Here is a 143,053-nt window from a genome sequence, read left to right on the forward strand (position 1 = left end):
TTCTTCCCACTAATTGAGAAAGAAAGGCCACATGCAGTAAGTCCGTCTTAAGGTCTTAGCAAAAGCACCCTCTGAAGCAGCCTCCATCCCCACCTTCAAAGGAAAATCCACTGTTTACCGTTGAATCAGAGCACGTTTCAGCCAGGTTTTCCACACATTGACGTTTGCTTCTATTCTGTGGTAAAGAGTGGGTTTTCCCAGCGGAAGCAGTGGGGGAAAGGGAAAACTCCTTGGATCCATGCCTAGAAAGGCTGGGACAAGTGGGACACTGCTCTAGGGTGAGTCCTAGGTCTTGATGACAGTGAACCATGGTGTGAAGAAAGTACAAAATTGGTTACTGCCTGAGCCCACATGATCCTGCCTCCTCTGCTTGGGATAAGTAGCTATAAGCCTTTCACCTTAACATTTAGGCCAACTATATAGCTGGGAATTTTGACTAGATGATTGGCACAGTTTTAGTGACCCAATGTATAATTTAGCAATGCTTAAATTGCATCTTAGAGGGACGCGGGTGGCGCAGAGGGACGCGGGTGGCGCTGTGGGTAAAAGCCTCAGCGCCTAGGGCTTGCCAATCAAAAGGTCGGCGGTTCGAATCCCCACGGCTGGGTGCGCTCCTGTTGCTCAGTCCCAGCGCCTGCCAACCTAGCAGTTCGAAAGCACCCCCGGGTGCAAGTAGATAAATAGGGACCGCTTACCAGCGGGAAGGTAAACGGCGTTTCCGTGTGCTGCGCTGGCTCGCCAGATGCAGCTTTGTCACACTGGCCACGTGACCCGGAAGTGTCTCCGGACAGCGCTGGCCCCCGGCCTCTTAAGTGAGATGGGCGCACAACCCTAGAGTCTGTCAAGACTGGCCCGTACGGGCAGGGGTACCTTTACCTTTACCTTTTTAACTTGCATCTTGCATGTGGTGATCTTGCAATTCAGAGTGCTGGTTTGAACCTATAAGGCCTTAAACGGTTCAGAATGGCAATACCTCAAGAACTGCCTCTCCCCATGTAATCCAACCTGGACTCTGTGTTCATCATCGGAGCTCTTTTTCATGTGCCTCTTCCACATGAGGTCCAGAGAGTTTTTCGCAGTGACTCCCTGCTTGTGGAATGCTCTGCTCAGGAAATTACGTCTGTCCACCTTCATTATACACCTTTAGGCACTAGGCAAAAATGTTCCTCTATAACCAGGCATTTGGCTGAGCAATATTCTACAGCCTTTTAAGTGTGCTGGCGAGGGGCAGGGTGCTATTTTGTTGTTGTTGTTTAAACTATTTACTTGTGTTTCTATCTTGTTAAAACGTTTACAAATGAATTCACTGCATTATTTATTTCATTCCATTTAAGAACCACACATTTAAAACAATTACACAGATAAAAATAATTAAAAATAATTTCATGGGTGTTTGCCCCCTCAGTTTTTTGAGACCCCAGTTTCAGCTGACATTTGTGTCTGTTATTGTCCATTGATTAGTTGTTAGCTCCTTGGGTAGAATTCATTTCCCTGCTTACTTTTCCTTATCAGAAGGAAAGCTTCCCTCTGGCCTGCCTCTCTGATATGCTGAGTTTTGGACCGAGCTGCACTCTGAGCTGCAGCCTTGCATTGTCTTTTCACTCCATCCATATGATCTCTTAAGTCAATCAGAGTCAACCTTCCATTAATTCTTCTTCTGCAGCAAGGATGGGCAACATCGGGCCCACCAGTTTCTCTCATTTTCACCCAGCATGACCATTGGTCAGAGATGATGGGTGTTGTAGTCGAACAGCATATGGAGGGACCTCACTAGTTATCATTGCGCTCTCCATTCTACAGTTTATTTATCTCATTTACTAGTTTCTTGCTGTTCAGGTAGTATCATCAATAAAGGTGAAGGTTGATTTACATGAACACATGGATTGAATATAAGTTTATATTCAATCTATGAACACATGGATTGGATATAAATTTAGCTGGCTGGATGGAAATGTTGGTTAACAAGAATTGAGGACAGAACTTCCTTAGCAAAATTTAAAACAAATATTTTATTCTCTAGCTCCAGATAACTGTTTATTATTTATAATGTTCTTTTCTTGCTGTATGTCATTCCAAGTCCAATTGTCCCTTGCTAGCTAAGTGGAAGAGAAAATATCTGTTTAGACATGAAAACCAGCTTTCTCCAGCAATTCCACTGGGAAATTCCAGGGCTGAACTAGTGATTATAATCAAAGCCTAGCAATTAATTCTGCTTCTGAAAATCCTTGAAGGCATTCAGCAGAGCTAATATCAAGGACGGGAAAAGAAGTCATAAATATACTGAATACCATTCTGAACTATGGAGAAGTGCTGAAAACAAGCATGGATCTTCCTGTATAGTCTAAGGTGCAGAACTATCAGGAGATTAAGCTTGCATGCAAGCCAAGTGGCTTTAATCACAGAAACTCTAGATCACACTGTTATTGAAGAAAACAGGGGAATTTGTGTGTAGAGAGAAGATTTGTACTTGTACTGAAGATGTCAGTCTTGATCATCTTGCTGCTGCTATTTCTTTCTCACATGGTATGCAAGACACACATTGTTAAATGCAATGTCTATGAGCTACAGTCTCCACTTCACAAATATCATCAGTCTGGAGACCTCATTATTGGAGGCATTGCTTCTCAGGCTCGCTTCACCGCCAGTCCAGTACGTTTTGTTGCAAAACCTCCACCAGCATTGCTTGAAGAACTTCTGTAAGGACTTACTTTCCCTTCCTTTGATTGTTTTTATCTCCATATATTTTGTCACTGGAATGATCAGTTGCAGAGATGGAGCCTCAGAATACTGCTCATTGGTTTAGGCTATAGAAAAAGATAATGCAATTAATATAATGTTGTGGGGAGGCTCCTATTTCTCTATGGAGAAGAATGATCAGTTCAAGCTTATTGCTTAAAATCACAAAATAGAACAGCAGAGATGGACAATGTTTAACAAATATGCTGGGGGGGGGAACATACTGAATCATAAAATAAAATTAAAAGCAACAGCTGGCAGTTGACACTACAGATGGTGTCATTACCACATCCAGCTCAGCCAATTATCTATGTAGATTTGAATTTCCATCCTCTTGTTTTATATTAAGACATAGAATAAAGATAAGTGATCAAGCTTCTCCAGTAGTTTATTTTACATTGTTCTCTAAAATATGACTCCCGCCTTTCAATAAGAATGTAGCAACCCTTCTCAGGAATTTAATGAAGCAAGAAATTCATTTTTTGAAAATCTGATCAATGATTTTTCAGCTGACCAACATGATCTTTTTTCTAGAACTTTGTGTCAGGAAACAATTGAACATACAATTAGGGAAATATTCAGTGTTGTCTAAAGCACACTGACAGAATAATATTTTTTATTGTTTATTTGTTAATCTACAATAGAGGGCATTAATTGGAACCTACAAAGATTAGGTTGTTCCTAAAAACTTATTGATCCTCTGGACTGAGTTGTATATTTTTTAAAAAGAAATTTTATTAATTTTTAAAATAAAGATAAAATAAAAACAGCCTCAAGCATTAGAAGAGAGAGAGAAAGAAAGAAGAACCAGGGTGGATAAGAGGGAGGGGAGGGGAAATGAATATAATACCCTACATTAATTCATATGATGCATATTTTATAGTCAGAGTCTAAGGTATCAAGAAATCACTTTACCCTAACCTTCTGAAATATATCCTCTCCACAAACTTAATTGGACCATTGGGGGTCTGAGTTCCATCACTGTTGTCAATTGTAAAGATTTTTTGACCCAAACAAACCGCTCAAATGCAAATATCTGCCATTAGGGTCATGGAGAGCATCTGTGAATACCAAGAGACCCTTTTTAGCAATAATAGCCACACTCTGTGTCTTTGATGTTGCTGGTGCACATATTTGATCGCCTACCCAATTCCCTCTGAATATTTCTGCCCTCAAGTCTTTTCCTTTGGTGGGGTGGGGGGTAAGTTTCCTGAATTGAAGCAATATCCAGATGTTCCCTTTTCAGTAAAGCTTCAATTATTGCTCTTTTAACTGGTGTCACAATGTTTTTTAACCCATTGGCATTTGAGACATGAGTCCTTCGACTTTTTACATATTTCATTGATGAATTTGGGGGAGTGCATCACATTACATCACTTTGAAAAACTGTGAATCGCACAAGCACCTTTGAATAACGAGGACACTGCAAAACTAAGAGCGTATAAGACTTCTAACAAAACAAAAACAAAAAATTTGAAGTGCATAGACCCAAGAAATCCCAGAGCAGGGAAACCTCCCTGATGCACCAGAAATGAAATGGGGAGCCAAGGCAGGAGTTTGTTCCCATCTGATACAGAATGCAACTCTCTTTCTAGTGTAGTGCCTAAGAATTACCAGCACATCCTGGCCTTTGCATTTGCAGTGAAGGAGATCAATGAAAACTCTCAGATCTTACCCAATCTCACGTTGGGTTTCCACATCTATGACAGCTATGTCAATGCAAGGAAGACAAATCATGCCACAATGCTGCTTTTATCCACACTGGAGAAATTTGTCCCCAACTATAGATGTTACATCCAGAATGATCTAATTGCAGTCATTGGTGGGCTGGATGCCGAAACCTCCTATCAGGTGGCAACTATCTTGGATATATATAAGATTCCACAGGTAGGACATTTGTGAGCGTGTGAGCATGGAATACAGGAACTGAACTTACACTACCTTGGAGTATACATTTTGTGGATTGGAGATAGAAATGACTGCATTGGAGAAGACAGATTCTTTCCCTTACCTTCTCTGTAAATATTAAGAAAAAGAACCAGTCTTTATGTTTCACTTGTAAATCGCCTCTCCCCCCCCCTCCTGATAAGCAGCAGTGGTCCACCTGCTGAGAAACTAGTAGTGCAATAGCTCCACCCAACCCAGGCAGCAACTTCTCTTTATTTCCTATAATAAAAAGGTTCCTAAGCTCTTTTAAGAAATGATATTGAGAGAGAATGAAGCTGAGAAAGGATTGTTGCCTTCAGAGCTGACCTAAGATATTTTGCCACCTGAGGAGAACCAAAACATGACACCCCCACAACCTTGGAAGAAGGTGTGAGTAAAGATCTTCATCAGGAAGTAGAGGGGGAAATGTACATTGAGCACAAGGGTGGAGGAGACCAGCAGCACCTCCTATTCATTGCAATATGTCTAGAGAAATTTCTATTATGGGGAGGAATACAAACACCACAAATAAATGCATACCTACATACTAATCTTGCTATCGTCCCTCCTTACCCTAATCTCTTTTTAGCTCCTATATGGCTCTGCTCCAGTAATGAATGATAAAACTCCAGGCCTTTCTTTCTACCAGGTAGCTCCTCAGGAATCTCGTCAGTCTGTGGGGATTCTCTATTTGCTTATGCATTTCAAGTGGACATGGATTGGGGTCATTGTTATGGACAGTGACAATGCAGAACGGTTTGTGCAAACTGTGCTTCCATTGTTTTCTCAGCATGGTGTCTGCTTTGCCTTCTTGGAAAAAATGCCCAAATTTACTTTTGCCACCGAAAGTTATGACATGCTGGAACAGGGTACAAAGATACACGAGAAAGTGATGAGCAGTAGAGCCAATGTAGTGCTGGCCTATGGAGAATCTTATTCCATGGCATTTTTCTTATGGCTTCCATATCTATCAGATCTTGAATATGTGAAAACTAAACCCAGAGGTAAAGTGTGGATAACAACAGCCCAGCTAGAGTTCAGTTCACTGGTGTTCCAAAAGACTTGGGATACAACAATATTCCATGGTGCTTTGGCTTTTGCAATTCACTCAAATGATGAACCAAGGTTTCACCAATTTGTTAAGAACAGAAAGCCCACCAGCACAACAGAAGATGGTTTTATCAGGGACTTCTGGCAACAGGCTTTTGCCTGCGTATTCCCAAATACAGATGAGGGTCATGCAAAGGAGAATGTTTGCACTGAGGAAGAGCAGCTGGAGAGCCTTCCTGGATCCTTTTTTGAAAAAAGCATGACTGGCCACAGCTATAGCATCTACAATGCTGTATATGCTGTGGCCCATGCTTTACATGCCATGTCCTTATCCAGAGTCAAATACAGAGCAGTGTTAAATGCTAAAGGACAGAAGCTTCAGAAACAAGAGCTATGGAAGGTAATGCACTTAACTTCTTCATGAAAGAGAGCATTTCATGGGTGTTTCAAGAAGCTTCCATCTGTGGTGAGAACTTTACATCCTAACTCATCATCTGCTCAAAGTTGCACCTTTATTGTTCCTCCCATTAGCAAAAGTGGAAGTCTATATTTCAATTTGCCTTCTCTGTTTTGCATTCATCATCCAGCTCCCCTTTGATGAAGCTTTATTTCCCTATGAAGGTGTGGGTGAGTGTGTAACACACACACACACAGCGTGAGAGAGAATTTGAGGGACTGGGTAGGGACATGTTACTCAAAATATTAGATAAGGTCATCCAAGGGTATTGTTTTATTTCCTACCCTTTTTCCACTGCAAAAAAAAAAAAGAAATACTAAGCCACCTTTTTGGGCAATTGATTACTTTGAATCTAGTTTCTAATAACTCTACATGATGATATAACATCATTCCCAGGAATATTGACGCAGGGGATGAAGAGGAGATTACTGTTATAATAGACCTATACCTGATTTTTTTAAAAGAAAAATTAATAAGAAAGGTAATCCATACCCTGACCTTATCTAATAGTGCATGTACAGTCACTTCTACTGTGCATCCCAACCAATTTTGGAACAGTTTTCTCCTCCACTCATCCCCTAAATGTTGTAGAAAAATGCTTGGTCAAATATGTCTGTCAAGTTAATTGTAATGGCACGCAGCATTGAAATTTTGATGATGCATGTAGTATCCATGGTTTCTATACATTTGCCGCAATGTGTGAGCAATTCTTCCATCAATCTTTTCTCACCCCCATACTGTTTCTGCTGTTAGTTGGAGAGAAAATTGTGTTGCAGCCTTGCCTAAACTATTGCCTTTCCCTTTCCAATTTAGTTCCATCGTTTTCTGGAAAATGTCTCATTTAACAGTAGTGCTGGAGACAAGGTTTCTTTCAACCACAACGGGGAATTAATAGCTGGGTTTGATATTATCAACTTGATTGTTTCTTCAAACCAATCCTTTCACAGAGTAAAAGTTGGGAGGATGGGTCCTCAGGGTCATCCAGAACAAGCATTTTCCATCAATGAGGATGCCATAACATGGCACAACTGGTTTAACCAGGTAGGATCCAATTGTAGGCACTTTAGAAAGACTTCCAGTTTTAATGAGTATTTCCTTGGTATTGATACAAAAAATTAATTTCATATAACAGTAAAAGTCCCCTATAAAAATCTTGCTTTTCAAAGGCATGAAGACATTAGGACCCACATATTTTTTGCCCTTTGTTGCTTTATTTAGTGAGAAATATTTAAATTAGAATTTGATTACATTATTGCTAATTGAATATAAACCCACACTTGATTTTCTACATTCAGCCAACCTCCTTCCATTCAACTAAACTTGAAGATAAAGATAAAATCTTGTTTAGTTAATGTTTAACTGCAGCTCAGGTATATCTATTTCCTGCGTCTGCTGGCAATATCTGCTCGGAAACCAAATCTATGGCACAAAGCTAAAATTTAAATGTGTTGCTCCACCCACTTTTACCTCTGGCTCCACCCACCACTGGCATGACACTCTTGATAGGCTGCCCAGAAGTAAATGTGTTCCTCAAGCACTCTTTACTTAGTGTCTACTTGAAATATAAAATCATTTGATATAACTGCATTTAGTGTTTTCACTAAAGAAACATAATCACAAAACCACTAGTTAAGTGGTTACAGGAAAACCATATCTAACAAAAAAATGCATAAAAACATGCATGAGACTTGTTGGTATCAGGTCTCTGAACTGATGCATAATAAAGAAATTCAAAGTTTTACTGAAATGCCTTGTTCCTTAAGAATATTCAGAAATGTCCCAGAAATTTAATGATGCCAAGTTTATTATTCACCAGATTATCACTGATCTCTTTTATTTGTGGATTAGACACAGCCTGTCTCTCTTTGTACGGGGAGTTGCCAACCTGGTTCTAGCCAGAAAATGAAAGAGGGGAAGCCATTTTGCTGTTACGATTGCACCCCATGTCCAGAGGGGAAGATTTCAGAGCACGAAGGTATGAAAATATTATAATGCAGCATGGCTGTTGTTCGGTGGAAGATTGGAATAAAACAATGTAATGTGTAGAGGATTACTTTTCATCCATGTATACGTGTGATTGAAATGCTGATGAAGGAGGATCTTGGATGAAGCTGCTGAATGTAGACGTTTCTGGGTTGTATAGTAATCCAAAGGAAGCCAAGTATCAGACATTAGGGGACAAGTGTAATGCAAGAATGTCAGAATGGGAGGATTCAGAACTGAGGGAGAACGCCAAGACTCAGAACCCCAAAAAGTGCCAGAAATCAGGAACATCACTGTGGAGACAGGATGCCTATTATAGTGCTTTCTGTTTTGATGGAACCAGTAGCCAGCCTGGATGTGTGGGACCAGTTGAGACTCTGAGAATACTCCAGTGACAAATCATGTCAGAGTTAAATGGCTGGGCAGGGTTGACACTTAACACTAAGCCATCATTTGATAAACCATTGTTATTATGAAACTACTTTTTAAAATGAAGATCATGGCTTAGTTTTAGGGGGGGGGGAGTTCAGTTCCCACTTCTTTTCAAGAAATGAAACCACTTCCTCTCAGCTTATCGACTGGAGGCTGGGATGTTAAAATAATAGCAGAGGGGGACAGTTGTGTCATTTAGCAGCAATTTCTACCATGTTCATGAGATGAAACCATATTTTTCTTTTCTTCAGACATGCAGGACTGCCATCAATGTGCAGAGAAAGATTATCCAAGCAAGAATCAAGATTTCTGCATACCGAAAACTGTAAACTTTTTGTCTCATGAAGAGCCTTTAGGCATCAGTTTAATATCTCTTGCACTTTCCTTTGCTTTGACCACAGTTTTGGTGGTAGGAACATTTATGAAGCACCATGACACCCCCATTGTCATTGCCAACAACAGGGGTCTCACCTACACTCTCCTCATCTCCCTCCTGCTCTGCTTCCTTTCTGCTTTGTTGTTTATTGGAAAGCCACAGAAGGTGACCTGTCTCCTCCGACAAACTGCTTTTGGCATCATCTTCTCAGTGGCTGTATCATGTGTGCTGTCAAAAACCATCATAGTGGTTCTGGCTTTCATGGCCACCAAGCCAGGATCTAAGATGAGGAAGTGGGTGGGGAAGAGACTAGGCAACTCCATTGTTCTCTTCTGCTCTTTTGTTCAGGCAGTCATTTGTATTGTGTGGTGGGCAACTGCTCCACCATTCCCACATATTGATATGAGTTCATTGACTTATGAAATTGTGTTAGAATGTAATGAGGGCTCAGCTCCAATGTTTTGCTGTGTCCTGAGCTACATGGGTTTTCTGGCTGTTGTGAGCTTCACTGTGGCATTCCTTGCCAGGAAGTTGCCTGATAGTTTCAATGAAGCCAAATTCATCGCTTTTAGCATGTTAGTGTTTTGTAGTGTTTGGTTGTCATTTGTTCCAACCTACCTGAGCACCAAGGGAAAATACATGGTAGCTGTGGAGATCTTTTCTATTTTAGCGTCTAGTGCCGGGTTGCTGGGTTTCATCTTTTTCCCTAAATATTATATAATTGTGCTAAAGCCTGAATTAAACAACAGGGAACAGCTGATAAGGAAAAAAAGATAGAAGAATTTGGGCATATATGTCCTCTACTATAATTTATACTTCCATTATTCCATGTGATTGCAAACTTGAAATTTCAAGTGGCTTTCGGTTTCAGAGCAAAACAGAGTGGTTTCTGCATAATTAGGAGACTAAGTAGGGAATTTGTAAATTAAAAAATTAAAGTTATTATTTTAAAAGACAAAAAAAATTGACAAACTCTTTTTAGCTTCTAGGGTTAAGGGCATGTCATGGAAGGCATAGAGGACAAGCAATTCAGTAAAACAGACAACAACTTTATTGTCATTCGTAGGTAAGACTAGAACAGGCTTCCTCAACCTTGGCCCTCCAGATGTTTTGAGACTACAATTCCCATCATCCCTGATCACTGGTCCTGCTAGCTAGGGATCATGGGAGTTGTAGTCCCAAAACACCTGGAAGGCTGAGATTGAGGAAGCCTGGACTAGAACATCAGCAGAAATTAAGTCCAGTGTTGCCTAGTGACTTCACTGCATGATGACATTATCAATGCAGAAAGTAAGTATAAGAAAATTAAGTACTTAAAGTTAAGGGCCTTGCTGAATCAGGGGAAAGGTCCATTTAGTGCACCATTTTGTTTTCACAGTGGCCAACCCAAGGTAAATATTCCCTTATGTACAAAATATCCATTTAATATGGCTCTCCCAGTTTGTTTCGGGCCCCACACATCAAGCAGGCCACACGCTGGATTTGATCTTTGGCGCAGGTATAGATGTGATCATGTCTCCTTCAATGAAGGTGCCATGGTCTGATCACTACGCTCTGAAAGCCAGGATTGACTTTCCACCCCCACCCTGCTTAGGTGGCAATCTGATTTGGCTGCAGAGGCTGATGGACCCTGATAGATTCCGTCAAGCCTTGCGGGACCTTCCCCCCCTGGCGACTCATTGACTGAGCTTGTTGAGGGCTGGAATATCCGGCTCCTGGCGGCCATCGATGAGATCGCACCTAAGCGCCCTCTGTGACCCCACAGAAACTGGGCACCCTGGTTTACCAAAAAGCTCCAAAAAATGAAGCGAGACCTCAGACTGCTAGAGCGAGTATGACAGGGTGCCTGTGACAGAGCTTCAAGAACATCTTATAGGGTCTTTATGAAAACCTACGAAATGGCAGTGAAGGCCACTAAGAAGTCTTACTTTTCAGCCTCCATTGCATCAGCTAGCTCTCGCCCGGCGCAATTATTTAGTATAATTAGGTCTTTAACGTCCCTGGAGGGACAGCCAAATTTAAATAACAATTTAACACACAGCTGTGAGGCATTTGCGAGCTTTTTTGCGGAGAAGGTCCTGTTGCTCCGCCGTGACTTCCCTGCCAATTTGGATACAATACCAGAACTGGAGGCCCCTCTACTGTCCTCAGGTCCAGTATTGGACCACTTTGACCGGATATCCCCAGCCAATGTGGACAGACTCCTCCGAGCTGGAAAGCCCACCACCTGTCCTCTTGACCCGTGCCCGTCCTGGCTGATTAGAGCGTGTCCAGACAAGGTGCGTGCCCCCCTAGGGGATATCATCAATTTGTCCCTTGGCACCGGGACATTCCCAGGAGAATTGAAGAAGGCAGTGGTGCACCCGCTCTTAAAGAAAACATCATTAGATCCTTTAGATCTATCCAATTACCGCCCGGTATCGAATCTTCCGTTCCTGGGTAAGGTGATTGAAAGAGCAGTTGCTGAACAGCTGGTGGGTTTCTGGATGAAACATCGGCTCTGCATCCATTTCAATCTGGCTTCCGCTCTGGTCATGGGACCGAGACGGCTCTGGTCGTCCTAACAGATGATCTCCGTAGGCAGCTGGATCGAGGCGGGTCGGGGCTGCTGATTCTTTTAGACCTGTCAGCAGCCTTTGACATGGTCGATCACAAACTCCTGGACCACCGCCTTGCTGATGTGGGGATCCAGGGCACAGTCCTTCAATGGCTGCACTCATTTCCCTCTGGTCGGGAACAGAGGGTGGCGCTTGGGGGGTAACTGTCGTCGCACCACTCCTTGGTGTGTGGAGTGCCGCAGGGTGCGATACTCTCCCCAATGCTTTTCAATATCTATGTGCCCCCTCGCCCAGCTTGTCCGGAGTTTTGGATAGGGCTGCCATCAGTATGCTGATGACACCCAACTCTATCTGTTGATGGATGGCCATCCTGACTCAGCCCCAGACACACTGATCAGATGTTTGGAAGCTGTGGCTGGATGGTTACGTGGGAGCTGGTTGAAGTTAAATCCTTCGAAGACAGAGGTCCTTTGGCTGGGTCGGGACGATATGGGATGGGGGGGCAACTCTTGCAGGGGCACAATTAGTGCCAGCACCATCCGTTAAGAGTTTGGGTGTAATCTTCGACACCTCCTTTTCCATGGAGGCACAGATTGCAGCTACAACAAAGGCGGCATTTTTTCATCTCCGCTAAGCTAAGCAGTTGGCTCCTTACCTCTCTCGCCCTGACCTAGCCACTGTGATCCACGCAATGGTCACATCCAGACTGGATTATTGTAACTCGCTCTACTTGGGGCTGCCCTTGAGACTGACCCAGAAACTCCAGCGGGTGCAGAATGCCGCGGCGAGACTCTTTACAGGGTCCTCACTGCGGGATCATATTCACCCAGTGCTATACCAGCTGCACTGGCTCCCGGTGGAGTACAGGATCAGGTTTAAGGTGCTGGTTTTAACCTTTAAAGCCCTATACAGCCTAGGACCCTCGTACCTACGGGACCGCCTCTCCTGGTATGTCCCACAGAGGAACTCACGGTCTTCAAATAAAAACATCTTGAAGGTCCCAGGCCACAGAGAAGTTAGGCTGGCCTCAACTAGAGCCAGGGCTTTTTTGGCTGTGGCTCCGATCTATGGAACGCTCTGTCACAAGAGACTAGGGCCCTGCAGGACTTGACATCTTTCCACAGGGCCTGCAAGACAGAGCTGTTCCACCAGGCCTTTGGCCAAGGCACAGCCTGATCCCCTCCTTTGGTAATTCTTCACAAAACTCTAGCCCAGTGGTTGCCATCAATTTGATATGAACTGATTTTATAATGAATTGATTTTAGATTGCTGTATTATTTTACTGTTGTTAGCCACTCTGAGCTCGGCTTTGGCTGGGGAGGGCAGCATATAAATAAAATTTTATTATTATTATTATTTATTATTATTAATAGAGGTTTTAAAAGCTTTTAAGGAAATGGGCAGGAGCAAAAATGGGTCGCATTGAGGAATTCTGATTGTGGCAGGAAGTACAATATACCCTGAGTATAAAAATTAAAGAAACACAGCTATCTGAATTTATACTGATAACAAGTGGGACTGAAAGAACCATTTCCTTGTAGGGTGCATGGATTGTGATTTGAGCAGTCTATGGCAACTTTTCATTCTACTGATTGTCAAGGACATTTTGTTGAGCCTTATTATCAAACATGCTAATTTCATCTGTAATTATTCCTATGGTGCTTTTTTTTTTTTTTTTGCTGTGGGTCTCTTATATTGACTAAGGCATTGAGCATGTATCCAGCATCAGGTAGCTCCCTTGTTACTTGATAGGAACCTGGTGGGGTCAAACTTGCATTGGGGAGTCACCTCCAACACAGATTGAAACAACAACAACAGCAAAACTAATTGGACTGTTATGATGAGAGTGCATGTCGGATTTCGTCTTCAGTTTTCCTTTTCCTGTGATCCGTCCCCTGGAGCTCTCCTGGCCCCAAGCTGTCATTTGGCTCTGCTCAATGACCCACCCTTGCATCGTGGTGTTCACCTTCTGTTGTCGGATATATCGGTTTTTATGTCTCTGTGTTTTTATGTTTGTACATATTTTATGGGCTAATAGCCGTAAATAAATAAATAAATAAAATAAAAACACAGATTGGATGCCACAACCCCACACAGGCCACCACTGGGAGAGGTGTACCGGCCCATCGGTCCCCCAGTGGACTCCCAGAGCCACTGCTCCTGGACCCCTCTGACAGGGTAGCCCTGTGACTAAGAATCCAGCCCAATGCCATATCTTCCAAAGTTGTGGTGGTTGCTATGACGAAAGCGAAAACCTGTACATGTATATGGATTGTGATTTGAGCAGCCTAGGGCAACTTTTCATTCTACAGATTACCATTGTCAAGAACAAATGGTGAGATGACCAGCCTTATTATCAAACATGTTAATTTTGTCTGTAGTTGTAGAATACAGCAATGCCTGGTGTGCCCCCCCCATGGATCTCTATATCTGTGGGAAAGAACATGTCATTCCAGATGTTGCAAACATGTTTCTTCACCAATTTCCACAAGAAATACCCAGATTTGAACAGGTGATTACCTTCGTCTATAATTATCAAAACCAGTTAATTATACTGGATTGTCCAACCTCTTGTGGAATTTCAGTAGCCACAAGCAAAACTAATAGTAGAGGCTGTGAAGGATGTTATAAAGAAACCCAGCACTGTTTAGAGCAAGAGAGGGGAACTGGGAGAATCTGTGTGTAGATTTAAAATCTGCCCTTTTACTTATGACGGTTGTTTTAGTGGCCCTGCTGCTGGTGCTGTTTCCTCACATGGCATTGATGGCTCACATTGTTAAATGCAGGGATTGGTACCTACACCGTCCACTTCACATGTATCATCAGTCAGGAAATTTCATCATTGGACACATTGCTTCTTATGGTGGTTTCACTTCCAGTTCAGCACTATTCACTGAAGAACCCCCACCAGCATTGCCTGAAGAGTTTGCGTAAGAACTTGATCTATTTCATTTATTTTGTTGTTGTTTTTTTATAATTTTTTTTATTAAAGGATTTTTTTTATAACAACAAAAACATAACAATACAATACAATAAACACAACAAACAAACAAACAAAAACAAGTACAATTTCAGATCTTATTTTCTTATACCTTACTTCCCCGACTTCCTCATGCCTCCCTTTTCTGTATTCCAATTTCTAATCATTTATTCAGCAAATCTTCCCTTATTTTAATTTAGTTTGATCTTACTTATTCTCCTTATCTTATCCATTACTAATAGTAACCATTTATTTTCTAATCCAACATCATTTTAACTTTCATTAATTTTGTAATATTTTTTTAAATAGTCCTTAAATTTTTTCCATTCTTCTTCCGCTACTTCTCTTCCCTGATTTCGGATTCTGCTCGTCATCTCTGCCAGGCCCATGTAGTCAATCACCTTCATCTGCCACATTTATTTTGTTGTTAACAAATTGTACATACATAAATAATAAAACATGACAAGACTAACAAAAATGGAACACTAAACATATTATTTTAGAGTACATAATAATGAGATGATTACAGTAAACCAGTAAAACGAGTTCCTTAGTAAATCAGCTTTGAAAACACAAAAATTATAGGAGTGGGCTAATGAGTAATGCCATATTGCAACATATATATTATAGATATATCTCATCTGTATGTACCTTTGTTCCAGCAAAGAGATTTACTGTTCTAGTTGCATCTTTTGTATCCCGTATAAAGCATATGCTTTATTCAACTTTCTGGATGTATCATTGACTGTTTAGCACCCATTTTGAGGAAGTCCTGGTTAGTAAAGCTTTAAATCATATTTATGGCTCTGGACAATTTTTATTTGAAAAGGATTCAGTTTTTATGTATCCAATATTAATATCTGCAATAGTTCAGTGAGACCTTTCCTTGTCCTGCTCACTAAGAGTCTCTTTAAACTGAAGTTGCTGGGGTAGAATCCGCAAATATCTGGAAACAAAGGATATACTCCATGCCAGTCAAGTATCCCTATTTTCTGAGACATTCAGTGAATTACAGAAGCAATCCCAAATTCTGATTTCATCAGAGAATATCCTGTTTTCCCTCCACCAATAATGGGAGAAAGATGAGCCGGCGCTTGCCACTTGCACTTGCACTTAGCAGAGGGACCTTCATGAAATGGAACTTTTGTGTGTAGGAGAGGCAGTTCCCTGCAGGAGCAGAGGCAGCAGACACATGGCATGCTCTTGCTTGCCCCTCTCCGCCACTGGCCAAGCCATTGCTGCTGTCATGGCGGTGTGATGCGCAGGAGGAGGAAAAGAATGAGGAGGGAAGAGAGCAAGCAGCTTCCAGGTAGGGGCTGTGACAGGAGAGGCAGCCAGCTGATTCACACATCTTTTGGTGCCTTCTCCTGCGTGAGCCAGCCAACGAGCCAGCTAACATGCATCCTGATTTTCTGCTGGAAAAGGTTGGAGGGTATGTGTGCTCAGTTTAGCCTTCCCCAAAATCCACAACTGATTTTTTAAGGGTAGTGCTCATTGGCAATTTGGGGAAATGAACTACACCTCAGTGCTACCATCAGCCAAAGAATTTTCATGGATCCAAATTCATAATTCTGGCAGCCCTTTCTCTGTAAAAGTCATGTAACCTGAATTTTGACTTTTTGGAAACATCATTCTCCTCATATCAGAGGAGATTTATGATTTCCATTATTCAGATGTAACCTATTTTATTTATGTCACCTGATATACAAAGCAATAATCCTTCAGTTTACAAATGTCGTCACCACCACCATCACTTTCTTGTGTTCCTAACGCATGATATTAAAAAGATTATTTCTTTTTGATTTTCATTTTGTTCTCCAGCTTATTTTCAGTGAAAGCATCTTCACAAAATGTTTGATGTGTTTCATGGTTGGTGCTTCTTGTTTCCATTATCTTTGCATAGGCCACCTTAAACTAAAGACTGCCTTCAAAATATTTTAATAATAATTAGATACAGATGCAGAAAGTAAAGTAAATCCCATAGTGTTCTTTGGGTTTGCTTAAAGGTAATTCTGCACAGAATCTCAATCTTAAAATGTTATACCAATGCTTATGGGATTGAGCACCAATGGATTCAAAGGGATTGCTTTGGAATTACCTTTTGGGTTGTGCAACAGGTGTAGAACACTCTTCTGATAAAGTACACTATTCTTATTCTAGAGTGGTGCCCAAGAGTTACCAGCTCATCCTAGCCTTGACATTTGCAGTAAAGGAAATCAATGAAAACCCTCAGCTATTACCAAATATCACCTTGGGCTTCAACATCTATGACAGCTATGCTGATGCAAGGAAAACATATCATGCCACAATGCTACTTTTATTCACACTGGAGAAATTTTTACCCAACTATATATGTAGCATCCAAAATAATCTGACAGCTGTCATCGGTGGTCTGGATGCACAAATCTCCCTTCATGTGGCAACTATCTTGGATATTTATAAGATTCCACAGGTAGGACATCTGTGCCTGGTTTTCTGTGGGGAATATTAAAAATTCATACTATTTTCATTCTTTCTTGCAGATTGTATTTTATAGTTTAGAGACAGAAATACATACATTGGGAGTAATCAGATCAACCATTATCTTTCTTTGCTTCTTTTGCAAAGCACACTGAGACTAAGAAAAAATATATTCATAGTTCATTTGCAAATGAGAAAAACCACATGACATTCATAAAGTTTAACTGTAAATCAGTACTACATTTACATGGGTAGTCAAAGATCTGGAAACAGAAAGCATGTCTTTCATTATTGCAGGCCATGTTCAAATGGACATCTTATTCATTGTTTCCAATGTGCCAAGTTCTTAATTCTTTGTCTATATTGCTGACATCCAATAATAATGAATGGGGTATCATGTGAGCCAATTGTTCGTGCCAACCATGGACTGACCATTTTGAAGACTGGGAAGCAGACCCATTCATAAAGTGGAGGTTAATTTTCACCGAAGTAACACCAAAATAGTTCAAAACATAATTAAGGGCTCATCTACACTTATCGTTGTTCCATATTTCTATGCACAGGTCTGGGCTTTCTAGGTCTGTGTCTGAGAGCTTGTTTCCCCATGAAAACCTGCTCTTTACTCAAAGAAACTGGGAATCCATGGAAAACGCACTTTGCTGTTGGCTCTGATTCAGCTGTAAATATTGAGTTTTTCTTGAGCAAGTGGGCGGGGGGGGGAGTGCTTGGACACAGACCGGGAAAGTGTGGACCTATGCCTAGAAAGTGTGGGGCAAAAGTTAAATATGGATAAGTTCTACCTGTTTGAGGAGAGAACCTTATCCTGAAGATGTCCAGCAAGGCAGTGGAGGTTGAGCACCAGAGTTTTCCTTCTCCTAGATGGGCTACCTCCCCAGGTTGATGGGTTACATCTGCCTCTCACTTCCCTCTACACCATGTGAGGAAACCACCTTCTCAACTGTTGGACCCACTATTGGTCTTGTCCATTCAATGCACCAGAGCCTGTTGTTACATTTAAGACCAACAATAATAAATTATTTTAATATATTAGTAGCAGGAGACTATCTTGGGAAGCAGGCAGATGCTTGGATGACTAGAGAGTCAAAGGTGTGCTAAAGTAGGATAAGGAAATTGTAGAGAAACTGAATGAATTCTTTGCAACTGTCTTCAACAGATGAAGATATAGGGCAGATCCTCAATAATCAAATCACTGATGAGAGAGGCCTTACTCAGAACTAGCATGGCATTCAGCAACAGCAGCCTTAGATTCTAGGGCTGGCTGTTAGGACAACCACAATTCCCTAGGTTGATATTTCCGTTCCACCTTAAAAGGGAGCAGGATGTTTGTATAACAGCCTGCGTAAGTTCCTGTCTCACAGGATGTTTATGTTGTAAGTTCCTTTCGTTTTCTGCTGTTTTGCCTGAGCAGTCGGAGCAGACGGTCATGCCTTCTTTGTTCTGACCAACGCCTAATAAACTGTAAATAAGCATGTTCTGCTCTCATGCTTGTGCAACTTTTTGCTGTGTGAATTCTGCTGTCAGAGTGTGCACTAAGCCTGAGGCTTAGTGTCGCTAAATTGCTAGATACTGCGTGACTACGGGAGGTCGATGGATCGTCCGGCACCGAGCTTGGGGGCTCAGATGGACTTTATCTCCCTGGCAGTATCCCAACAAAAGGTTTCGGGCCCAGATTCACGGCACTTGCAGGAGAGTAAGACAGCGACAGACTGCTGAAAGGTATGTGCTGGAAAAGTGAAAGCAGAGGCTTTTCTGTTTGCCGCGGAAGAAGTCTTTGATGTCCGGCAAAGACTAATTGGCCTGGGAGCCGAGCCAGAGGCATCGTGATTTATGAGCTGCCGAGATAAGAAGTCTTTAAAGGCTCACGGCTGAAGCAAATAGCTGAGATGGATCTTTTACAATCCTCTGAAGCTGCTCCGTGTCCACTAAAGCTAAATGGCCACAACTATCAGACCTGGGCAAGGTACTGTGAGGGCCAGATGAGAAGGCTTGGTGTGTGGAATACTATTTCTGAGGACCCCCCCAGCCCCTGTGACAGATGAATGGAAGGCACAGGACTCGAGAGCCATGGGGATAATTTTGCTCTCAGTAGCTCCTGAAGAGTTAATCACCCTGGCTGGCAAGGCCAGTGCCCGTGCGATGTGGGACGGGCTTAGAGCCTGTCATCTCCGACAAGAGGCTGGGTCTGTGTTGCTTTATTTCAGAAAGCTGCACAGGAAGCGTTTGGAGCCAGGGAAAGACCTTAGAGCCCACGTTTTACATTTGCAGCATCTCCGACAGGAATTGACTCAGAGAGGTTTCAATATGCCTGAGTCACTGTTTGCAATTCTCATCCTGGACTCCCTGGATGAAAGCTATCATGCCGTGTCAAGTCAGCTGGCGACCCTCCCTGCGCAAGACCTCACTGCTACAAAGGTCTTGGCGACTTTGCAAAATGAATACGACAGGAGAAATGCAGCTGAATCGGCTTGTGCGCTTCAGGGGGAGCAATGTGGGACAGCATTCCAGCCTCCAGGGGGAGCCAAAGCGTTGGCAGCTGTGAAGTGCTGGAACTGTGGGAACCAAGGTCATACTCAGAAGTTTTGTCGAAAGACTGGAAATAAACAAAGGAAAAAGCCTGCAGATGGCCCGAAGCAGAAGGGGAGTGGAAGGCCAGGGAAAAACAAAGCTTTGTTCACTGGCACAGCTTCACCAAAGGCTAAAGGCACGTCTGATGGCCAGGAGCAGGGGGGCAAGTTGCAAAAGCCCTCACCAGTGGAAAACAAGGCTATGTTTGCTGGCACAGCTTCACCAAAGGCTAAAGGCAAGCTGCAAAAGCCCACGCTGGTGGAAAACAAGGTTTTGTTTGCCAGCAAATCTGCTTCGAAGGGGAAGGCCAGGTTTATAGTCGACTCAGCTTGCACGCGCCATCTCACCAAAGACCGCCATCTGTTCATATCCTTCACACCTCAAGATGGAGAGGTCCAGCTGGCTGATGGAAGGACTTTGCAAGCTGCAGGAGTTGGGACTGTGAAACTTGCAAGTCTGAATACTACCATCAAAGGTGTACTTTTTGTTCCAGGAGCTGCGGACAATTTGCTTAGTGTACCACAGCTGAATGGGCGTGGTTTTGAGGTTTCCTTCAAGAGGACTGTCTGTGTCATCAGAAAAGGCAAAGAGGACATTTTGCATGCAAAGTTGATGGATGGTTTATTCTGTCTAACTTATGATGACAATGGTGTTGCTATGTCTAATGCTGATACTTGTTGTGTTGCACAAACTAACAAGGTTCTTCATGCAGGATGCATTCATGATGCACATCTAAGATTTTGTCACCTCTCTTGGCAAGCGCTAGCCAAGATGCCTGAGTTGGTTGAAGGTTTGGACATCAAACCTTGTAAGTTTCACATGAAATGTGTATCTTGTGCAGAGAACAAGGTGAAGGTTGCTCCAAAAGGCAAGGAGTCTAGCAGGCAGGCTTCCAAACCCTACCAGCTAGTTCACGCAGACCTGGTAGGTCCTCTAGCACCCTCTTTGGGTAGAGCAAGGTACTTCATGGTTCTAATTGATTCTTTTTCCAGGTACATTCATGTGTTTATGCTCGAGCAGAAATCGCAAGCATTTCCTAAGTTCAAGGCATTCTGTGCTTGGTTGGAGAATGCTCACGGTAAACGTATTGGTTGTCTGTTTACTGATCGGGGCGGGGAGTTCACTTCTCAGCAGTTTGAAGCTTTCCTGACTGAGAAGGGAATCCAGCATGACTTGTCAACGCCTAGATCGCCATGGATGAATGGGCTTGCGGAGAGAGCAAATCAAACGTTGCTGCAAGGGATAAAAACCTTGTTGCATGATGCCAATCTCCCTGAGAAGTTTTGGGGGGAGGCTCTCTCGAATTTTGTTTACACTTTTAATCGCAGACTGTCATCACCTATAGGCTGCACTCCCTATGAGAAGATGTTTGGTAAGAAACCTAACACCAAGCACTTGAGAATCTTTGGTTCTGACATGTGGGTACACACCCCACAAAGCAACAAGCTTGGGAAGCGTGGGGCACATGGTTTGTTCATGGGGTACGAAAAAGGTGCATACAGGGTATGGATGACTAACTCTAAATCCATAAAGTTCACGAGGAGTGTTGAGTACAATCCTAAGTGGGGGGAAAATGTGGGAATTTTCCAGAGTTACCCAGAGGAGGATGAAGGTGATGTGAAGAAAGCAGATCATGCTGAGAAAGCTGAGGAAACTGAGGATGATGATGATGATGATGATGATGATGATGATCAGAGTTCGGATTCCAGTTCAGTGGGCGGCGCTGCTGCTGCTGTCAGTGACAGTGATGACACAGCAGACTACAAGAGCGCAAAGGCCTCAGTCAGACCATCTGATGAGTCTGACAATGAACTGGAAGAACCACTGTTCACCATTGGTCACTTTTCTCCTAAGAAGGAGGAGATGAGTCCAGAAGACTTGCGTCTGGTTCGCAGGTCTGAAAGGGCGACCAAAGGCAAACCTCCAAAGAGATTTGCTGATGAGTTTGCTAAGATGGCAACTGCTGTTCTTAGTAGCTCAGAGAAGGTGTGGGAACCTTCAAGCTTCAAAGAGGTCCAGGAGTTAACCTCTAAAGATGCTGAGCCTTGGCTTAATGCCATGAAGGCTGAAGTTGATTCCTTGAACAGGAACCAGACTTGGGAACTGGTACCGGTAGTCCCAGGGATGAGACTGGTTGGCAGCAAATGGGTCTTCAAGGCCAAGACAGACCAGAATGGCAAGGTTGTCAGACACAAAGCCAGATTGGTTGCCAGAGGTTTTTCACAGGTACCAGGGCAGGATTACCACGAGACCTACTCGCCCACGGTCAAATATGAGAGCATTCGGCTGATGCTCAAGATCGCTGCGGAGGAGAAACTGCATGTTTCCCATCATGACATAAATACAGCTTTTTTGTACGGAATTTTGAACGAGGAGCTGTACATGCTTCCACCTGACGGGATGCAGATACAGAAGGGAATGGTCTGTAAACTGCGGAAATCCTTATATGGTCTCAAGCAGAGTGCCAGGTGTTGGAACACAAAACTCACTGAAACATTGCTTTCTCTAGGTTTTCACCAGGGCAAAGCTGATCCATGTGTGTTTGTCAAGGAGGAGGGGCAAAACAAACTGTATTGTTTATGTTTTGTTGATGATCTTCTGATGTTTTGGAAGAATCAGGCTTTTTACCAAAGCACCCTAGCTCAGCTGAAGGAGCACTTTGACATGAAGGATCTTGGTGAGGTATCCAACTATCTTTCTCTGCAGGTGGAGAGGGACCAAGCAGGTAATTTTCTGGTACACCAAACACAGAAAATTGCTGATGTATTAACCAGGTTGAATTTGGTTGATGCAAACCCAGCAGACACACCGATGGTGACAGGTTACCAGGTAGATAGTACTGCTGAAGCGTTTTCTGACACAACGCTGTACAGATGCATTCTAGGCAAGTTGAATTTCATTGCTAGATGTTCAAGACCTGACATTGCTGTAAGCACTAACCTGCTTAGCAGACATGCAAACAATCCTACTGTTCAGGATTGGAAAGCTCTGAAGCGCATAGCCCGGTATTTGAAAGGGACTATGCACTACAGGCTGAGGTTCACCAGTCAGAAGACTGGAGGTCTTGAAATCTTTGCAGATGCAAGTTTTGGAAGTGACACCACGGATGGTACAAGCACTTCTGGAGTATGCTACATGTACAACCACTGCCTGTTTGACTGGTTGTGCAAAAAGCAGGCGACAGTTAGCCTAAGTTCCTGTGAAGCAGAACTCAATGCTCTGTCATTTTCACTCATGGATTGTGAATGGTTGATGCAACTGTTTAAGGACATTGGGGTTTCTGTGAAATGTCCTATACAAGTGTATCAAGACAATAGATCTTGTTTGGCTTTGCTGAACTCGGAGAGTTGCAAGCAAAGGACCAAGTACTTGCAGATTAAGCTACATCGTGCAAGAGAGTGTATTCAGAAAGGACTCATGCAGGTGTCCTACATGCCAGGAAATGAAATTCCTGCTGATCTGTTGTCTAAGGTTGTTAACCGAGAACAACTGAAGGTTTACGCACAAAGGTTGCAATTGGGTTGAACCACAGGTACTACAGGTTACACGGAAAGGGGGAGGATGTTAGGATATTTCCGTTCCACCTTAAAAGGGAGCAGGATGTTTGTATAACAGCCTGCGTAAGTTCCTGTCTCACAGGATGTTTATGTTGTAAGTTCCTTTCGTTTTCTGCTGTTTTGCCTGAGCAGTCGGAGCAGACGGTCATGCCTTCTTTGTTCTGACCAACGCCTAATAAACTGTAAATAAGCATGTTCTGCTCTCATGCTTGTGCAACTTTTTGCTGTGTGAATTCTGCTGTCAGAGTGTGCACTAAGCCTGAGGCTTAGTGTCGCTAAATTGCTAGATACTGCGTGACTACGGGAGGTCGATGGATCATCCGGCACCGAGCTTGGGGGCTCAGATGGACTTTATCTCCCTGGCAGTATCCCAACAGTTGGGGCTGGCACTAACTGCTTGTGCCCAACCTGTCCCACACCACAAATCCCGCTGCATAGAACCACTTACGGTTATAATTATCTTTCCTACCCATTTCTCTTTAGCTCATATATGGCCCCGCTCCAGTGATGAATGATAAAACCCCACGGATTCCTTTCTATCAGATGGCACCCCAGGAAGGCCACCAGTTTGCAGGAATTCTCTCTTTACTTCTGTATTTCAGGTGGACATGGATTGGGATCACTGTGATGGATAATGACAATGGAGAAAGTTTTGTACAAAATGTGCTCCCACTCTTCTCCCAGAGTGGCATCTGTTTTGCCTTTATAGAAAGAGTCCCCAAACACAGTTTTCTCATTGATGGTCTTGCCATGATGGAACAGGGGGCAAACATACATGATAAAGTGATGAGCAGCAATGCCAATGTAGTGGTAGTCTATGGAGAAGCTTATTCCTTTGTATTTTTTAGATGGCTTCCATATCTATCAAAATTAGAGCAAATGTCAAATAATGTAAAAAGTAAAGTGTGGATAACCACAGCTCAAATGGAGTTCATTTCATTGACCTTTCAGCGGGATTGGGATGCAACTATATTCAATGGTGCTATAGCCTTCAGAATTCATTCCAATTATCTACCAGGATTTCATAAATACGTTGAGGGCAGAAACCCTTTCAATGCAGAAGATGATGATTTCATCTGGGATTTCTGGCAACATGCCTTTGGCTGTGTATTTCCCCATCGCGTTCTGGACGAAGTGGTGGGGGATATCTGCACTGGAATGGAGAAGGTAGAGAACCTTTATGAATCTCTCTTTGAAATGACAGTGCAAGGTCAAAGCTACAGCATCTACAATGTTGTCTTTGCCTTGGCCCATGCTTTACATGCCATGTCCTTAGCAAGACTCAAACATTCACAAATGGTGAATAGAGGAAGGCAAAAACTTTGGAAGCAACAATTTTGGCAGGTAAAGGAGTAAACCACCTCAAGTGGGTGTTACATTCTTTCCAAGTCTTCCTCTACGGACATTTTCCTCTTCCTTCTTTTCCAGGCACCTAGAAAGTAGAGATTAGCTCTATTCAGTCAGGCATTCTGATGTCCTCTTTGAGGTCTGTGAAATCAATGTACAAATTATTTACAGAGGGATAATCATATCATTCTGTTGCAGCATGTAATGATAGTATTGCTGATGTATGTAGTAATATTTCATGAAATATTTTTGATGAGTACATCAAAGGATGAGTACATATCCCTTCCATTTTATTATTTGAAATTGAAATTATTTGAAATTGCCCACAGCATTATTCTACTGGTAGCATTAGAATGGGGATGGCAAATCTTTTTTTCTCTTTGAAGACTTCATTTCCTCATGGCTAAATATCCTAGAATTTCATTCCAGCAGTAGCTAGGGCAAAAATGATGGTGGGCATGGCTGGAGCTAGTAGTGGACTGCACCACCGCACAAACACACATTCACATATACACATGCACTGACCATATAGATATGCATGCGGACATTTATTCACACATTTTTCTACACCAATTGATTCTCTTTCCCTGTCTCACTCAAAAATATACACCCACTAATATATTAACTCATTCATTGTCTCCCCTTCCCCATTAGGCTTTAGTTTGTAAATATAAAATTTACAGCATGTTATGGTTTAAGGGGAAATTATATGAAAATGATACAGTGGTACCTCGGGTTAAGTACTTAATTTGTTCCAGAGGTCTGTTCTTAACATGAAACTGTTCTTAACCTGAAGCACTACTTTAGCTAATGGGGCCTCCCGCTGCCGCTGCGCCGCCGGAGCACAATTTCCGTTCACATCCTGAAGCAAAGTTCTTAACCCGAGGTACTATTTCTGGGTTAGCAGAGTCTGTAACCTGAAGCGTATGTAACCTGTAGCATATGTAACCCAATGTACCAGTGTATATTGATGGTATCTAAAGGTAAAGGGACCCCTGACCATTAAGTCCAGTCTAATCTCGCTTTATTGGCCGAGGGAGCCGGCGTTTGTCCACAGACAACTTCCGGGTCATGTGGCCAGCATGACTAAGCGGCTTCTGGCGAACCAGAGCAGCGCACGGAAACACCATTTACCTTCCCGCTGGAGCGGTACTTATACATCTACTTGCACTTTGACGTGCTTTCGAAATGCTAGGTTGGCAAGAGCAGGGACCAAGCAACGGCAGCTCACCCTGTCACGGGGCCTCAAACCGCTGACCTTCTGATCAGCAAGCCCTAGGCTCTATGGTTTAGACCACAGCGCCACCCACGTCACTCTATTGATGGTATCTAACACCGAGTAAATTGGTAAAAATGTATAAATCTAAATCCAGTAAGTGTTGGAAATGGAAAGAGAAAGGCGGTTCTTTTTATCATAAGTGGTGGTCTTGTGGTAAGGTTAAAGCTTACTGGGAAATGATATATAATGGAATGAAAAAAATGTTTAAAATAACCTTTGTTTAAAAAACCCAGAAGCTTTTCTTTTGGGAATTATAGAAACAGAACTACCTAAAATGTATAGAAACCTATTTGTGTGGGTGGCTCATACTCCCTACGATGAAGTATATTCAAAAATGTTTGTTTATGAGATTTACTTTTACTTTTTTCATTTTCTTATGTTTTATTTTCTTTTTCTTTGTATATTTTATATGTATATGTATATGTACTGTAAATACTGTATCTAATAAAGAAAAGAAAAAGAAAAGAAACTTATTTGTGTATGCTACTACAGCAGCAAGAATGTTACTTGCTCCAAAATGGAAAGAAGCAGAAGTCCCAGCAAAGGAAGAATTGATACAAAAACTTATGGAATACACAGAAATCGAGAAACCTACCAGAAGAATAAGAAATAAAGATAACAAACTTTTTATAAAAGAATGCAAATAGCTTATTGAATATTTACAGACAAATTGTAAACAGATAAGAACACTGGCAGGATTATTGTAATAACCTGCAGTTTTATAAGCATATATATATATATATATATATATATATATATATATAGTAGATGAATAAATGAGCAAAGTAAGTTAATTTGGATATGCAGAGGGTATTAAAAAATAAATTTAAGGAACCGCAGAAAGGGGGGGGAAAAGTCAAGTTTTGAAATGTTAAAATGATTGTAAAATTAGTGAAATGTATAAAACCAGTGAAATGTATAATTGAAAAGTATAAATAAAATTTGAAAACTGGGGGGGGGGGTTGATAGATTGTAAATGCTTATGCACTATTTTCTATATTTTTGCCTTTTGTTTTCAATTTAGCTTCACCACTTTCTGCGAGGTGTGTCATTTAACAACACTGCAGGAGACACAGTTTCCTTTAACCAGAACGGAGAGATAATATCTGGCTTGGATGTCATCAACTGCATTATTTTCCCCAACCAATCCCTTCACAAAGTGGAAATTGGGAGAATAGATCCCCGGGCTCCACCAGGCCAAGTGTTCACCATTGATGAAGATGCCATAACATGGCATGGCTGGTTTAACCAGGTAGATTCCAGGTGACATTTATCTAGAAAGTCATCCAGTTTTGAATGAGCATTGAACATCTGTCCTGATGCCTAGATTTAAGTTCGTTTAATAAATATAAAGACCTGTGGAAATACTGGTATTTGCCTTATGAAACAAACTGGACCCAAAAATTTCCATCCTAATTGCTGACCCGGAAAGGGTGTGAGAATAAGTGTGGATAGTGGAGGCAACAGAAGACCAGAGGGAAAAGCCAATAGCAAACAGAAACAGGTAGAAGAGACAACTAAAGCTTTACATGGAAACAGTAGAAGAGGTGGTGAAGATGAACAGAATGGAAAAGGGAGGGAGAGAAATGGAGTCAAGCTGCTGGGACGGATGGGGCACACTGGGTCTAGGAATTAATGCATCTCTCTATTAGTGCTTCATGTCACCGATTCATTTTTTGTTCCATTTTAAAAAGTTTCAAATTGTATATTTAAATGGGTGTTTTAATTGTTATTTTCTCTCAAAATACATATTTAATTAAATCCACATTTTAATCTGCATATTGAGAATTGTTTTGCAGTTCTAGGGGTTCTTTTGAAAGGTATGATTGGCATCACTATTGGCCTCACTCTCACTTTATGGCCTAGATTTCCAAGTTGTTTCTTCCTTGGTTTAGAGTCTTCAACTGAGGCTGCTGGTTTTTAGTGCCAGAAAGAATTTTACCCTTAGCACAATTAGCCTTTGGTTGAGACGTTCCTGCCTTTCTCAGTGGATAAAATGTTGGATTCCAAGTGTATGAATTTTAAGATTCTCATTCTGTTCTTTTTTTACTGATTAGACTCAGCCTCTTTCTGTCTGTACTGAGAGTTGCCACCCTGGTTTTAGGAAGAAAGTGAAGGAGGGGGAGCCATCTTGCTGCTATGACTGCATCCCATGTCCAGAGGGGAAGATTTCAATTCAAAAGGGTAAGAGATATACCAAGGAGATTGGATCCAGAGGCAATAGTTACTGCTAAATAAAAGAAATGAGGCTTGCATTAAGCCATGTCTAGGTTGCTAGAGAAAGTAAATGACCCACAACATATAACGTGAGACAGACAGAGAAAGAGAGAGAGAGAGAGAGAGAGAGAGAGAGAGAGAGAGAGAGCACTCTGTTGCTTGAGCATGAGACTCTTAATCTCAGAGTCATGGGTTTGAGCCTCATGTTAGGCAAAAGATTCCTGCATTGCAGGGGTTTGGACTAGATGGCCATCTTGGTTCCTTCCAAGTGTACAATTCTATGATTTGTGCTGGCTGCCAACCTACTACAGGACCATGATCAGTTCTGGATTTATGTATAAGCTAAACAAGCTATAGCTTAGGCCCCCACTCTCTTGGCCCCCCCCAAAAAAATTAAAGGAAAAAACCACTGGATGTACATTTCCAAAATATACAATAAAAAACAAATAAAATAAAACCTACATACAGCACCTGTGTTTTGTGTTGTGTAGGCTCCTATGACGTAAGTAATGGGCCCCACCTGCTAGCCTGCTCCCTAAAATATCATTGGTTTGGACATATAAAGGGCCCCATCACCTCCAGTAGCTTAGGGCCTCATCAAACCTAAATCTGGCCCTGACCATGGTTTTGGTGCTAGCATCTGATGCCATATGTAGCTCAGGCCAAGGTTACTTGTAAGACCCCTTCTTCCTTACATACCTAACAGGGCACTGGGGTCTGTGGGAAAACTCCTTGTAGCAGTTCCAAAGATGTCAGATGCTTGTAGCACACTAACTCAAAGTAGGGCTTTTATGGTGGCTGTCCCTCTTACATGGAATAGCATTATGGTCAAGATTTGACAGGTACTATCTGCATTTTCTGCAAACAATTGATTTTTTGATATATATTTTTTTGTTCTGTCAGGTTTTCCCAACTGGATAAATGGGTTTCTATAGGTTTTTGAATGCCATGGGTGTCAGTTCTGTATTGAATTGTTTCAGGTTTTTTAAACTTGTTTGTTTTTGTGGTGTTTTAAACTGTTTTACTTGAGACACGTATGTAGAAGGCGATGAATAAATGAATAGTGATAATAACGATAATAATTTCTAACTTTTCCACATACCGGTAATTTCAAAAGGGATCTTTGTATTGACAACTATAACTATAGGGAGCTAAAGGTGCACAGAAGATCTGTGATCCACAGGAACAAACATGTCAGACTATGCATACCTCATGACTGCTTTTCTTTACAATTTAAATTTGGATGAAATCTTTTGCAAGGGCTGGAAAGAAGCTTTAGAATTGGACATAATCTGTCATGTTTTGTGTGTGTTTTTCTGATCACTGGCCTTTGGGTATTCTGGATACATTTATCCAGTAAGAATGAAATAGGGCTTGTGGTTCTTTTGTAATTGAAGGGGAACTGGTCAACTCTTCTGCTACCTGCAGCATGCACCCAGACTATACATTCAACAACTGTGAGGGTGAATAGCCTATAACCTTACAAGCCACCCCAGTTCCTGCATAAACCTGGGATGTGAGCCAAATTTAACATGGCTTCCTGTCAGCAGGTTTACCACATCTTTTTAGAAAAAATGCTGCTTTATGTCTACATTCGTTCTAAACAAGTTAAACCAATCTGTGCCGCAATCTATAGTGCCAGCACTAATATGTATTCTCTGAACTGAAAGGAGACATTTGATTTGAGAGAGAGGAACAATTTCAGCATGTTGTTGATATTTGTGGCATGTAACTGGGATCAAGACCTCATATTTCTTTTTCCAGATACAGCTGAATGTAATAAATGCTTAGATGAAGACTATCCAAGCAAGAATCGAGATGCATGCATTCCCAAGAGTAGAAGCTTCTTGTCTTATGGAGAACCTTTGGGCATCAGTTTAGCCTGTTTTTCTCTTTCCTTTTCTCTGATCACAGCTCTGGTGCTGGGTACATTTGTGAAGCACCATGACACTCCCATAGTCATTGCAAACAACAGGAACCTCACCTACACTCTCCTCATTTCTCTCCTGCTCTGCTTCCTTTGTGCACTGCTCTTCCTGGGCCAACCAGAGAAGCTGACATGTCTCCTCCGACAAACCGCTTTTGGCATCATCTTCTCAGTGGCTGTTTCTTGTGTATTGGCAAAAACCATCACTGTGGTTCTGGCTTTCATGGCCACCAAACCTGGATCCAGGATGAGGAGATGGGTGGGGAAGGGATTGGCCAACACCATTGTCCTTTGCTGCTCCTTTGTTCAGGCAGGGATTTCTATTGTGTGGCTAGCAACCTTTCCCCCATTTCCAGATGTAGACAGTTACTCAGTGGCTAAAGAAATTATACTAGAATGCAATGAAGGGTCTGTGGTGATGTTTTACGTTGTTCTGAGCTATATGGGCTTCCTGGCAATTATTAGTTTCATTGTCGCTTTCCTGGCCAGGAAATTACCTGACAGTTTCAATGAAGCCAAGTTCATCAGTTTCAGCATGTTGGTCTTTTGCAGTGTTTGGCTATCCTTTATTCCATCCTACCTGAGCACCAAGGGAAAATACATGGTTGCTGTGGAGATCTTCTCTATCTTAGCCTCTGGTGCTGGACTGCTGGGATGCATCTTTTCCCCTAAATGTTATATTATTGTGTTCAGGCCTCAGCTGAACAAGAGGGAGCAGCTAATACGGAAGTAAAAAGGAAGGAAGGAAGGAAGGAAGGAAGGAAGGAAGGAAGGAAGGAAGGAAGGAAGGAAGGAAGGAAGGAATCGGGCCTTTGCTCAGCTACAACTACACTTGCAATTTTCAAATCTATGTGGATGCAACTGATTCCTACCCAGTCCATACTCTCTTCCTTTATCTATAAGAATAAAAACCATTTTCAAAAAATATGTTAAACACAGCAATTAAACAAGCACTATGACACTCCTATTGTCATTGCAAACAACAAGAACATCACCTACACTCTCCTCATCTCCCTCCTGCTCTGCTTCCTTTGTGCATTGCTATTTATAGGCCAACCTCAGAAGGTAACATGTCTCCTCCGACAAACCACTTTTGGCATCATCTTCTCATTGGCTGTTTCTTGTGTATTGGCAAAAACCATTACAGTGGTTTTGGCTTTCATGGCCACCAAACCTGGATCTAGGGTGAGAACCTTTGTGGGGAAGAGACTGGCCAACACTATTGTTTTTTCCTGCTGCTTTGTTCAGGCAGGGATCTGTACTCTATGGCTAGCAACCTCTCCCCCATTTCCAGATTTTGACAGTCACTCAATGGCAGAAGAAATTATACTAGAATGTAATGAGGGGTCTGTGACTATGTTTTACTGTGTTGTTAGCTATATGGGTTTTCTGGCAATTATCTGTTTCACCGTTGCTTTCCTTGCCCGGACATTACCTGACAGTTTCAATGAAGCCAAGTTTATCACTTTTAGCATGTTGGTCTTTTGCAGTGTTTGGCTGTCCTTTATTCCATCGTACCTGAGCACCAAGGGAAAATACATGGTGGCTGTGGAGATCTTCTCTATCTTAGCCTCCAGTGCTGGGTTGATGGGTTGCATCTTTTTTCCTAAATGTTATATTATTGTGTTGAGGCCTGAACTGAACAACAGGGAACAACTAATAAGAAGAAAAGCCTGAAGAATTTAATAAATGTCCTTTGCTATAATTTGTACCCAATACAGGAGATGTGTTTGTGTACCACAAAATATTGGTAAAGACCAACTCAACAGTTGCCTGAGCACCAAGGGAAAATACATGCTAGCTGTGGAGATCCTGTCTATCTTAGCCTCCAGCCTTGGGTTGCTGGGTTGCATCTTTCTCCCAAAATGTACTTTTGCTGAGGCCTGAGTTGAACAACATGGAACAGCTAATAATAATAATAAGGAAGAAAAACTAAAGAAATAATAAACCTGTCCTTTGCTATAATCTGTGTTTTTCTCTGCATGTAGAGAAGAATATTTTCACACATGTTCAGCAGCTCGTTTCTAGTCTCCAAAAATCCCTAGCTGAAAATTCATTTGGAAAAATGCTTTGGCATTTGTTTTTAGGAGTACAAGAATAACAGTACATTGTACACACAGATTATTCTCTTGTAGTTTGGAAACTCGGAGCAATTCTTACCAAAATTTACTTATAAGCAAATCTGTATCTGGTCTTAATTCTCAATTATAAAACTTGCCTCAAAGCTTTCAGCATAATAGAATCTGAAAGACTGTACAATGAATGAACTTCATCCTTTTCAAGCCATTTGTGAAATATTAGTTGACTATTTTCCTTTCTAGTTCATTGAGCCAGATTTGACTGTCAGCTATTCCCTACTACAGAACAACAGAATGAAAGATAAAGCCTGTTGGATCAAGCTAGTGACCCTTCTGGTGCAGCAACCTGGGTGCAAAGTGGACAAGCGGATGTCTGTGGGAAATCTGCAAGCGATTTACAGCAACTGGTATGCAGAAGCATTACCATCTCCAACCACAGAGGCAGAGCATAGCCATCATGGCTATAATAATAATAATAAATTTTATTTATACCCCATCCTCCCCGGCCAGGACCAGGTTCAGGGTAGCTAACATCAAAGTATTTTGTTGTTTAGTCATTTAGTCGTGTCCAACTCTTCGTGACCCCATGGACCAGAGCACGCCAGGCACTCCTGTCTTCCACTGCCTCCCGCAGTTTGGTCAGACTCATGTTTGTAGTTCGAGAACACTGTCCAACCATCTCATCCTCTGTCGTCCCCTTCTCCTTGTGCCCTCCATCTTTCCCAACATCAGGGTCTTTTCCAGGGAGTCTTCTCTTCTCATGAGGTGGCCAAAGTATTGGAGCCTCAGCTTCACGATCTGTCCTTCCAGTGAGCACTCAGGGCTGATTTCCTTAAGAATGGATACGTTTGATCTTCTTGCAGTCCATGGGACTCTCAAGAGTCTCCTCCAGCACCATAATTCAAAAGCATCAATTCTTCGGCGATCAGCCTTCTTTATGGTCCAGCTCTCACTTCCATACATCACTACTGGGAAAACCATGGCTTTAACTATACAGACCTTTGTTGGCAAGGTGATGTCTCTGCTTTTGAAAAACATCAAAGTATATGATACATTAAAAACATAAATCAAACAATCCTAGCCATATCCTCTAGGAATTTCTCTAATTCACTTTTAAAACCATCCAAGCTGCTGGCCATCATTGCTACCTCCAGCAGTGAGTTCCATAGTTTAATTATATGCTGTGAGATAATACAGTTCCCATAGCAATGGTTTTTTAAAAAATATATTGTCTGAATCAGGTCCCCTTGAGATGTCTAGAAAAGGCAATATGAATAAACCATGCTCTGGTCCATCACACTTTCTTATTCATTCTGATAGCCCAGACATTTTGATAGAATATTGTTATAGACTAGAATATTATGTCTCACAATGCCTTTCCGTTAAGGTGACAATAGTTGCTGCTGTTCCTTGTTAGTCTCCTGTTATGCAAAGATCGCCAGGTGACCTTGAAGCATTTTTTTGAGAAAACAAAAACAAAACATATATAAATATAAAATAAATATAAATGTATTATACAGAATTTATGTAAAACATTTGGTTTGTGAAACACACATGTACCAGCCACAGGAAGCTTTGGCAGCATAACAACAGCAAGACATAATCTCAGACCATCAAAAACCCAGGGCAAAGGGTAAGTCTGGAGGGTAGCAGCATTAGAATGGGCCTTTTCTGCAGTAACTCTCCATTTGTGGAATGCTCCTGGCGCCTTCCTCACGTACCTCTAGGTGCCAGGCAAAATCATTCCTCTTTTTGCAAGCCTTTGGCTAATTAAACCATCTATGACACTTTGAACTGTGTGTGGTGGGGTATTGTTTTTGTTTGTTATTTTGGTAGGTATTTTTGTGTTTTTATATTGTAAACTGTCCTGTGATCTTCAGCTGAATGGTGTTATAGAAATTTAATAAATTATTTTAAAAATTACCTGGCATCAGAAAGATTTCACCAAAGCACCAAGTAGACCTTGGTGGGCAGAGCATTCCACAGTGGGGGAGCCTCAACTGAAATGTTTTAGTTCACCAACTTGTCTCATGGATCAGAACACAATATTCATAATGTATATAGGTCACTGGATTGATGGGGGGGGGAATTCACCAGATATAGAACTGAAAGCCAATATGTATTTTAGGGCTGCACAGGCTTCCCCCTCCCCATCTCCAATTCAATTTACAGCCTGATTCAGTGTCTCAGATTGCCCCCCCCCCGCATTCAGACTGAATCCATTTAAATGGGTTGACCACTAGGCCAGGGACTCGATGTTTTCTATGGGCTCCTCTCCTTCATTGCCCCTCTCCCTGACCTTTGACTTCCTCCACCAGAAACTCATTCCTCCTGGTTTTCTGCCTGCAAAGTCTGTCAAATCCAAGAGTTTGGATTTGATGCCCCACTTTATGATTACCCTAAGGAGTCTCAAAGCGGCTAACATTCTCCTTTCCCTTCCTTCCCCACAACAAACACTCTGTGAAGTGAGTGGGGCTGAGAGACTTCAAAGAAGTGTGACTGGCCCAAGGTCACCCAGCAGCTGCATGTGGAGGAGCGGAGACGCGAACCCAGTTCTCCAGATTATGAGACTACCGCTCTTAACCACTACACCACACTGGCTCCCATGCCACTGGTGACCAACATGCATTTCCTTTCCTGGCATTCCACCCACACCATTAAGTCTTACCTCAGCCTAGTAGCAACTATGCATACTTCTAGCAGGAGGTTGCTGTAACCAACATTAACCAACCCAGTGCTTGTATTCTAGCACAAGTGCTAGTGCTGGGTCTGTTTGCTGCTCCCCCCATCACTGGGCTTTGTGTCAATAGTCCTTTGTGGGGGTCCTGTGCTGTCTCAATAACTAAGCTTCCAGGTTTTACTGCTGTTTGTGATTAGTATAGTGGAAGTCAAAGATCAGGCAACATAACAAAAGCAGAGATTGGATTTTTCTTTCATTTAGCAGTATTCTCTCCTTCACATGTTTTACAAGTTTTACAACTTTGCAATCAGAGATGAGCTCCAAAGAGTTCAAGGGAGCTTACTCTCAAGTAGCTACTATGCATAGGGCTGCAGTCATGACACATGGTGGACAAATATGTGAAATCATGTCTCCCTAAACAAATTGCAAGAAACTAACGACAACTTGCTACATTTTGGAATCTCCTTTCGTTATAGGATTTCATATGCTGAGCTTCTAACTTCAAAATTCACCACTACGCCACTGGTTCCTTATTACCTAACTAATTAAAAAATAACAGTACTGAATATGGGACAAATTCATATTCTGCAGCAATTCCACAGGGAGTCCCCAGATTTGAATGGATAACTATGGTCGTGTTCGATTATTAAGAGGACTGTAATTATGGTAAATCTGCTGCTTTTCAAAAATCCACTGGCAAAACTAAGGGCAAAGGATGCAATAAATCTAACCAGGGTAATTGAGGTGAGGCCTGGATTCTGATTTTGAGTACTCCTAGATTGCAGCCTCTGAGGAAACTAAACTAGCATTCAAACAGTTTTCGTTTTGAAGATGCTGATTATAATATTCCTGGGGAAATAGCAGCTTCTGCATAGAATGAAGATTTACCCTTGTATTAAGGATGGTGATTTTAGTGGTCTTGCTGCTGGCACTGTTTCCTTACAACAAATGTCAGACTCATAAGGTGATATGCAAGCTCCAAGATCCACACCATCCACTACACGCGTATTATCAGCCAGGTGATTTCATCATCGGTGGCATTGTTTCCCATGATGGCTTCTTATCCACTTCTGTAACATTCACGGTGGAATCTCCACCAGTACTGCCTGAAGAGCTTGTGTAAGAACTCAGCTTCACATGATCAATCCTAGAGCAGCAGCTTCAAAACACTGGCTGAAACTGCAAATGTCAGCTCATTTATCTGAGGATAATTCTCTTTGATTTTAATACAATTTTTCTTGATCTGAAAACTCACAGGAATCTGGTGTGAATAATAATAATAATAATAATAATAATAATAATAATAAATAAATAAATAAATAAATAAATAAATTTTATTTATACCCCGCCCTCCCCAGCCAGAGCCAGACTCAGGGCATCTAACACCAGTAAAATTACAATAAAAACATAATTGGGGGGGGGACCAATTTAAAATATGGGGTTAAAATACAATTTAAAATGCAGCCTCATTTTAAAAGTAGCCCATAGATCAAAACCATAAGGGGAGGGAAACATAACAGTCAGACTGAGTCCAAACCAAAGGCCAGGCGGAACAGCTCTGTCTTGCAGGCCCTGCAGAAAGATGTCAAGTCCCACAAGGTCCTAGTCTCTTGTGACAGAGGGCTCCAAGTCGGGGCCAGTACTGAAAAGGCCCTGGCCCTAGTTGAGACCAATCTAACCACCTTGCAACCTGGGACCTCCAAAGTGTTGTCATTTGTGGACCTTAAGGTCCTCCGCGGGGCATACCAAGAGAGGCGGTCCCGTAGGTACAAGGGTCCTAGGCCACATAGGGCTTTAAAGGTCAAAACCAGCACCTTAAACCTAACCCTGTACTCCACCAGGAGCCAGTGCAGTTGGTAAAGCACTGGATGAATGTGATCCTGCGGCAAGGACTCCATAAGTAGCCTCACCGTGGCATTCTGCACCCGCTAGAGTTTATGGGTCAGCTTCAAGGGCAGCCCCACGTAGAGCAAGTTACAATAATCAAACATGGAGGTGACCGTTGCATGGATAATTGTGGCCAGATCAGGATGAGAAAGGTAAGGGACCAACTGCTTAATACGGCGGAGATGGAAAAATGCCACCTTTGCTGTGTCTGCAACCTGCGCCTCCATGGAAAGGGAGGTATTGAAGGTTACACCCAAGCTTTTGACAGAAGGCACTCGCACTAATTAAGCCCCCGAAAGAGATGGGAGTTGGCCTCCCAACCCCATCTCATCCTGACCCAGCCAGAGGACCAATGTCTTCGAAGGATTTAACTTCAACCAGCTCCCACAAAGCCATCCAGCCACAGCTTCCAAGCATCTGGTCAGTGTGTCTGGGGCCAAGTCAGGGCAGCCATCCATCAACAGATAAAGCTGGGTGTCATCACCATATTGATGACAACCCAGCCCAAAGCTCCAGACAATCTGGGCAAGGGGGTGCATAAAGATATTGAAAAGCATCGGGTAAAGGATTGCACCCTGCGGAACTCCACACACCAAGGAGTGCCATGGCGACAACTCCATCCCTAGCACCACCCTCTGTTTCCGACCTGAGATAAAGGACACAGCCATTGTTGGACTGTGCCCTGAATCCCCACGTCGGCAAGGCGGTGGTTCAAAAGTTTGTGATCGACCATGTTGAAGGCTCCTGACAGATCTAAGAGAATCAGCAGTCCTGACCCGCCTTGATCCAGCTTTCTATGGAGATCATCTGTTAGGGCCAAAGCGACCAAAGCTGTCCCGGTCCCATAACCAGGGCAAAAGCTGGACTGAAATGGGTCCAGAGCCGATGTTTCATCCAGAAACCTTTCGGCAACTGCTCTCTCAATTACCTTACCCAGGTAAGGAAGATTCGAAACCAGGCAGTAATTGGATAGATCTAAAGGATCTAGAGATGTTTTCTTTAAGAGCAGACACACCACTGCTTCCTTCAACTCCCCTGGGAAAGTCTCCGTGCCAAGGGACTGATTGATGATCTCACCCAGGGGGCCCCGCTCCTTGTTGGACACACTCTAATCAGCCAGGACGGGCCTGGGTCAAGGGAGCAAGTTGTGGGCCTCCCAGCTCAGAGGAATCTGTCTCCATTGGCAGGGAGTATCCGATCGAAGTGGTCCAATACTGGACCCGAGGACAATCGAGGGGCCTCCAGTTCTGTTACCGTATCCAAATTGGCAGGGAGGTCACAGCGGAGAAGCAAGACTTTCTCTGCAAAAAAGCTTGCAAATGCCTCACAGCTATGGGTCAATTTGGCTGTTCCTCTAGGATTGTTAAAGACCTAATTATTCTAAAAAGTTGCGCCGGGCGAGTGCTAGCGGATGCAATGGAAGCTGAGAAGTAAAACTTTGCCATCTCATAGGCTTTCATAAGTGTCCTATAAGATGTTCTTGAGGTTCTGACACAAGCACGCTGTCATACTCACTCTAGCCGTCTGAAGTCCCACTTCATTTCCAAGAGCTCCTCAGTAAACCAGGGGCCCCGGTTTCGGCAGGGTCGCAGAGGGCACTTAGGTGCGATCTCATTGATGGCCGCCAAGAGCCGGTTATTCCAGTTCTTGACAAGCTCATCCAGTGAGCCGCCAGGGGGAGCAGGGTCCCGCAAGGCCTGGCGAAATTCATCAGGATCCACCAGTCTTCGTGGGCAAGCCCAAATAGGCTCACCACCCAAACGGGGTGGGGGCGGGAAGTCAATCCTGGCTTTCAGAGTGTAGTGATCAGACCATGGCACTTCCACAAGTGAGAGCATGATCACATCTATACCCACACCAAAAATCAAATCCAGCATGTGGCCTGCTTGGTGTGTGGGACCCAAAACAAACTGGGAGAGCCCTAATGTCGCCATGTAAGACACCAGGTCCAGAGCCTGTGAGGAGGTGATGGCATCAGCATGAACGTTGAAGTCCCCCAAAACCAGAAGGTTAGGGAACTCCAAGGCCCAGCCTGCCACCATATCCAACAGGCCTGACAGTGTGGCTGCTGATGCGCTAGGTGGTTGGTACACCAGCCAGACAGCCAAGCTCTCCTTGGTGCCCCACACTAGGCCAACACATTCAATGCTCAATATTGATGGTGATGGCAGAGCCCTGAAAGAGCAATCCTCCCAGATTAATGTAAAATGGATTTCAGTTATAAAACCTAGAAATTATCAAAATATGGAAAATTGAAGGAAAGCTTTCCCCATTTAGACACTGTCCCGTCTAAGTTATGAGCCAAATCTAGTAAAAGGCACTTCATGCCACCGGAATGTTTTATTTTTATAGGGATCTTCTAAGGAGCAGCTGTGGGACGCGGGTGGTGCTGTGCGTTAAACCTAGGGCTTGCAGATCGGAAGGTCGGTGGTTCAAATCCCCATGACAGGGTGAGCTCCCATTGCTCGGTCCCAGCTCCTGCCAACCTAGCAGTTCGAAAGCACGTCAAAGTGCAAGTAGATAAATAGGTACCGCTCCAGCGGGAAGGCTAAACAGCTTTTCTGTGCACTGCTCTGGTTCGCCAGAAGCAGCTTAGTCATGCTGGCCACATGATCCAGAAGCTGTACGCCGGCTCCCTCAGCCAATAAAGCGAGATGAGCGCCACCCCAGAGTTGTCCGCAACTGGACCTAATGGTCAGGGGTCCCTTTACCTTTTTAAGGAGCAGCTAGAAATGAAAGAGTTCAAGGAGGAGTCAAGCATTGCTAGTCTCTCAGCTGAGATGATTGAGAGTACTTGCATTCCTGTCTTTCCCTCTTCTATAATCTAATGGATTATTAATTAATAATATTATTTATTGGGAAGTTTTTAATGTTTGATGTTTTACTATGCTTTATTTGTACAATAAACTGCCCAGAGTGGCTGGGGAAACCCAGCCAGATGGGTGGGGTATGATGATGATGATGATGATGATGATGATGATGATGGTTGTTGCTAGAGGACAACTAATGGAGGAGCCTGATGCAACTGGATATTTTACTTTATTCCAACAGTATAGAATGACTACAGAATTCCTTCTCCAAAGACACAGCTGATATTGATTGAATATCCATTGATATTCCCTGTTCGCAACAAGTGTACCTCTCAAAAACAGATGTTGAAAACAGCATTTGAGGGTAAGTTCATAAATATATAGTTTAAAGATATAATCCGTAAAATGGTTTGTTGCAGGCCCACACTTATCCTCTGTTATTTTGGGTGTCCGTTTCATGTTCTGCATCATTCCAAGACGAAATATTCCTTGCCATGGTGAAGAGGAGCAGTTAAAATGACAGTTCTGAATATTCTTCAGCAAATCTACAGAGGTTCCTCCATTTTGACTTAATTATTGCCCTCCTGATTGATGATCAAAATGTCTGTAATTAATCCTGCTGCTTCTCAAATCCCTGGTGCAGTTTCAGTGGCCGCTGGAAAAACTCAAAATAAAGCTTGTGGAGGATGTGATAAATAGAATCATGGTCATGTAAAAAGGTGTGAGGTACATTGAGAATACTGTATCTAAAGGTAGAAGGAAGATATGCCCTTGTATGGAAGATGGTGGCTTTTGCTGTTTTTCTGCTGGCACTATTTACTCAAAAGGTTTGTCAGGTCTACATGGAAAACTGCAGGGGTCAGTATATACATAAGCCACTTCATAAGTACCATCAGTCAGGAGATTATATCATTGGTGGCATTGTTTCTCATGGTGGCTTCGTCTCCAGTCCAAGAGCCTTCACTGAAGAATTTCCACCGGAATTATCTGAAGAGCTTGTGTAAGAACTTTTTGTTTTTACTTCTATTTATTATGTCACTGGAGTCCTAAAATAGCAGCATCAGAACACCTGCTGGAGCTGCAAATCTATGCATTCTTATTTGGGAATAACTCCTTTCAAACTGAATGAGATCTATCTCAGACTAAAAATGCCTAGGGTTGTAGTGCTGAGGCTATTAAAAGAACACTGAAGGGGGGGACCCATTGCTCCACAGGGGAGTGAATAATATGTTATTGGGAGGAGTATGGGGTAGTACCTCTGGTTGAGGACACCTCTTTTTCCCTCTGCGTTAGTTTGTCCACCTTTGATCCCCACCCAGCACTCAGCTCTCACCAGTGGCTTCTAGAATCTGTCAGCATGCAAGAGCAGCCACACCCTGGGAATGGCTTTGACTGACCAACTAAACCAGGTATGGGGAGCTGATGAGTTTCAAACCCTCAGTTTCTTCCTCTGCATGTGAAGGCAGGCTTAGGTGGATTGAGAAAGCCCGTAAGCCTGAGGCTGAGTTGGGAGGAAGAAGGACATGCTCACATGTTACACAGCGGCAGACACGTGTTTATTGTGGAACGTGTGTGAGAGAGAAGGCATTTGCCAAGCTGCACCACGTTTTTCTTTTTCAAGATGATTCAGTTCTGTGGGAACCAGATGTATTTAACTTTAACTGGTCTCCTTTTTTAACTCCCTTCCCAGCCCTGTTCAGGGAAGCTTTTAATGTTTGATGTATTAGAGTATTTTAATATATTTTTTGGAAGCCGCCCAGAGTGGCTGGGGAAGCCCAGCCAAATGGGCGGGGTACAAATAAATTATTCTTATTCTTATTATTATTATTATTATTATTATTATTATTATTATTATTATTTCAAAATAAAATTTCTTCTTTTCTTTTTGAGGACTAATCAGAACACTTGGAGGAAGCACAGACCAGTATTACCCAAATGGAAACTCACTTATCATACTAAGAAGTTTCCTAATAACCAGCTTGGTATCACAGTATTCCTCCCTTTTTCCTTCCATCCCATGACCACTGCAGCAATGTAACCTGCCTTCACTTTTCCTCCCCTACTCTGGCCTGACACCTTGCAAATCCAAGTTTATGATATGACTCTATAAATCCACTAATGGTGGCTGTGCTATGAGGGAATGCAAATACAGTATGGTGATGTGGAACTACAGATCCTACAACTGGGGCTGCATGGTGACATTCTTACACTTTTGTTATACAGAGAGAAAGCTCAAAGTCTCGGTCCCCTGAAGGGTGGAATTGCTTGCAATGTCACAATTATAATCCAGTTGTTCTTGTTGTTGATAATGATAATATACAGAACAAAATAATAATTAAACTCACAACACAGCAGAAAGGGAAATCCGTGTTATTTATTGGGTCTTACAATCTTATTCCCTTACAATCTTATGCCCCTATACCAATGATAAAGCCCACTAAATTCAAAATAATTAACTTTGTGTTTTGATATAGATTGCAACTCTTGTTCTAGGGTGGTGCCTAAGGGTTACCAGCACATCCTGGCCTTGGCATTTGCAGTAAAGGAGATCAACGAAAAACCTCACATCTTACCCAACTACACCTTGGGCTTCCACATCTATGACAGCAACAACAATGCAAGGAAGACCTGTCATGTCACTATGCTACTTTTATCCACACTGGAGAAATTTGCCCCAAATTATATATGTGATATCCAGAATAATCTGACAGCTGTCATCGGGGGACTTGACACTGAAATCTCCCTTCATGTGGCAACTATTTTACATCTCTATAAGATTCCACAGGTAGGGCACTTCTGTGTGTTTGTGTGTATGGGGATCCAACACCATTTTCATACTTCCTTGGTCCTTCCAGATTTTATTTTGTGGGTTGGAATCAGAAATGGATGGAATAGGAATAGCCAGATTCCTTCCTTCCTTCCTTCCTTCCTTCCTTCCTTCCTTCCTTCCTTCCTTCCTTCCTTTTCCAAGACTAAGAAATCCCTGTGATATAGTTCATTTATAAATGAGGGAGGAAATTGGAATTGGGAACAAAGCAGCTTCTGATTTTCCTGTATTCATAGGTTTGTGCAGTGCTTTTTTCCTTAAAAAAGGTTTAGGGGTACTCTCATTTTCCTACTCATATTGAAATACTGCCCCTCATTGAAGCCATACTTAAATTTACAAAATGTTTAGGAGTATGCATACCCCCCCCCCAGAAAAAAGCACTGGGTTTGTGACAAATACCAGCCAATCACACATACTGTCTTTTTAGGGATGGTTATTGAAAGGATGTAATGCAACAATGAAAGCATTTGCCAACAATTTATTTCTGTGACAAATCATATTGTTGACATAAGTGGAATCTTCCCATCTCCAGCCAAGGAAATCTTAGCAGCAAAATGAGAAGCCTTACAGAGATCTGAACACAGATTTCAAAAACAAGCATAAGACCCATATTGAGATTAATCCCTGCTTTTAATAATTTCATTATTTGTACCCCACCCATCTGACTGGGTTGCTCCAGCCACTTTTGATCTATTCCAATCAGCATTTCCAACCATAACATTTATTTCTCCAATCTCTCCTTAGCTCACATATGGCCCTGCTCCAGTGATGAATGATCAAACATCAGGATTTTCCTTCTACCAGATGGCCCCCCAGGAACGCCACCAATTTGCAGGGATTCTCTCTTTGCTTCTGCATTTCAGATGGACATGGATCGGGGTCCTTGTGATGGATAACGACAATGGAGAAAGATTTGTGCACACTGTGCTCCCAGTGTTTACACAAAGTGGTATCTGCTTTGCCTTTCTAGAAAAAATTCCAAAAATTAGTTTTGCCAGTGACACAGAGGGTATGATTCAACATGGGGCAAAGCTGCATGATGAAATAATGAGCAGGAAAGCTAACGTAGTGCTGGTCTATGGAGAATCTTATTCAATGGTAGTTTTAAGATGGCTTCCATTTCTAAAAAACTTTGTGCCTGTGACAATGAATATACAAGGTAAGGTATGGATAACAACTGCCCAGATGGAGTTCACTTCATTTGTCCTTCAACGCAATTGGGAGTCAAGATTGTTCCATGGCACTATATCTTTTGGAATTCACTTAAATGATTTAAGAGGATTTCATCATTATGTTAAAAGCATAAATCCTTCTACCACAGATGCAGATGGTTTCCTCAGGGACTTCTGGCAACAAGCCTTTAGCTGTGGATTCCCAAATTCCATGGTTGGCAATGTGGCGGGGACTATATGCACTGGGAAAGAGAAGCTGGAGAGCCTTCCTGGGGATTTTTTTGAAATGAGCATGACTGGCCATGGCTATAGCATCTACAATGCTGTTTATGCTGTGGCCCATGCTTTGCATGTGTTGACCTCATCTAACTTCAGAGGAATGGTTCACAAAAGGAGACAGAAGGATTGGAACCAACAGTTATGGAAGGTAAGGGGTTGAAGATTCTCATCTTGCATAGCACCTTGGAATAATGTTACTTCCTCCCAACATCTGGGGTTCCTCAGTTCTGTTTGTTTCCCGGCTTTACTACTTTCTGCATGGGTGTGAGAAAGAGGAAACGAGTGTTGAATTGATAAATGTATGACATGTTGAGATGCTTTCAAATTTTGGCTAAACAATGGTGGTACCACACATATGAAAGAGGAATGAGTCAATGAGCTTATTCCAGCAGAAAAGATCCATGGTGGGGGTGGGGCTGATGAATGAGCAGTCAATTGAGATGCGGCTCCAATCACAACTTGAAAGCAGTGATGGCAGCCAGAGGCATCTGCATCATTCTCTTAGCAACCTCTAGTCCCCAAATGCTTCATCAGAGCAAGTGATCCCACAACAATCTTGAGAGAGAGCAGACTGACAAAAATAACAAGCAAGCAGGATGTGTAGGATATAAAATATATTGGAAAATCCACTTCCACCCACATATGACTCAATCACCATCAACCATTGACTCTGGGCTCGGCTCACCATTAAATTAAATTTGAGGTTTAAAAGTTTCCTATGTGTGAGCATCTTTTCATAGAAACAAACTTCACCATTCCTACATTAAATCTTTATCTGAAAGATAAAAATGCGGCCTTTCCTAAGCTCCTGCTTTTTTCAATCTAGCTCCACCACTTTTTGAGAAGTATCTCATTTAACAACACTGCAGGAGATGAGGTCTCCTTCAACCAGTATGGGGAGGTAATCACTGGCTTGGATATTATCAACTGGATTATTTCCTCCAACCAATCCTTTCATAGAGTGAGAGTTGGAAGGATGAACCCAAAGGCTTCTCCAGATCGTGCATTTACCCTTGATGAAGATGCCATAACATGGCACAGCTGGTTTAACCAGGTAGGGTCCAAGGGTCTTTTATTTCAAAGGAGTTCCACTATTGAATAAGCACTGATTTATTGTCCAGATTTCTAAAACTGCTTTCATTTAACAATCATACACACCCATGAAAATCCGATTTTTGATTGAAATAATATTACTGTTTATGAATTGATATAAATAGGAAACCCCACAGATTTCTGCCCTGGTTGATGTGCCAGAAAGAATGAAGAAGTAATGTGGGTGGAAAGGCAACATAAATTGCAAAGAGACTAGAAGGAAAAATTGATAGAAGACAGGATAAAGTAGAAGAGGAAACAGAAGGAGCAGAAGAAGAGGAGAAAAGAGGAGCGATAGTGAAGAAGCTTGAGCAGGAAATTTTACACACATCAGTCTTACAGGAATGGCTGTCAGGGAAAGGTTACACAGCACACCTGGCCTCCCGACAGCAATGTTGCTGCATTACCAGGAGGGAGATAGGTAGGCACAATGCAGTGGAAGTTCAGCGCTGCACTGGCAGTGGGTATGCATTGGTCCATATGACTTTTAGACCATCTCTCTCTCTCCCTTCCACTAAATGGCAGTAGCACCACTGCCAGTACGACTGAAGTATGGCAGCCTTCACGGCCAACCACTCTTTCTGATTTTTATTGTACTTTTTTATTTTTCAGTTGTTAACTACATCTGTACACTACCCATGGAACTAATTTTTGCTGCCAGTTTTTGTAATAGATGCATATTTTTACCCATAGATTGGTTCTGTTCCATTTCCTCATAAATTAGTTTTTTAATGAAAAGAACACTCACAAAATACATATGTTAAGATGCATATTCAGAATATATATTAGAGGAGTGATATCCTCTTTTTCAGCAAGCAGAAAAACCACTGGGAGCAAAGCAGAAAAGAGTACTGAAAATTCCTGGCTCCTCGCTAAATTTACAAAGCTATCAGGACAGGAAAGTAAGCAAAATTTTACAAACTGGGAGATCAAAATAAACATTGGTGAGGCAGAATAAAACGGAGTAGGATAGGGGGAATAAAAACTCCAATGCAGTTATCCTGAGTTATTTGAACAAAAAGCCCACCACATAAACTTTAAGGTAAGAGTTAACCTGACATTCATAAGAGCCTTTCTAAAAATGTAAATTGGTTCCAACAAAAAAGAATGACAAGTATCATGAATATTTTTATCAAATAATATAAATATATATAGTTATATTATGCTTGCTTTTCTGCTCTGTAATGTGTGAGCTCTGCCCAAACACTTCAGTATCAGTGAAAAAGAGGTATTATTGCCAGCTTTCAATGAACAGTAATATCTGCTATATCATACCAGGTATTTTCTCCCTCTACAAACAAAAAGGACCAGAATCCAAAAGATTCCCTAATAATTTTTCTCTTTATTATAATTATGCTCTTTCATTTATGGATCAGACTCAGCCTCTTTCTGTCTGTACTGAGAGTTGCCAACCTGGATCTAGCAAGAAAGTGAAGGAAGGAGAGCCATTTTGTTGCTACGATTGTACTCCATGCCCAGAGGGGAAGATTTCAAGTATGGAAGGTAAGAAATACACATAGACGCCTGAATCCACTCTGCATTACTTGGACTCAGCTCCCATTGAAATAAATGCAAGACATGTAAATATGCTTAAGTTAGTCTGGATCAAACTCAGAACAGCTGTTAATCAGAGGAATATGCACATAACTCAATAGGTTAATCTTTTAATGCTTAGAATGTTAATGAAAGGTTATGGAGACTTCTAATGCTGTTTGCCTAGAGAATGGCAATCTCTACCACATTTAGCATACCTATAACACCCTAAATAGAAGATCACACCATTTTCATTGCAGCATCCCTCTCTTCACTCTGATACTACTTTAGATTCATGTAACACTTAAGCAGTTATACTCAGCCCTGTAGACATTTTACAATATCAGCACTGACTGTATTATTGGAATGGGCTTGTGAAAAGGGAGCAACTATGGCATGTTGTAGAAATAATGGCAATAAACATCTTTCCTTTTCCAGATATGAATGACTGTAATAAATGCTCAGATGAAAACTATCCTAGCAAGAGGCAAGATACATGTGTTCCCAAGGTTATAAGCTTCTTGTCTTATGCAGAACCTTTGGGCATCAGTTTAGCCTTCCTTGCTCTTTGCTTTGCTTTGATCACAGCACTGGTGCTGGGAATATTTCTGAAGAACCACAATACTCCCATCATCAAAGCTAGCAACCGGAACCTCACCTACACTCTCCTCATCTCCCTACAGCTCTGCTTCCTTTCCGCTTTATTGTTCATTGGCCAACCTGAGACCGTGACATGTCTCCTCCGACAAACTGCTTTTGGCATCATCTTCTCAGTGGCAGTTTCTTGTGTGCTGGCAAAGACCATCACTGTGGTTCTGGCTTTCATGGCCACCAAACCAGGTTCCAGGATGAGGAAGTGGGTGGGGGAAAGACTGGCCTCCTCCATTGTTCTTTCCTGCTCCCTTATTCAAACTTTCATATGTACTGTGTGGCTGGCAACCTCTCCTCCATTCCCAGATCTTGACATGCATTCACTGGCTGAAGAAATTATACTAGAATGTAACGAAGGCTCTGTGACAATGTTTTACTCTACCCTTAGCTATATGGGCTTCCTGGCAGCTGTGAGTTTCACAGTGGCTTTTCTTGCTAGGAAGTTACCTGACAGTTTCAATGAAGCCAAGTTTATAACTTTTAGCATGTTGGTCTTTTGTAGTGTTTGGCTGTCCTTTATTCCCTCCTACCTGAGCACCAAGGGGAAATACATGGTGGCTGTGGAGATCTTCTCTATCTTAGCCTCCAGCTCTGGTCTGCTGTGTTGCATCTTTGCCCCCAAATGCTACATTATTCTGTTGCAGCCTCAACTGAACAACAGGGAACAGCTAATAAGAAGAAAAGAATGAATTTTTTTATTGTGAATTATTTGTTATGATATATTAGTGTATGTTTATCTTAGTTTTTTGTAGTGTTTATCTTTTTTCAAATTTACTTGAGCATGAAAAGGAAATATATGGGAACTGAGGAGATCTTCTGCATTTTAGCCTCTAGTGCTGGATTGTAAGGTTGCATTCCCCCCACCCCCAATACCCGATTCCTTTTTTCAAGCAAGCATGTGTATTCTGTGGCTAATACCTTCTCTCCCATTCACTGACCAAAGAAATTATACTAGAACATAACAAGGGGTCTTTGTCTATGTTTTACTCTGCTCTTGGCTACATGGCTTTTTTTGCCAGGAAGTTACCTGACAGCTTTACTGAAGTCAATATGATCACTTACAGCATGTTGATCCATTGCAGTGTTTGGTTGTAGACCCAAGCTGTTAGGAGTCCAGGTTCCCAGATTGATAACATAGTAAACATATATAATTAAAAAGGAGAATTAAGTGCAAAAACAAGCAATTAGCTCTGGACTGCTCTAGCCAAGCATCCGGCATCACCACTAAACTGACCCTTCTAAGGAGTCCTTCCTACGTCTACAGAAGATATTGAACCTGTGACCCTTAGATTTCTTGTTTTGTTTCCTGTCTAGTAGCCTTCCTATTCGTCTATGTCTCTGGCTCCTTGGGTCATCCGCAGCCCCGTCCTGTGACGAAAGGCTGTCTCTCTCACTTTTCATGCCTGTTTGTGCTTCCTGAGAGCTTTGGCTTGGTTCCAGCCTGCTCTCAGCTACTACCTTATCAGTCTGCCTTTCAAGGTCATGAGGAGGCGAAGCCTGCAGCTGTCAGTTCTCTTCTGCCTGAGTAAAATCCAAGCCTCTCTGATCCTGTCTGCTTTCTGCAGCCGGCTGCAAACCTACACTGGGAGCTGGCATATTCATGACACAATCACAGTGTGGGGTGAGCTGATAAGTGGTGGACAAACTGACACAACAACTTTCTGAGATTGAAAATTACCACAACTTTATTGATTAGAGATGTAGGTAGGCTTTGGTTTAGGCATTGGGTGTGCATCCTGATTATATTATAATAATAATAATAATAATAATAATAATAATAATAATAATAATAATTTATTATTTATACCCCACCTATCTGGCTGGGTTTTCCCAGCCACTCTAGGCGGCTTCCAACCAAATATTAAAAACAATACAGTATCAGGCATTAAAAACTTCCCTAAACAGGGCTGCCTTCAGTTGTCTTTTAAAAGTAAAATAGTTGTTTATTGCCTTGACATCTGCTGGGAGGGTGTTCCACAGGGCAGGCGCCACTACTGAGAAGGCCCTCTCTCTGGTTCCCTGTAACCTCACTTCTCGCAGGGAGGGAACTGCCAGAAGGCCCTTGACGCTGGAACTCAGGCTGGATGATGGGGGTGGAGACGCTCGTTCAGGTATATGGGACCGAGGCCATTTAGGGCTTTAAAGGTCAGCATCAACACTTTGAATTGTGCTCGGAAACGTACTGGGAGCCAATGAAGATCTTTCAGAACCAGTGTTATATGGTCTCGGCGGCCACTCCCAGTCACCAGTCTATCTGCCATATTCCGGATTAATTGCAGTTTCCAAGTCACCTTCAAAGGTAGCCCCACATAGAGCACATTGTAGTAGTCCAAAGGGGAGATAACTAGAGCATGTGCCCCTCTAGCAAGACAGTCTGCGGGCAGGTAGGGGCTCAGCCTTCATACCAGATGGAGCTGGTAAACAGCTGCCCTGGACACAGAATTAACCTGCGCCTCCATGGACAGCTGTGAGTCCAAAATGACTCCCAGGCTGTGCACCTGGTCCTTCAGGGGCACAGTTACCCCATTCAGGATCAGGGAGTCCTCCTTACCAGCCCGCCCCCTGTCCCACAAGAACAGTACTTCTGTCTTGTCAGGATTCAACCTCAATCTGTTAGCTGCCTCCAGACACTCACACAGGACTTTCACTGGTTCTGATTTAAAAGAGAGGTAGCTCTGGGTATCATCCACATATTGATGAACACCCAACCCAAACCCCCTGATGATCTCTCCCAGCGGCTGCATGTAGATGTTGAAAAGCATGGGGGAGAGGGCGGAACCCTGAGGCACCCCACAAGTGAGAGCCCAGGGGTCTGAACACTCATCCCCCCCCCCACCACTTTCTGGACACAGCCCAGGAGAAAGGAGCAGAACCACTGTATAACAGTGCCCCCAGCTCCCAGCCCCTCAAGACGGTCCAGAAGGATGTTATGGTCGATTGTATCAAAAGCCACTGAGAGATCCAGCAGAACTAGGAAACAGCTCTCACCTTTGTCCCTAGCCTGGTGGAGATCATCAACCAGCACGACCAAGGCAGTTTCAGTCCCATGGTGAGGCCTGAATCCCAATTGGGATCACATAGGGACATTGCAGTCTAGGGATCTTGGTCACACATAACATCTGAAAGCCATGGTGGCAGCTCCTAAGCAAAAAATGTGCCCTGTGAAATCATTGGCATTCAAACCACAAGCTAATATTGCCTTTTTGAGGACAGCTGTGCATTGGCTATGGGAATGTCAGGGACTGGGTGGAGGCAGAGGAATGGTGGAGACTGCCTCCCCATCCTGACCCTTCCAGGGAAGAGGAAGACAGTATAGATTTACAACAAGGGTTTGGGGGAGGTGACAACCCAGAGGCAGATGAGGGGGGAAGTTGGGAAATAATGGGAAAGCCAGAGCAGCAGCTGGCTGGCATATTGACATTAGAAAGCATTCCAGACCCACCATCTCCCAGAACCCGGCAAGCCTTAAAAGTAGGAGAGCAAAGAGCTCAAAGACAGAGGGCACTTAGCAGTACGAGGAGGTGATGATGATGATGAATGAGGAAGTGGGAGAGACAGAGGGTGGAGATTCACTTGGGACAACATTATCCAAGAGGCTGGGTTCTATAGCCTCTCTGTGTAAAGTTTGAAATAAAAAAGGACTGTAAGAAACTTTCTCTTGACTTTATACTTTCTGGGTAACCAGGAACCGATGATAGCATCCTGACAGGGACAAGAATGATTTCTCGGCCAGCTTCTTGAAGGAGTCCAACGAGAGCTGGCAGTTCTCAGACCCAGCAGGAATAATAATTAAAAAGTAATATCAGTCATGAATGACCTGATGTAGCCCTGTTCTGTGTTTCACTGTCCATTACAAAAAGGTGCTGAATGTTTTGAATGCTGCAAATGCGGTGGAGCAACCAACGAGCATGGCTTTGTTGAAGAACTAATTGTCCTGAAACTTGAAACACAATAAATGAAAATCCTTTGAATGTATGGGGAGCAGGCAAAAGGTGGTTTCAATATCGCTCTCTGCCATGAGGGCACCCAACCTACACTTTCTGATCAATTTTACTTCATGGTCCATGGCTGGGTATCCAACAAAACATAGTTTGGGTGCTAAACCTCAGTTACTGGATCTTTCCTTTTTCTTGAATATTGAATCTAGTGTCCATTTCTTGTTGTGGTACATTCCAAATCCCACTCTCCCTTCCAATCTATCTATCTGAGAAAGGTTCTGTTCAGAATATGCAACAAATAACTTCTCTCAATTTCCCAACTTTAGCTTACCGTATTTTTCTGTGTATAACACAAGGTTTTTTTTGCCCCAAAACTATGTTTAAAATTGGGGCTCGTCTTATACACGGATAGTGCAAAGTGGTGACGGGTGATTGTTGGGAGCCGCGACCAGGAGATTGTAAGTGGCGAATTGCGGCTGCTGATTGGAGTCAGCAGCAAGGGCTGCTGTCTATTGGCTGCTCCTGTGGCAATTGGGAGGGCGATTTGTGGCTGCTGTTGGCAAGCATGTAGACGATATGTGGCTCCCGCAATGTGTGCGACTTTATGTGCTGGTTGGGTGACCGATGTTCAGTAATCCCCCCAAAAAAAGCTCAACAACTCTGATCAGTCTCCCCGCCCCCCAAAAAAAGAAGCCTAAGTAGTCTTGGCAACTTCTTTCCTTTTCTTAATTTTGAGTCCCCCAAAATAGGGGGTGGGTTATACATGGGAAAATACGGTAATTACTTTTCACTTAACAATTAACTACACTATTGCTTTGTCAAAAGGACAGTAATTAGTTCTCTTACTCATTCAACCCCCTGTGGAATTTCAGTGCCCATTAGCAAAACAAAGAGCAAAGACTGCGAAGGATGTCATAAATAAACCTAATACAATTCGGAGGTAGGGAGAGGGACGGGGAATAGGCAAAGGTCCACAGCTCTAATTTTAGATATTCTAGGCTTCAAATCTATTCAGGTAGGGGGGAGTAAAATGTTCAGGTCAGGAAGTTTGAACTGCAGAGGGTTTAATGACTGTGATGTAGAGGAACATGGGGGTTTTCTAGGTTGAGGGAAGATTTGTCCTATACTGACAATGATGGTTTTAGTCATCTTTCTGCTGGTCCTATTTCCTCACATGTCATGTGCACCTAATGCTGTTCAATGCCGTATCCGTTATCCACAGCCTCCAGTTCATAAATACCACCAGAAAGGAGACCTCATCATTGGTGGCATTGCTTACCATGCTGGTATTGTTGCCAGTAAACTACTCTTCAATGAAGAACCCCTACCAACACTGACAGAGTCATTTGTGTAAGTCCTTAACGATTGTTTGCGTTTCTCTCTATGGATTTTGTCACTGGCAACACTAGAGCTGCAGAGCTCTGACTTTCAGGTTTGGACTGGAGGAAAAATTTAGTCCATTAAGTCAGGGATAGCCAATGTGCTACCCTTCAGAGGTTAATGAACTACAACTCCCATCAGCCCCAACCAGGTAGGTGAGTGGTCAGGGATTATGGAAGCTGTGGTCCAACAATGTTTGGAAGAGAGCACCACAATGGCTACCCCTGATTTAAGGGGACGTAGATAAAAAGACTTTTTTCACAACAGCACTGTGAATGTTTATACATATATTGTGTGTGTATGTGTGTGCTTGTACAAATCACTTTACTTATTTTTAAAAACATTCTCTTTGCCCCCTTTATGTTTCTTTCTTCTTCCATCAAGTGCTGCACCACAACTTTTGTGCCACAACTTACTGTAGGGAATTGGTTTTATAATAAACACCAGTTTAGCTATTTGTGCTTGTTTATTTTTTTATGAGCCTATGGAGCTCCCTGCCACATTAATTCAGATTTCCTCAATGGGACGATTTTCCACTGCTGCTATTCCCCTTAAAGTGCCTTTAAAGCATCTGATTAACTTGCTCTGATAGCTTTAGTCATAAAACGGACACTTAATCTGGAGACTGGATTAACTATTCACTAGGATTTTTTATGAAAGGTATGAAAGGTACATAATGGGGTACTGAAATATACAGCTATATGTGCTTGACAACAGTTTCTAAAGAAATTCATGGTTACTGACACCAAGCTATATACAGTTTTTACCTCAGGCCAAATTCTCTAAATCTCCACCCCAGCCAAATTCACTCACAACCTAGTCCAAGTCTTGGGAAAACCCAATTTGCATAGCCTTCTTCTGGTAAGATCTTGATATAGGGCAGCCTCTCAGGTCTTACAGCCACCTGCTGCCTTCTTCTGACCTTCACAAGAACAGTATGTTTGTGCATTGGGGATTAATAACTTAACATTCAGAACTTCGCTATCCACTTTCATCTCAGCTTCTCTGGTTTGGGTCTCACACGTTCCTCTTTCCCAATTGAACGTTAACCTGCAACTGTCAGTTAACTGTCCTGCTTATGTAGAATGTGAATGTTACTAGTATGACTGTGAATTAGTGTGTTAAATAGCACCTTTAAAAGATGGTAGGAATTGTAGAGTTGGAACAAAGTCTGTGCTCTCTGCAGGAATGTTAGCAACTGCAGTATCCCTGACAGATGCCATTCAGCCTCTGCTGAAATACTTCCAGTCAAGGACAGCTCACCACTTTTCAAAACATTCTCTTTCACTCTGAAGGAGTGATTAATAATACAATGTTTCTCCTAATGTACAGCTAAAATCTGATTTCTTGAAATTTTCAATCATTACCCCAAGTCCTCCTTTTGATGCAATATAGAGAATAAGTCTGCTCCACCTTCTGCATGACAGCTTTTTGATATTTTACCAAAGGTATCCTGCTCTCTAAAGGATTCCCTTTTCAGTCTAAATATGCCCAGCTCACTCAAGTTTTCAGGTTAGTTCATTTTAGGAAATTATCTCTACAAAGATACCCTACTCAGATATTATATGAAGTGTTATGCTTTGAACACATATGGAACAAACTCCATAAGAAAGGGAAATTGCAAAACACACAAAAAGGTATAGATTTCCTACAAAAGAGACACAAAACTCTTGATAAAGTATGATAACGTTTTTCAATATTAGAAGTACTGGGGAAGGCAGCAATAGTTTTATTACAGATTTATATGGGCATTTCTTATTTCTTAGGGCAAACAGTGCTTCAAGAAAGGGAATATATAGATATTGAAATAATTAAGTAATAATAAATAAATGTGGCGCAGACAAAGTGGCAATAGTTAAACTAAATACCTTTCTGATCCAGAATACTACTCTCATTCTAGTGTAGTGCCTAAGCATTACCAACATTCCGTGGCCTTGGCCTTTGCAGTAAAGGAGATCAATGAAAACCCTCAGATTTTACCCAATCTCACTTTGGGCTTCCACATCTATGACAGCCATAACAATGCAAGGAGGACCTATCACGCCACATTGATACTTCTATCAGCACTGGAGAGATTAATCCCTAGTTATCTTTGTGACAAACAGAAAAATCTAATAGCTGTCATTGGGGGACTGGACGCCCACATTTCCACTAATGTGGCAACTCTCCTGAATAACTATAAGATTCCACAGGTAGGACAGTTGTGTGTGATTGCGCACTCACTATGGGAATTTATCTTATACTGCCTTGATCCTTTCACATTTACTATGTGTGCCTTGGAAATAATGAGGTACACTTCACAACTGCAATTAATCCAGAATGCGGCAGCTAGACTGGTGACTGGGAGTGGCCACCGAGACCATATAACACCCGTTCTAAGAGACCTACATTGGCTCCCAGTACATTTCTGAGCACAATTCAAAGTGTTGGTGCTGACCTTTAAAGCCCTAAACGCCCTTGGCCCAGTATACCTGAAGGAGCATCTCCACCCCCCACCATTCAGCCCAGACCCTGAGGTCCAGTGCCAAGGGCCTTCTGGTGGTTCCCTCCCTGCGAGAAGTGAGGTTACAGGGTACCAGGCAGAGGGCCTTCTTGGTAGTGGCACCTGCCCTGTGAAACGCCCTCCCATCAGATGTCAAGGCAATAAGGAACTATCTTACTTTTAAAAGACATCTGAAGGCAGCCCTGCTTAGGGAAGTTTTTAATGTTTAATGATATATTGTGTTTTTAATATTTATTTGGGAGCCACCCCGAGTGGCTGGGGAAACCCAGCCAGATGGGCGGGGTATAAACAATATTATATTATTATTATTATATTTTAGTCATTAGTCTGCTTAGTCTTAGTCTTTAGTCTGCTGCTGGTGATTTCTCTTGGTGCTACAGTTTGATTTGCTTTGTTTTTAGGGTTGTTTTTAATTCAGGGTGTCTGAGATTTGTATTTGAAAACTGTCGAGTGTTATTTTATCACAGGAAGGGGGAGTTTAAATGATGCAATAAATAATAAATGAAAATGCTCTTTATGGTTCATTCATAAATGTAAAAATATGTAAGTGGGATTTAGGACTCTATTCATATAATCCATGTAAGATGGAACCCCACTTTTCCAATGACACTTAGAACAGGCAACAGGGAAAGGTCAAGGGGTATAGGGCTCACTATTTATTGTGGACACCCAAGTAGACACAAGGGCTTCCATCAGCAGATCCATAGATGGATTCCATCAACAGAGGAAACAGCACTGGATTCCATTGTAGGTGGGTTGTTTCAAACACTTCATGATACAATATAAATTCTGCTATTATTGTCTTCTATATGCCCCCTACCCAATCTCTTTTCAGCTCATATATGGCTCTGTTCCATCAACGAACAATGGACATTCATTCTACCAGATGGTCCCACATGAAGCCCTTCAACATACAGGAATTGTCTCTTTGCTTCTGTATTTCGGGTGGACATGGATTGGGGTCCTTTTACTGAATGACGAAAGTAGTGATAGGCATTTGCAAACAGTATTGCCAATGTTTTCCCAGAGAGGAATTTGCTTTGCCTTCATAAAAAGAGTCCCCACATTAACATCTGATGCTGAAGTGAACAATATCCTAGAAAATGGAGCAAAAATGTATAATGAAATAATGGACAGCAGCACCAATGTAGTTGTGTTTTATGGAAAATCTAATTCCATGACATTTTTGAGATGGTTCCCATATTATTCAGGACATGAGCCATGTCTACGGAAAGGCATAGTGTGGATAACAACGGCTCAAATGGAACTCACTTCATTGGTTTATCAAAAATACTGGAAAACCGAAATATTCAATGGTATGCTGTCTTTCACAATCCACTCCAATGACCTACCAGAATTCAAACAATTTGTTGAGAAACGAAAACCTTCCAGCACAAAAGAAGATGGTTTTATCAGACAATTCTGGCAAGAGGCCTTTGGCTGTGTCTTCCCCGATGCAGATGTGGAAGAAGTGATGGGCGATATTTGCAGTAGTGAAGAGAAGCTAGAGACCCTTCCAGCCCCGTTTTTTGAGATGAGCATGACAGGCTACAGCTACAGTGTGTACAATGCTGTCAATGTTGTTGCTCATGCTTTACATGACATGTCCTCATCTAGACTCAAACTCAGAGCAATGGACGGCAGAGGAGGACCGAAGTGGCAAAAGCAACAGTTTTGGCAGGTAATAGGCACAACAACATCATACTGTATAACAGAGTTCTGCAATTGTGCTGCAGTAGAACTCAATCAGTGTAATAAAACTTGCCAAACCCACACCCCACTCATCTTTCATCCTTCATCTTCCATCAACTAATATTAAAAGTTTCAGGCCTTGAGGGATGACTTTCTTGTCCATAGAAGTGCAAAGTATGGGGAAAATATCCTCCAGGTCTAACTTTCATGGTAGCAGGCTTCCCTCTGAGCCATCCCCAATGTGGCCGTTAAAATCCCCACATAATAGAATTTGTGCAGCTGTGAAATTCACACTTATTTGCTCTATAAGAGTTGTTAGCTCTGTCCAAATCCTAACCGCCACAGCTAAGGTGTGTGCCGGAGGGAGGTAGATGTTAATACAGAAAAAAGGGCTTCCTGCCACTGCACTAATTTGTAGTGGTAAGAAATGTTCATAAAGGAGACCAGACTCCACAATGCTGATTTCGCCAGCTAGATCCAGTGAGATAAAGGTGGTAGGACCCTCCCCCACTTCCTCGACCCTTTATATGCCTCTTGACTCCTGGGAGACTATGCTGGCAGTATTCCTGCAGGTGCGGTGGGTGGGTAAATTGCAGCCAAGTTTCTTGCAGGCAGAGGATATCAAATTTCTGTTGGAACATAGTAGATCTTTCTTGTTGTCCCACCCTGCCAAGTTCCATGTGAGAATATGAATATCTTTCTGGGGTCTGTCTGCTAAGTCAATACTGGGAGCTCTCAGGTGGTCTCATTGTAGCACCAACGCCACTGTCACCAGCTTTTGACCTTGAAAATGCAAGGGTTATTTTTGCTACAGGTCTTTTATGGAATTTACAAATGTCAGTTTCCCTTCCCTAGATGAGAGCCCTCTGCATTCAGTCGAATTCTTAGGCCGAATCTGTGTGTTATTGGGGAAGATAACAAATGCTGCCATCTCAGCTCTCCATCTCACCCTACCTCTCCTACTTTGTTTTCCATTTCTGGACCCTGCAGCCTGGTTTCTATTTTGTGCTGTGGGTCCCCTGTTCCTCTGTCTGTTCTCAAGCTTTGTTAGTACTAAAGCAGCCTATTGGTTTATTGTCAGTGAATAGAGCATAGTATTATGAGTTGTTGTCTTTGTCCATGGAGTTTGAGACAACAACTCATAATACTATGAGTTTTCCCAGTAGTGATGTATGGAAGTGAGAGCTGGACCATAAAGAAGGCTGATCGCCGAAGAATTGATGCTTTTGAACTATGGTGCTGGAGGAGACTCTTGAGAGTCCCATGGACTCCTATCCATTCTTAAGGAAATCAGCCCCGAGTGCTCACTGGAAGGACAGATCCTGAAGCTGAGACTCCAATACTTTGGCCACCTCATGAGAAGAGAAGACTCCCTGGAAAAGACCCTGATGTTGGGAAAGATGGAGGGCACAAGGAGAAGGGGATGGCAGAGGACGAGTTGGTTGGATAGTGTTCTCGAAGCTACCAGCATGAGTTTGACCAAACTGCGGGAGGCAGTGGAAGACAGGAGTGCCTGGCGTGCTCTGGTCCATGGGGTCACAAAGAGTCGGGCACGACTAAACAACTAAACAACAGCAGCAGCATTATGAGTTGAGGGGTGCTAGATCCCTCTAAATTCCTGATTCCAGAAGGGTTTAGAATTTAACCAATGCTTGGAGTCTTAACCTGGGTGCCAACAAATGTAAAAATATAAGACAGGCCAGGTTCCTGAGTTCAGGAAATGAACTGGGAGAAGAGCTATTAAGGAGGAAAGTATTGGATGACCAACAAAGCAAAGACTCTGTGTCAGATGGCTCTTGGGAGGGGGGGTCCTCTTCCAGCTCTGAGATAGATAGCAGAGACTTAGCAGGATTGAATTTAGAATTGCACTTAGGGTTGATGTGACCTAGCACAAAAATGTTGCAGGCTGTAAGCGGTGGCAAGCTGGAAGGGAAAATGAGCATGTTTGATTTCTGTTTGAACCTGAGGCTGCAGCTATGGGAGAAGCAATACGCTTTTGGCATGTGATGCTGGGAATCCCTCCATCATAGGCTCAGAATGTATATATGTGTAAATAAACCATATATCGTAAAGACACCACAGTTTCTGCTGTGCCTCGTTTCCCAAAATGTTTGCCATGTATATTGTATTTCATTTTGCAAATCACTTTGAGAGTTGGTTTTTGCAAAATTTGTAATAAATCTGAAATTAATAATAAAATATCATTATTATTATCCTTGTTAACATGGTGCCCCTCTTCCTATCTCTGTGTCATAAAGAGTGAAAATTTCCCCCCCCCAAAAGAAAAACATAGACAACATTAGACCTCAATATGATCCAACTTAAGCCTTTTCTAAACTCTTGCTTTTCCCTATTCAACCTAGCTCCATCACTTTCTCAAAAGTGTCTCGTTTAACAACAGCGGTGGGGACAAGGTTGCCTTTGACCAGCATGGGGAGTTAGTAGCTGGATTTGATGTTATCAACTGGATTGTTTCTTCAAACCAAACATTTCATAGAGTGAAAGTTGGGAGGGTAGATCCCAACCAAGTATTCACTATCAATGCGGAAGCCATAACGTGGTACAGCTGGTTTAACCAGGTAGGGCCCCATTTTCAGCAATTTGAAAATACATCAAATTTTGAATGAGCATTATAAACACCTATAAAATATTGCCTTTTAAAAATGGGGTTTCACAAGCTGCTATGGTCTTGTCTTTGTCAATTGAGGAGTCTGAAGGAAACTTAAATTGTCACTCTATTGATTTAAATAGACAAAAAATCACAATCTATGTCATTTAACATTCAACCAAGCTCCATCCATTCTAGTTAGTAGATGCTGTTTTAAAAGTGTGTCTATAACTCTTATACATCTGATCACAGCATCTATTTGCAATGTCCAGTTGTGTATGAAAACCCAAGCTTTATAAGTCTTAAATAAACTACTGTGTAACAGCCCATATAGGAAACAAAGTACAGTGTTAATTTATGGAGAACTGCTCGATTTTATAATGTAAAAATTGTAAATATAGACATTATAGGTATATATTGTGTTAATTTTTGAAAAATCACAAGAGATGGTAGCATTGACCTCATCTATACATTACTGAAAGGAGGCATTACTTTAGTAGCATATGAAAAGTTGCTGAAAATATAAGAATTCCATCCCCATTATTCTCAGCATGATAATTCTGATCTCTCATATATGGATTAGTCACAGCCTATGTCTTTGTGTTCTGAGAGATGCCATCCTGGTTCTAGGAAGAAAGTGAAAGAAGGGGAGCAATTCTGCTGCTACGATTGCATCTCATGTCCTGAAGGGAAGATCTCAGCTCAGGAGGGTAAGAATTATGAGTATATGGAACAGAATTACAAAACTGGTTAAAAGATAGAGTGTGCATGTAAGATTATGGCTATATCAGATTGTCTCCTCTACAGTGCTTGAATTGTGATTGAAATTTTTGATACAGTGGGATTTGGAGGGAGCTGTTACTGAAGAAGAAACAACCTGGTGTGTGATCGTTTGCCTCAGGTTTTTCACAACAGATTCCATCAGTAAAAATGACAATGCCTTCCGAGTATTTAGACAAGATGTAGTTCTGGTGATATCAAAGGCAAGGTTGAGGTTCACCCACTAAGTGGTTGTCTCAATTGTGGTTTTCTTGTTCCTCTTCAGTAGTTATTGCCAGAAGAGGACGAGCATTAGGAAGGTTGTGAACTATTTTTCTGGACTTAGCTGCCAACTTTCATTTATTTGTCAAATTGACTATTGTAATCTACTTTACTTGATTCTGTTTTGAACAACAGTAGAGAGAGTTCTACAGACATTGTGTGATGGCATCTGGCCTGACTTGGTGTAAAACTCCAGACTGGCAAAGAAACTTCTCTGGCCCACCACATGTAGCAGTGCTGTAGATGTGATGATGGCCCCACACATCCATAAAGCCCCACCTGCCTGGGAGAAAGTTAGGCCTGCACTCTAAGACTCCATCTATTTAACAATGTATACCCTTAGATTAACAGACATAGAAAACTGTTTCATTTTCCATGATACCACCCCACCTCCACAACTGATTCTGGCTATCACAGAATATATCAGAAGGCCACAGAATCCCAGTTGTTTCTGGCATTGTTTTGGTACAGTTGAGAAAGATATCCCACAGCTGTCCGATTCCCTGACCTGCAACAGTGAAGGAATTTTTGATGAGGTGGATGTCCTCTTTCATGTGGCTCTGCAACTCTGGGCAGGTGGAATCTACCACTGGTGGTATGCCTGCCAGCAGTAGTGCACGTAACTCACCCCCATGGGGTGTTTCAGGGAAAGATCTCAGCCAGAAAAGAATCTGCTGGATCCTAAACCAGCTCAGATGCGAGGAAGCTGCCTGGGAGCTGGCATAGCAAAAATACAAGATCCCCATGGATGGCGTAGAAATCCATCCTGAGAGGAATTTTCTGGTCTGTGTTAGAAACTGCTTGAAATTTTAGAAATTTCTAAGCATTGATACCAAACCCAGGTGCCCCCTTATCAGTCCTCCAAGGTTAGTATTTGTGAGAACCAGTTAATTAAACCCTGTGATGCGAGGCAGGTGTTTGTCCTTCAAGATGGGAGTGGTAAGTACTCACTGTTTCGAAGGCTCCATCAGTTAAGCATCATGATTGGTTGCATCAAGTCATGGGGTTGGGGCCAGCTTTAGTTTAAATCTGGCTTAGGCCACTATATGGGAGTTCTCTTTGCAATGTAGTTACTATTGCCTGTTATGCTACTAACCTGAAACCTGAGGTATCCTTAGCTTCATCTATGCTGCATAAATACTTGTTCAGTTTTTAGTCAGCTTTAGTTGTCAGTTGCGTGGCGAGTTCCCGCCCCCCACCAGGATAAATAAAGACACGAGACACCATAATTTAAGGTTAATTGGGCGAATTAGGCCACAACTTTATTGAATTTCAGGAATGAGAGGCATTGGCTTAGGCATTGGTCCTAACGACTATCCGGCTCCAGCCCATTTGCTGGAGACACGGGGAAGGGTTAACCTTATATCGGGGGAGTCTCCTGCCAAGGCACGTCGACTAGGAGCTCCCCCGGGTCACCGCTCTGGGGCGTGCCTTTGGCCCTCACCTCCATAGGCTTCGGACAGGGCCACGCCCCCCGGAGTCCTTTAACGGACCACCCTTCGGTCGCTGGGGGGAGGTGATGGCGTTCCTCCCCCCCCACACATCCTCTTAACCCCTTCTTACCAATGCCTACCGCCAATGCCGAGAAGTTGTGACGAGTTGCTACGAGGTAGGCGAAAAACCAAAAGGCCAGAAATCGCCAATTGGGAAAAATTCCTACCATGCCCCTTGCGGCGACAGACCGAAGTCCATAGCAAAGTCAAAGACCTACCTAAGCCTAGTTAAAGGGAGGGAGGGTGGGAAAACATGGGGGTGAGCCGGCGAAAAGAGGGTGAGCCCCCTCCGTGCCGGCCCTAAATAGGGCAGGCCATGCCCCCCCCAGCCAGCCAGCTGATTGGCTGGCTGGGGGGGGCAGACCCGACCAGGATTCCCCTGCTCTCGCGGGGGCTGCGACCAGCCCCCGCTCATGTGGGGTGGGCGTGAAGCCCGCAACCCCACCTCCTGGGCAGGCCGGAAGTGGCTTTAGCTTTGTTATTTCATGGAATTGTTGAGCTGGAAGAGACCCTGAGGATAATCTAGTCCAACCCCCTATGATGCAGGAATATGCAGCTGTCCCATATGGGGAACAAACCTGCAACCTTTTTTAAACCTTGTAACTTTATTTTAGTACAGTGGTACCTCGGGTTACATATGCTTCAGGTTACAGACACTTCAGGTTACAGACTCCGCTAACCCAGAAATATTACCTCAGGTTAAGAACTTAGCTTCAGGATGAGAACAGAAACTGTGTGCTGGAAGCGCAGCAGCAGTGGGAGGCCCCATTAGCTAAAGTAGTACCTCAGGTTAAGAACAGTTTCAGGTTAAAAACGGGCCTCCGGAACGAATTAAGTTCTTAACCCAAGGTACCACTGTAATGATTTATTATACTTTTTAAAATAAGTTTTGTTTTTTGAGTTCCTGGACCTACCCAGCTTGGTTACATTCCAGAAATGGGTCAGTCTCTACACTATGATCTGCCCTGTCTGGGGACAGTAAATATATTAATTTTAACTGAGGTATATACATTTTCATCAAGACAACCATAGCAATTCAATAAAACATTGAGTTAGACCTATAAACCTCCAAGACACTTAACTCACCGATCCTACTCTTCATGGTGTAAATGCTGAATGTATCCTTAAATAAAGAAAGAAGATTCCACCTAAACATTAGGAAGAACTTCCTGACAGTAAGAGCTGTTCGACAATGGAATTTGCTGCCAAGGAGTGCGGTGGAGTCTCCTTCTTTGGAGGTCTTTAAGCAGAGGCTTGACAACCATATGTCAGGAGTGCTCTGATGGTGTTTCCTGCTTGGCAGGGGGTTGGACTCGATGGCCCTTGTGGTCTCTTCCAACTCTATGATTCTATGATTCTATGATTCTATGAGTGTGAAATGTTCTCTGCAGAAAAAAAACAATTACAGCATGTTGTGATTAAGACTACATGTTTTCTTTTATAGACATGAATGACTGTAATACATGCTCAGATGAAGAATATCCAAACAAGAACCAGAATTTGTGCATACCAAAGGATATAAGTTTCTTATCTTATGGAGAACCTTTGGGCATCAGCTTAGCTTGTTTTGCTCTTTACTTTTCTATGATCACAGCTCTAACGCTGGGAACATTTATGAAGCACCACAACACGGCCCTTGTCAAAGCCAACAATCGAGACCTCACCTACACTCTCCTCATCTCACTCCTACTCTGCTTCCTTTGTGTGTTTCTATTTATAGGCCAACGGAATATGGTGACATGTCTCCTCCGACAAACGGCTTTTGGCATCATCTTCTCAGTAGCTGTTTCTTGTGTGTTGGCAAAAACTATCACAGTGGTTTTGGCTTTCATGGCCACCAAGCCAGGATCTAGGATGAGGATGTGGGTGGGGAAGAGATTGACTAATTCCATTGTGGTTTCCTGCTCCCTTGTACAAGCAGGTGTCTGTGCTGCCTGGTTGGGATCCACACCCCCATTCCCCGATGCTGATGTGCACTCAGTGACTAAAGAAGTTGTACTGGAATGTAATGAGGGATCTGTGACTATGTTTTACTGTGTCCTGGGCTACATGGGCTTCCTGGCTCTTGTCAGCTTCACTGTGGCCTTCTTTGCCAGGAAGTTACCTGACAGTTTCAATGAAGCAAAATTCATCACTTTCAGTATGCTGGTCTTTTGCAGTGTTTGGCTATCTTTTGTTCCAACCTACCTTAGTACCAAGGGGAAATACATGGTAGCTGTGGAGATCTTCTCTATCTTAGCCTCTGGAGCTGGTCTGCTGTGCTGCATCTTTGCTCCCAAATGCTACATTATTTTGTTGCGACCTGAGCTGAACAACAGAGAGCTTCTAGTAAGAAGTAAGGTCTGAAGTGTTGTTGCATCTGCATCATACCATATAATTTCAAAATCTAGTGTTGTACATCAGCGTGAAAAGCAGAATATTAGCTGGTAAGGATTTCCTCCTATAGGGTACAGGTTACTGGTCCTTCACTGAGACTTTGCGGGGGGTGCCTCATTCTATTTCTAAATTTGGGATCTGTAGGGTGGGGGGTGCACACAAACTCCTATTCTTTTCATGGGACTTAGAAGTAAGGGACTCATTGTATCTAACACCTTGTAGGCTTTCATACATGATCTGTGGGCTGCATTTGGAGCACACACAGCTGATTTGTTGGTTCATTTAGCTCAGGATTGTCTGGGCCAGTGTCCCAAGGCAGTGGTGAACTGGATGAGGGGCAATACACCAAATCTTGGGAAGACAGATGTTCTATGTTTAGTTGGTTCCTGTATCCAGAGGACGGGCCCACTGCTTGTCCTGGATGAGTCTAAACTCCCTCTAAAGGAGCAGGTGCATAGCTTGGGAATACTCTTGGATATGTGTTAATCATAAGAGGCCCAAGTGACCCTGGTGGGTTGCCGTTCCTTTTACCAGCTTCATTTCTTATGGCATCTATGAATGTACATTATGTGGACAAACATGTTTTCCATAGCAATTCCCAGGGGAAATGCCCAGATCTGAACAGGTGATTTCCTGATTCATTAATTCTGAAAAGCCCCAATTTTTGTGCTCATCCAGCCCACTGTAGAATTTCAGTTGCCATGAACAAAACAAGTAGCAAAGGCACTAAAGGATATTACAAATCTGTCCCCCACCATTTACAGATGGAGGGGCTGGGGACCAAGGACAGCCATCTGTTGTGATCTCTGATTCTTTGCACTATTGACCCTGAAGCTCAGGATTATCTGGCTATGTGTGCAGAGTTAGGGCAGCATCACTTAGAATCTAGGGGCTGAATTATTACTTAAAAAAAATCACTTTAATACAGACCTGGAGAGTTTACTAACTTCTTTATTGAGAAATACACATAATTTTACATGGTTTGCTGATATTACCCTCAAACTCAGGCAAATAGGGGTTGCAATAGATTCCCTTCTTCTATCGGATGAGTCACAAATCTTCTTTCTCATCAAGCAGAGATTGCTAGACCATGAAATGCAAAAACTCTACCTCTCCCAGCCTTTTGTATTTTCATGGAGCAATGCCTTATTATTTTTATAATTTAGATACTCCATCGCATCACAGATATTTTATGCTAGCTTGTCTAAATGCCATCCCCTCATCTGCTCTGTTCGGAAGGTTTCCCATTCCAGAACAGATTCTGCTCCTGTAATAAGAAAACACAAGTTGCAATACATCACATAATTTTGGGTTACTGTCTCCTTGACGCCCTTCGCAGAGATCTCCTAGGGACGCCCTTAAAGCTTAAAATATTTGTTTCTGGCACTTTTCTTGGAAACAGAATGGAAGAAGTGGGAATGGAAGTATAATTTTCTTTAAACTAGAATGAAAAATCATGGCAAATGCAACAGGAAATGGGATCAGAAGATATGGAACTGGATGTGAATTAATTAATACAAAGTAAATAAATATGGAATATTGTTCTAACATATGACCACAGCAGAAAGACTCTTGTGTGATTAAAGACAGAGATTTAGCATTGTTTAAAAAGTTTGGGGAAAAGCTTACATAAGGATATAATCCCTAAAATACCGTATTTTTTGCTTTATAGTGTGCACTTTTTCCCCTCCAAAAATTAAGGGGAAATGTGTGTGCGACCTATGGAGCGAGTGCAGGCTCCTTGGCTTCAGCGATAGCAAGGTGAAGCCTCCGAAGTGCAGAGGGAGCGCTCCCTCTGCGCTCCTGAGGCTTCGCATTGCTTTCGCTGAAGCCTGGAGAGCGAGAGGGGTCGGTGCGCACCGACCCTTCTCACTCTCCAGGCTTCAGGGATAGCTGCCTGAAGCCTTCGGAGTGCAGCGCGAGTTCCCGCTGGGCTCCGCAGGCTTTGGGTTCCTTTTGCTGAAGCCGGGAGAGCAAGACTCTCCTGGCTTCAGCAGAGAGGGAGAGCTGCACAGCAACCCTTCAGCCAAGCAGGAGGACAAATGGAAGGGGCTCTGTTTCTCCTGCCGCTTCTCTGAAGGGTCGCTGAGCAGAGAGGGGGAGATTTATTTTTTTTCTTGTTCTCCCCCTCTAAAACAAGGTGCGTCCTATGGTGCAGTGTGCCCTATAGAGCGAAAAATACAGTAGTAGGAACTCACAGATTGGGGGAAATCATCAAGGAGAGAATGGGTTCTTTTTTGTTTGAGGGCCTTCTTCCTTTATACTAACAGTTTACAAAGTAACTTTCTTTACAAGTATTTTGTATTTTTAATTAAAAGTTAATGGTTGTCTTTTAGCTCACTGACTATATTTTGTTAAAGCTAAATGTGCTTTACATGTTGAAATTTGTAAAACTGCTGAGTTAAGAAACACAGAATTAAATGGAGCTTTCTCTCAAACAACTATTACATGTATAGACTAGAGGTCCTGCCTCATGGCTTCTTCAGAGTTGTGAACTGAGGTTCCCATGGCCTGATTCCAAGATGCTACATACACCATTTTACATTTTGGAGTCTCCTTTGGCTACAGGAGCTGTTAGGATGAATTCCAAACTTCACCATTTCCCTCTCCACCACTGTTCCCATATAATTAACGAAGGAGAATTTAAAATGAGAGTTGTAAATATTCCCCAGCAATCCTACAGGGAACCCAGCATTTTGTCTTTCTAATTACCTTACCTACAGATCAAAAGGTCTGTAATTAATTCTGCTGCTACTCAAACCCCTGGTGAAGCTTCAGTGGCCACTGGAAAAACTCAAAGCAAAGCTTGCGGATGGTCTGATAAATATAGACATGATTATGATCCTCAATATTCAAGATTTCAGCCTCTCATGAAACTATAGTACCTTTCAGGTTAGACAGTTAGATATCTTGATAGTTCTGTAGAAGAGATTAAATGAATCTGTGGATAGATAGAATATGTGCCCTTGTATGCAAGATGTTGGTTGTCTTGCTGCTGGCACTATTTACTCCAAAGGTATGTCAGCTCCACATAGCAAATTGCAAGGTTCCATATATACACCAGCCACTTCATAAGTACCATCGATCAGGAGATTTTATCATTGGTGGCATTGCTTCTCATGGTGGCTTTGTCTCCAATCCAGGAACCTTCACTGAACAAGCCCCACCGGAATTATCTGAAGAGCTTGTGTAAGAATGTTTTGTTCCCCCTTCTACTTATTATGTCGCTGGAGTGGTCAGTCCTAGAACAGCAGCCTAAGAACACTTGCTGGGGCTGCAGCCCTGTACACACGTACTTAAGAATACCTTCCTTCAAATTAAATAAGATCTATCTCTGTCTGCATGTGAAGACAGGCTCCAGTGGATTGAGCAGATGAAACCAATAGTGGGTCCAACAGTCAAGAAGGCAGTTTCTGCACATGCTGTAGAGAGAAGTGAGAAGTACATGGGGCCTGTCAACTTGGGAAGGTCACTCTCTAGGAGAAGGATTACTCTGATCCCAAACCTCTGTTGCCTTGTGAGATATCTTTGTGAGAAGAAAAGGTTGAGCAGTAAACCCTGAACAAATCTTGAATAGAGCCCCTAAGATGGTTGGATGGTGCCTTGTGTGCCTCCAGGAGATTTCATTATTGGTAGCATAGCTTCTCCTGATGCCTTTATTTTCAGTTCAGCAACTTTCACTGAAGAACCCCTATCTGCATTGCCTGAAGAGCTTGTGTAAGAACTAGTTTTGTGTCTGCTTTTATTTTCATTTAATATTTCCATTTAGTTAAAAGAAATATCTCTGCAGAAGATCACACAACCAGAGGAATCTCCAAAGGGAAATGCAAGAGGTCTCTCTCTCTCTCTCTCTCTCTCTCTCTCTCTCTCTCTCTCTCTCTGTGTGTGTGTGTGTGTGTGTGTGTGTGTGTAGGAAGGATTTATTTGTTTAAGCACACAATCTTTGTTCTCTTCCTTTTGGTTCTTTCTCACTACTTTATTGCACCACATTCCTCCTTGTTTTTTACTCATCTTGTGCCCCCTTTTCTGTTTCTATTCTGGCACCACTCATTTTGTTGTTCAGCAGTTATCATAGACCATCCTCACAGTAGGTAGGAGACCTCATTCCAGTAACAGTACCCTGATAAGACAAATTGACTGAGAAATTGCTCTCACTAACCTTAACAAACAGCAGCTTCCATGATTCTTTGTGGAAGCCAAGCCTGTTTAAAGTGGTATCATATTGCTATAGAAGTATGGTTATATAATGTGCTTCTGTGGGCTGAGCAGAAAGTTGTGCTGCCTAATAATTTTATTTATGCTACCTTGCTTGGTGGTAAAAACTATACTGTAGTAAATAATGTACTGGTTTAAATGCATAGTCTTGTGCTTGAAATAGCTCCTTTATTCTGTGCATTTTGACAAAGTGTCTTTAAAAAGGAATCTCACTGAGAATGTATAGCATATGGTGTGTTCTGGAGTTGGCATTGTGTAGTTTTTCCTTATGCTAAAGACTGCCTAAATCTAAAGATTTAAGCTAAAGACTGCCTCAGAATAGATAGGACCTAAATGTGATTACTGTAAATAGATTTAGAGCATTGTTGTCTTTCAGCAAAAAGCAGAAGAGAAAGAAAACCCCACTGTGGTAGTGGGTATATTTGGGAGGGGGGACAGTTTATTCCAATGCAACAGTGCATAGGATTTCAGCCTTACAATTCGGTATCTATAAATATTGTTGGAACTGTGAGATATTCTTCTGATCAGGAATGCAACTCTTGTTCCAGCGTGGTGCCTAAGGGTTACCAGCATATCCTGGCCTTGGCATTTGCAGTCAAGGAGATCAATGAAAACCCTCACATCTTACCAAATCTCACCTTGGGCTTCCACATCTATGACAGCTATGTCACTGCAATTAAGACCTATCATGCCACAATGCTACTTTTATCTACACTGGAGAAATTTCTCCCCAACTATATATGTGATACACAGAATAATCTGACAGCTGTCATTGGGGGTCTTGACTCCCAGATCTCCCTCCATGTGGCAACTATCTTGGATATTTATAAGATTCCACAGGTAGGACACCTATGCCTGTTTCTGAGTGGAATATGAAAATTCAGTAAGGCAGTCATACTTTTTCTTTATTTCTTCCAGCTTGTATTATGCTGTTTAGAAACATAAATGGGAACATTGGGAACAATCATATCAATTATTCTTTTCTTTCTTTCCTTTGCCTGTATTATGCACACTGAGAGCAGTTCATTAACAGCTGAAAAACAAAAAACCTATAACTGGAACATGATTTCCCTAGATTAGAACTCAATTTGAAAATAGATAGCATCCTCTCCTGAATCACAAACCCTGTTATAAACTGCCCATCTGTAGGCATAAATTGAGAACCAACTTTATAAAATAGATCCTGATTTCCTCTGAAGCAACACCATAAAGTTGAAAAACTAATTAAGTTGATTTTAACTGAGGGGGAATTAGATGCTATGCCAGTCAGGCAATTAAAAATACTGTGATTAGCTGATGGAGATTGAGCTCCTTATGTGAATGGAAATAGTTTGTATATCCCATTGCTCTGTAATTCAGGATTGATCAGAACTGACTCTGCTGGGTCTTTCATCATTGCTGACTCAGGTAGTACAGTTTAGATATGAAATGCTTCCTGATGCTAAAGATGCACTATTTATATGGATATTCAAATGGACATGTCAACTGCATTTCACAATGCATAACACTGCTATATAAGTGGATGGTGTTTCTTCTCTCTTTCCAACACACCTCTCTTTAGCTCATATATGGCCCGGCTCCAGTGATGAATGATAAAACACCAGGACTTCCTTTCTACCAGATGGCCCCCCAAGAAGGCCACCAGTTTGCAGGGATTCTTTCTTTGCTTCTGCATTTCAGGTGGACTTGGATTGGGGTCGCTGTGGTTGACAATGACAGTGGAGAAAGATTTCTACAAAATGTGCTCCCACTCTTTTCAAACAGAGGTATTTGTTTTGCCTTTCAAGAAACAATCCCCAGATTTAGTTTTCTCACTGAAGGACTCGCTCTGATGCAACAGGGAGCAAATATACATGATAGAATGATGGGTAGCAAAGCCAATGTTGTGGTGGTCTATGGAGAAGCTTCTACCACTGTATTTTTTAGATGGCTTCCATATCTATCAATGCTTGGGAGGATGAAAACAAATACGAAAGGTAAAGTATGGATATCAACAGCCCAATTTGAGTTCATTTCATTGGCCTTTCAACAAGATTGGGATGCAGAAATATTCAATGGTGGTATATCCATCAGAATTCACTCCAATGATCTACCACGATTTCATCAATATGTTGAGAACAGGAACCCTTCCAGTGCAGAAGGTGATGATTTCATCTGGGATTTCTGGCAACAAGCCTTTGGCTGTGTATTCCCACATCGCATTCTGGGTGATGCCAAGGGGGATATCTGCACTGGGAAAGAGAGAGTGGAGAATCTTCCTGCATCTCTCTTTGAAATGACAGTGCAAGGTCTAAGCTACAGCATCTATAATGCTGTCCACACTGTTGTCCATGCATTGCATGCCATGTTCTTACAAAGACTCAGATACCCAGGAATGGTGGATGGAAGGAGAGAGAAGCTTCAGAAGCAGCAGTTTTGGCAGGTAAGGGGCAATAAATCATTAGGTTGCATGAGACTACAGCGGTATCTCAGTCTACGAACTGAATTCATCCCAGAAGTCCGTTCTTAAACCAAAGCGTTCTTAAACCGAGGCGCGCTTTCCCTACTGAGGCCTCCCGCCACTGGTGCCCTTCCACCATTCAGCTTCCGTTCGTCTTCTGAGGCAAAGTTTGCTAGCCGGAATTCCCACTTCCGGTTTTGCAGAGTTCATTGCCAAAATAGTTTGTGAACAGGACTGTTTGTAGAGCGAGGTATCACTGTATATAGTGGGCGTTCAAGTTCCCTAAGAAATATTTCCCCCTCCCTGCTTTCCCTGGTGATCTGTGTATCATCCCTGCCCGCATTCTTTGCAGGATGAATCTTCCTTCAATCTGTTACTTCAAATCTGTTCAGGTATGCAGATGATCCAGCAGACTCTCATCCTTTTATTCCACATACATACACTCTCCATGCACAAAAGCACATATTTACTCCTAGATTATTAACCTATTCACACATACACCCATTCATTTCTTTTCTCACTGTCACCCCAATTCACAGTTATTATGGTATATCATTCCTTGGCTGCAATATGAGGCTCTTTTCAAGAACTAATGGGGCATGCAGAACTTTTGATGGCTTTTGGGGGGGGGGAGTTTAGAAGCATTAACACTTCCCTCTCTACCTAAAACCTATCTAAAACATCCCCCATATTAATACCAATAGGATTCCAAAATACACACATCTAGGCCTTCATGCACAGCTAATAGGGAGTGGAGAAAAAGGGAAATTGCAGGCCATCCATGAGCCCCAAATAGGCTACATGCATGTTTCAGGCAGTGGGACTCCCCTCTCTGCACTAGATCTCTTTCTGAAACATTCAGATCCACCCTTTTCTAAATGCTTGCTTTCTTTCTTTTTCTATCTAGCTCCATCATTTTCTGAGAGCTGTCTCATTCAACAACAGTGCTGGAGACATGGTGTCCTTCAATCAGAATGGGGAAGTAATATCTAGTCTGGACATTATCAACTGGGTTATTTCCTCCAACCAGTCCTTTCATAGGGTAAAAGTTGGGAGAATGGATCCTGAGGCTCCTCCAGACCAAGCCTTCACCCTTTATGAAGATGCCATAATATGGCACAAATGGTTTAATCAGGTAGAGTCATATTGTTAGCTAATTCAAAAGAAATTCATTCTAAAACGAGCAATGATTATTTGCCTTGATGTCTAAGATAAAGTACACTTGAGGATCAGGGGGGAAAACCTTATGAAAAAATCTCAATTATTTGCTTGATGTAAATTGATGTATTTGTCCAGGATGTGTGTGTTTATCGCTCTCTTCCCAAATGCAATGTAATGTTGTGTGACCCCTAAAACTATCTATGATGTCTGCTATGTATTCTTTGTCTTAACACAGACAATAATGCACTCAATGCAGAGCTGAACCTGACTGATTCCAAACTCATCATTCTCATGAATATCATGCTTCTGCTTCATTTATGGATTAGGCTCAGCCCCTTTCTGTCTGTACTGAGAATTGTCACGCAGGATCAAGGAAGAAAGTGAAGGAAGGAGAACCGTTTTGCTGCTATGATTGCATCCCATGCCCAGAGGGAAAGATTTCAATCCAGGAAGGTAAGAGATATTTACCTTAAGTATAATTTGGATCCAGATGCAGTACTTCTATTGAGTTCCCTTTAACAGGAATGGGACAAATTAAGCCATGATTAACTGCTCCACTTGCTTTCAAAGGGACCAAGTGATACACAGGACACTTCCATACAATCACTTCATGGAGCCTTCATCCTGATTTGTGTGCACAATGTTTACAAGGAGTTTGTTCAATTAAAAGCTGAATGTGCTAGACAAAAGTAGATGTATATTGTGTACTCATTCTACTTAGTTTGTGTGAATGTCAGAAAAGGTTGCATCAAGAAAATGTAATCTCAAACTTTCCAGTGTACTCCCCAATCACTTTCCTTATTGTAAACAGTCTGTGCCTTTTGAGGTGGGGGCTTCTTGGACAAGAGCTCCAAACCCACTTTAATGGCAGAACTTGAATTTGCACATATGTGATTTAATCCCACACCCAAATACTGGCAGTCTGGATGCACCATGTATATTCAGTAACCATACATATTCATTCAGTACATCATCCTTTCCCTTGAGATCTCTCCCACTTCACCATCATTCAGTACAGGGTTTATTTTGCCTAAGTTTCTGCCTCACCATGTATCATTGCTCTTTTACAAATATGGGATGTATTTAGCATGCCTTTCTGTTCATATCTGCCATAGCACCTTGGAGCATGTCATCTTACGCAATGAAATTTAATTTTTGTGAATTACTTCAGTAAAAATAAGTTTAAAGAAGTTTAATTTTACCTTCTCAAAATGTCAGGTAAAGCTAAATAATAATAATAAATATAATATTAATATATAATAAAACTGGAAGTAATTGTCAGTCACTTTTAATTACTTCATGTATCTTTACACATATTTTACTTACCATGCAAAACTGTACAGTGGTACCTCTGGTTATGTACTTAATTCGTTCCAGAGGTCCGTTCTTAACCTGAAACTGTTCTTAACCTGAAGCACCACTTTAGCTAATGGGGCCTCCCACTGCTGCTGTGCCGCCGCCGCCGCATGATTTCTGTTCTCATCCTGAAGCAAAGTTCTTAACCCAAGGTACTATTTCTGGGTTAGTGGTGTCTGTAACCTGAAGCGTAGGTAACCTGAAGCATATGTAACCCGAGGTACCACTGTATCTTAACCAAAACATCTTTTAACTTCCGAAGTCATACTCCAAATTTTGATCACCACTCATATTTAGAATTCAGCACACTATATAATACAACATTGATGGTCTTAGAGCACAAGATGTGGTACCATTTAGCTCTCTACCAATTAGGCCACCAACTACCACAATTACATAGGATCACAAAGCTCAGAATGTATGTTCTGACTTGAAGAGATCCTTATATTCTGAGTGAACAAAAAAAAATGAAGCATGTTGATGTGATTGATGGATTATGTATGAGCTGGGGACTGTACCGTTCTTTCTTTTTCCCCAGATATGAATGACTGTGATAAATGCTCAGACAAAGACTATCCAAGCAAGAACCAAGATGCATGTATTCCCAAGGATATAAGCTTCTTGTCTTATGAAGAACCTTTGGGCATCAGTTTAGTCTGCTTTTCGCTTTCATTTTCTCTGATCACAGCTCTGGTGCTGGGTACATTTGTGAAGCACCATGACACTCCCATAGTCATTGCAAACAACAGGAACCTCACCTACACTCTCCTCATTTCTCTCCTGCTCTGCTTCCTTTGTGCACTGCTCTTCCTGGGCCAACCAGAGAAGCTGACATGTCTCCTCCGACAAACCGCTTTTGGCATCATCTTCTCAGTGGCTGTTTCTTGTGTATTGGCAAAAACCATTACTGTGGTTCTGGCTTTCATGGCCACCAAACCTGGATCCAGGATGAGGAGATGGGTGGGGAAGGGATTGGCCAACACCATTGTCCTTTGCTGCTCCTTCGTCCAAGCAGGGATCTGTATTGTGTGGCTAGCAATCTTTCCCCCATTTCCAGATGTAGACAGTTACTCAGTGGCTAAAGAAATTATACTAGAATGCAATGAAGGGTCTGTGGTGATGTTTTACGTTGTTCTGAGCTATATGGGCTTCCTGGCAATTATTAGTTTCATTGTCGCTTTCCTGGCCAGGAAATTACCTGACAGTTTCAATGAAGCCAAGTTCATCAGTTTCAGCATGTTGGTCTTTTGCAGTGTTTGGCTATCCTTTATTCCATCCTACCTGAGCACCAAGGGAAAATACATGGTTGCTGTGGAGATCTTCTCTATCTTAGCCTCTGGTGCTGGACTGCTGGGATGCATCTTTTCCCCTAAATGTTATATTATTGTGTTCAGGCCTCAGCTGAACAAGAGGGAGCAGCTAATAAGGAAGTAAAAAGGAAGGAAGGAAGGAAGGAAGGAAGGAAGGAAGGAAGGAAGGAAGGAAGGAATCGGGCCTTTGCTCAGCTACAACTACACTTGCAATTTTCAAATCTATGTGGATGCAACTGATTCCTAACCAGTCCATACTCTCTTCCTTTATCTATAAGAATAAAAACCATTTTCAAAAAATCTGTTAAACACAGCAATTAAACAGGATTTTCTATAATAATTTGTTTTATTATATCAACCCCATTAAATGAGATGCCTATGAAATATAATTTTCACTAAGGTTCAATTATCTATTTTTAAGATAATCTTTAGGTGATATTATACTCTGGTAATTTTACCAGCTATTAACTCCAATCTGAACCCAAAATACAAGTCCATTCCATTCCAATACAGGGTCCATTCATTTCCTTTCAGTACTATTGTTTGTTTTTCTCTTGTGTGTTATTGAAATATATGTTCTTGCTTAAATAAACACATTTTTTAAAAAAATGCAATGCCCCAGAGAAGGAAGTGAATTTATTTTAGTGACATTGCTTCTCATGTGCCTTCCTCTCTATTCCTACAACCTTCACTAAAGAAGCCCCACTGAAATTACCTGAATAACTTGTGTAAGAACGTCCCCCATTCTATCTATTATATCACTGGAGTGATCATTCCTAGAACAGCAGCCTAATTACACCTGCAGGGGCTGCAAACCTATATGCACTTATTTGAAAATATCTTCCCTTGAATTCAATAAGATCCATCTCTGTCTGAAAATGCACAGAATTGTGATGTCAAGGCAATTGAAAAAATACTGAACTAAAAACTCCACAGGGAAATGATTAACTTTATTGGGAAGCATATGGGGTGTTAGGGGAGGGGGAGAACCTCTGGTCAGGGCACCTTCTGGCATAGTTTATCCACCTTTGGTCCCCACCCTGCACTCAGCTCTCAGCCATGGCTTCTAGAAGCTGTCAGCATGGGAGAGTGGCCACACCCTGGGAATGCCTTGGACTGGCTGGGTAAACAACTTGATGGTAGCGAATGGGCCTCAAAAGCTTGCAGAGTTAGGGACTTCCTCTGCATGTGAAGATAGGCCCCAGTGGATGGAGCTGATGAAACCATTTGCCAGTCCAATGGTCATGGGGCTAATCAACCTGGGAAAGTCACTCATCTAGAAGAAGGAAGACTTTGATCTAGAAGAAGAAAAACCTATGTTACCTGCAGGGTATCCTTGGGAGAAGAAAAGGCTAAGGAGTAAGAAAAGCCAAGCTGGTGTCAGACATATTGTTCTGATTTTCTTTCAACCACATCATCCTACCATGATGATTCCTACTAGGTTATGTTTGTCATTTAGTATTTATAGCTCCAATTCCTCTGGCTTTTTTCCCATACTCTGTACATTAGCATAGAGATTACAGAAACCTTGGTTCATTCCCTCTAGCTGCTTCCTTCTGTCCATTTAGTGTGTTTCAAGTACTTCCTAATCCTTTCTCTCAAGCTGCCTTTTCCAGACTGCAGTTCCCTTTCCCTGAGATCATTTTCTTGGAAGGTAGCAAGTGGGTTATGGGCATACTAATCCACTATCAGTAGCATTGGATCTGAAGGGAGTAGATCAAGAACGGAAAACAAACTCCAAGTTTTAAATATCTAAAGGGCTGTGACATGGAAATGGAGCAAGCTTTGTTTCTCCTGCTCCTGGGAGTAGGGCTCAAACCAGTGGATTCAAGCTACAAGAAAGGAGATTGCAACCAAAGTACAGCATGAACTTTCTGACAGTAAGAACTGTTAGACAGTGGAAGAGACTGCCTTGGGGCTTGTGGACTCTGCTTCCTTGGAGATTTTAAAGCAGAGGTTGGGTGGCCATCTGTCAGGGGAGCCGACCTGGGCCCTGAGAGTGTTGTCATGACGTCACACTATGACGTGATGTCATGGCATCATGCTCAGCCCTTGGCTTTGAAACTTGACTTCAGGTGTCACCAGAAGTCAGGGTCAAAGGTCTCGTGAGACCTCAGAAAGCAGGCTTTGGATGAGATTCCTAAATTTCATAGCGTTGGAGTAGGGGACCCTTGTGGGTCCCAACATTAAAATTCTATGACTCTATGATTCTAAGTCTGTCTCCTCCTGTCTCTTCCTGCTCAAATGGGTGGCAGGAATCATTTCAGGTTAGAAACTGCTCCTCGGGTCAAGAATCAATGTCAGAGGTGACGACTTGGAATCAATTTGCAGCTCCAGTGACACAGGATTTGGGGGAGCAGGGGAGGACGGAAGGAATGGGAGGCAGCAGAGCTTTGTGCAAAAAGATTTCAAAGAGCTCCATGTTGCACTTGGGCTGTGCATGCCTTTTTGCAGTGGGGGAACATATAAATACAATACAATTGTATTTTGGTTTACAAACTTAATCCGTTCCTGAAGTCTGTTCTTAAACCAAATCCGTTCTTAAACTGAGGCGCGTTTTCCCTAATGAGGCCTGCTGCCGCCAGTGCCTTTCCGCCATTCGGTTTCTGTTCACAGACCGTTCACAGACCATTCGTAGACCAAGGTAAAGTTCACAAACCAGAACACTACGTCCGGTTTGCGGAATTCATAAACCAAATAGTTTGTAAACAGGACTGTTCGTAAAACAAGGTACCACTGTATGGCCAAAATGAGCAGGATTTTTTACTGCCAAAAAACCATAATCTGAAGCATGATTTGATGTTGCCAGTGATTTGTGGGTTTGTTTTAACTGTGGCTTGGTTTTACCTGTGAACTCAGCACACTCTCTTAACCACTGGTAGCCACTTCCTAGCATGGAGAACCTTCAAAGTGTCAAAAGCATAAGGCAGGAACAGCCTTATGATAGAAAAAGAAGCTTTGGGCTTTTTTCGTTGTCAGCTGAACAATTGGGTCCTTCACACTTGGTGTGAAAAGTCACAGAAATAAAGCGCAAAGCCGATTTGATAGGTGTGTGTTGTGGGCCTCTGGCACAGAGGCAAACGAAACCCCAGAAATTTGATTTGATACTGAAATAATTGTGGTCACTGCCACCTTAGCATATATCTCCAACTATTGTCTGCTTCTTTCCTTCCTTTGGTTCTACTTTATATAGTTTGCAAAGGATGCTCTCTTTTACTTACTGAATTCTTTATGGTTTCTATATATCAAATAGATTATACAATGTTGATGTGATTATTATTTGAATTTTTATTCCCCATTTTTCTCTCCAATACCCCCAAACATTCAGCTTCTGTTTATTAGGGTTTAGTTTTCACCAGTTATTCTTCATTCAATCTGTATATATCCAAACTGAATTATGATAAACCTGACCTAGAAAGGTTTTTCTTTTAAAAAGAAATTGACCCGAAGTGCTTCAGAGATCCTTGTGTGGTTTTGAGATGTTTGGCAAGAACCCACTTCTGCTCAGCTGCCTCATTCCATTTCTTAACTCAGGAGCTGTAGGGGGAGGGGTTGCACACAAACTCCTAATTTCCCATGGGACTTTGATACAGCCACTCCCTTATTTTAACACCTTGCAGGATATCATTAATGATCTGTGGGCTGCATTTGGAGCATACAAAGCTGTCTTATTGGTTCATTTAGCCCATGACCGTCTACTCCAGTGTCCTAATGCAGTGGGGATATGGATGAGGGCCAATAAACTGAATCTTGGGGAGACAGATGTTCCATGCGTAGTTGGTTCCTGTATCCAGAGGACAGGCCCACTGCTTGTCCGAGATGACCCTGCACTCCCTCCAAAGGAGCAGGTGCATAGCTTGGGAATACTCTTGGATATGTGTTAATCATGAGGGGCCCAAGTAACCCTGGTGGGTTGCAGTGCCTTTTTCCAGCTTCAATTGGTATGGCATCTATGAATGTATGTGGACTAACATGTTTTCTTCAGCAATTCCCAGGGAAAATCCCAAGATCTCAACTGGTGATTTCCTGATTCATTAAATCTGAATACCACTAATTTTAGTGCTCATCCAGCCCACTGTAGAATTTCAGTTGCCATGAACAAAACAAATAGCAAAGGCATTGAAGAATTTTATAAATCTGTCCCCCACCATTTAGAGACAGAGGGGCTGGGGACCAAGAACAACCATCTGTTGTGATATCTGATTCTTTGCACAATTGACCCTGAAGCTCAGGGCTGTGAACAGAATTAACTGTCATTAAGGCAAGAAGTTCTCATCACAGAGACTCTAATGATTGTACTGTAGCAAACAACAGAGGAATCTGTGTTTAGACTGAAGAGTTGTCCCATGCATTGAAGATGGTGGTTTTAGTGGTCTTGCTGCAGGCTTTGTTTCCTCACATGGCATGGGAGTCTCATACTGCTAAGTGCAGGGTTCAGTATCCACAACGCCCACTTCACATGTATAATCAGCCAGGAGATTTCATCATTGGTAGCATAGCTTCTCATGGTTCCTTTCTTTTCAGTTCAGCAACTTTCACTGAAGAACCCCTATCTGCATTGCCTGAAGAGCTTGTGTAAGAACTTCTTTTCTCTCTGTTTCATTTAATATTTCCATTTAGTTAAAAGGGATATATCTGAGTAGAGAAGAGCAAAGAGTGTGCTTTTCTTCACACAGGCTGCAGAAGCAGTTAACATAACCAAAGGAATCTCCACAGAGATATTCAATAATTTTTCTTTTTAAGTATTTCTTTATTTATGCACACAATCTTTGTTCTCTTCCTATCGGTTCTTTCTCTCACTACTTTCTCTTTTATACCAAGTTCCTCTTTGCTTTTTTAATCATCTTCTATCCCCTTTCTCTTTCCATTCTGGCATATCTGGTTTCGTTGTTCAGCAGTTTTCATAGACCCCATGTCCCTAACAGCTACAATTTTGCCTTAGAAGAGAAATTGCTCACTACCCTTGACAACTAGGAGCTTCCAGAATTCTTTGTAGAAGCCAGTACTGCTTAAAGCGGTATCATAATGCTATAATGCTATATTTTAGTCTTGCAGTTCTATATCTATGTACAAGTGAGAAAACTTCAATGAACTCAGGGAGATCAATGAACTGAGAGATTCTGTGTGATTATTTTTTGGGTGGCCTGCATGTTTATTGGAAATGCATTTAGATATTTTTAATGCTTTATAACCTATGTGTTTTCTTCCCTGGGCTCACTTGGGAGGAAGGGTGGGATATAGATTTCATTAATTAATAAATATTGTTCAAACTGTGAGATATTCTTCTGATCAGGAATGCAACTCTTGTTCCAGCGTTGTGCCAAAGGGTTACCAGCACATCCTGGCCTTGGCATTTGCAGTCAAGGAGATCAATGAAAACCCTCACATCTTACCAAATCTCACCTTGGGCTTCCACATCCATGACAGCTATATCAATGCAATTAAGACATATCATGCCACAATGCTACTTTTATCTACACTGGAAAAATTTCTCCCCAACTATATATGTGATACTCAGAATAATGTGACAGCTGTCATTGGGGGTCTCGACTCCCAGATCTCCCTCCATGTGGCAACTATCTTGGATATTTATAAGATTCCACAGGTAGGACACTTGTGCCTGTTTCTGAGTGGCATATGAAAATTTAAAATACTTTCATTATTATTTTTCTTCCAGCTTGTGTCATTCTCTTTGGAAACAAAAATGGTTGTTTCTTTTCCTCCTTTCCTCTGCATGTATTTTTGCAGACTGAGAGCTGCTCATTCACAAGTGAAAAAGCAAACAAGCCTACAACTGGAATATGGTTTTGATAGATTAGAACTGAATAAGGACACTACATTTTTGTGGGCACGCATAAATTTGAAAATAGATAGCATCTCTGATGAATCACAGAGCCTCTGATAAACTGACCATCTGTAGTCAAGAGCTGGGGACCTACTTTATAAAGCAGAGCATGGTTTTCAATGAAGCAACACCATGAAGTTCAAAAGCTAATTAAGCTGGTTTGAATTAAGGGAGAATTAGATGCAATGCCAGTCAAGCAATTAAAAATACTGTGATTAGCTTTAAAAAGAAATTGAGTGGCTGGTGATGCAGATTGAGATCCTTGTGTGAATGGAATTAGTGCCTTTATCCCTTTGCTCTCCCTTTCAGTTTTGCTAAGAATGTCCTCCCTTGGATCTGCGATTATTGGTAACTCAGGTTGTATGGCTGAGATATGAAATGACTCCTGATGTTAAGGATGTAGTATTTATATGGATGACCCAATGCACATACCAAGTGTAATTGACCATGCACAAAACTGCTAGGCTTTCTTCTTCTTTCCAACACACCTCTCTTTAGCTCATATATGGTCCAGCTCCAGTGATGAATGATAAAACCCCAGGACTTCCCTTCTACCAGATGGCCCCCCAAGAAGGCCACCAGTTTGCAGGGATTCTTTCTCTGCTTCTGCATTTCAGGTGGACGTGGATTGGGGTTGCTGTGGTTGACAATGAGAGTGGAGAAAGATTTCTACAAAAGGTTCTCCCACTCTTTTCAAGCAGAGGTATTTGTTTTGCCTTTCAAGAAACAATCCCCAAATTTAGTTTTCTCACTGAAGGACTCAGTCTGATGCAACAGGGAGCAAATATACATGATAGAATGATGGGTAGCAAAGCCAATGTTGTGGTGGCCTATGGAGAAGCTCCTACCACTATATTTTTTAGGTGGCTTCCATACCTATCAATGCTTGGGAGCACAAAAACAAACGTAAAAGGTAAACTATGGATATCAACAGCCCAAGTAGAGTTCATTTCATTGACCTTTCAGCGGGATTGGGATGCAACTATATTCAATGGTGCTATAACCTTCAAAATTCACTCCAATGATCTACCAGGATTTCATCAATACATTGAGGGCAGAAACCCTTTCAATGCAGAAGGTGATGATTTCATCTGGGATTTCTGGCAACATGCCTTTGGCTGTGTATTCCCACATCACATTCTGGATGATGTGATGGGGGATATCTGCACAGGAATGGAGAATTTAGAGAAGCTTCCTGCATCTCTCTTTGAAATGACAGTGCAAGGTCTAAGCTATAGCATCTACAATGCTGTCCAAGCTGTTGCCCATGCATTGCATGCCATGTTCTTACGAGGACTCAGTTACCCAGGAATGGTGGATGGAAGGAGAGAGAAACTTCAGAAGCAGCAGTTTTGGCAGGTAAGGGGCAATAAATCCTTAAGTTGCAAGAGGCTAAATATTGGGTTTTTAACGTCACTAACTACTAACAATTTTTTCTTCTTTCCTGTCTTCCCTGGCACCTGGAAATTATAGATGGCCCCTTATTCAATGTACCATCCTGCTTTCCTCACAGTCTAAAAACGTAATTTTATGTCACAGTAAGTCCCTCTCTGAGAGGCAGCAAAAGAGCAGACACAGAGAGACAAGGAGGAGGCAGTGAGGAATTCCAGAGAGAGAGGAAAGAAGCTGTGAGCAGCAGTGATCTGACCTTTGTGCACAAAGAAGGACAGTGTGGAAATAGGCAGCCAGCAAATTCTGATAATGACACCGAAGCAGTGGTGATAAGGAAAGCAAAATTTCCCAAAACTCGTAGGCGAGCAAAGTTTGCTGAGAGGTGGAGGAAGGGGGAAAAGAAACAGTGGGGGCTTTCCTGTTGTGGCAGAAAGGAGTGGCGATCAGTCTCGGCACCTGGAAGTTCCAGTGAGGACTGAATTAGCTGAGCTCTAACCAGAGCTGTTCATGGAGCAATAAATCTGAAATAATTAACTGCTGGAGTCGTGTTGTGTTTGTGTGGGGGAGACCCCAACCTGACATTTTACAAATACTTTCCAGAAATGCAACTGCATTATTCTGTAACTGTATGGAAAACACAGACACTTGATTTAGAGTCTTTCAGATTTTGCACAAGGCTCCTTGTTCTGTATGCACAATATATACTGTATACTGGTAATTCTGCTTATTTTTGTAGCATCTGTGTTTGCACTCCATTCAGTCCTAATGTATGAATGTATCTTCCTTCAATATTGTGCTTCACAGATGCCTATATATACCTGCTGGACTAGTACACCTTCACCCTTGTATTACACAGACATACACTTTCCATGCACAAGATACACAGAGATATGCTTATTTAATCCTAGGTTGTTTACCTATTCACACACCTATTCATTTCTTTTCTCAATATCAGCCCAATTACAACTACAATCTCATTCACTATTAGAAAGCCAACCACTTGAAATACAATTAGTCTTTCAGAAAGCTTTCATTGGCTATACTATAAGCCAAAATGTGGCATGCAGAATATTTGGTAAGAATTTGGTTCGGGATGAAAGGTTGTGAAGCATTAACACTTCCTTCTCTACCTGAAACCTTCAATACTGAACATGGACCCTTTTGGGCTGAAGCCACACACCTCCCCCACCCCTCCACCCCAGTTAAAACCAAGAGGATTCCAAGATACACACAACTAAGCCTACATGCAGTGCTAATGGGGAGTGGATTATAGGGAACACTGCAGGCCATATGTGAGCCCCAAATAGGCTACATATATGTTGCAGGCAGGGTTGCTCCCCTCTCTACCCTAGATATCTTTTTGAAGCATTCAGATCCACCCTTTTCTAAATGCTTGCCTTCTCTCTTTTCAATCTAGCTCCATCATTTTCTGAGAGGTGTCTCATTTAACAACAGTGCTGGAGACACAGTGTCCTTCAATCAGAACTGGGAGGTAATATCTAGCTTGGATGTTATCAACTGGGTTATTTCCTCCAACCAGTCCTTTCATAGGGTAAAAATTGGGAGGATGAATCCTGAGACTTCTCCAGATCTTGCCCTCACCCTTCATGAAGATGCCATAACATGGCATGGATGGTTTAACCAGGTAGAGTCACATTGTTAGCTAATTCAAAAGAGATTCATTCTTGAGTGAGCAATTGATGTCAAAGATTAAATTCAATTGAGAATCAGAAAAACTTACAAAATACTCATTTTATTTTACTGGATGTAAACTCATGTATTTGTCCAGGATATAATTGCACACATTTTCAATCCTAAAGGGGTGTAATATGGTGCAATCTGGTAAATTATGTATAATATCTCCTATGTATTCATTGTTTTAATACAGACGGTGATGAATTACTCTCTGCAGAGCTGATCTACGGCTTACTGAAATGTTGTGACAATTTAGCAACATAGGGAAGCTCTCCAGAACCTGGCCGGTTCCAGGTTATTCTCATGTTTCTCCTTCATTTACTGGTTAGGTTCAGCCTCTTTCTGTCTGTACTGAGAATTGTCACGCAGGGTCAAGGAAGAAAGTGAAGGAAGGAGAACCATTTTGCTGCTATGATTGCATCCCATGCCCAGAGGGAAAGATTTCAAACCAGGAAGGTAAGAGAAAAACGCAGAAATTTGGATACAGATGCAGAACTCCCATGGATGTTTACAGGGCGTTTGTTAGAGAATGTCCTATTAAGCAGTCAGGGAGTGGGCAGCTGTTGTGGCTTATTGTGACAGGCCCACATCTCTAGAGAGCATTGCTGGGGTCAAGCGGCCACGTATCAGGGAGCTCCCTGGCTGCCACTCTGGATTGTCGGGCTTTCCCACCATCTGGTCATTCAGTTCCAGCCACCTGGTCGTACGGAGTGGGTGGGGCTGTAAACTGTTAGTCCTCAGGGACTGCAGTCGGCTGAAGAACCACTCTTCCGGCCCTCCCTATTCACTGATGCTGTGGGTTTGTTCTTTGTTAATCTTTTTTCTTCCTAACGCACTGTGTTTATTGGCTTTGCTCTAGTTCAGTAATGATTCCTGTATTCAGAACCAGGAAGGAATTTGACTCTAAACAGTTTGGCCCCTTTTGTTGTTTTTGCCTTCCCCATAGCAATAGTCATATCTTTGGCAGGGAAGGCATTGGGTGGACTCCTTCTAGTCTAACATTCTACGGTGGGTGAAGTGATGCACACACCCCACCTCAGAACTGCATGATAACAGTGTACCCTGTTAGAGTGGTCTAGTTAGAAGTCTATGTCCAAAACCAAGTCGTGTAGCAGATGGCCCATAGATGTTTCTTCACCAACCTGGGAGACTCTGTGGGATATAAGCCCATTGCCCAAGCAAAGTCCAACCTACATCTGGAATCAATAAAGTTGTGGCTAAAATTAAAACCCAGACGATTGTCCTGTCCAGTCATTTCACCTTCACAGGCTTGGCCTTGCTCCCTCAAGAGGGGTCATGGTGAGTGGGTCCAAAATAAGCAGAGTTTGCCAGGCAAAATCAGCTATTCATTGTGAATTTATTCTGCTTAACTTGTGGGAATATTGGAAAAGGCTGCATCAAGCAAATGTAAATCTTAAATGTTCTAGTGTAATTCCAAATCACATTCCTTCTTGTAAAATGTCTGTGCTTTTTGAGGTGGGACTTTCTTATGCGAGAGCTCCAAATTCAATATAATAGCACATTACCCTATGTCATCATAGGGAATGAAACTTAATTTTAGCAAGTTTCATTAATAAAGATAAGTTTCCATGTGTTAGGAACTCAAATCTGCTATCATCTTTGTGACTGAACAACAATTAGTTTTGTAAGTCTACATTTGAATAAGAAGCAGATAAAATGCTTTAGGAAAATCAAAGGATTTCACCTTCCGAATATGTCAGGTAATGCTAAATAATAAAAAAATTAAATAAATTCTGTATATAATATTAATATATAATATAACTGCAAGTACTTGAAAGTCATTTTAATGAATTTATATATTTATGCATTTTACAAACATTTTACTATGGGAATATTAACTTAATAAAATATCTCTTGAATTTGCAAGTCATGTTACAGCTTTTATGCAGTCCTGATTTCGGCATTTGAAAGATGAAAAATTCAACATGCCCCAAATAATATCACAAGGATGCCTTCAGAGCACAAGATGCTGACCATGTAGCTCTCCCTACCAATTAGGCCACCATCTACCACAATTACATAGGATCAGGATCTGGTTTGAAGAATCTTAAATTTTGAGTGAGCACGAGAAATGAAGGGTGTTGATGTAATTGATAGATTATGTACGAGCTGGGGACTGTACCTTTCTTTTTTTCCAGATATGAATAACTGTGATAAATGCTCAGACAAAGACTATCCAAGCAGGAACCAAAATGCATGTATTCCCAAGGATATAAACTTCTTGTCTTATGAAGAACCTTTGGGCATCAGTTTAGTCTGCTTTATCACAGAATATATCAGAAGGCCACAGAATCCCAGTTGTTTCTGGCCTTGATTTGGTACAGTTGAGAAAGATATCCCACAGCTGTCCGATTCCCTGACCTGCAACAGTTAAGGAATTTTTGATGCGGTGGATGTCCTCTTTCATGTGGCTCTGCCACTCTGGGCAGGTGGAATCTACCACTGGTGGTATGCCTGCCAGCAGTAGTGCACGTAACTCACCCCCATGGGGTGTTTCAGGGAAAGATCTCAGCCAGAAAAGAATCTGCTGGATCCTAAACCAGCTCAGATGCTAGGAAGCTGCCTGGGAGCTGGCATAGCAAAAATACAAGATCCCCATGGGTGGCGTAGGAATCCATCCTGAGAGGAATTTTCTGGTCTGTGTTAGAAACTGCTTGAATTTTTAGAAATTTCTAAGCATTGATACCAAACCCAGGTGCCCCCTTATCAGTTCTCCAAGGTTAGTATTTGTGAGAACCAGTTAATTAAAACCTGTGAACTTGCTTCAGGATGAGAACAGAAATTGTGCGCTGGTGGCGCAGCGGCAGCAGGAGGCCCCATTAGCTAAAGTAGTACCTCAGGTTAAGAACAGTTTCAGGTTAAGAACGGACCTCCAGAATGAATTAAGTTCTTAACCCGAGGTACTACTGTAATGATTTATTATACTTTTTAAAATAAGTTTTGTTTTTTGAGTTCCTGGACCTACCCAGCTTGGTTACATTCCAGAGATGGGTCAGTCTCTACACTATGATCTGCCCTGTCTGGGGACATTGTTGTTGTTGTTTAGTCGTTTAGTCGTGTCCGACTCTTCGTGACCCCATGGACCAGAGCACGCCAGGCATGCCTGTCTTCCACTGCCTCCCGCAGTTTGGTCAGACTCATGTTTATAGCTTCGAGAACACTGTCCAACCATCTCGTCCTCTGTCGTCCCCTTCTTCTTGTGCCCTCAATCTTTCCCAACATCAGGGTCTTTTCCAGGGAGTCTTCTCTTCTCATGAGGTGGCCAAAGTATTGGAGCCTCAGCTTCACGATCTGTCCTTCCAGTGAGCACTCAGGGCTGATTTCCTTAAGAATGGAAGCGTTTGATCTTCTTGCAGTCCATGGGACTCTCAAGAGTCTCCTCCAGCACCATAATTCAAAAGCATCAATTCTTCGGCAATCAGCCTTCTTTATGGTCCAGCTCTCACTTCCATACATCACTACTGGGAAAACCATGGCTTTAACTATACGGACCTTTGTTGGTAAGGTGATGTCTCTGCTTTTTAAGATGCTGTCTAGGTTTGCCATCGCCTTTCTCCCAAGGAGCAGGCGTCTTTTAATTTCGTGACTGCTGTCACCATCTGCAGTGATCATGGAGCCCAAGAAAGTAAAATCTCTCCCTGCCTCCATTTCTTCTGCTTCTATTTGCCAGGAGGTGATGGGACCAGTGGCCATGATCTTCGTTTTTTGGATGTTGAGCTTCACACCATATTTTGCGCTCTCCTCTTTCACCCTCATTAAAAGGTTCTTTAATTCCTCCTCACTTTCTGCCATCAAGGTTGTGTCATCTGCATATCTGAGGTTGTTGATATTTCTTCTGGCAATCTTAATTCCGGCTTGGGATTCATCCAGCCCAGCCTTTCGCATGATGAATTCTGCATATAAGTTAAATAAGCAGGGAGACAATATACAGCCTTGTCGTACTCCTTTCCGAATTTTGAACCAATCAGTTATTCCATATCCAGTTCTAACTGTAGCTTCTTGTTCCACATAGATATTTCTCAGGAGACAGATGAGGTGATCAGGCACTCCCATTTCTTTAAGAACTTGCCATAGTTTGCTGTGGTCGACACAGTCAAAGGCTTTTGCATAGTCAATGAAGCAGAAGTAGATGTCTTTCTGGAACTCTCTAGCTTTCTCCATAATCCAGCGCATGTTTGCAATTTGGTCTCTGGTTCCTCTGCCTCTTCTAAATCCGGCTTGCACTTCTGGGAGTTCTTGGTCCACATACTGCTTGAGCCTTCCTTGTAGAATTTTAAGCATAACCTTCCTAGCGTGTGAAATGAGTGCAATTGTGCGGTAGTTGGAGCATTCTTTGGCACTGCCCTTCTTTGGGATTGGGATGTAGACTGATCTTCTCCAATCCTCTGGCCACTGCTGAGTTTTCAAAACTTGCTGGCATATTGAGTGTAGCACCTTAACAGCATCATCTTTTAAAATTTTAAGTAGTTCAGCTGGAATATCATCACTTCCACTGGCCTTGTTATTTGCAGTGCTTTCTAAGGCCCATTAGACTTCACTCTCCAGGATGTCTGGCTCAAGGTCAGCAACCACACTACCTGGGGTTTACGAGACATCCATTTCTTTCCGGTATAGTTCCTCTGTGTATTCTTGCCACCTCTTCTTGATGTTTTCTGCTTCTGTTAGGTCCTTACCACTTTTGTCCTTTATTATGGTAATCTTTGTACGAAATGTCCCTTTCATATCTCCAATTTTCTTGAACAGATTTCTGGTTCTTCCCATTCTGTTGTTTTCCTCTATTTCTTTGCATTGCTCGTTTAAGAAGGCCTTCTTGTCTCTCCTTGCTATTTTTTGGAAATCTGCATTCAATTTCCTGTATCTTTCACTATCTCCCTCGCATTTTCCTTGCCTTCTCTCCTCCGCTATTTGTAAGGCCTCGTTGGACAGCCACTTTGCTTTCTTGCATTTCCTTTTCATTGGGATGGTTTTCATTGCTGCCTCCTGTATAATGTTGTGAGCCTCCATTCATAGTTCTTCAGGCACTCTGTCCACCAAATCTAAATCCTTAAACCTGTTCCTCACTTCCACTGTGTATTCATAAGGGATTTGACTTAGATTGTATCTTACCGGCCCAGTGGTTTTTCCTACTTTCTTCAGTTTAAGCTTGAATTTTGCTATAAGAAGCTGATGATCTGAGCCACAGTCCGCTCCAGGTCTTGTTTTTGCTGACTGTATAGAGCTTCTCCATCTTTGGCTGCATAGAATATAATCTGATTTCGATGCTGCCCATCTGGTGATGTCCATGTGTAGAGTCGTCTCTTGTGTTGTTGGAAAAGAGTGTTTGTGATGACCAGCTTGTTCTCTTGACAGAACTCCATTAGCCTTTGCCCTGCTTCGTTTTGAACTCCAAGGCCAAACTTGCCAGTTGTTCCTTTTATCTCTTGACTCCCTACTTCAGCATTCCAATCCCCTATAATGAGAGGAACATCCTTCTTTGGTGTCAATTCTATAAGGTGTTGTAAGTCTTCATAGAATTGGTCAATTTCAGTTTCTTCAGCACCAGTGGTTGGTGCATAAACTTGGATTACTGTGATGTTAAAAGGTCTGCCTTGGATTCGTATCGAGATCATTCTATCATTTATGAGATTGCATCCCATTAAAGCTTTTGCCACTCTTTTGTTGACTATGAGGGCCACTCCATTTCTTTTACGGGATTCTTGCCCACAGTAGTAGATATGATGGTCATCCGAACTGAATTCGCCCATTCCCGTCCATTTTAGTTCACTGATGCCCCGGATGTCAATATTTATTCTTGCCATCTCATTTTTTACCACATCCAACTTACCAAGGTTCATGGTTCTTACATTCCAGGTTCCTATGCAATATTTTTCTTTACAGCATTGGACTTTCCCTTCACTTCCAGGCATATCTGCAACTGAGCGTCCTTTCGGCTTTGGCCCAGACGCTTCATCAGCTCTGGATCTACTTGTACTTGTCCTCCGCTCTTCCTCAGTAGCATGTTGGATGCCTTCCAACCTGAGGGGCTCATCTTCCAGCGTCATAACTTTTATATGCCTGTTGTCTTTGTCCATGGAGTTTTCTTGGCAGGGATACTGGAGTGGCTTGCCGGTTCGTGCTCCAGGTGGATCACGTTTGGTCAAAACTCTCTACTATGACCTGTCCATCTTGGGTGGCCCTGCACGCCTTAGCTCATAGCTTCTCCAAGTTATTCAAGCCCCTTCGCCACGGCAAGGCAGTGATCCATGAAGGGGACATTAAATATATTAATTTTAACTGAGGTATATACATTTTCATCAAGACAACCATAGCAATTCAATAAAACATTGATTTAGACCTATAAACCTCCATGACACTTATCTCACCAATCCTACTCTTCATGGTGTAAACGCTGAATGTATCCTTAAATATGAGTGTGAAATGTTCTCTGTAGAAAACAATTGCATCATGTTGTTATTAAGATTACGTGTTTTCTTTTATAGACATGAATGACTGTAATACATGCTCAGATGAAGAATATCCAAACAAGAACCAGAATTTGTGCATACCAAAGGATATAAGTTTCTTATCTTATGGAGAACCTTTGGGCATCAGCTTAGCTTGTTTTGCTCTTTACTTTTCTATGATCACAGCTCTAATGCTGGGAACATTTGTGAAGCACCACAACACGGCCCTTGTCAAAGCCAACAATCGAGACCTCACCTACACCCTCCTCATCTCACTCCTACTCTGCTTCCTTTGTGTGTTTCTATTTATAGGCCAACGGAATATGGTGACATGTCTCCTCCGACAAACGGCTTTTGGCATCATCTTCTCAGTAGCTGTTTCTTGTGTGTTGGCAAAAACTATCACAGTGGTTTTGGCTTTCATGGCCACCAAACCAGGATCTAGGATGAGGATGTGGGTGGGGAAGAGACTGACCAACTCTATTGTGGCTTCCTGCTCCCTTGTACAAGCAGGTGTCTGTGCTGCCTGGTTGGGATCCTCACCCCCATTCCCCGATGCTGATGTACACTCAGTGACTAAAGAAGTTGTACTGGAATGTAATGAGGGATCTGTGAGTATGTTTTACTGTGTCCTGGGCTACATGGGCTTCCTGGCTCTTGCCAGCTTCACTGTGGCCTTCTTTGCCAGGAAGTTACCTGACAGTTTCAATGAAGCAAAATTCATCACTTTCAGTATGCTGGTCTTTTGCAGTGTTTGGCTATCTTTTCTTCCAACCTACCTTAGTACCAAGGGGAAATACATGGTAGCTGTGGAGATCTTCTCTATCTTAGCCTCCGGTGCTGGTCTGCTGTGCTGCATCTTTGCTCCCAAATGCTACATTATTTTGTTGCGACCTGAGCTGAACAACAGAGAGCATCTAGTAAGAAGTAAGGTCTGAAGTGTTGTTGCGTCTGCATCATACCATATAATTTCAAAATCTAGTGTTGTACATCAGCGTGCAAAGCAGAATAATAGCTGGTAAGGATTTCCTCCTATAGGGTACAGGTTACTGGTCCTTCACTGAGACTTTGCCAGGGGTGCCTCATTCTATTTCTAAATTTGGGATCTGTAGGGTGGGGGGTGCACACAAACTCCTATTCTTTTCATTGGACTTAGAAATAAGGGACTCATTGTATCTAAGACCTTGTAGGCTTTCATACATGATCTGTGGGCTGCATTTGGAGCATACACAGTTGATTTGTTGGTTCATTTAGCTCAGGATTGTCTGGGCCAGTGTCCCAAGGCAGTGGTGAACTGGATGAGGGGCAAAAAACCAAATCTTGGGAAGACAGATGTTCTATGTTGAGTTGGTTCCGGCATCCAGAAGACGGGCCCACTGCTTGTCCTGGATGAGTCTAAATTCCCTCTAAAGGAGCAGGTGCGTAGCTTGGGAATGCTCTTGGATATGTGTTAATCATGAGAGGCCCAAGTGATCCTGGTGGGTTGCAGTGCCTTTTACCAGCTTCATTTCTTATGGCATCTATGAATGTACATTATGTGGACAAACATGTTTTCCATAGCAATTCCCAGGGGAAATGCCCAGATCTGAACAGGTGATTTCCTGATTCATTAATTCTGAAAAGTGCCAATTTTTGTGCTCATCCAGCCCACTGTAGAATTTCAGTTGCCATGAACAAAACAAGTAGCAAAGGCACTAAAGGATATTACAAATCTGTCCCCCACCATTTACAGACGGAGGGGCTGGGGACCAAGAACAGCCATCTGTTGTGATCTCTGATTCTTTGCACTATTGACCCTGAAGCTCAGGATTATCTGGCTATGTGCGCAGAGTTAGGGCAGCATCACTTAGAATCTAGGGGCTGAATTATTACTAAAAAAAATCACTTTAATACAGACCTGGAGAGTTTACCAACTTCTTTATTGAGAAATACACATAATTTTACATGGTTTGCTGATATTACCCTCAAACTCAGGCAAATAGGGGTTGCAACAGATTCCCTTCTTCTATCGGATGAGTCACAAATCTTCTTTCTCATCAAGCAGAGACTGCTAGACCATGAAATGCAAAAACTCTACCCCTCCCAGCTTTTTGTATTTTCATGGAGCAATGCCTTATTATTTTTATAATTTAGATACTCCATCGCATCACAGATATTTTATGCTAGCTTGTCTAAATGCAATCCCCTCATCTGCTCTGTTCGGAAGGTTTCCCATTCCAGAACAGATTCTGCTCCTGTAATAAGAAAACACAAGTTGCAATACATCACATAATTTTGGGTTACTGTCTTCTTGACGCCCTTCGCAGAGATCTCCTAGGGACGCCCTTACAGCTTAAAATATTTGTTTCTGGCACTTTTCTTGGAAACAGAATGGAAGAAGTGGGAATGGAAGTATGATTTTCTTTAAACTAGAATGAAAAATCATGGCAAATGCAACAGGAAATGGGATCAGAAGATATGGAACTGGATGTGAATTAATTAATACAAAGTAAATAAATATGGAATATTGTTCTAACATATGACCACAGCAGAAAGACTCTTGTGTGATTAAAGACAAAGAGATTTAGCATTGTTTAAAAAGTTTGGGGGAAAGCTTACATAAGGATATAATCCCTAAAATACCGTATTTTTTGCTTTATAGTGTGCACCTTTTCCCCTCCAAAAATTAAGGGGAAATGTGTGTGCGTCTTATGGAGCGAATACAGGCTCCTTGACTTCAGCGATAGCAATGCGAAGCCTCCAAAGCGCAGAGGGAGCGCTCCCTCCGCGCTCCTGAGGCTTTGCATTGCTTTCGCTGAAGCCTGGAGAGCGAGAGGGGTCAGTGCGCACGGACCCCTCTCACTCTCCAGGCCTCAGTGATAGCCGTTTGAAGCCTTCGGAGTGCAGTGCGAGTCCCCGCTGGGCTCCACAGGCTTCAGGTTCCTTTTGCTGAAGCTGGGGAAGCAAGACTCTCCTGGCTTCAGCAGAGAGGGAGAGTTGCACAGCGCCCCTTCAGCCAAGCGGGAGGAGAAATGGAAGGGGCTCTGTTTCTCCTCCCGCTTCGCTGAAGGGTCGCTGAGCAGAGAGGGGGAGAATTTTTTTTCTTGTTTTCCCCCTCTAAAACAAGGTGCATCCTATGGTCCGGTACGCCCTATAGAGCGAAAAATACGGTAGTTTGCTGCAGGTCCAGACTTGTCCTCTGTTATTTCTTGCTCTGGCCCATTCCAAGCCCATATGCCCCTTGCCATGGTGAAGAGGAGCAGGAACTGGGGAACAAAATTGATGTAAACATCTGCCACAGCACAAGGGTAAATGAAGGGGCTTGACTGCTAATAAGGAGAAAATCAGCCTTTCATGTTTTGTTATTGCATGTGAATGAATAGTGTACTAGAACTCACAGACTGGGGAGAATCATCATATGGAAGGAAAAATGGAAGGGGCTCTGTTTCTCCTGCCGCTTCTCTGAAGGGTCGCTGAGCAGAGAGGGGGAGTTTTTTTTTCTTGTTCTCCCCCTCTAAAACAAGGTGCGTCCTATGGTGCAGTGTGCCCTATAGAGCGAAAAATACAGTAGTTTGCTGCAGGTCCAGCTTGACTGCTAATGAGGAGAAAATCAGCCTTTCACGTTTTGTTATTGCTTGTGAATGAATAGTGCACTGGAACTCACAGATTGGGGGAAATCATCAAGGAGAGAATGGGTTCTTTTTCGTTTGAGGGCCTTCCTCCTTTATACTAACAGTTTACAAAGTAACTTTCTTTACAAGTATTTTGTATTTTTAATTAAAAGTTAATGGCTGTCTTTTAGCTCACTGACTATATTTTGTTAAAGCTAAATGTACTTTACATGTTGAAATTTGTAAAACTGCTGAGTTAAGAAATACAGAATCAAATGGAGCTTTCTCTCAAACAACTATGACATGTATGGAATAGAGGTCCTGCCTCATGGCTTCTTCAGAGATGTGAAATGAGGTTCCCATGGCCTGATTCCAAGATGCTACATACACCATTTTACATTTTGGAGTCTCCTTTGGCTACAGGAGCTGTTAGGATGAATTCCTAACTTCACCATTTCCCTCTCCACCACTGTTCCCATATAATTAACGAAGGAGAATTTAAAATGAGAGTTGTAAATATTCCCCAGCAATCCTACAGGGAACCCAGCATTTTGTCTTTCTAATTACCTTACCTACAGATCAAAAGGTCTGTAATTAATTCTGCTGCTACTCAAACCCCTGGTGAAGCTTCAGTGGCCACTGGAAAAACTCAAAGCAAAGCTTGCGGATGGTCTGATAAATATAGACATGATTATGATCCTCAATATTCAAGATTTCTCATGAAACTATAGTACCTTTCAGGTTAGACAGTTTTAATATCTTGATAGTTCTGTAGAAGAAATTAAATGAATCTGTGGATAGATAGAATATGTGCCCTTGTATGCAAGATGTTGGTTGTCTTACTGCTGGCACTATTTACTCCAAAGGTATGTCAGCTCCACATAGCAAATTGCAAGGTTCCATATATACACCAGCCACTTCATAAGTACCATCGATCAGGAGATTTTATCATTGGTGGCATTGCTTCTCATGGTGGCTTTGTCTCCAATCCAGGAACCTTCACTGAACAAGCCCCACCGGAATTATCTGAAGAGCTTGTGTAAGAATGTTTTGTTCCCCCTTCTATTTATTATGTCGCTGGAGTGGTCAGTCCTAGAGCAGCAGCCAACGGTCAAGAAGGCAGTTTCTGCACATGCTGTAGAGAGAATTGAGAAGTACATGGGGCCTGTCAACTTGGGAAGGTCACTCTCTAGGAGAAGGATTACTCTGATCCCAAATCTCTGTTGCCTTGTGAGATATCTTTGTGAGAAGAAAAGGTTGAGCAGTAAACCCTGAACAAATCTTGAATAGAGTCCCTAAGATGGTTGGATGGTGCCTTGTGTGCCTCCAGGAGATTTCATTATTGGTAGCATAGCTTCTCCAGATGCCTTTATTTTCAGTTCAGCAACTTTCACTGAAGAACCCCTATCTGCATTGCCTGAAGAGCTTGTGTAAGAACTAGTTTTGTGTCTGTTTTTATTTTCATTTAATATTTCCATTTAGTTAAAAGAAATATCTCTGCAGAAGATCACACAACCAGAGGAATCTCCAAAGGGAAATGCAAGAGGTCTCTCTCTCTCTCTCTCTCTCTCTCTGTGTGTGTGTGTGTGTGTGTGTGTGTGTGTAGGAAGGATTTATTTGTTTAAGCACACAATCTTTGTTCTCTTCCTTTTGGTTCTTTCTCACTACTTTATTGCATCACATTCCTCCTTGTTTTTTACTCATCTTGTGCCCCCTTTTCTGTTTCTATTCTGGCACCACTCATTTTGTTGTTCAGCAGTTATCATAGACCATCCTCACAGTAGGTAGGAGACCTCATTCCAGTAACAGTACCCTGAGAAATTGACTGAGAAATTGCTCTCACTAACCTTAACAAACAGCAGCTTCCATGATTCTTTGTGGAAGCCAAGCCTGTTTAAAGTGGTATCATATTGCTATAGAAGTATGGTTATATAATGTGCTTCTGTGGGCTGAGCAGAAAGTTGTGCTGCCTAATAATTTTATTTATGCTACCTTGCTTGGTGGTAAAAACTATACTGTAGTAAATAATGTACTGGTTTAAATGCATAGTCTTGTGCTTGAAATAGCTCCTTTATTCTGTGCATTTTGCCAAAGTGTCTTTAAAAAGGAATCTCACTGAGAATGTATAGCATATGGTGTGTTCTGGAGTTGGCATTGTGTAGTTTTTCCTTATGCTAAAGACTGCCTAAATCTAAAGATTTAAGCTAAAGACTGCCTCAGAATAGATAGGACCTAAATGTGATTACTGTAAATAGATTTAGAGCATTGTTGTCTTTCAGCAAAAAGCAGAAGAGAAAGAAAACCCCACTGTGGTAGTGGGTATATTTGGGAGGGGGGACAGTTTATTCCAATGTAACAATGTATGGGATTTCAGCCTTACAATTCAGTATCTATAAATATTGTTGGAACTGTGAGATATTCTTCTGATCAGGAATGCAACTCTTGTTCCAGCGTGGTGCCTAAGGGTTACCAGCATATCCTGGCCTTGGCATTTGCAGTCAAGGAGATCAATGAAAACCCTCACATCTTACCAAATCTCACCTTGGGCTTCCACATCTATGACAGCTATGTCACTGCAATTAAGACCTATCATGCCACAATGCTACTTTTATCTACACTGGAGAAATTTCTCCCCAACTATATATGTGATACACAGAATAATCTGACAGCTGTCATTGGGGGTCTTGACTCCCAGATCTCCCTCCATGTGGCAACTATCTTGGATATTTATAAGATTCCACAGGTAGGACACCTATGCCTGTTTCTGAGTGGAATATGAAAATTCAGTAAGGCAGTCATACTTTTTCTTTATTTCTTCCAGCTTGTATTATGCTGTTTAGAAACATAAATGGGAACATTGGGAATAATCATATCAATTATTCTTTTCTTTCTTTCCTTTGCATGTATTATGCACACTGAGAGCAGTTCACAGCTGAAAAACAAAAAGCCTATAACTGGAACATGATTTCCCTAGATTAGAACTGAATTTGAAAATAGATAGTATCCTCGGCTGAATCACAAACCCTGTTATGAACGGCCCATCTGTAGGCATAAATTGAGAACCAACTTTATAAAATAGATCCTGATTTCCTCTGAAGCAACACCATAAAGTTGAAAAACTAATTAAGTTGATTTTAACTGAGGGGGAATTAGATGCTATGCCAGTCAGACAATTAAAAATACTGTGATTAGCTGATGGAGATTGAGCTCCTTATGTGAATGGAAATAGTTTGTATATCCCATTGCTCTGTAATTCAGGATTGATCAGAACTCTGCTGGGTCTTTCATCATTGCTGACTCAGGTAGTACAGTTTAGATATGAAATGCTTCCTGATGCTAAAGATGCACTATTTATATGGATGTTCAAATGGACATGTCAACTGCATTTCACAATGCATAACACTGCTATATAAATGGATGCTGTTTCTTCTCTCTTTCCAACACACCTCTCTTTAGCTCATATATGGCCCGGCTCCAGTGATGAATGATAAAACACCAGGACTTCCTTTCTACCAGATGGCCCCCCAAGAAGGCCACCAGTTTGCAGGGATTCTTTCTTTGCTTCTGCATTTCAAGTGGACGTGGATTGGGGTCGCTGTGGTTGACAATGACAGTGGAGAAAGATTTCTACAAAATGTGCTCCCACTCTTTTCAAACAGAGGTATTTGTTTTGCCTTTCAAGAAAGAATCCCCAAATTTACTTTTCTCACTGAAGGACTCGCTCTGATGCAACAGGGAGCAAATATACATGATAGAATGATGGGTAGCAAAGCCAATGTTGTGGTGGTCTATGGAGAAGCTTCTACCACTGTATTTTTTAGATGGCTTCCATATCTATCAATGCTTAGGAGGATGAAAACAAATGTAAACGGTAAAGTATGGATATTTACAGCCCAATTTGAGTTCATTTCATTGGCCTTTCAACGAGATTGGGATGCAGAAATATTCAATGGTGGTATATCCATCAGAATTCACTCCAATGATCTACCACGATTTCATCAATATGTTGAGAACAGGAACCCTTCCAATGCAGAAGGTGATGATTTCATCTGGGATTTCTGGCAACAAGCCTTTGGCTGTGTATTCCCACATCGCATTCCAGGTGATGCCAAGGGGAATATCTGCACTGGGAAAGAGAGAGTGGAGAATCTTCCTGCATCTCTCTTTGAAATGACAGTGCAAGGTCTAACCTACAGCATCTACAATGCTGTCCACACTGTTGTCCATGCATTGCATGCCATGTTCTTACAAAGACTCAGATACCCAGGAATGGTGGATGGAAGGAGAGAGAAGCTTCAGAAGCAGCAGTTTTGGCAGGTAAGGGGCAATAAATCATTAGGTTGCATGAGACTACAGCGGTACCTCAGTCTACGAACTGAATTCATCCCAGAAGTCCATTCTTAAACCAAAGTGTTCTTAAACTGAGGCGCGCTGTCCCTACTGAGGCCTCCCGCCACTGGTGCCCTTCCACCATTCAGCTTCCGTTTGTCTTCTGAGGCAAAGTTTGCTAGCCGGAATACCTACTTCCGGTTTTGCGGAGTTCATTAACCAAATAGTTTGTGAACAGGACTGTTTGTAGAGCGAGGTATCACTGTATATAGTGAGTGTTCAAGTTCCCTAAGAAATATTTCCTCCTCCTTGCCTTCCCTGGTGATCTGTGTAGCATCCCCATCTGCAATCTTTGCAGGATGAATCTTCCTTCAATCTGTTACTTCAAATTTGTTCAGGTATGCTGATGATCCAGCAGACTCTCATCCTTTTATTCCACATACATACACTCTCCATGCACAAAAGCACAGAAAGACATTTATTTACTCCTAGATTATTAACCTTTTCACACATACACCCATTCATTTCTTTTCTCGCTATCACCCCAATTCACAGTTATTACGGTATATCATTCCTTGGCTGCAATATGAGGCTCTTTTCAAGAACTAATGGGGCATGCAGAACTTTTGATGGCTTGGGGGGGAGTTTAGAAGCATTAACACTTCCCTCTCTACCTAAAACCTATCTAAAACATCCCCCATATTAATACCAATAGGATTCCAAAATACACACATCTAGGCCTTCATGCACAGCTAATAGGGAGTGAAGAAAAAGGGAAATTGCAGGCCATCCATGAGCCCCAAATAGGCTACATGCATGTTTCAGGCAGTGGGACTCCCCTCTCTGCACTAGATCTCTTTCTGAAACATTCAGATCCACCCTTTTCTAAATGCTTTCTTTCTTTCTTTTTCTATCTAGCTCCATCATTTTCTGAGAGCTGTCTCATTCAACAACAGTGCTGGAGACATGGTGTCCTTCAATCAGAATGGGGAAGTAATATCTAGTCTGGACATTATCAACTGGGTTATTTCCTCCAACCAGTCCTTTCATAGGGTAAAAGTTGGAAGAATGGATCCTGAGGCTCCTCCAGACCAAGCCTTCACCCTTCATGAAGATGCCATAATATGGCACAAATGGTTTAACCAGGTAGACTCACATTGTTAGCTAATTCAAAAGAAATTCATTCTAAAACGAGCAATGATTATTTGCCTTGATGTCTAAGATAAAGTACACTTGAGGATCAGGGGGGGAAACCTTATGAAAAAATCTCAATTATTTGCTTGATGTAAATTGATGTATTTGTCCAGGATGTGTGTGTTTATCGCTCTCTTCCCAAATGCAATGTAATGTTGTGTGACCCCTAAAACTATCTATGATATCTGCTATGTATTCTTTGTCTTAACACAGACAAGAATGCACTCAATGCAGAGCTGAACCTGACTGATTCCAAACTCATCATTCTCATGAATATCATGCTTCTGCTTCATTTACGGATTAGGTTCAGCCTCTTTCTGTCTGTACTGAGAATTGTCACGCAGGATCAAGGAAGAAAGTGAAGGAAGGAGAACCGTTTTGCTGCTATGATTGCATCCCATGCCCAGAGGGAAAGATTTCAATCCAGGAAGGTAAGAGATATTTACCTTTAGAGGAATTTGGATCCAGATGCAGTACTTCTATTGAGTTCCCTTTAACAGGAATGGGACAAATTAAGCCATGATTAACTGCTCCACTTGCTTTCAAAGGGACCAAGTGATACACAGGACACTTCCATACAATCACTTCATTGGAGCCTTCATCCTGATTTGTGTGCACAATGTTTACAAGGAGTTTGTTCAATTAAAAGCTGAATGTGCTAGACAAAAGTAGATGTTTATTGTGTACTCATTCTACTTAGTTTGTGTGAATGTCAGAAAAGGTTGCATCAAGAAAATGTAATCTCAAACTTTCCAGTGTACTCCCCAATCACTTTCCTTATTGTAAACAGTCTGTGCTTTTTGAGGTGGGGGCTTCTTGGACAAGAGCTCCAAACCCACTTTAATGGCAGAACTTGAATTTGCACATATGTGATTTAATCCCACACCCAAATACTGGCAGTCTGGATGCACCATATATATTCCGTACATATATGCATATATTCATACATATTCATTCAGTACATCATCCTTTTCCTTGAGATCTCTCCCACTTCACCATCATTCAGTACAGGGTTTATTTTGCCTCACCAGGTATTATTGCTCTTTCACAAGTATGGGATGTCTTTAGCATGCCTTTCTGTTCATATCTGCAATAGCACCTTAGAGCATGTCATCTTACGCAATGAAATTTAAATTTTGTGAATTTCTTCAGTAAAAATAAGTTTTTGATGTGAGGAATTCAAATCTGCTCTTATCTTTGTGATGTAGCTTGTAAGTCTACATTTGATTGAATAGTACATAAATGGCTTTGGTAAGCCAAAGAAGTTTAATTTTACCTTCTCAAAATGTCAGGTAATGCTAAATAATAATAATAAATATAATATTAATATATGATATATAATATAACTGGAAGTAATTGTCAGTCACTTTTAATGACTTCATGCATCTGTACACTTATTTTACATACCATGCAAAACTGTACAGTGGTACCTCTGGTTATGTACTTAATTCATTCCAGAGGTCCATTCTTAACCTGAAGCTGTTCTTAACCTGAAGCACCACTTTAGCTAATGGGGCCTCCCACTGCTGCTGCTGCGCCGCCGCGTGATTTCTGTTCTCATCCTGAAGCAAAGTTCTTAACCCAAGGTACTATTTTTGGGTTAGCGGTGTCTGTAACCTGAAGCGTATGTAACCCGAGGTACCACTGTATCTTAAACAAAACAATTTTTAACTTCCGAATTCATACTCCAAATTTTGAGCACCACTCATATTTGGAATTCAGCACACTATATAATACAACATGGATGGTCTTAGAGCACAAGTTGTGGTACCATTTAGCTCTCTACCAATTAGGCCACCAACTACCACAATTACATAGGATCACAAAGCGCAGAATGTATGTTCTCACTCGAAGAGATCCTTATATTCTGAGTGAACAAAAAAAAATGAAGCATGTTGATGTGATTGATGGATTATGTATGAGCTGGGGACTGTACTGTTCTTTCTTTTTCCCCAGATATGAATGACTGTGATAAATGCTCAGACAAAGACTATCCAAGCAAGAACCAAGATGCATGTATTCCCAAGGATATAAGCTTCTTGTCTTACGAAGAACCTTTGGGTATCAGTTTAGTCTGCTTTTCGCTTTCATTTTCTCTGATCACAGCTCTGGTGCTGGGTACATTTGTGAAGCACCATGACACTCCCATAGTCATTGCAAACAACAGGAACCTCACCTACACTCTCCTCATTTCTCTCCTGCTCTGCTTCCTTTGTGCACTGCTCTTCCTGGGCCAACCAGAGAAGCTGACATGTCTCCTCCGACAAACCACTTTTGGCATCATCTTCTCAGTGGCTGTTTCTTGTGTATTGGCAAAAACCATCACTGTGGTTCTGGCTTTCATGGCCACCAAACCTGGATCCAGGATGAGGAGATGGGTGGGGAAGGGATTGGCCAACACCATTGTCCTTTGCTGCTCCTTTGTCCAGGCAGGGATCTGTATTGTGTGGCTAGCAACCTTTCCCCCATTTCCAGATGTAGACAGTTACTCAGGGGCTAAAGAAATTATACTAGAATGCAATGAGGGGTCTGTGGTGATGTTTTACATTGTTCTGAGCTATATGGGCTTCCTGGCAATTATTAGTTTCATTGTTGCTTTCCTTGCCAGGAAATTACCTGACAGTTTCAATGAAGCCAAGTTCATCAGTTTCAGCATGTTGGTCTTTTGCAGTGTTTGGCTATCCTTTATTCCATCCTACCTGAGCACCAAGGGAAAATACATGGTTGCTGTGGAGATCTTCTCTATCCTAGCCTCTGGTGCTGGACTGCTGGGATGCATCTTTTCCCCCAAATGTTATATTATTGTGTTCAGGCCTCAGCTGAACAAGAGGGAGCAGCTAATAAGAAAGAAGAATTAAAAAATGAAAGAATGAAAGAAAAACTGTCCTTTCCTCATCAAAAGGGACTGCGTGTATGTTTCTTTCTGTATATACAGTAGAACAGTTCACTGTTGTCCAATTCTCCTTGGCTGGAAAAAAATCAGTTGGAAACTACAAAAGCACAGAAAAGCTCCTTCCTTAAAAACTACAGTTGCAACTTTCAAATCTAGATGAAATCTACTAATTCCTACCTAGTCCACACTTTCTTCTTTTATCTACAAAAGTTAAATCAGTTTGGAATAATGAATTCAGTCTACAAAATCACAAAGAAAAGTCTTTCTTAAAAACTACCTTTGGATTTTTCAATTCTAGATGGAAACAACTAATCTTTGCGGGGGTGGGGTGAGGAACGGAAATGCCGTTTACCTTCCTGCCGGAGTGGTACCTATTTATCTACTTGCACTTTGACATGCTTTTGAACTGCTAGGTTGGCAGGAGCAGGGACCGAGCAATGGGAGCTCACCCCATCGCGGGGATTCGAACCGCCAACCTTCTGATCGGCAAGTCCTAGGCTCTGTGGTTTAACCCACAGTGCCACCCGCGTCCCAATGATACCTACAAAGTTGCAAAAGAATAAGGCATGAACAGCTAGGAAGAAAAAGAACAAACATCAGAAAAACAAGCTTTGAGCTTTTTGTAGAAATAAGGGAGGACGACATGGGAGTTGAATACATGTGAGCTGCACAGGAGCACGCAAGCTGCCGGCTAGCTTTTCAGAAGCTCTTTTTATTAGCAGAAATCAACAGTTTAGAAATAGTAGTGAAACCACCCTGAACTTAACATATTTCCAGCAAGGCACATTTCCAGGGATAGCGATACAAGTGTCAAACCAGGTGTTTCCCCCAAATGTTCCCCTGATACTTGAAAGTCTGCTTCACTTGTCACGCTCCAGCCAAGTGGAACATTAAGCAAAGCTTTCTGCAAGGGAGGCACAGGTCAGAGAGTGGGCATGGTGGCTAGACATGCTGTGGAGTGTCTTATGCTGAAGTGGAGGTGTGCCCCCATGCTGCATCTGCCATCCCCACACTTTTTTACTACACAATTAGGTGGGGGGCAGGTCCAGACTTGTGTTCTCCATATTTAGTATGAAAAGTCACAGAAATGAAGCACAAAGCTGATTTGACAGGAGTGTGTTATAGGCCTGTGGCACAGAGGCAAAAGAAAACCCATCAGTTTTATTTGATGCTGAAGTTATTGTGGTCACTGCCACCGCAGCATAAATCTCAAACTATCATCTGCTTATCTGCTTGATTCTTCCCTTTGGTTGCACTTCATACAGTTTACAAAGGATGTTCTCTTTTACTTACTGAATTCTTTGTGCTTTGTATATATTAAACATATTATACAACAATGTTTTTGTTATTTGAATTTTTATTCCCCATTTTTCTCTCCCCTATGCCCAATAATTTGGCTTCTGTTAATTAGGATTAGTTTTAACCAGTTATTCTTCAGTCAGCCTGTATATATCCAAATTGAATTAAGATAAACCTGAACTAGAAAGGTTTTTCTGAAAAAGAAAATGCCCTCAAGTGCTTCAGAGGTCCCTGTGTCAGTCTGAGATGTTTGGCAAGAACCCACTTCTGCTCAGCTGCCTCATTCCATTTCTTAATTCAGGATCTGTAGGGTGGGGGGGGCGGGGTTGCACACAAACTCCTAATTTCCCATGGGACAGCCACTCCCTTATTTTAACACCTTGCAGGCTTTCATTCATGATCTGTGGGCTGCATTTGGAGCATAAACAGCTGCCTTGTTGGTTCATTAACTCAGGATTGTCTAATGGAGCAGGTGCATAACTTGGCAATACACGTGGATATGTGTTAATCATGAGAGGGCCAAATGACCTCAGTGGCTAGGAATGGCTTGTACCAGCTTCACTTTATACACCATCTATGGCTGTATATGGATTGGAATCGCTTAGCTACAATACACGATGCATCATAGCACCATCTCCCGAGTTCTTAGATATTGCCTAATGTAAATATCTGTTTTCCATTTATGTACAAAATATCAATTTAATTAACAATCTTAGTGAATAGCTAATTTTGCATCCAGCTGATATAAAGTAAGTTGTGGAAATTCCTTCCCATGGGGGTGTTTCTATCATTGCAAAGGGATGGGTGACAGCACAAAGGGGTCACATTGAGAAACTTTGAGTTATTGTGGCATGAAAAGTTTATATGTTTAAAAAACTGGGGCAATGCTTACAAAAAGATACTGAATCAACTTTTCTTTCTATAAATTATGTTGGCAATAACATTTTTTCAGGAAGATCAACCCTTTCAAGAAAAAAGTTGCTTTTTGCTCTAATGGTGGTACACAATTATCTCCAGTGTCAGTCACTCAATCTTCTTATTACAGTCAATGATAAGTATTCAGTATTTCCTTCACAGCCTTTTGGCTAAGATCATGCAAAACATCCAATTTGATTCATGTTGTGGGTCATTCCAATCACAATAGTCTCTTTCCATCTAACTGTTCAGAAAAGAAATATTTCCATTCCGATGTGAAAAACATGTTTTCTTCAGCAATTCCCAGAGGAAATCCCCACATCTGAACAGGCAATTTCCTGATTCATTAATTCTGAAAAGCACTAATTTTAGTGCTCATCCAGCCCACTGTGGAATTTCAGTTGCCATGAACAAAACAAATAGCAAAGACACTGAAGAATATTACAAATATGTCTGCCACCATTTAGAGACAGAGGGGCTGGGGACCAAGAACAACCATCTGTTGTGATCTCTGATTCTTTGCACAATTGACCCTGAAGCTCAGGGCTGTGAACAGAGTGAACTGTCATTAAGGCAAGAAGTTCTCATCACAGAGACTCTCATGATTGTACTACAGCAAACAACGGAGGAATCTGTGTTTAGATTGAAGATTTACCATTCCATTGAGGATGGTAGTTTTAGTGGTCTTGCTGCTGGCTCTGTTTCCTCACATGGCACAGGAGGCCCACACCGTTAAATGCAGGGTTCAGTATCTACACCACCCACTTCACAAGTATCATCAGCCGGGAGATTTCATCATTGGTGGCATAGCTTCTCACGGTACCTTTATTTTCAGTTCAGCAAGTTTCTCTGAAGAACCCCCACCTGCATTATCAGAAGAGCTTGCGTAAGAACTTGTATTGTGTCTGTTTTTATTTCCATTTTGTAGTTCCATTGAATTAAAAGGGATATCTCTGAGTAGACATGAGCAAGGATTCTGTTAATCTTCACGCAGGCTGCAGTAGCAGTTAAAATAACCAAGGGAATCTCCACAGGAAATGCAAGATGCCTTGTTTTTAAAATGCATTTGTTTATTTAACTACACCATCTTTGTCCTCTTCCTTTTGATTCTTTCTCTCACAGTTTCCTCTGTTATACCAAGTTCCTCTTTGTTTTTTACTCATCTTGTGTCCCCCTTTCTATTTCCATTCTGACAACTCTCATTTTTTGTTTCAGCAGTTTTCATAGACACTCCTGAGAGCAGTTTCCCTAACAGCTACAATTTTCAGAGTTCTATGAAATTTCTCTCGCAACCCTTAACAAACAGCAGCTTCCAGGATTCTTTGTGGAAGCCATGACTCTTTAAAGTGCTATCATAGCACTATACATGTATGGTTTTAATATGGCCTATGAAAGACGGGTCATCACATGGTTTGAAGGCTGAGCGAGGGTTTGAAATTGGTTCTTACCCTAGTTCTAGTCCAATGCCCTAACCACTGTACTATATTGAATTCTGTTCCTTGTGAATGAGGCTTCCAAGCAAAAATATGTAGCTCCCTTACTTATATCAAGTCATGGAGTTTGCTCTCGTAACCCAGTAATAATCTACTACTGTGGACCCAGCAGAAGGTTGTGCTGCCTGATATTTTTGTTGCTTAAGCTATGAAGTACAACTCTTGTGACTTATGATTGGTACCATCCTACTTTCACACAGCTATCCTGCTTCTTTTATACTCCTTCTACATCTCTGTTTCAGTTAAAGGTCATTTCAACATGCCTGGTGCTAAATGATGTAGTGCAATAAGTGTAGTAAGAATGTACTGGATTAAATGTATAGTCAAAATAGTATGACTAGATTAAAGGTGTGAAATAGTTCCTTTAGTCTGTTCATTTTGACAAACATTCTTTAAAAGGAATCTCATTGAGAAAGTACAGCATATGGTGTGTTCTCAAGTTGGCGTTGTGTACTATTTTTTTCTTGAAGTCACCTTAAGCTAAAGACTCCCTCAGAAGACATAATATCTACATGAGATAACTGTAATAAAATTCAAAGCATCATGGCCATTAAGCAAAAAGCAGAAGGGAATGAAAATGTAGTAAAGTGGGTTTTTTGGAGACAGGCATCTTATTCCCTTGGAACAGTCTGTGGGATTGTAGTCTTACAGTTTTATATCCACATACAAGGGAGAAAACCTCAATAAACTCTTCCTTCTACATCTCTCAATTAAAGGTATTTTCAAGATGATTGTTGGTAAGCGCTGTACTGTAGTAAAAGAATGTACTGAATTTAATGTCTCACTGTTTGAATGAAATAGCTCTTTTATTCTGTTCATTTTAACAAAGTTTCTTTTAAAAGGAATCTCACTCAGAAAGTATAGCATATAGTGTGCTCTGAAGTTGGTGTAGTTTAGTAATATCATTATTTCTTTTTCTTTCTCATGCAAAAAGTCCATGACGAGTTTCCAATCTTTAACAAATATTAACAATGACTTCTCTCCAATTAAACATTTTAGTTTAACAGGCATTCTTCCATTGTTGGTAATGATGGGTACTTCAGTCTTTCTACATATAAAAGTCTTGCAGCAATAATCATTTATTGTAATAAAGTTCAATAGTCCTTTTCTAACTATGTATCCATAAGTTCCAGCAGCAAAAGTTCTAGTTTCAATTGAAAATCAATCTTCAAAATTCTCTGTATCAAAGTATATATTTGAGTCCAATATGTTTTGGCTTTTCTACATTTCTACCAAGCATGAAAAAATGTCTCTTCCCTTGGCTCATTTGGAAGGAATAGCAAGATATGAATTTCATTAGGGAAGTTTTTAATGAATAACACCAGTACAGATAGCAAAAATGTACGAAACTGGGTCGAACACATGTTGGAAATGTAAAGAAAAGGAAGGGGCCTTTTATCATATGTGGTGGAAATGTAGAGAAATTTTAAAAATTGGGAAATGATATATAATGAATTGAAGAAAATGTTTTAAATGACATTTGTAAAAAAAAACAGAAGCATTTTTGTTAGGGATTGTAGGACAAGACCTGCTAAGAAAAACAAAGAACTTATTCATGTATGCTACAACAGCGGCAAGAGTCTTGATAGCACAAGAATGGAATAATGAGGAAACCCCGACAAAGGAACAGTGTGAAAAGAAATTGATGAACTATGCAGAATTGGCTAAACTGACATACAAACTGCGAGATAAGGACAACTGTGACTTCAAAGAAGAATGGGGACTTTTTACAAAGTACTTAAAAAGACAACAAAATGAATTGGACTGCTTGGCAGGTTTTGAATAAACATACACAAATTTAGTGATTGATAACATGGTAGACAGATAAAATAAGGACTGAAATAATTTTATAATATGAAGAGAATAACATGCTGAGAAATCAGAGAGAGGAGATGAGGGAAGTCTCGGCGGGGAGGGTTTGATGGGGAATGGAGGAAAAGGAGGGAAATAATGAATAGGATATGTTTTGATATATTGTTATGTTGAAATTGTTAATAAAAATTTTTTTTTAAAAGGGAAGTTTTTAATGTTTGATGTTTTATTGAGTTTTTAATATCCTGTTGGAAGCTACCCAGAGTGGCAGGGGAGGCCCAGCCAGATGGGCGGGGTATAAGAATTATATTATTGTTGTGGTGGTGGTTGTTATTATTATTATTATTATTCATTGAAATTGTGGAATTGTGATCAATAATGCAATTGTTGTTCCAGCGTGGTGCCAAAGGGTTACCAGCACATCCTGGCCTTGGCATTTGCTGTCAAGGAGATCAATGAAAACCCTCACATCTTACCAAATCTCACCTTGGGCTTCCACATCTATGACAGCTATATCATTGCAATTAAGACATATCATGCCACAATGCTACTTTTATCTACACTGGAGAAATTTCTCCCCAACTATATATGTGATACACAGAATAATCTGACAGCTGTCATTGGTAGTCTTGACTCCCAGATCTCCCTCCATGTGGCAACTATCTTGGATATTTATAAGATTCCACAGGTAGGACACTTATGCCTGTTTCTGAGTGAAATATGAAAATTAAGTAAGGCAGTTATACTTTTTCTTTATTTCTTCCAGCTTGTATTATGCTGTTTAGAAACAGAAATGGGAACATTGGGAATAATCAGATCAATTATTCTTTTTCTTTCTTTCCTTTGCATGTTTTATGCAGACTGAAAGCAGTTCATTAACAAACAAAAAAGTAAATGAACCTATAACTGGAACATGGTTTTCATAGAACTAAGACTGAGCAATATATTTTTTCACATGGAAATTCCACTTACTGTTTCTAATGCTCCTAGTTGTTGATTCTTTTTACTTTCTATATTGTTCATGGAAAGCACTCTTCAATAATTATTAGGGCACCATTTAAAACTTATTGGGGCCCATTCATACCAACCGTGAACTGCCAATCTATATACATAGGCTGGGGACCCGCTTTATAAAGCAGAGCCTGGCTTTCATTGAAGCAACACCATAAAGTTCAAAAGCTAATTAAGTTGGATTTATCAGAGGAGGAATTGGACGCACTGCCCATCAGGCAATTGAAAATACCGTGATAGTTTTAAACAAAAACTGGGTGGTGGCTGATGCAGATTGAGATCCTTGTGTGAATGGAGATAGTGTCTTTATCGCGCTTCAGTATTTATCAGAATAGACTCCCCTGGATCTGCAATTTCATCATTAGTCACTCAGGTAGTACCGTTGAGAAATAAAATGTTTGCTGCTGTAAAGGATGCACTATTTATATGGATGCCCGAATGCAAATACCAAGTGCATTTGACCATGCATAAATCTGCTATATTAATGGAGGGTGTTGTTGTTTTTCTCTCTCTCTATTTTCCCAACAAATATCTCTTTAGCTCATATATGGCCCCACTCCAGTGATGAATACTAAAATCCCAGGACTTCCCTTCTACCAGATGGCCCCGCCAGAAAGCCACCAGTTTGCAGGGATTCTTTCTTTGCTTCTGCATTTCAGGTGGACGTGGATTGGGGTCGCTGTGGTTGACAATGACAATGGAGAAAGATTTATACAAAAGGTGCTCCCACTCTTTTCAAACAGAGGTATTTGTTTTGCCTTTGTAGAAACAATCCCCAAGTTTAGTTTTCTCACTGAAGGATACACCCTGATGCAACAGGGGGCTAAAATACATGATATAGTGATGGGTAGCAAAGCCAATGTTGTGGTGGCCTATGGAGAAGCTTCAACCACTATATTTTTGAGATGGCTTCCATATCTATCAATGCTTGGGAGAACGAAAACAAATACAAAAGGTAAAGTATGGATATCAACAGCCCAAGTGGAGTTTATTTCCGTGGCCTTTCAGCGGGATTGGGATGCAACTATATTCAATGGTGCCATAACCTTCAGAATTCACTCCAATGATCTACCAGGATTTCATCAATACGTTGAGGGCAGAAACCCCTTCAATGCAGATGGTGATGATTTCATCTGGGATTTCTGGCAAAATGCATTTGGCTGTGTATTTCCCCATCGCGTTCTGGACGAAGTGGTGGGGGATATCTGCACAGGAATGGAGAATTTAGAGAACCTTCCTGCATCTCTCTTTGAAATGACAGTGCAAGGTCAAAGTTACAGTATCTACAATGCTGTCTTTGCCATGGCCCATGCTTTACATACCATGTCCTTAGCAATACACAAACACTCACAAATGGTGAGCAGAGGGAGACAGAAGCTTCAGAAGCAGCAGTTTTGGCAGGTAAGGGGCCTGAAATCCATACGTTGCATGGAATATATACTAGGTGTTCAATTTCTCTAACTACTAACCATTTTGTCCCCCTCTCCACCTGAAACCTGTCAAACAAAAACATACACACACACAACACCCCTTAGACCACACCTTAACAGTGCTAATGGGGAATGGAGTATAGAGAAAACTGCAGACCATGTGTGAGCCTAAAATGGGCTACATGATGCAGGTGGCGCTGTGGGTTAAACCACTGAGCCTAGGACTTGCCAATCAGAAGGTTGGGGGTTCGAATCCCCGTGACGGGGTGAGCTTCCATTGCTCAGTCCCTGCTCCTGCCAACCTAGCAGTTCGAAATCATGTCAAAGTGCAAGTAGATAAATAGATACCACTCTGGCGGGAAGGTAAACGGCGTTTCCGTGCACTGCTCTGATTCTCCAGAAGCGGCTTTGTCATGCTGGCCACATGACCCAGAAGCTGTACTCCAGCTCCGTCGGCCAATAAAGCGAGATGAGCGCCACAATCCCAGAGTCATCTACGACTGGACCTAATGGTCAGGGGTCCCTTTACCTTTACCTTATGTTGCAGGCAGCGGAGCTACACTCTTTGCACTAGATCTCTCTTTGAAACATTGAGATCCACCCTTTTCTAAATGCTTGCCTTCTCTCTTTTCATTCTAGCTTCATCATTTTCTGAGAGGTGTCTCATTTAACAACAGTGCTGGAGACACAGTGTCCTTCAATCAGAACGGGGAGGTAATATCTACCTTGGATGTGATCAACTGGGTTATTTCCTCCAACCAGTCCTTTCATAGGGTAAAAGTTGGGAGGATGGATCCTGAGGCTCCTCCAGACCAAGCCTTCACCCTTCATGAAGATGCCATAACATGGCATGGATGGTTTAATCAGGTGGAGTCACATTCTTAGCTAATTCAAAAGAGATTAATTTTTCAATGAGCAATTGTTCTATGCTTTGATGTCTAAGATAATGTTCACTGGAGAATCAGAAAACTTACAAAATACTCTTTTTTTTTTTAGTGGATGTAAATTCATGTATTTGTCCAGGATAAAATTGTGCAAATTTTCCATCCCAAAGGGATGTAATATCGTGCAATCTGGTAAAATATGTATAATATCTCCTTTGTATTTATTGTTTTAATACAGACGATGATGATTTACTCTCTGCAGAGCTGATCTACGGTTTACTGAAATGCTGTGACAATTTAGCAACATAGGGAAGGTCTCCAGAACCTGACTGATTCCAAATGCATTATTCTCATGAATATCATGTTTCTTCTTCATTTACTGATTAGGTTCGGCCTCTTTCTGTCTGTACTGAGAATTGTCACGCAGGATCAAGGAAGAAAGTGAAGGAAGGAGAACCATTTTGCTGCTATGATTGCATCCCATGCCCAGAGGGAAAGATTTCAAACCAGGAAGGTAAGAGAAATACACAGAAATTTGGATCCAGATGTAGTACTTTCATTGAGTTTCCCTTAAAAGGAATGGGACAAATTAAGTTATGACTAACTGGTCCACTTGCTTTCAAGGGGACCAAGTGTTCCCACTGAGGTTACTTCCAAGCAATCTCTTTGTTGTTGTTGTTGTTGTTTAGTCGTTTAGTTGTGTCCGACTCTTCATAACCCCATGGACCAGAGCACGCCAGGCACTTCTGTCTTCCACTGCCTCTCGCAGTTTAGTCAAACTCCTGCTGGTAGCTTCGAGAACACTATCCAACCATCTCGTCCTCTGACGTCCCCTTCCCCTTGTGCCCTCCATCTTTCCCAACATCAGGGTCTTTTCCAGGGAGTCTTCTCATGAGGTGGCCAAAGTATTGGAGCCTCAGCTTCACGATACGTCCTTCCAGTGAGCACTCAGGGCTGATTTCCTTAAGAATGGATAGGTCTGATCTTCTTGCAATCCATGGGACTCTCAAGAGTCTCCTCCAGCACCATAATTCAAAAGCATCAATTCTTCGGCGATCAGCCTTCTTTATGGTCCAGCTCTCACTTCCATACATCACTACTGGGAAAACCATAGCTTTAACTATACGTACCTTTGTTGGCAAGGTGATGTCTCTACTTTTTAAGATGCTGTCTAGGTTAGTCGTTGCTTTTCTCCCAAGAAGCAGGCGTCTCTTAATTTCGTGGCTGCTGTCACCATCTGCAGTGATCATGGAGCCCAAGAAAGTAAAATCTCTCACTACCTCCATTTCTTCTGCTTCTATTTGCCAGGAGGTGATGGGACCAGTGGCCATGAACTTCATTTTTTTGATGTTGAGCTTCAAACCATATTTTGCGCTCTCCTCTTTCACCCTCATTAAAAGGTTCTTTAATTCCTCCTCACTTTCTGCCATCAAGGTTGTGTCATCTACATATCTGAGGTTGTTGATATTTCTTCTGGCAATCTTAATTCCGGCTTGGGATTCATCCAGCCCAGCCTTTCGTATGATGAATTCTGCATATAAGTTAAATAAGCAGGGAGACAATATACAGCGTTGTCGTACTCCTTTCCCAATTTTGAACCAATCAGTTGTTCCATATCCAGTTCTAACTGTAGCTTCTTGTCCCACATACAGATTTCTCAGGAGACAGATGAGGTGATCAGGCACTACCATTTCTTTAAGAACTTGCCATAGTTTGCTGTGGTCGACACAGTCAATGAAGCAGAAGTAGATATCTTTCTGGAACTCTCTAGCTTTCTCCATAATCCAGCGCATGTTTGCAATTTGGTCTCTGGTTCCTCTGCCTCTTCTAAATCCGGCTTGCACTTCTGGGAGTTCTTGGTCCACATACTGCTTGAGCCTACCTTGTAGAATTTTAAGCATAACCTTGCTAGCGTGTGAAATGAGTGCAATTTTGCGGTAGTTGGAGCATTCTTTGGCACTGCCCTTCTTTGGGATTGGGATTTAGACTGATCTTCTCCAATCCTCTGGCCACTGCTGAGTTTTCCAAACTTGCTGGCATATTGAGTGTAGCACCTTAACAGCATCATCTTTTAAAATTTTAAATAGTTAAGCTGGAATACCATCACTTCCACTGGCCTTGTTATTTGCAGTGCTTTCTAAGGCCCATTTGACTTCACTCTCCAGGATGTCTGGCTCAAGGTCAGCAACCACACTACCTGAGGTGTACGAGACATCCATATCTTTCTGGTATAATTCCTCTGTGTATTCTTGCCACCTCTTCTTGATGTCTTCTGATTCTGTTAGGTCCTTTCCACTTTTGTCTTTTATTATGGTAATCTTTGTACGAAATGTTCCTTTCATATCTCCAATTTTCTTGAACAGATTTCTGGTTTTTCCCATTCTATTGTTTTCCTCTATTTCTTTGCATTGCTCGTTTAAGAAGGCATTCTTGTCTCTCCTTGCTATTTTTTGGAAATCTGCATTCAATTTCCTGTATCTTTCACTATCTCCCTCACATTTTGCTTGCCTTCTCTCCTCCGCTATTTGTAAGGCCTCGTTGGACAGCCACTTTGCTTTCTTGCATTTCCTTTTCATTGGGATGGTTTTCATTGCTGCCTCCTGTATAATGTTACGAGCCTCCATCCATAGTTCTTCAGGCACTCTGTCCACCAAATCTAAATCCTTAAACCTGTTCCTCACTTCCACTGTGTATTCATAAGGGATTTGACTTAGATTGTATCTTACCGGCCCAGTGGTTTTTCCTACTTTCTTCAGTTTAAGCTTGAATTTTGCTCTAAGAAGCTGATGATCTGTGCCACAGTCAGCTCCAGGTCTTGTTTTTGCTGACTGTATAGGGCTTCTCCATCTTTGGCTGCAGAGAATATAATCAATCTGATTGTGATGCTGCCCATCTGGTGATGTCCATGTGTAGAGTCGTCTCTTGTATTGTTGGAAAAGAGTGATTGTGATGACCAGCTTGTTCTCTTGACAGAACTCTATTAGCCTTTGCCCTGCTTTGTTTTGATCTCCAAGGCCAAACTTGCCAGTTGTTCCTTTTATCTCTTGATTCCCTACTTTAGCATTTCAATCCCCTATAATGAGAAGAACATCCTTCTTTGGTGTCACTTCTATAAGGTGTTATAAGTCTTCATAGAATTGGGCAATTTCAGTTTCTTCAGCACCAGTGGTTGGTGTTAAGCCTTAATCCTGGTTTGTGTGCTCAATGTTTACATGCCACTTGTTAGAGAAAAGACAGAAGCAGCTATTTATTGTGTACTCATTCTGCTTAGTTTGTGGCAATATTAGAAAAGGTTGCATCAAGCCAATGTAATTTCAAACTTTGCAGTGTACTTCCCAATAACTTTCCATATTTTAAAAAGTCTGTGCTTTTTGAGGTGGGGGCTTCTTGTGCGAGAGCTCCAAATCCACTTCAATGGCAGAACATGAATTTGCACATACAGTGGTACCTCGGGTTACATATGCTTCAGGTTACATACGCTTCAGGTTACAGACTCCACTAATCCAGAAATATTACCTCAGGTTAAGAACTTTGAACTTTGCTTCAGGATGAGAACAGAAATCGTGCAGCTGCGGCACAGCAGCAGCAGGAGGCCCCATTAACTAAAGTGGTGCTTCGGGTTAAGAACAGTTTCAGGTGAAGAACAGACCTCCAGAACGAATTAAGTTCTTAACCCAAGGTACCACTGTTTGTGATTTAATCCCACACCCAAATAATGACAGTCTTCATGCACCCTAAATATTCAGGTACCATGCATATTTAGTCAGTGCCTCATCTTTTCCTTTGAGATCTCTCCGACTTAATTATCTAAGTAGTTACCATTGCTCTTTCACAAACATGCAATAAATTTAGCATGCCTTTCTGATCATACCTAGCTTAGCATATGATGGCATGTCATTTTAGGGAATGAAACTTAATTTTAGCAAATTTCTTCAGTAAAAATAAGTTTTTGGGTGTCAGGAATTCAAATCTGTTATTATCTTTGTGACTGGACAACAATTAGCTTTTCGAATGTTTCGGAAGTCAAACAGTCTTCTGGAGCTGTAAAGGTAAAGGGACCCCGACCATTAGGTCCAGTCGTGGCCGACTCTGGGGTTGTGGCGCTCATCTTGCTTTATTGGCCGAGGGAGCCGGCGTACAGCTTCCGGGTCAGGCGGCCAGCATAACTAAGATACTTCTGGTAAACCAGAGCAGCACACGGAAACGCTGTTTACCTTCCCACCGGAGCGGTACCTATTTATCTACGTGCACTTTTGACGTGCTTTCGAACTGCTAATTTGGCAGGAGCAGGGACCAGGCAATGGGAACTCACCCCGTCACAGGGATTAGAACTGCCGACCTTCTGATCGGCAATTCCTAGGCTCTGTGGTTTAACCCACAGTGCCACCCGCGTCCCCTTCTGTAGCGGATTACATCCAAAACCAAGGTTCCACAATATTATCTTGGTGACTGAACAATAATAAGCTTCATAACTCTACGTTTGATTAAAAAGCATATAAACTGCTTTCAGAAAATAAAAAAATAATAATCTTACCTTTTGTATATGTCAGGTAATGCTCAATAACAATAAAATTAAATACGTTTTGTATATAATATTAATATATAATATAACTGCAAGTACTTGAAAGCCATTTTTATTGAATTTTTGTATTTCTACAATCATTTTACTTGGGGAATATTAACTTAACCAAAATATCTTTTGAATTTCCAAATCATGTTATAGCTTTTGAGCATCCTTCAATGTTGATGTGATTGATGGAACGTCTAAGAGCTGGGGACTGTAATTTTCTTTTCCCCCAGATATGAGTGACTGTGATAAATGCTCAGACAAAGACTATCCAAGCAAGAACCAAGATGCATGTATTCCCAAGGATATAAGCTTCTTGTCTTATGAAGAACCTTTGGGCATCAGTTTAGTCTGCTTTTCGCTTTCATTTTCTCTAATCACAGCTATGGTGCTGGGTACATTTGTGAAGCACCATGACACTCCCATAGTCATTGCAAACAACAGGAATCTCACCTACACTCTCCTCATTTCTCTCCTGCTCTGCTTCCTTTGTGCACTGCTCTTCCTGGGCCAACCAAAGAAGCTGACATGTCTCCTCCGACAAACTACTTTTGGCATCATCTTCTCAGTGGCTGTTTCTTGTGTATTGGCAAAAACCATTACTGTGGTTCTGGCTTTCATGGCCACCAAACCTGGATCCAGGATGAGGAGATGGGTGGGGAAGGAACTGGCCAACACCATTGTCCTTTGCTGCTCCTTTGTCCAGGCAGGGATCTGTATTGTGTGGCTAGCAACCTTTCCCCCATTTCCAGATGTTGACAGTTACTCAGTGGCTAAAGAAATTATACTAGAATGCAATGAGGGGTCTGTGATGATGTTTTATGTTGTTCTGAGCTATATGGGCTTCCTGGCAATTATTAGTTTCATTGTTGCTTTCCTTGCCAGGAAATTACCTGACAGCTTCAATGAAGCCAAGTTCATCAGTTTCAGCATGTTGGTCTTTTGCAGTGTTTGGCTATCCTTTATTCCATCCTACCTGAGCACCAAGGGAAAATACATGGTTGCTGTGGAGATCTTCTCTATCTTAGCCTCTGGTGCTGGACTGCTGGGATGCATCTTTTCCCCTAAATGTTATATTATTGTGTTCAGGCCTCAGCTGAACAACAGGGAGCAGCTTATGAGGAAGAAAAACTAAAGAAAGAAAGAAAGAAAGAAAGAAAGAAAGAAAGAAAGAAAGAAAGAAAGAAAGAAAATATGTCCTTTGCTCATCAAAATGGAGTATGTGCATGTTTCTTTCTGTATATACAGTAGAATATTTGTACATACCTATTAAGCCTTATAGGCATTTGACTCTTGTGCAATTCTCCTTGGCTGGAAAAAAATCACTTGGAATCTACAAAAGCACAGAAAAGTTCCTTCCTTAAAAACTACAATTGCAACTTTCAAATCTAGATGAAAGCTACTAATTCCTACCCAACCCACACTTTCTTCTTTTATCTACAAAAGTTAAATCACTTGGGATAATGAATTCAGTCTACAAAATCACAAAGAAAAGTCTTTCTTAAAACTACCTTTGCATTTTTCAATTCTAGATGGAAGCAACTAATCTTTCCAGGGGTGGGGTGAGGAAAGGAATGGCAAGCAGCAGAGCTTTGCACAATAGGGATTTCAAAGAGCCCATGTTCCACTTGGGTAATACATGCCTTTTTCTGTTGGGGAACATGTTAATATCATATGGCCAAAATAATCGGGACTGGAGCTGGTGATGGATGAGGATAATCATGCTGGTTGCAAGGTTCTAGAAACCATAGTTATGAATTAGTATTAAGTGTGATCTCTGCCCAGTGGTTTAACTCTTGATTTTTACTATCAATAATAATAATAATAATTTATTTATTTTCATTATTTATATTATTTATACTCTGGGGAACAAAGCATAATCTGAAGCCAAGGCTTACTATTGCTCATGTGGTTTGATTTTGCCTGTGAACTCAGCACAGTCTCCTAATCATTGATGGTCACTTCCTAGCCTAATGATACCGACAAAGTGGCAAAAGAATAAGGCATGAACAGCTAAGGGGAGGGGGAACAATGTCAGGAAAAACAAGCTTTGAGCTTTTTTACTGCACAATTAAGTGGGGGGTAGGTCCAGACTTGTGTTCTGCACATTTAGTATGAAAAGTCACCGAAATGAAGCACAAAGCTGTTTTGACAGGAGTGTGTTGTGGGCCTGTGGCACAGAGGCAAAAGAAAAGCCATCAATTTGACCTCATGCTGAAATCATTGGGGTCACTGCCACCTCAGCATGTTATCTGCTTGTTTCTTCCCTTTCATTGCACTTCATACAGTTTGAAAAGGATGTTTTCTTTTACTTACTGAATTCTTTATTCTTTCAGTATGTTAAACATATTATACAATGATAGCATGTTTGTTATTTGAATTTTTATTCCCCATTTTTCTCTCTCCTACCCCCAATAATTTGGCTTCTCTTAATTAGGTTAAGTTTTCACCAGTTATTCTTCAGTCAGCCTGTATACATCCGAATTGAATTAAGATAAACCTGAACTAGAAAGGTTTTCCTTAAAAAAAAGAAAATGCCCCCAAGTGCTTTAGAGGTCCCTGTGTCAGTTTGAGATGTTTGGCAAGAACCCATTTCTGCTCAGCTGCCTCATTCCATTTCTTAATTCAGGATCTGTAAGGTGGGGGGCGAGGTTGCACACAAACTCCTAATGTCCCATGGGACTTTGATACAGCCACTCCCTTATTTTAACACCTTGCAGGCTTTCATTCATGATCTGTGGGCTGCATTTGGAGCATAAACACCTGCCTTGTTGGCTCATTAACTCAGGATTGTCTAGGCCAGTGTCCCAAGGCTGTTGAAAACTCGATAAGGGGCAATGAACTGAATCTTGGGAAGACAGGTGTTCCATGCATAGCTAGTTCCTGTATCCAGAAGACAGGCCCACTGCTTGTCCTGGATTAATTTGCACTCCATCTAACGGAGCAGTTGCATAGCTTGGGAATACTCTTGGACATGAGTTAATCATGAGAGGGCCAAATGACCCCGGTGACTAGGAATGGCTTATACCAGCTTCACTTTATACACCATCTATGGCTGTATATGGATTGGAATCACTTAGCTACAATACATGATGCATCATAGCAGCATCTCCCGAGTTCTTAGAAATTGCCTAATGTAAATATCAGTTTTCCATTGATGTATAAAATATCAATTTAATTAACAACCTTAGTGAATAGTTCATCTTGTATCCAGTTGATTTTAAGTATGTTGTGGAAATTCTTTCCCACGGGGGTGTTTCTATCATCGCAAAGGGATGGGTGCACAAAACGGTCACATTGAAAACTTTGAGTTATTGTGGCATGAAAAGTAGCAAAAATATCTCAGTTTGTATGTTTAAAAAACTGGGGCAGAGCATACAAAAAGATACAGAAGCAACTTTTCTTTCTATACATTATGTTGGCAATAACATTTTTTCTTTTTTTAAAAAAATAATTTTTATTAATTTTAACATATAAATTATAATACATACCACAAAACTTCACCACTTATACAATCTTTTTTGGACTTCCATCAGCACCTCTGATGATCCACCGTTTTTATCACTTCTTATGCATTTCTTAAATTCATATTGCCTTCAATTATCCTAACTAACCATCCTCCCCTTTATTCATTTTTGCAATAGTTCCAATAATTCACCTCACAAAACTTCTTGCAAACCTACAAACGCAACTTGATCATCACAATTACTTTTCTTTCTTTTTTTAAAATGATTTTTATTGAAATTTACAATCACCAGCCAACCCCCACCACCCACCACCAAAACATCACATCTTGTTACATGTATCCTACTTTGTGTTTCAAAGATCCATTAGCTTCGGTCCTTCCCTTCCACCAGTTTTCCTATTCCATTCTATAGTTTACAGATTCTTTAATTATAAATTATACCATGACATGAGAATTATTTCAATCCTGCCAACTTTTTCATATTTGTACAATTCTCACTTATATAAACCATAAATTTACTCCATTCTTTTTGGTACTTTGTCTCATCCTGATTGCGAATTCTTTTGTGTCAATTTAGCCATCTCAGCATACTCAACCAAGTTTATCTGCCATTCTCTTATCGTCGGCATCTCCTGTTGCTTCCACTTTAGAGCTATCACAACTCTGGCTGCAGTTGTTGCATATAAATATAATCTTTGATCTATCTTTTTAATCCCTTCTCCCACCAAACCTAGGAAAAATTCTTCCGGCTTTTTGGGAAAACTGTACTTAAACATCTTTTTAAACTCGTTGTAAATCGCATCCCAAAACTCTTTTATTTTATTGCAAGACCACCACATATGATAGAAGTCGCCATCTTTTTCCTTGCACTTCCAGCAGGTTTTACTACTTGTTCTATACATTTTTGCCAATTTGGTGGGAGTGAGATACCAACGATAAACCATCTTCATATCATTTTCTTTTAAGGCAGAACAAGCAGTGAATTTTATGCTCTCATTCCAGAGTTTGGCCCATACATCATATTCTATGTTATGTCCTAAATCAATAGCACATTTTATCATAGCCTGTTTTATAAATTCATCTTTTGTGTTCCATTCTAGTAAGAGATTGTACATTTTTGATAATAGCTTGGATTTGCTCTCTAAAATATCTATTTGAAATTTCAATTTTTTTGTCCTCAAATCCTATTTTTTTATCCTCTTTAAAGACATCATTGACTTGATGGTATTGCAACCATCCTGTCAATTTTTCAGCGATACACTCATAGGGCTTTAATTTTCAACCTTTTTCGGCCTTCATCAAAATTTCCTCATATGTGGCCCCTCTCCCTAGTATGTTCAGTTTTTTAACTGTTAATATATCAATTGTTGACAGCCACCAAGGTGTTTTCCTTTCCAACAAATTCTTGTTTCTTTCCCTGACTTCAAATAAAGCACCTCTTATCACATGCTTTGTAAACCCCTTATGCACTTTTGCCTTACCACACCAAAGATAAGAGTGCCATCCAAATCTATTGTTGAACCCCTCCAAATCTAACAAGTCCAGGTTCTCCTGAAATATCCAATCCTTTGTCCAACATAAACATGCCGCTTCATAATAGAGTTTCAGATCAGGTACTGCAAACCCCCCCTCTTTCCTTCTTATCTGTCAATATTTTATATTTAATTCTTGGTCTTTTCCCTTGCCATATAAAACGCGAGAAGGTTTTTTGCCACTCTTTGAATTGTCTTAAACCTCTTATTATCGGTATTGTCTGGAACAAAAACAACATTTTCAGTAGTAGATTCATTTTAATCGCAGACATTCTTCCCGTCATTGATAGCTTTAATCTGTCCCATATTTCTAATTCTCTTTTAATCTCCTTCTAAACTGGTTGATAATTGTCATTAAAAAGATTTATATTCTTTGCCGTCATCCAAATTCCCAGATACTTGACTTTTTTGACCACCTTGATTTCACTTTCTTGTTCCAACCTTTCTATCTCACTTTTTCCTAAATTTTTACCTAGCATTTTCGTCTTTGTCATATTCAGTTTAAACCCAGCCAATTGCCCAAATTTTCCCATTTCTTCCAGTGCTATTTTAACACTTTCTTGAGGTTCTTCAAGGGTTAATACGAAATCATCCACGTAGGCCTTAAGTTTGAACTCCTTGGCACCTATTTTGACCCCTTTTATCTCTCTTTTTCCTCTCAGGCAATTTAATAATACTTCTATATTGTGATCATCACAATTAATTTTCAAATAGTCTATAAATTTAGACCAGTCTTCTGTGAATCTCTTGTCCCGCAGATTTCGAATCCTTCATGTTAGTTTGTCTAGTTCTGCATAGTCCATTAATTTCATCCTCCATTCTTCTTTCGTCGGTAATTCTTCTTGCTTCCATTTTTGTGCCAATAATATTCTTGCTGCCGTCGTTGCATATAAAAACAGCTTACAGTCTTTTCTATTTATGTTGCTTCCTACAATGCCCAGTAAAAATGCTTCTGGTTTCTTTATAAATGTGTATTTCAACATTTTTTTCATCTCATTTTATATCATTTCCCAGAAGCTTTTCACCTTTTTACATTCCCACCACATGTGATAAAATGTTCCTTCTTTTTCTTTACATTTCCAACATTTATACATTTATACCTTTATACATCTTAGCTAATTTAACGGGTGTAATATACCATCTATACATCATTTTCATCACATTTTCTTTTAAGGCATTGCATGCAGTAAACTTTAAACCTTCTTTCCATAGTTTTCCCCAATCACTCAGCTGTATATTATACCCAAAATCTTTAGCCCAATGAATCATAACCGACTTTACCTTCTCATCCTTCAAATGCCATTCAAACAGCAATTTATACATTTTAGACAAAATTTTACAATTATTACTTAGTATCTCTACTTTAAACTTTGATTTATTTTCATCAAATCCTTTTTCTTTAAAATCCTGCTTAAACATTTCATTGACCTGACGGTAATGCAGCCAATCATTCACATATTCTTTAATTTACTCATATGGTTTCATCTTCCATTTACTTCCTTCTTTTTGTATTAATTTCCCATAAGTTATCCATTTCCCACACATATTGATCTTTTTAACATTCATTGCTTCTAATGGAGATAACCAATGCTGTGTTTTACGTTCCAATAGGTTTTTATACCTATCCCATATTTCTATTAAAGATCTTCGAAATATGTGGTTTCAAATTCCTTAATGGACTTTAGTTTTATTATACCATAAATATGCGTGCCAACCAAATCTATTTGTGATGGGATGATGAGCTGCTTGTGCGTGAAATTCCTAGTCCCTCAGAGTTTGGTTAAGTCCACAAACCTCTGTCTGTAACGGAGCTCCTTAAGCATGGCTCCGTCAGTCGCTGGTAGAATCCGACAGTGGGCGTTTACGGAATTTCTTCCAGCATAAAAGCTCCTTAACGGAAACGCGCCTTCTGGACTCTCGGCGCGACAGTTTCCGGCGAGGAGTGGGTGTCCCTATAGGAGGTCCTGAAACCTCCCCACTGTTTTCACTGGAAGTGTCTCTGAGCCATCCCTCCGACTCACTTTCCCTTGGAGCTCCTTCTCTCCCCCTGCTGGTTCCCTCCTCAGCTGATAAGTCTCTCCCAACCTCTGTGAGCCCTTTCACCTCCTGTTCTTCCGATGGCAGTTCCCTGACACTATTGTTATAACCTTCCATATCTAACAGATCTGTATTTTCTAATAACACCCATTCCTTTAACCAACAGAGGCAAGATGCTTCATAATACAATTTCAGATCTGGCAGAGCGAAGCCTCCTCTTTCTTTAACATCTGTTAACAACTTATACTGTGTTCTCGGCTTCTTTCCCTGCCAGATATATCTTGAAATTGTTTTTTGCCATTCTTTAAAAATTGTTGCCCCTTTAATTATTGGAATTGTCTGAAACAAAATAACATATTTGGTAGCATATTCATTTTAATAGCTGAAATCCTTCCCCAAAATGTCAATTTCATCCTTCCCCATATTTCTCAGTCTCTTCTAATACCATTCCACACCGGTGTATAATTATTTTGGAATAGATCAATATTTGGATTTGGATTTGATATCCCGCTTTATCACTACCCGAAGGGGTCTCAAAGCAGCTAACATTCTCCTTTCCCTTCCTCCCCCACAACAAACACTCTGTGAGGTGAGTGGGGCTGAGAGACTTCAAAGAAGTGTAACTGGCCCAAGGTCACCCAGCAGCTGCATGTGGAGGAGCGGGGACGTGAACCCGGTTCCCCAGACGCGAACCTGGATCCCCAGATTACAAGACTACCAACTCTTAACCACTACACCACACTGGCTCTCAAGGATTTGATATCCCGCCTTCTACTCCCTTTAAGGAGTCTCAAAGTGGTTAACATTCTCCTTTCCCTTCCTCCCCCACAACAAACACTCTGTGAGGTGAGTGGGGCTGAGAGACTTCAAAGAAGTGTGACTGGCCCAAGGTCACCCAGCAGCTGCATGTGGAGGAGCGGGGACACGAACCCGGTTCCCCAGATTACGAGACTACCGCTCTTAACCACTACACGACACTGGCTCTCATTTTTTTGAAGTTAAACAAATTTCCAAATATTTAACTCTTTTAACTACTTCTACACCAGTTTGTTGCTGCAACACTTCCACCAGGTCCTGTTTCATATTTTTAACTATCATTTTAGTTTTCTTTTTATTCAATTTAAAACCTGCCACTTGCCCAAACTGTTCTATCTCCTCTAATACTTCTTTCACACTTATAGTTGGCTCTTCCATTGTTAGTACCACGTCATCGGCAGGCAATAACATTTTTTCAGGAAGATCAACCCTTTCAAGAAAAAAGTTGCTTTTTGCTCTACTTATGGTACACAATTCTCTCCAGTGTCAGTCACTCAATCTTCTTATTACAGTCAATTATAAGTATTCAGTATTTCCTTCACATCGGCTGGATGAAGACCAGGACCATCAGCTGGGTGAGGACTGCAGGGCCTGCTCCCTTCCAGGGCCTTTTCCAACTGGCCCAAGGGGCGTAGCCCAGGCCCTCTCTCCCAGCTATAAAGGGATTCCTGCTGCGGTGAGGCCTTGGACCATCGGCTGTGGGGAAGACTGCAGGGCCTGCCCCCTTCCAAGGCCTTTTCCAACTGGCCCAGGGGGCGTGGCCCAGGCCCTTATTTGGAACAAACTTTTGGGGAAGTGTCGGAAGTGTTCTGCCATTGCTTCCCTGTTCCAGGTGGTTAATGTGCTTTAAAATGTCCTCAAGCAGTCGGTGGCAATTTAAATTTTTATTTCTTTTTTTCCTTTTTCCTTTGTTGGGGGTGGGTGGGTGGGATGGATATTTGGTTGGGGATTAATTTTAGTATAATTGTTCTGTTCCTTTGTTGTTGTTGTTGTTTTATTGGTTCTGTATAGTTTGTGTTTTGTTTTTAAGGGGCGGGATCAGGGCTGCCTGGGAGTGAGGCCCTAGCCAACACGATGGCTGGGACAAGTTCCACAGGGGGGGAAGCACTGGGACATCCGATCTCGGTGATCATGGGCAGGAGGTGGAGTTACGCTAAGACCAGACCAGGTCATTACCGAGGAGGCAGGTTTAGTCGTTGTTTGAAGACTATCCCTGCCTCCAGGTCTGGCCTTGACCGGATGGATACTGGAATCAACAGGAGAAACCCACATGACCTGAAGGTGTTGCTGTGTAATGCCAGGTCAATGATGAATAAAACCACTGCCATCCACGACCTGATTGTGGATGGAGGATTTGACCTGGCATGTGTGTGTTGGGATACTGCCAGGGAGATAAAGTCCATCTGAGCCCCCAAGCTCGGTGCCGGACGATCCATCAACCTCCCGTAGTCAGGCAATATCAGCAATTCAGCGACACTAAGCCTCAGGCTTAGTGCACACTCTAACAGCAGAATTCACACAGCAAAAAGTTGCACAAGCATGAGAGCAGAACATGCATATTTACAGTTTATTAGGCGTTGGTCAGAACAAAGAAAACATGACCGTCTGCTCCGACTGCTCAGGCAAAACAGCAGAAAACGAAAGGAACACACAACATAAACATCCTGTGAGACAGGAAACGCGCAGGCTGTTATACAAACATCCTGCTCCCTTTTAAGGTGGAACGGAAATATCCTAACATCCTCCCCCTTTCCGTGTAACCTGTAGTACCTGTGGTTCAACCCAATTGCAACCTTTGTGCGTAAACCTTCAGTTGTTCTCTGTTAACAACCTTAGACAACAGATCAGCAGGAATTTCATTTCCTGGCATGTAGGACACCTGAATGAGTCCTTTCTGAATACACTCTCTTGCACGATGTAGCTTAATCTGCAAGTACTTGGTCCTTTGCTTGCAACTCTCCGAGTTCAGCAAAGCCAAACAAGATCTATTGTCTTGATACACTTGTATAGGACATTTCACAGAAACCCCAATGTCCTTAAACAGTTGCATCAACCATTCACAATCCATGAGTGAAAATGACAGAGCATTGAGTTCTGCTTCACAGGAACTTAGGCTAACTGTTGTCTGCTTTTTGCACAACCAGTCAAACAGGCAGTGGTTGTACATGTAGCATACTCCAGAAGTGCTTGTACCATCCGTGGTGTCACTTCCAAAACTTGCATCTGCAAAGATTTCAAGACCTCCAGTCTTCTGACTGGTGAACCTCAGTCTGTAGTGCATAGTCCCTTTCAAATACTATGCGCTTCAGAGCTTTCCAATCCTGAACAGTAGGATTGTTTGCATGTCTGCTAAGCAGGTTAGTGCTTACAGCAATGTCAGGTCTTGAACATCTAGCAATGAAATTCAGCTTGCCTAGAATGCATCTGTACAGCGTTGTGTCAGAAAACGCTTCAGCAGTACTGTCTACCTGGTAACCTGTCACCATCGGTGTGTCTGCTGGGTTTGCATCAACCAAATTCAACCTGGTTAATACATCAGTAATTTTCTGTGTTTGGTGTACCAGAAAATTACCTGCTTGGTCCCTCTCCACCTGCAGAGAAAGATAGTTGGATACCTCACCAAGATCCTTCATGTCAAAGTGCTCCTTCAGCTGAGCTAGGGTGCTTTGGTAAAAAGCCTGATTCTTCCAAAACATCAGAAGATCATCAACAAAACATAAACAATACAGTTTGTTTTGCCCCTCCTCCTTGACAAACACACACGGATCAGCTTTGCCCTGGTGAAAACCTAGAGAAAGCAACGTTTCAGTGAGTTTTGTATTCCAACACCTGGCACTCTGCTTGAGACCATATAAGGATTTCTGCAGTTTACAGACCATTCCCTTCTGTATCTGCATTCCATCAGGTGGAAGCATGTACAGCTGCTCGTTCAAAATCCCGTACAAAAAAGCTGTATTAATGTCATGATGGGAAACATGCAGTTTCTCCTCCGCAGCGATCTTGAGCATCAGCCGAATGCTCTCATATTTGACCATGGGTGAGTAGGTCTCGTGGTAATCCTGCCCTGGTACCTGTGAAAAACCTCTGGCAACCAATCTGGCTTTGTGTCTGACAACCTTGCCATTCTGGTCTGTCTTGGCCTTGAAGACCCATTTGCTGCCAACCAGTCTCATCCCTGGGACTACTGGTACCAGCTCCCAAGTTTGGTTCCTGTTCAAGGAATCAACTTCAGCCTTCATGGCATTAAGCCAAGGCTCAGCATCTTTAGAGGTTAACTCCTGGACCTCTTTGAAGCTTGAAGGTTCCCACACCTTCTCTGAGCTACTAAGAACAGAGGTTGCCGTCTTAGCAAACTCATCAGCAAATCTCTTTGGAGGTTTGCCTTTGGTCGCCCTTTCAGACCTGCGAACCAGACGCAAGTCTTCTGGACTCATCTCCTCCTTCTTAGGAGAAAAGTGACCAATGGTGAACAGTGGTTCTTCCAGTTCATTGTCAGACTCATCAGATGGTCTGACTGAGGCCTTTGCGCTCTTGTAGTCTGCTGTGTCATCACTGTCACTGACAGCAGCAGCAGCGCCGCCCACTGAACTGGAATCCGAACTCTGATCATCATCATCATCATCATCATCATCATCATCCTCAGTTTCCTCAGCTTTCTCAGCATGATCTGCTTTCTTCACATCACCTTCATCCTCCTCTGGGTAACTCTGGAAAATTCCCACATTTCCCCCCCACTTAGGATTGTACTCAACACTCCTTGTGAACTTTATGGATTTAGAGTTAGTCATCCATACCCTGTATGCACCTTTTTCGTACCCCATGAACAAACCATGTGCCCCACGCTTCCCAAGCTTGTTGCTTTGTGGGGTGTGTACCCACATGTCAGAACCAAAGATTCTCATGTGCTTGACATTAGGTTTCTTATCAAACATTTTCTCATAGGGAGTGCAGCCAATAGGTGATGACAGTCTCCTGTTAAAAGTGTAAACAAAATTCGAGAGAGCCTCCCCCCAAAACTTCTCAGGGAGATTGGCATCATGCAACAAGGTTTTTATCCCTTGCAGCAACGTTTGATTTGCTCTCTCCGCAAGCCCATTCATCCATGGCGATCTAGGCGTTGACAAATCATGCTGGATTCCCTTCTCAGTCAGGAAAGCTTCAAACTGCTGAGAAGTGAACTCCCCGCCTCGATCAGTAAACAGACAACCAATACGTTTACTGTGAGCATTCTCCAACCAAGCACAGAATGCCTTGAACTTAGGAAATGCTTGCGATTTTTGCTCGAGCATAAACACATGAATGTACCTGGAAAAAGAATCAATTAGAACCATGAAGTACCTTGCTCCTCCCAAAGAGGGCGCTAAAGGACCTACCAGGTCTGCGTGAACTAGCTGGTAGGGTTTGGAAGCCTGCCTGCTAGACTCCTTGCCTTTTGGAGCAACCTTCACCTTGTTCTCTGCACAAGAGACACATTTCATGTGAAACTTACAGGGTTTGATGTCCAAACCTTCAACCAACTCAGGCATCTTGGCTAGCGCTTGCCAAGAGAGGTGACAAAATCTTCTATGTGCATCGTGAATGCATCCTGCATGAAGAACCTTGTTAGTTTGTGCAACACAACAAGTATCAGCATTAGATATAACAGCATTGTCATCATAAGTTAGACAGAACAAACCATCCATCAACTTTGCATGCAAAATGTCCTCTTTGCCTTTTCTGATGACACAGACAGTCCTCTTGAAGGAAACCTCAAAACCACGCCCAGTCAGCTGTGGTACACTAATCAAATTGTCCGCAGCTCCTGGAACAAAAAGTACATCGCTGATGGTAGTATGCAGACTTGCAAGTTTCACAGTCCCAACTCCTGCAGCTTGCAAAGTCCTTCCATCAGCAAGGTGGACCTCTCCATCTTGAGGTGTGAAGGAGATAAACAGATGGCGGTCTTTGGTGAGATGGCGCGTCGCCCCAGAGTCCACAACAAACCTGGCCTTGGCCTTGTTTCCCACCGGCGTGGGCTTTTGCAGCTTGCCTTTAGCCTTTGGTGAAGCTGTGCCAGCAAACATAGCCTTGTTTTCCACTGGCGAGGGCTTTTGCAACTTGCCCCCCTGCTCCTGGCCATCAGACGTGCCTTTAGCCTTTGGTAGAGCTGTGCCAGCAAACATAGCCTTGTTTTCCACTGGCGTGGGCTTTTGCAACTTGCCCCCCCGCTCCTGGCCATCAGACGTGCCTTTAGCCTTTGGTGGAGCTGTGCCAGCAAACATAGCCTTGTTTTCCACAGGCGTTCCACTCCCCTTCTGCTTCGGGCCATCTGCAGGCTTCTTGCTCTGTTTACATCTGGCCTTCCGGCCTCTGCATAGGCTCTGACCTTGGTTCTCACGAGAAACAGAGCTCTCAGCTGCCGACTCCTTGGCTCCCCCTGGAGGCTGGAATGCTGCCTGGGATGACGTGGCAGTCTTCTCCCCCTGCAGCTTGCAACCGGTGCCCTCAGCATCCCTGCATTCACTAGCATTCTGGGAAACAGCCAGGACCTCCGATGCATTCAAACCCTGGGCTGGGGTGATTGGCAGGTGGGCCTTTTTCAAAGCATCCCACATGTCACGTGCCGTGAGATTTCCAGCAAGCGTCTTTATTTCCTCCAGAGAGACGGATAAGACTAATATATCAATGGCCTTCAAATTCTGGCCCTGCCATTTCTCTGTCCGAGGATCTGGAGTGGCTTCAGAGACAGTATGCCAGACTCCAAACTGACGCAGCAAACTCTCACACCATTTTGCCCAGGTCTGATAATTGTGCCAATTTAACTTTGGGCACTCAGTGGCCTCCGAAGCTTGGAAAAAATCCATTCCAGCTTTTTGCTTTAGCCGTGAGCCTTTATGCCTTCTAAAACGTCTTATCTCGGCAGCCCATAAATCACGATGCCTCTGGCTCGGCTCCCAGGCCAATTAGGCTTTGCCGGACATCAAAGGCCTTTTCCGCGGCATCCAGAAAAGCCTCTGCTTTCACTTTCCCAGCACATACCTTTCAGCAGTCTGTCGCTGTCTTACTCTCCTGCAAGTGCCGTGAATTTGGGCCCATAACCTGTTGTTGGGATACTGCCAGGGAGATAAAGTCCATCTGAGCCCCCAAGCTCGGTGCCGGACGATCCATCAACCTCCCGTAGTCAGGCAATATCAGCAATTCAGCGACACTAAGCCTCAGGCTTAGTGCACACTCTAACAGCAGAATTCACACAGCAAAAAGTTGCACAAGCATGAGAGCAGAACATGCATATTTACAGTTTATTAGGCGTTGGTCAGAACAAAGAAAACATGACCGTCTGCTCCGACTGCTCAGGCAAAACAGCAGAAAACGAAAGGAACACACAACATAAACATCCTGTGAGACAGGAAACGCGCAGGCTGTTATACAAACATCCTGCTCCCTTTTAAGGTGGAACGGAAATATCCTAACAGTGTGACAGAGACCTGGTTGGAGGAAGCAGATGGGCCTGTCCTTGCCGCTGCTTGCCCACCAGGTTTCTCTTACGCACAGCAACCCAGGTCATGTGGGCGGGGAGGGGGGGTTGCAGTGATTTTTATGAAGTCACTAGCTTGCACCAGGCATCCTACTGGGAAGATCCAGTTTTCTGAGTGCATGCTCTGGAAGTTGGGCAATAGGGGCAGTACAGGATTCCTTTTGGTGTACTGACCTCCCCGCTGCACCAAGGATTCCCTGTCCGAGCTGCTTCAGGTCGTGGCGGATTTTCTCCTGGAGACACCTAGTTTGGTTGTCCTAGGGGATTTTAACATCCATGCCGACACGACCTTACAAGGGGCTGCTCGGGACTTCGTGGAAAGCATGGCCTCCATGGGGCTGTCCCTGAATAAGTTTGGCCCAACTCATAGTCATGGACATGCCTTAGACCTGGTGTTCACCTCTAGTGACGTGGGTGATCTGACACTAAGTAAAAGTGAAACAAAAGAAGTGCCATGGTCAGATCACTTCCTGGTGCAACTGGACTTCTCCGCGACCCTTCCCCTCTGCAGGGAGGTGGGACCAATTTGGATGGTCCGCCACCGCCACTTAATGGATCAAAATGGTTTCCAGAGAGTGGTAGGGGATGCTTTATCCCATGTTGATGGCCTTTCAGCTGATTCCCTGGTGGCCCGCTGGAATGCAGAGTTAACCAGGGCTATCGACTGTCTGGCTCCGAAGCGCCCTCTCCGATTGCATGGAGCCCGGACAGCCCCATGGTTTTCTTCGGAGCTGAGGGCAATGAAACAATCGCTGAGACGGCTAGAGCGTCGGTGGCAGAAAACTCCCTCCGAATCTGACCGGACACAGGTTAGAGCTCAACGTCGAGCCTACCAAGTGGTGATAGCGATGGCGAAGAATACTTTCTTCACCGCCTCTATTGCATCTGCAGAAAATAGTAGCAGGAGACTCTTTCAGGTGGTTCGCAATTTAACGGAACCACCTTTACCACCGGGGCCTTGTAAAGACCCCAAGATCTCCTGCAACGATTTTGCAAAGTTTTTTGCAGATAAAATCACTCATATTCGGAAGGAGCTAGACACCACCGTGGGAGCAGGGCTGGGGCAGGAGAGTGCTAGAGCTCTGTCTGGTCAAGTTGCATGGAATCAATTTCAATCCGTTACCCCCGAGGATGTGGACAGGCTGCTTGGACGCGTGAAACCAACCACCTGTCTCCTTGATCCTTGCCCATCCTGGCTAATAAAAGCAATCCGGGAAGGGCTGGGCGATGGGCTCTGCGGGGTGGTGAATGCTTCCCTCTGTGAGGGAACATTCCCAGATCCACTGAAAGAGGCGGTCATTAAACCGCTTCTTAAAAAACCATCTTTAGACCCAGCCAGTATGGCCAACTATCGCCCAGTCTCAAATCTTCCATTCTTGGGCAAGGTGATTGAGCGTGTGGTTGCTGAACAACTCCAGGCACGCCTGGAGGATGCGGACCATTTGGATCCCTTCCAATCGGAATTCAGGCCTCATCATGGGACTGAAACTGCCTTGGTCGCGCTGGTTGATGATCTCCGGCGAGCTAGGGACAAAGGTGAGAGTTGTTTCCTAGTTCTGCTGGATCTCTCAGCGGCCTTTGATACAATCGACCATAACATCCTTCTGGACTGTCTAGAGGGGCTGGGAGCTGGGGGCACTGTTATACAGTGGTTTCGCTCCTTCCTCCTGGGCTGTGTTCAGAAAGTGGTGGTGGGGGATGAGTGTTCAGACCCCTGGGCCCTCACGTGTGGGGTGCCTCAGGGTTCCGTCGTCTCCCCCATGCTTTTTAACATCTATATGAAGCCGCTGGGAGAGAACATCAGGGGGTTTGGACTGGGTGTCCATCAATATGCAGATGATACCCAGCTCTACCTCTCTTTCAAATCAGAACCAGTGAAGGCGGTGAAGGTCCTGTGTGAGTGCCTGGAGGCGGTTGGAGGATGGATGGCGGCTAATGGATTGAAGTTGAATCCTGACAAGACAGAAGTACTGTTTTGGGGGGACAGGGGGCGGGCTGGTGTGGAGGACTCCCTGGTCCTGAATAGGGTAACTGTGCCCCTGAAGGACCAGGTGCGCAGCCTGGGAGTCATTTTGGACTCACAGCTGTCCATGGAGGTGCAGGTCAATTCTGTATCCAGGGCAGCTGTCTACCAACTCCACCTGGTACGCAGGCTGGGACCCTACCTGCCTGCGGACTGTCTCGCCAGAGTGGTGCATGCTCTAGTTATCTCCCGCTTGGACTACTGCAATGCGCTCTATGTGGGGCTACCTTTGAAGGTGACTCGGAAACTACAACTAATCCAGAATGCGGCAGCTAGACTGGTGACTGGGTGTGGCCGCCGAGACCACATAACACTGGTCTTGAAAGACCTACATTGGCTCCCAGTACGTTTCTGAGCACAATTCAAAGTGCTGGTGTTGACCTTTAAAGCCCTAAACGGCCTCGGCCCAGTATGCCTGAAGGAGCGTCTCCACCCCCATTGTTCTGCCCGGACGCTGAGGTCCAGCGCTGAGGGGCTTCTGGCGGTTCCCTCCCTGCGAGAAGCAAAGCTACAGGGAACCAGGCAGAGGGCCTTCTCGGTAGTGGCGCCCGCCCTGTGGAATGCCCTCCCATCAGATGTCAAAGCGATAAATAACTACCTGACATTCAGAAGACATCTTAAGGCAGCCCTGTTCAGGGTTCAGTTTTTAATATGTGATATTTTAGTGTACAGTGGTGCCCCGCAAGACGAAAATAATCCATTCTGCGGGAGCCTTCGTCTTGCAGGGATTTCCATCTTGCGGAGCTCCGCTATCAGCCGATCAGCTGATAAGTGGTAAAACAGCTGATAAGCGGCTTAGCGGCTTTAAGCGGCTTTTAGCGCTTAGCGGATTAGCGGATAAGCAGCAATTTAGAGATAAGGAGCTTAGCGCCTTTCAGAAAAGGCAAAAAAAAGGGAGACCACGGAAAAAAATTCGTTTTGCGAGTAAGCCCCATAGAAAAAAACGTCTTGCGAAGCAGAAAAAATGTCGGAAAGCCCTTTCGTCTTGCGCGTTTTTCGCTTAGCGAGGCATTCGTCTAGCGGGGTACCACTGTATTTTTGGTTTCTATGGAAGCCGCCCAGAGTTGCTGGGGAAACCCAGCCAGATGGGTGGGGTACAAATAATAAATTAGTAGTAGTAGTAGTAGTAGTAGTAGTAGTAGTAGTATTCACAGCCTTTTGGCTAAGATCATGGAAAACATCCAATTTGATTCATGTTGTAGGTCATTACAATCACAATAGTCTCTTGCCATCTAACTGTGCAAAACAGATATATTTCCATTCCAATGTGACAAACATGTTTTTTTCAGCAATTCCCAGAGGAAATCCCCACATCTGAAGAGGTGATTTCCCAATTCAATAATTCTAAAAAGCACTAATTTTAGTGCTCATCCAGCCCACTATGGAATTTGAATTGCCATGAACAAAATTAATAGCCAAGGCACAAAGAATATTACGAATATGTCCGCCACCATTTAGAGACAGAGGGGCTGGGGACCAAGAACAACCATCTGTTGTGATCTCTGATTCTTTGCACGATTGACCCTGAAAAAGCTCAGGGCTGTGAACAGAGTGAACTGTCATTAAGGCAAGAAGTTCTCATCACAGAGACTCTCATGATTGTACTACAGCAAACAACGGAGGAATCTGTGTTCAGATTGAAGATTTACCATTCCATTGAAGATGGTAGTTTTAGTGGTCTTGCTGCTGGCTCTGTTTCCTCACATGGCACAGGAGGCCCACACCGTTAAATGCAAGGTTCAGTATCTACACCACCCACTTCACAAGTATCATCAGCCGGGAGATTTCATCATTGGTGGCATAGCTTCTCTCGGTGCCTTTATTTTCAGTTCAGCAAGTTTCACTGAAGAACCCCCACCTGCATTGTCAGAAGAGTTTGCGTAAGAATTTGTATTTTGTCTGTTTTTATTTCCGTTTTGTATTCCATTGAGTTAAAAGGGATATCTCTGAGTAGACATGAGCAAGGATTGTGTTAATCTTCACACAGGCTGCAGTAGCAGTTAAAGTAACCAAGGGAATCTCCACAGGAAATGCAAGATGGGTTGTTGTTTTTAAAATGCTTTTCTCTTTTCTTTCTCTCACTTTTTGCTCTCTTATCCCAAGTTCCTCTCTGTTTTTTACTCATCTTGTGTCCCCCTTTCTCTTTCCATTATGACAACTCTCATTTTGTGTTTCAGCAGTTATCATAAACACTCCTGAGAACAGTTTCCCTAACAGCTACAATTTTCAGAGTTCTTTGAAAAGAGGGATTGACTATGAAATTTCTCTAGCTAACCTTAACAAACAGCAGCTTCCAGGATTCTTTGTGGAAGCCATGACTCTTTAAAGTGCTATCATAACACTATAAATGTATGGTTTTAATAGGGCCTATGAAAGACGGGTCATCACATGGTTTGAAGACTGAGCGAGGGTTTGAAACTGGCTCTTACCCTAGTTCTAGTCCAATGCCCTAACCACTGTACCATATTGAATTTTGTTTCTTGCAAATGAGGCTTCCAAGCAAAAATATGTAGCTCCCTTACTTCAATCAAGTCAGGGAATTTGCTCCCATAAGCCAGTAATAATCTTCTTCTGTGGACTCAGCGGAATGTTGTGCTGCCTGATATTTATGTTGCTTAAGCTATGAGGTAGAACTCTTGTGACTTATGATTGGTACCATCCTACTTTCACACAGCTATCCTGCTTCTTTTATCTTCCTTCTACATCTCTGTTTCAGTTAAAGGTCATTTCAACATGCCTGGTGATAAAAGATGTAGTGCAATAAGTGTAGTAAGAATGTACTGGATTAAATGTATAGTTTAAATAGTATGACTAGATTAAAGGTATGAAATAGCTCCTTTATTCTGTCCATTTTGACAAACATTTTTTAAAAAGAATCTGACCGAGAAAGTACAGCATATGCTGAGTTTTTTCCTGAAGCCAACTTAAGCTAAAGACTGCCTCAGAAGACATAATGTCTAAATGAGATAACTGTGATAAAATTCAAAGCATCATGGCCATTAAGCAAAAAGCAGAAGGCAAAGAAAATGCAGTAAAGTGGGTTTTTTGGAGACAGGCATCTTATTCCCTTGGAACAGTCTGTGGGATTGTAGTCTCAAAGTTTTATATCCACATACAAGGGAGAAAACCTCAAGGAACTCTTCCTCCTACATCTCTCAATTAAAGGTTTATTTCAAGATGATTGGTGGTAAACGCTGTACTGTAGTAAAAGAATGTACAGTGGATGCTCAGGTTGCGAACGTGATCCGTGCGGGATACACATTCGCAACTGGCAGAGTTCGCGACCCGTAGCGGCACGTCTGCTCATGCATGGGTTGCGATTTGGTACTTCTGCGCATACACAAAGCACAATTTAGCACTTCTGCACATGCACGACCGCCGAAAGCCGGAAGTAACCCGTTCTGGTACTTCCAGATTTCGGAGGGTGCGTAACCCAAAAAAACGCAACCTCAAGCATGACCCGAGGTATGACTGTACTGAATTTAATGTCTCACTGTTTGAATGAAATAGCTCATTTTTTCTGTTCATTTTAACAATGTTTCTTTAAAAAGGAATCTCACTGGGAAAGTATAGCATATGATGTGTTCTGAAGTTGATGTAGTTTAGTAATATCATTATTTCTTTTTCTTTCTTATGCAAAAAGTCCATGACAAGTTTCCAATCTTTAACAAATATTAACAATGACTTCTCTCCGATTTAACATTTTAGTTGTAGCAGGCATTCTTCCATTGTTGGTAATGATGGGTCCTTCAGTGTTTTTACATATAAAAGTCTTGCAGCAATAATCATTTATTGTAATAAAGTTCAATAGTCCTTTTCTAACTATGTATCCATAAGTTCCAGCAGGAAAAGTTCTAGTTTCAATTGAAAATCAATCCTCAAAATTCTTTGTATCAAAGTATATATTTCTGCTAAGAATGATAAAATATCCCTCCTCTCATTTGGGGGGAAGAGTGAGATATGAATTGCTTTAGGGAAGTTTTTAATGTTAGGTCTTTTGTTGTGTTTTTAATATCCTGTTGGAAGCTGCCCAGAGTGGCAGGGGAGGCCCGCTCAGATGGACGGAGTATAAGAAATTTTGTTGTTGCTGCTGTTGTTGAATAACACTGAAACTGTGGAATATTTTCTGATCAAAAATGCAATTGTTGTTCCAGCATAGTGCCTAAGGTTTACCAGCATATCCTGGCCTTGGCCTTTGCAGTCAAAGAGATCAATGAAAACCCTCACATCTTACCAAATCTCACCTTGGGCTTCCACATCTATGACAGCTATGTCAATGCAATTAAGACATATCATGCCACAATGCTACTTTTATCTACACTGGAGAAATTTCTCCCCAACTATATATGTGATACACAGAATAATCTGACAGCTGTCATTGGGGGTCTCGACTCCCAGATCTCCCTTCATGTGGCAACTATCTTGGATATTTATAAGATTCCACAGGTAGGAAAACTATGCCTGCTTCTGAGAGGAGTATGAAAATTTAATAGTGCTTTCATATTTTTTGTTTCTTCCAATTTGTATTATGTTGTTTGGAAATGGGAATGGGTGCATTGGGAAAAATCAGATCAATTGTTCTTTTTCTTTCTTTCTTTTGCATGTTTTATGCAGACTGAAAGCAAATGAAATGAAAAAGTAAACGAACCTATAACTGGAACATGGTTTTCATAGAACTAAGACTGAGCAATATATTTTTTCACATGGAAATTCCACTTACTGTTTCTAATGCTCCTAGTTATTGATTCTTTTTACTTTCTATATTGTTCATGGAAAGCATTCTTCAATAATTAATAGGGAACCATTTAAAATTTGGGGGGCGCATTCATGCCAACTATGAACTGACAATCTGTATGCATAGGCTGGGGACCCGCTTTATAAAGCAGAGCCTGGTTTCCATTGAAGCAACACCATTAAGTTCAAAAGCTAATTAAGTTGGATTTATCAGAGGAGGCATTGGATGCACTGCCCATCAGGCAATTGAAAATACCATGATAGTTTTAAACAAAAACCGGGTGGTGGCTGATGCAGATTGAAATCCTTGTGTGAATGGAGATAGTGTCTTTATCCCGCTTCAGTATTGATCAGAATAAACTCCCCTGGATCTTCAATTTCATCATTAGTCACTCAGGTAGTACCGTTGAGAGATAAAATGTTTGCTGCTTTGAAGAATGCATTATTTATATGGGTGCCCAAATGCAAATACCAAGTGCATTTGACTTTGCATAAAACTGCTATATTAATGGAGGGTGTGTTTCTCTCTCTCTCTCTCCAAACAATTATCTCTTTAGCTCATATATGGTCCCACTCCCGTGATGAATACTAAAGTCCCAGGACTTCCCTTCTACCAGATGGCCCCCCCAGAAAGCCACCAGTTTTCAGGGATGCTTTCTTTGCTTCTGCATTTCAGGTGGACGTGGATAGGGGTCGCTGTGGTTGACAATGACAATGGAGAAAGATTTGTACAAAAGGTGCTCCCACTCTTTTCAAACAGAGGTATTTGTTTTGCCTTTCTAGAAACAATCCCCAAGTTTAGTTTTCTCACTGAAGGATACACCCTGATGCAACAGGGGGCTAAAATATATGATATAGTGATGGGTAGCAAAGCCAATGTTGTGGTGGCCTATGGAGAAGCTTCAACCACTATATTTTTGAGATGGCTTCCATATCTATCAATTCTTGGGAGCACAAAAACAAAAGTAAAAGGTAAAGTATGGATATCAACAGCCCAAGTGGAGTTTATTTCCGTGGCCTTTCAGCGCAATTGGGATGCAACTATATTCAATGGTGCCATAACCTTCAGAATTCACTCCAATGATCTACCAGGATTTCATCAATACGTTGAGGGCAGAAACCCCTTCAATGCAGATGGTGATGATTTCATCTGGGATTTCTGGCAAAATGTGTTTGTCTGTGTATTTCCCCATCGCATTCTGGACGAAGTGGTGGGGGATATCTGCACAGGAATGGAGAATTTAGAGAACCTTCCTGCATCTCTCTTTGAAATGACAGTGCAAGGCCAAAGTTACAGTATCTACAATGCTGTCTTTGCCATGGCCCATGCTCTACATACCATGTCCTTAGCAATACACAAACACTCACAAATGGTGAGCAGAGGGAGACAGAAGCTTCAGAAGCAGCAGTTTTGGCAGGTAAGGGGCAAAAAATCCATACGTTGCATGGAATATATCCTAGGTGTTCAATTTCTCTAACTACTAACCATTTTGTCCTCCTCCCTGTTCTCCCTGGCACCTAGAAAGGATAGATTACCCATCATGCAAGCTACCATCCTGCTTTCCTCACTGTCTGAAAACTGAATTTTAATAATACTTTCCAGAGATATACTTACATAATTGTGTTACAGTATGGAAAACACAGAAACTTGATTTGGGAATCTTTCAAGTTTAGCACACTACTCCTTGTTGTTTCTGAACAGTGTATATGTGAGCAATTCAGCTGATTTTTGTAGCATCCCTGTTTGCAATATCTGGGTCGTAAAGGGTGATTGTATCTTCCTTCAGTCTTGTACTTCATAACTGTCCAAGTTTGCTTGATGGAACAGTACACTTTCCGCATTGTACTCTACGTACATACATTGTTCATGCACAGATGCACAGAAAGACATTTATTTTCTACTTTATGTACCTATTGACACACCCATCCATTTCTTTTCTCACTTTCACTATTACCCCCAATTCTCAATTATGATCTCTTTCACTAAAATATGATGCTGGGAGGAATTGACACTTCCCTCTCCACCTAAACTTGTCGAACAAATAGGATTCCCTCCCCGACCCCATACATACGTACACACAAACACACACACACCCCTTAGCCTACACCTTAGCAGGGCTAATGGGGAGTGGAGTATAGGGAACACTGCAGGCCATATGTGAAATGGGATCCTCCTTAATGAGGGTCCTGGTTGCACGGGCCCCTAAGGGAGAGTTGTTGCCGGGCGTGGCCCAAGCCTTAACCATTGGGCCCCAGGGTTGTGCCAGGCTGTTTGGGCCAATTGAGGTGGTTGGCATGATTCTTGGGGCCTATAAAAGTAGTAGCGCAGTGTAACTGGGGGAACTTACATCACGCTGCCAAACACCCGCCCTCCCTAATTTAAGGTGCTGCTACTTTGGCCTTGCTTTGGATTGGGTCGCCTGCTTTGGAATAGGGGCTGGGTAGGAATTTTTTTCATTTGGCAGATTGCATGTATCATTTTTGCCTACCCCCTTAGCAATCCTCACAACTTTGTAAGGTTTGGCGGTTAGGCATTGGTTTATTGAAGTGTGTGGGAGGGGAGTTGCGGCCATCACCTGCCCCTCCATGAATAAGGGTATTCCGGTACAGGAATCTGGGGGTCCTGGATCCCGTCCAACGTCCGCTTGAGGGGCTAGGGCCATGAGAGGACCACAGGAACCCCAGGGTGAGCTTTGGTTGGTCTTCATCGATGTTGCTCCCTTGTTTGGTGTTTACCCTTTCAGACTTCCAGCCAGAGAGGCAGGAGTCAGTTATAGTCTGTTGCCAATGCCTAAGCCAACACCGCTCAACTTGCTGTAATCAATAGAATTGCGGCCTAAATTTTGCCCAATAACTTAATCTAAAATTACGAGTCAGTGTGAAGTTATTTTCAGGGGAAGGGCTTGGGGGCCTCGAAGCGCAACCGCAAAAAAGCTACATGTATGTTGCAGGCAGCGAGGCTACACTCTTTGCACTAGATCTCTCTTTGAAACATTCAGATCCACCCTCTTCTAAATGCTTGCCTTCTCTCTTTTCATTCTAGCTTCATCATTTTCTGAGAGGTGTCTCATTTAACAATAGTGCTGGAGACACAGTGTCCTTCAATCAGAACGGGGAGGTAATATCTACCTTGGATGTGATCAACTGGGTTATTTCCTCCAACCAGTCCTTTCATAGGGTAAAAATTGGGAGGATGGATCCTGAGGCTCCTCCAGACCAAGCCTTCACCCTTCATGAAGATGCCATAACATGGCATGGATGGTTTAATCAGGTGGAGTCACATTCTTAGCTAATTCAAAAGAGATTCATTTTTCAATGAGCAATAGTTCTGTGCTTTGATGTCTAAGATAATGTTCACTGGAGAATCAGAAAACTTACAAAATACTCTTTCTTTCTTTTTTAGTGGATGTAAATTCATGTATTTGTCCAGGATAAAATTGTGCACACTTTCCATCCCAAAGGGATGTAATATCGTGCAATCTGGTAAAATATGTATAATATCTCCTTTGTATTCATTGTTTTAATACAGACGATGATGAATTACTCTCTGCAGAGCTGATCTGCAGCTTACTGAAATGCTGTGACAATTTATCAACATAAGGAAGGTCTCCAGAACCTGATTCCAAATGCATTATTCTCATGAATATCATGTTTCTCCTTCATTTACTGATTAGGTTCGGCCTCTTTCTGTCTGTACTGAGAGTTGTCACGCAGGATCAAGGAAGAAAGTGAAGGAAGGAGAACCGTTTTGCTGCTATGATTGCATCCCATGCCCAGAGGGAAAGATTTCAAACCAGGAAGGTAAGAGAAATACACAGAAATTTGGATCCAGATACAGTACTTCCATTGAGTTTCCCTTAAAAAGAATGGGACAAAGCCTCTCCTCCTCCCAGAGGGGAGAGGTTGTGAGCGGGAGACGATTCCCCCGTCATGCAGGGGGTGCTCCACCCCCTGCTTCAACTCCAGGGCTGGTGTGTCACGCCCCTCCCCGGTTGGGCACCCAATAGGGAAGCTCGGTGAGGGCATGGCTTGCCGTTCAAATGCGTCCGCACCAGCCATCCCCGCCATTGCACACACATTTTCTTATGAGTAACTGGTCCACTTGCTTTCAAGGGGACCAAATGTTACCCACTGAGGTTACTTCCAAGCAATCTCTTTATTAAGCCTTAATTCTGATTTGTGTGCTCAATGTTTACATGACATTTGTTTGAGAAAAAACAGAAGCAGCTGTTTATTGTGTACTCATTCTGCTTAGTTTGTGCAAATGTTAGAAAAGGTTGCATCAAGCAAATGTACCATATTTTTCCGTGTATAAGATGAGGGTTTTTGCTTTTCAAAAATAGTAAAAAAATGGGGGTCATCTTGTACACGGAACATGGGCATCCTGGAGGATTTGTTAAACTCTTTGAGCATATGTCCAGGATTTTAGCTTGGGCGGGCTGAGGCGGTCCCTCCTGCTGCCATTCCCCCTTTCTCCTCCCCCTCCGGGCTGCATGCTAATGACTGGCTCGCCTCCTGAAGCCCCTGCATGATCACTCCTGAAGCCCCTTTCAGAAGTCGAACGGTCTCCTGGAGCAGATTACATTCGAAAACCAGGGTTCCACTATATTATCTTGGTGACTGAACAGTAATTAGCTTGCTAAGTCTACATTTGATTAAGAAGCATATATACTGCTTTCGGAAAATCAAAGAATTTTAATTTTATCTTCTGAATATGTCAAGTACAGTGGTACCTTCGGTTACATACGCTTCAGGTTACATACGCTTCAGGTTACAGTCTCCGCTAACCCAGAAATAGTACCTCGAGTTAAGAACTTTGCTTCACAATGAGAACAGAAATCATGCTCCAGAGGCGAGGCAGCAGCAGGAGGCTCCATTAGCTAAAATGTGCTTCAGGTTAAGAACAGTTTCAGGTTAAGAACAGACCTCCGGAACAAATTAATTACTTAACCCAAGGTGCCACTGTAATGCTAAATAATAATAATAAAATTAAATAAGTTCTGTAAATAATATTAATATATAATATAACTGCAAGTACTTGAAAGTCATTTTTATTGAATTTATGTATTTCTAAAAATGATTTTACTTTGGGAATATTAATGTAACCAAAATATCTTTTGAATTACCAAGTCATGTTACAGCTTTTGAGCATCCCTCAATGTTGATGTGATGGATGGAATGTACCTTTTTCCCCCCCCAGATATGAGTAACTGTGATAAATGCTCAGACAAACACTATGCAAGCAAGAACCGAGATGCATGTGTTCCCAAGGATATAAGCTTCTTGTCTTATGAAGAACCTTTGGGCATCAGTTTAGTCTGCTTTTCACTTTCATTTTCTCTGATCACAACTCTGGTGCTGGGTACATTTGTGAAGCACCATGACACTCCCATAGTCATTGCAAACAACAGGAACCTCACCTACACTCTCCTCATTTCTCTCCTGCTCTGCTTCCTTTGTGCACTGCTCTTCCTGGGCCAACCAGAGAAGCTGACATGTCTCCTCCGACAAACCACTTTTGGCATCATCTTCTCAGTGGCTGTTTCTTGTGTATTGGCAAAAACCATCACTGTGGTCCTGGCCTTCATTGCCACCAAACCTGGATCCAGGATGAGGAGATGGGTGGGGAAGGGATTGGCCAACACCATTGTCCTTTGCTGCTCCTTTGTCCAGGCAGTGATCTGTATTGTGTGGCTAGCAACCTTTCCCCCATTTCCAGATGTTGACAGTTACTCAGTGGCTAAAGAAATTATACTAGAGTGCAATGAGGGGTCTGTGACGATGTTTTATGTTGTTCTGAGCTATATGGGCTTCCTGGCAATTATTAGTTTCATTGTTGCTTTCCTGGCCAGGAAATTACCTGACAGCTTCAATGAAGCCAAGTTCATCAGTTTCAGCATGTTGGTCTTTTGCAGTGTTTGGCTATCCTTTATTCCATCCTACCTGAGCACCAAGGGAAAATACATGGTTGCTGTGGAGATCTTCGCTATCTTAGCCTCTGGTACTGGACTGCTGGGTTGCATCTTTTCCCCTAAATGTTATATTATTGTTTTCAGGCCTCACCTGAAAAATAGGGAGCAGCTTATGAGGAAGAAAAACTAAAGAAGGGGGGGGAAAGACTGTCCTTTTCTAAACAAAAGGGTGTTTGTGCATTTTTCTCTCTGTGTATACATCAAATATTTGTGCATACATATATATATAAAGGCTTATACATATTTCACTGTTGTCTAATTCTCCTTGGCTGGAAAAAAAATCACTTGGAATCCAAAAAAGCACAGAAAAGTCCCTTGCTTAAAAACTACAGTTGCAACTTTCAAATCTAGATGAATGCAACTAATTCCTACCCAATCCACACTTTCTTCTTTTATCTACAAAAATAAAACCCAGTTTTTTATATATGATCAACACATCAATTACACAAGATTTCCTATAAATTTGTGTTCTAATATTTACCTCATTAAATAGAAAATAATATGGAACAAGATGCCTACGAAATTAATTCAGCAAAGATTCATCTATTTCTCCCCTATTTTTAAGATACTCCTTACGTGATATTATACCCTGGTAATTTTACCATCCATTAACTCCAATCTGTCCCCTAAATGCAGGTGTTGTTTTTTTTATTTAAAAAAACACCCCATAATGTCACATATTTCCACTTTGGGGAGTTTGTTTTCCTAGAAATTAATTTAATTACCAAACCAGCACTGATACCAGTTCCTTCA

The 143,053-nt window shown here is 42.1% G+C and overlaps 8 protein-coding genes across 8 annotated transcripts; all 8 read left to right on the forward strand.

The window, feature by feature from the left end:
* The first annotated feature begins 14,227 nt into the window (after positions 1-14,227).
* Positions 14,228-31,548, forward strand: LOC128398874 (vomeronasal type-2 receptor 26-like). Its single transcript, XM_053360137.1, has 7 exons — positions 14,228-14,448; positions 16,659-16,950; positions 23,585-24,445; positions 26,752-26,979; positions 27,785-27,911; positions 29,709-30,181; positions 31,120-31,548. Exons 1-7 carry the CDS (start codon positions 14,228-14,230, stop codon positions 31,546-31,548), a joined length of 2,631 nt encoding a protein of 876 aa, XP_053216112.1.
* Positions 31,549-35,530: 3,982 nt separating this feature from the next.
* LOC128398875 (vomeronasal type-2 receptor 26-like) lies at positions 35,531-47,569 on the forward strand. Its single transcript, XM_053360138.1, has 5 exons — positions 35,531-35,748; positions 41,820-42,111; positions 42,898-43,312; positions 45,975-46,199; positions 46,668-47,569. The coding sequence occupies exons 1-5, from the start codon at positions 35,531-35,533 to the stop codon at positions 47,567-47,569; spliced, it is 2,052 nt and encodes a 683-aa protein (XP_053216113.1).
* A 4,423-nt stretch (positions 47,570-51,992) lies between these two features.
* Positions 51,993-63,881, forward strand: LOC128398876 (vomeronasal type-2 receptor 26-like). The gene is made up of 7 exons (XM_053360139.1): positions 51,993-52,168; positions 54,099-54,390; positions 55,537-56,382; positions 58,757-58,972; positions 59,841-59,984; positions 60,885-60,981; positions 62,980-63,881. Exons 1-7 carry the CDS (start codon positions 51,993-51,995, stop codon positions 63,879-63,881), a joined length of 2,673 nt encoding a protein of 890 aa, XP_053216114.1.
* Positions 63,882-70,083: 6,202 nt separating this feature from the next.
* On the forward strand, positions 70,084-74,517 carry LOC128398877 (vomeronasal type-2 receptor 26-like). The gene is made up of 4 exons (XM_053360141.1): positions 70,084-70,548; positions 71,474-71,701; positions 72,054-72,180; positions 73,622-74,517. The coding sequence occupies exons 1-4, from the start codon at positions 70,084-70,086 to the stop codon at positions 74,515-74,517; spliced, it is 1,716 nt and encodes a 571-aa protein (XP_053216116.1).
* A 4,233-nt stretch (positions 74,518-78,750) lies between these two features.
* LOC128398878 (vomeronasal type-2 receptor 26-like) lies at positions 78,751-90,727 on the forward strand. Its single transcript, XM_053360142.1, has 6 exons — positions 78,751-78,968; positions 79,707-79,998; positions 81,205-81,597; positions 83,048-83,275; positions 83,655-83,781; positions 89,826-90,727. The coding sequence occupies exons 1-6, from the start codon at positions 78,751-78,753 to the stop codon at positions 90,725-90,727; spliced, it is 2,160 nt and encodes a 719-aa protein (XP_053216117.1).
* A 3,479-nt stretch (positions 90,728-94,206) lies between these two features.
* LOC128398879 (vomeronasal type-2 receptor 26-like) lies at positions 94,207-101,760 on the forward strand. The gene is made up of 6 exons (XM_053360143.1): positions 94,207-94,418; positions 95,831-96,122; positions 96,836-97,696; positions 98,627-98,854; positions 99,207-99,333; positions 100,859-101,760. The coding sequence occupies exons 1-6, from the start codon at positions 94,207-94,209 to the stop codon at positions 101,758-101,760; spliced, it is 2,622 nt and encodes an 873-aa protein (XP_053216118.1).
* Positions 101,761-104,677: 2,917 nt separating this feature from the next.
* Positions 104,678-116,341, forward strand: LOC128398880 (vomeronasal type-2 receptor 26-like). Its single transcript, XM_053360144.1, has 6 exons — positions 104,678-104,895; positions 107,711-108,002; positions 108,866-109,726; positions 110,395-110,469; positions 111,027-111,153; positions 115,440-116,341. The coding sequence occupies exons 1-6, from the start codon at positions 104,678-104,680 to the stop codon at positions 116,339-116,341; spliced, it is 2,475 nt and encodes an 824-aa protein (XP_053216119.1).
* A 16,915-nt stretch (positions 116,342-133,256) lies between these two features.
* LOC128398881 (vomeronasal type-2 receptor 26-like) lies at positions 133,257-142,430 on the forward strand. The gene is made up of 5 exons (XM_053360145.1): positions 133,257-133,474; positions 135,749-136,040; positions 139,372-139,599; positions 140,003-140,129; positions 141,529-142,430. The coding sequence occupies exons 1-5, from the start codon at positions 133,257-133,259 to the stop codon at positions 142,428-142,430; spliced, it is 1,767 nt and encodes a 588-aa protein (XP_053216120.1).
* Positions 142,431-143,053: the final 623 nt, after the last annotated feature.

The sequence above is a fragment of the Podarcis raffonei genome, chromosome 13 (assembly GCF_027172205.1).
Source record: "Podarcis raffonei isolate rPodRaf1 chromosome 13, rPodRaf1.pri, whole genome shotgun sequence".
Taxonomy (NCBI): domain Eukaryota; kingdom Metazoa; phylum Chordata; class Lepidosauria; order Squamata; family Lacertidae; genus Podarcis; species Podarcis raffonei.

What these genes read in the sequence shown, in the direction of transcription:
- LOC128398874 (XM_053360137.1), top strand. Translation starts at nt 14,228, where the DNA reads ATGACGGTTGTTTTAGTGGCCCTGCTGCTGGTGCTGTTTCCTCACATG. An exon ending in GAAGATTTCAATTCAAAAGG is followed by an intron (nt 27,912 to 29,708) that starts GTAAGAGATATA and finishes TTCTTTTTCCAG; the next exon opens with ATACAGCTGAATGTAATAAA. An exon ending in TTTGCTGCTCCTTTGTTCAG is followed by an intron (nt 30,182 to 31,119) that starts GCAGGGATTTCT and finishes TGCTTTGTTCAG; the next exon opens with GCAGGGATCTGTACTCTATG.
- LOC128398875 (XM_053360138.1), top strand. Translation starts at nt 35,531, where the DNA reads ATGGTGATTTTAGTGGTCTTGCTGCTGGCACTGTTTCCTTACAACAAA. An exon ending in TGTGACAATGAATATACAAG is followed by an intron (nt 43,313 to 45,974) that starts GTAAGGTATGGA and finishes ATATCATACCAG; the next exon opens with GTATTTTCTCCCTCTACAAA. An exon ending in GAAGATTTCAAGTATGGAAG is followed by an intron (nt 46,200 to 46,667) that starts GTAAGAAATACA and finishes TTCCTTTTCCAG; the next exon opens with ATATGAATGACTGTAATAAA.
- LOC128398876 (XM_053360139.1), top strand. Translation starts at nt 51,993, where the DNA reads ATGTCATGTGCACCTAATGCTGTTCAATGCCGTATCCGTTATCCACAG. An exon ending in AAAAGCAACAGTTTTGGCAG is followed by an intron (nt 56,383 to 58,756) that starts GTAATAGGCACA and finishes TATTCAACCTAG; the next exon opens with CTCCATCACTTTCTCAAAAG. An exon ending in TAGTTCTGGTGATATCAAAG is followed by an intron (nt 59,985 to 60,884) that starts GCAAGGTTGAGG and finishes TACCAAACCCAG; the next exon opens with GTGCCCCCTTATCAGTCCTC.
- LOC128398877 (XM_053360141.1), top strand. Translation starts at nt 70,084, where the DNA reads ATGAAAACAAATACGAAAGGTAAAGTATGGATATCAACAGCCCAATTT. An exon ending in GGCACAAATGGTTTAATCAG is followed by an intron (nt 71,702 to 72,053) that starts GTAGAGTCATAT and finishes TTTATGGATTAG; the next exon opens with GCTCAGCCCCTTTCTGTCTG. An exon ending in AAAGATTTCAATCCAGGAAG is followed by an intron (nt 72,181 to 73,621) that starts GTAAGAGATATT and finishes CTTTTTCCCCAG; the next exon opens with ATATGAATGACTGTGATAAA.
- LOC128398878 (XM_053360142.1), top strand. Translation starts at nt 78,751, where the DNA reads ATGGTGGTTTTAGTGGTCTTGCTGCAGGCTTTGTTTCCTCACATGGCA. An exon ending in GCATTGCCTGAAGAGCTTGT is followed by an intron (nt 78,969 to 79,706) that starts GTAAGAACTTCT and finishes CTCTTGTTCCAG; the next exon opens with CGTTGTGCCAAAGGGTTACC. An exon ending in ATATTTATAAGATTCCACAG is followed by an intron (nt 79,999 to 81,204) that starts GTAGGACACTTG and finishes TTGACCTTTCAG; the next exon opens with CGGGATTGGGATGCAACTAT.
- LOC128398879 (XM_053360143.1), top strand. Translation starts at nt 94,207, where the DNA reads ATGTTGGTTGTCTTACTGCTGGCACTATTTACTCCAAAGGTATGTCAG. An exon ending in GAATTATCTGAAGAGCTTGT is followed by an intron (nt 94,419 to 95,830) that starts GTAAGAATGTTT and finishes CTCTTGTTCCAG; the next exon opens with CGTGGTGCCTAAGGGTTACC. An exon ending in AGAAGCAGCAGTTTTGGCAG is followed by an intron (nt 97,697 to 98,626) that starts GTAAGGGGCAAT and finishes TTTTCTATCTAG; the next exon opens with CTCCATCATTTTCTGAGAGC.
- LOC128398880 (XM_053360144.1), top strand. Translation starts at nt 104,678, where the DNA reads ATGGTAGTTTTAGTGGTCTTGCTGCTGGCTCTGTTTCCTCACATGGCA. An exon ending in ATATTTATAAGATTCCACAG is followed by an intron (nt 108,003 to 108,865) that starts GTAGGACACTTA and finishes ATATCTCTTTAG; the next exon opens with CTCATATATGGCCCCACTCC. An exon ending in AGAAGCAGCAGTTTTGGCAG is followed by an intron (nt 109,727 to 110,394) that starts GTAAGGGGCCTG and finishes TTTTCATTCTAG; the next exon opens with CTTCATCATTTTCTGAGAGG.
- LOC128398881 (XM_053360145.1), top strand. Translation starts at nt 133,257, where the DNA reads ATGGTAGTTTTAGTGGTCTTGCTGCTGGCTCTGTTTCCTCACATGGCA. An exon ending in ATATTTATAAGATTCCACAG is followed by an intron (nt 136,041 to 139,371) that starts GTAGGAAAACTA and finishes TTTTCATTCTAG; the next exon opens with CTTCATCATTTTCTGAGAGG. An exon ending in AAAGATTTCAAACCAGGAAG is followed by an intron (nt 140,130 to 141,528) that starts GTAAGAGAAATA and finishes TTCCCCCCCCAG; the next exon opens with ATATGAGTAACTGTGATAAA.